This window comes from Anabas testudineus, chromosome 16, assembly GCF_900324465.2.
Source record: "Anabas testudineus chromosome 16, fAnaTes1.2, whole genome shotgun sequence".
In the NCBI taxonomy this organism is placed as follows: Eukaryota; Metazoa; Chordata; class Actinopteri; order Anabantiformes; family Anabantidae; genus Anabas; species Anabas testudineus.
This window is the reverse complement of record NC_046625.1, coordinates 22,452,035-22,592,496: the sequence shown is the minus strand read 5'-3', so window position 1 is coordinate 22,592,496 and position 140,462 is coordinate 22,452,035. Positions and strand designations below refer to the sequence as shown.

At 39.6% G+C, this 140,462-nt stretch overlaps 4 protein-coding genes across 4 annotated transcripts; 1 reads left to right on the top strand and 3 right to left on the bottom strand.

The window, feature by feature from the left end:
• The first annotated feature begins 22,628 nt into the window (after positions 1-22,628).
• LOC113171016 (cytochrome b5 reductase 4-like) lies at positions 22,629-31,051 on the top strand. The gene is made up of 15 exons (XM_026373371.1): positions 22,629-23,069; positions 23,345-23,498; positions 24,166-24,266; positions 24,350-24,434; positions 26,051-26,132; positions 26,212-26,269; positions 27,759-27,852; positions 28,011-28,043; positions 28,141-28,263; positions 28,419-28,559; positions 29,074-29,220; positions 29,545-29,695; positions 29,855-29,941; positions 30,273-30,434; positions 30,701-31,051. The coding sequence occupies exons 1-15, from the start codon at positions 22,986-22,988 to the stop codon at positions 30,753-30,755; spliced, it is 1,557 nt and encodes a 518-aa protein (XP_026229156.1). The 5' UTR covers positions 22,629-22,985; the 3' UTR covers positions 30,756-31,051.
• A 2,250-nt stretch (positions 31,052-33,301) lies between these two features.
• LOC113170560 (TOG array regulator of axonemal microtubules protein 2-like) lies at positions 33,302-36,189 on the bottom strand. Its single transcript, XM_026372690.1, has 7 exons — positions 36,040-36,189; positions 35,082-35,484; positions 34,467-34,833; positions 34,248-34,353; positions 33,896-34,137; positions 33,648-33,806; positions 33,302-33,521 (listed from the first exon to the last, which is right to left on the bottom strand). Exons 1-7 carry the CDS (start codon positions 36,112-36,114, stop codon positions 33,392-33,394), a joined length of 1,482 nt encoding a protein of 493 aa, XP_026228475.1. The 5' UTR covers positions 36,115-36,189; the 3' UTR covers positions 33,302-33,391.
• Positions 36,190-37,213: 1,024 nt separating this feature from the next.
• On the bottom strand, positions 37,214-50,814 carry cep162 (centrosomal protein 162). The gene is made up of 30 exons (XM_026373161.1): positions 50,689-50,814; positions 50,056-50,136; positions 49,498-49,633; positions 49,154-49,210; positions 47,577-47,717; positions 46,610-46,787; positions 46,455-46,534; positions 46,301-46,362; positions 45,984-46,014; positions 45,713-45,787; positions 44,967-45,143; positions 44,638-44,719; positions 44,010-44,256; positions 43,585-43,789; positions 43,319-43,485; positions 42,868-42,993; positions 41,950-42,081; positions 41,086-41,198; positions 40,871-40,970; positions 40,670-40,796; positions 40,413-40,576; positions 40,049-40,153; positions 39,711-39,950; positions 39,254-39,460; positions 38,820-39,105; positions 38,503-38,635; positions 38,288-38,429; positions 38,095-38,193; positions 37,746-37,880; positions 37,214-37,604 (listed from the first exon to the last, which is right to left on the bottom strand). Exons 2-30 carry the CDS (start codon positions 50,113-50,115, stop codon positions 37,374-37,376), a joined length of 4,038 nt encoding a protein of 1,345 aa, XP_026228946.1. The 5' UTR covers positions 50,116-50,136; positions 50,689-50,814; the 3' UTR covers positions 37,214-37,373.
• Positions 50,815-61,483: 10,669 nt separating this feature from the next.
• Positions 61,484-62,291, bottom strand: si:ch211-198c19.1. Its single transcript, XM_033326371.1, has 2 exons — positions 62,177-62,291; positions 61,484-62,086 (listed from the first exon to the last, which is right to left on the bottom strand). Exon 2 carries the CDS (start codon positions 62,055-62,057, stop codon positions 61,524-61,526), a length of 534 nt encoding a protein of 177 aa, XP_033182262.1. The 5' UTR covers positions 62,058-62,086; positions 62,177-62,291; the 3' UTR covers positions 61,484-61,523.
• Between the last annotated feature and the right edge of the window lie 78,171 nt (positions 62,292-140,462).

The window sequence follows — 140,462 nt, the reverse complement described above, 5'->3', positions numbered from 1 at the left end:
CTGGGCTGGTTTGTTTCTTGATATACTGAGCTGATGCCCCGTGGAAAGTTCAATGAGACCATAATAGATAGAGATTGTGTTAGAGGCCAAGGATCAATTCTGTGTTTTAGTTTCAGAGATTTGTTTCTTAAATTCTTTCTTAAACGATGACACGATATCTCAGAAACCGAGGTAATGGCTGAATTCACACACAATCCACTGAAGCCTGAAAACACAAGTCCTTTTCTCCCAGTTGACTCTCTGAACTTCCCTTTAGCATCACCACCAGTTCAAAATGTCAATATCGCCTAACAGACAAACACATTGTTATGTTAAATTTAGTCAACACATTCCTGGGGGGTTTTAACGGCTTAGACCACAGAACAGTTCGAATGTTCTCCACCACTTTTAAGGCTACAGTTATAACACATTGTCAGTATGTCATTTAGTCACCTTTGCTGCTGCGTGATGTGACGAACGTTGCAGTATTTTAGGCTTCCTTTGGTTTGTCATCGCATTCTATGGCTGTCTCGCCCTGAAATTACCTCTTGTGACATGATAGCTAGAACATGGATAATCTGAGGTTGATCCAGCTCTTGGACATGGGTGCTGTGTAAACAGCCTTAATGTGGATGTTTCCTCTGTCTGCAGGCCACTGTGGTGTAGATGTTGCCACTGATATGACAGCTCCGTACAGTCTGCAGCCATCCTGGGTGGGCGAGGCCAGCCATGGCTTAACAGGATAATCTCCATAACAGGCTCAGTCCTTTGTTCCTCTTCAAAGGATCTGTGAAAGGGAAATATCCACCTCAGGTTTTTACAGCCTGAGTTACCCCCTCAGACAGAACAGACAAGTCCCTTTACAAGAGTCCAGTGTCCACAGTTCATTAAAGACACTCAACGCTCGGCGTTGTGTTTTTTTCTACTTGTCCCTTTGATGTCTTTGCATAAGTCAGACAGTTCTGTGGTTCTGTGCGTGCAAAAAACATTCTCACACATGCGCACACAGACGTGCATGTGTGAGGGATAGTTTCACCCCGTGCCCTTGTGTGACACAGCACACTAGAGGTCAGATGTACCAAGGCCATGACAATACAGCTAGACAAACATGGACCTATCCTTTTAACCTCTGACCTGGCCCACAACCCCCACGCTGACCACGACACCAGCAGAAAAACAAGAGATGGAAAGACGGTAGGAAGAATTAGGAAATGATCATTGAGACGACCAGAGGAAGGTGAAAGACTGTGTGAGATTTAAAGTTTTAAAAGAATTAAAAAAAATGTACTCCTTGATCATAACAAGGTTAAATTGAGTTAATTGATGTGATGTGAGTGTAATAAATATGAACACTAACATATCTTCCCAATAAAATATCCAACACAGGCAAAATAAGAACATAATTCTTTAAAGCATAGAACAAGAACAAGACCATGACTTACTTAATATAGATATCACACTTGCTTATGACACACACACACATATGCCACAAAATGCATGTTGATGATCACACTTTTTTCTGTAAACATAATTGAAATAATGCGTACTGTACAGTAGCACCATAAATATTAGTTTGGACTAATGCATAGAACTATTTTGTAATAGAAGTAAGGATTTAAGTGTTCATTCAACTCAACTCAATCCAATTCAATTTTATTTATATAGCGCCTCCTCTTCTTAGGGCATTTTACAGTGATTAAGGTTTAAGACTATGTAAATATAAACTGTATACAGAATTATATAGAAAACCCAACAACCCCACCTGAGCAGCACTAGGTAACAGTGAAGAGGAAAAACTCCCTTTAAAGGAAGAAACCTCCAGCAGAACCAGGCCCAGGGTGGGCAGCCACCTGCCACGACTGGTTGGGTGAGTGGAAAGAGGAGAGAGGAAAGAACAGCAGGTAACAATTACTAGTACTACTATTAGTAGCAGTATTAGTAGTAGTAGTAGTGGTATTTCTGTGAAATCCAGAGAAGTTATTTTGTTTTCAAGTTTAAAATGTGGAGAAATGTAATGATGAATTAGTCCATGCACAATTTATGTAACAGAATTAGCTATAAATCAACAAATGGGATTACATGGGATACATAAATAAAATAAATTGAATTCAATTGTACCATATTTCCTCTCTTTAAGATTAGTGTTTAAATGCTGCATGACACATCGTGTTATGCTCAGTACAAGTTATTCTTCTAGTGCGCAAATGCATTTTTTCAGTCTGTTTTCATTACCCCATGTAAAGGAGTATAATAATCTAATAATCGGTAACTACATAATTGTAATGTTTTATTAGGCACTTTCTTGTATGCTAATCCAATAATATGTATGTGTTTAATACTTTAGTTTTAAAGTGTTAAGTTTATTCTACTTTTTATTGTGAATTCACTGTAGTCCAAAAATATCCGACATGGCTAAGGCCTGTAAACACAAAATAAATTAAATCGGACACACTAAACCTTTGGCCCCTGCATCCTCACCCATCAGCTAATATTACCACCTCTCCCTTGTTCAGTTGTTCATTCCTGCTGGCGGGTGCATGCTGTACATGTGTTATATACGTTGACGTACATATCGTGTGAACACAACCCCCCAATGGCCGGTCTAACAGAAGCAGGCCTACATGTCATCATGACACACAGGCTGATGCAGGAACAAGCAGGACATGGATTAAGGAAAAATCCTACACGGGATTCCGTTATATGTTGCTGCGGTCATGATGGAGACCAGGCAGGTGTGCTGTAACAATGAGCTCTTTCAAATGGAGAAGTGGGAGCATGTGTGTGGTGTGTGTGTGTGTGGTGTGTGTGTGTGTGTGTGCTGAGTAAACATGCAGAGCTTTCCAAACATGTTTAGAAATTGAAATAATGATATAACTTTTGGTAATTTTATTGTGCATGTTAGCATGATAAGAAAAAAGATCTAAAAGATTGGCTCCATAGCAGCAATAGGTCAAATTGACCACGTCCTCTTCCTCTGTTCCCATCTCCTATAATATATTGATATTAGGACCTACTGCATATGACAACATAACAACAGGGACAATTTAAACTGCAGCAAAGTAAAAGTAAAATTACAGTTATAAATACTCAAAAAAATAAAAGTACACAAAAAATCTTGTAGCTACAGCAATAAGAGAAAATACAATTAGTTATTTACATCTCTGGTAATAATGGAAATCCTATGGCATCCTACAGTAAGTAGTAGTAGTAGTAATAAGAGTAAAACTGAGCACTTAATGTTCAGCCCTGCAGGCTACACCACAGCCATGCTCTCCTGGCCTTCTGTTGCTAATGAGTAACTTCTTACTTCTTGGTGTTTCTTTCCTCTGATCACTTGCACTACAGTCATGTCTGCCTGTTAAAGAACTGGAGAGTATTGTTTCTTTATGTCCTCTTGCTTTGAATATTACAGCTCTCTTTATATAGGTCAGCCACTCAGCTTCATCTTTTCTGCAGCTGATTCAAAATCCAGCAGCAAACCCCTCACTGGAACGAGGAAGAGGGTCCACTGGTTACCAATGAAGTACAACATTTATTTTATTGTTTTATAGCAATACATGGTCTGGCAACTCTGACTTTATGGCTCTGTTTGACTTGTCATTGTTGAACATTTCATTCCGCTCATCATTCTGCTGCTGCTGCTGCTAAAAGTTGTCACAGCTGTAAATCCAAGACAATGAGCTAAAAGGCATTAAAATCTGGCTGTTGAGCTGAAACAAACTGCTGTTAACACTGATAATAAAATGAAAATATAGTGATAACAATCTATTGGTTCATCACTTTAAGACTTAAGCAATTAGATTGGCTGATAATATGAAAATATTCATCACTGCAGAGTTTAAATAAAGTAGTATAGTGATTCTTTAATGTTCTTTTCTCTCTCCTCTTTCCACTCACCCAAACCAGTCGAGGCAGATGGCCGCCCACCCAAAAACAGCCATTTGTAGCTTCAATAGTGATTAATGTCTATATGTTAGTTATGATGAATTTAATGTTTTAAAACATGCTTTTCTTTGAAAAACAAGGGAATTTCCATGTGACTCCAAAGTTTTGAAAGATTAACTTGTTTTTAAAATATAAAAACACATTTTTGTGTTGTAAATTTTCATATAAATAAAACATATATATGTATATATATATACCTCCAAAAAGAAATTCACATTCACTGGGCTTCCAAACATACTGTTATCTGCAGTAAGAAACCCATTGCATTGTAAATTATGGCCCGACAAGGTGGACCACACAAATGAAGAGGTGATGAGAGCAGCTACCTGTGGAGGGAAAGTCACTGAGGAAGGATAAAGATTTTAGAAGGGTGGATGTTAGGTTGTTGTTGCTTTATGGGGGGGTTGGATTCTGCATGCTTTGACCTCCTGCTCCGCTACATCTTTATTTCATGGCTGACAAAGTGAATGCCAACGTGGTGTAAGGAATTCTGCCTGCACATCTGATTTATGGTTCTCAGCTGCTGTCAGCCACCAGCTGGCCTTCAGATGGGCCTCACAGGGAGGCAGACAGACAGACATAGAGAGAGGAGATTCACAAATCTGGTAATAGAAGTGAAATATAAAAAAAAGGAAAGAAGGCATAAAGAGTAAAAAAGCACAAGATATAGTTCATGTATAGTTGGAGAAATCTAACTGAAACAGTAGTATATTGCAAGCCTGTCTCCTAACAGTGAAATCTAACTTCCAACCACAAATACTATATTTTTGTAACGTAAACCCTTGATGAATAATGTTCTGGTACAACTTGAATGAACAGAGCACTACATTTATTCATAAAAATGATGTGCATGTTGTTTGAAGCATCACTGTCACAGCACAGACCCAAGCCTGAATCCACAGTCCAGTGCTATTCCTGACGGTGGTTGGGTTTAGGTAACAAAAGCAGTTACACTGTAATGTAATGTGATGCAATGTTACACTTTACAATAAACACATTACAGAAACATTAATTAACAATAGTTAATGCAGTACTAAACATAAACTAACAGCTAAGTGACACTTTTGAACACACCACTCATTTACTAATGGTAAATGAGAGAGACATTACTTAATCATTTATAATGGGGGAATTAACATTGCATAATGTAGTAATGAGTATGTGGACAATCATTGTATATTTCTAAACAGGTGTTTTCTCTAAATGGACAACCTTAGCAAGCAATAATGTTACCAAGTACCTAGATTAGCAATGACAGCCATGATAAATGTTAACAAGCCAGTTATTAAATTATTTAACTGTGTATTAAGTAATGTTAATAGTGTCTTTATAAAAAATATATGTATATAAAAATGTATACAGTAATACGTTAGTTTGCATTAACACCAAGGAACCACCAGGACAAACTGTGCTGTACTGTAGTGCAAGATCAGATATCATGGTAAATAAAAGAAATACATCACCTGGGAATTTTTTAGTTATGTATTTGTGTGTTTATATGTGTGATATAAGTATCAACTTATTTGCCGTTCAAAATAATTTCCTGGAAACTTTCTTCAGACATTTCTAATAATTAGCTGGTATTTTGTTTTAATTTCCGGTACTTTCAAACACATGGAGCAGCAATACTACAAACATATAGCTAAATAGCTTCCACAAATAAGTTCTGTGAAATCAAATGACTCACTGTGGAAACTTCTATCAGGAATTCATTCTTTTTCATCTTGCAAATAGAAAATAAGTCTATTGTAGTGTTAATGAAATCTGCAGTATGTTTGTGATAACTGAAATTTAACTTAACAAATTAGAGAGGTTAAAGAGGGCAAACCAATGGTTACCAACATTTCTTTGTCAACGCTTTGGACAACATACTTTTAAGTCATAAGAAGCTTTTTACATTGATTTGATTAGAGAGCTTTGGCATCTGACAAACAGGCCAACAGTAAGCCATGTCCACAAACCATTACTGTATCTGTGTTTTATAGCTTTGACCAGTGCAATGACACTTTGGGACACCCCTGATGTGCACTGCCGTTCTTTCCTACTCTCCTCACTGTGAAACAGAAATGGGGAAAAAAAATCTTTGAAAAATGAATAAGAAAAGACACGAGGGAGCGATGATGGGGATGTAGAGGGGGAGAACAGCTCAGCTGAGTTTGTTAAGAAAGTAATCTGAATTCAGGCCTCATTCCCTCCATTGATCTCACCGTTGAGAGGGAAACCAAAATGTTTGGCTTATTTTAGCCAATTAAGCTGTGAGAGAGCCAATTGTGCGTGTGGTATTGAGCGTCTCTTTTCTCAAAGTGCTTATTGTTGGGCTGCTTGCAGAAGGATCAATTGCAGCCTCTGAGATCGGATTAGCCACGAAATCAATGCTGGTCACTAATATATTAACAAGGTAATTATAACGCTGGAAAGAGACAGCCCCACTGCTACAAATGCAACTCACCATCATACTTCAATATATATTTGGGCTCGAGTGAGAATGGCAAAAGATACACCCCTCCTCCAAACCCACCGCGTAATTGTCTCTTTTATGTCTTACACACAAAACACACACACACACTCGCACAATAGCGCTGCCCCCTGCTGCCCCTGTGGAGAAGGTGTTAATCACATTACTAATGATAACACTTCACACTCCCGCCATAAAGACGTTCAGCAGCAGGGCCCGGACTCTTAAATCTCTGCAAAGCTCGCAGCAATTATTCTTACACATAACTAGCAATGTCTCTTGTCCAACTGAGCCTGTGTGTGTCTCTACTGTACACGTCAGATTCGACATGACTTGTGTGCAGTACTATTCCACCTGCTTTTAGATGTAACATCTAAATGTAACATAAAATCTACTGACTTGACATGATTTCAAATGGTACAGTCAATGTTTTTTTTATGATTTTCTGTCTGATTTTATAATTAATCTAACTCACAGTTAAATATAATGGGAGTCAATGTATCTCTGTAATGTGCCCTGTAATAAACCATGTATTTACTGTATACCAGACTTAAGGGGCCATGTTATGGTAGCTTTTTTAACTGGTGGACGAACAGGGGGTCACTCTCTCTGTGTTTTGTTCACAGCCTAACAGAGTTGCTAAGTAAATTTGTAAATAAATATGAAATCAAATAAACCAAACAAGACGGTTGGTCATAGCTTGACCTACATGACGTAAGGCACAGAAGCTGAGAAGAACAGTTTTAGAGAGATGCAGTGAATGGAATCAGAAATTGTTCAAAATGGTTTCAATAGAGCCCCAGTATAAAATAAACCCAAAATTATGTGTATTGCATGATACCGTATGTACTGTAAGTCATAGGTTACAAACATATTGTACACCAAGTGCCATAAAATTGTACCTCAAGTCAACAACTGATTAAATATTGCATGTTGTGTCAACTGTTGTCTCTGTTTGGTCGATTTAGATTCAGCTGTTTTCTGAACAAGTTGTTGTCATTGAACTTACAAATCTATGTCATCTTCTTTAAAAAATTTTTTATATTGTTTGGTTTATTAGATTTTATATATTTCATGTTTATTTATATATTTTCTTAGTATTTCTGTTAATATATGTTTCTTCTTGGGTACATGATTAGGCACTGAATTTAACACAAATGTACCTCATTCAAATATTTCATATAGGTACATTTACATTACACTCACATTTAGTCATTTGGCTAAAGTTTTTATCCAAAGCAACATAATAGGTGCAAGGCAGGTAAAAAAATCTAAGACAAAGAGATTACCTCGCTATGTGTATTTGATACCACCATGACTGCTTTCTTTAAACTACTAAAAAAAAAATAAAAAAAAACACAAAAAAAAAAAAAAACCTTTGCATTCTGGGAAGTCTTTTTTGCCTTTTTTTCAATTAAATTAAATCAGTAAATAACTGTATGAAGAACTGTGTTAAGTTCAAATAAATAATTATACTAAAAAGTAGAAATGGTGTGAAAATATAAAACTTAATGTATAATAAAATGTTTGTCATCTTATGTTTTGTCAAAGTATTAGCTGATACTTCATAATTCCTGAATTAGCATGTACAATATAATACTGATCTGTAAACAATTTGTTCAGCTTGAAAATAAACAGTTAAGTTCTTCTGCTGCTTTGAAAACATTAGTTAGCTTCAGAAGTTTGAAAATAGGTGCGCTGAATTTTAGAAATTAAGAAAAGTCACATTATCAGTGGACTCTGTTGTTTACTCTTGTGAGCAATTGTTACAGAAAAATGCAATTGCAATAAGTTTAAAGAGTTAAAGAAAGAGTTCCAGCTGCTGAAATAATGTTGTACCAAAATCAGAACAAAGACAACATTAAAGGTTGTTTCCAAACATTTTAAGTGTCTCAATTCAACACTATCATTTATCAAGGTTTTCATTATTTTATTATTATAAGGTTTCCAACATAAACAGATTCACCACACACACAAAAAAAGAGTCTCAGTAGAGATTTAACACACAAAGGAAGTCTTCTGTTGTTTTTCCTTTAAACACATACTTTAATGGGCTGAATAAAGTCTCAGCAGTTAATTTGTTGAAAGACCTCAAACCATAACAGCAAAAAAAAAATAATAATAATGCCAGACATTTTAAGTTGAATTAACTTGAAATGAATAAAATGTATATATTTACATCTAATGTGCATATTTACCATATGTAGAAATACTTTGGAAGTGAGTGGGTCCAACGCATCATGTCTGATAATGGGTGACAGACAGGCTGCACATGTCTAATAGGCTTATTCAGTTGATCAGTGTACAATGAAGAACAATTTGAAACTTGAATTTGCACTGTTTACAGCCATTGTGTTATAAATACATTTTCAGGATTAATCATTTAACCCCCACATTTTTGGAAACTGTATAAATTATAATAAATTCAATGTTATTATGCTCATATTGTATAAATACATGAGATGTACATGAAGCATTAAAAACTGTCGGCGTAAGTCGATAGAGAGGAAAACAAATTCCTAGGATAAAAACCTAGGATATAGTCATGAGTTCTTCTTGTCAGTTTTCTCTTTTGATGGCAGTGAGCAGGAGTGTGGGAGATCTTCAAGGCTTTAGTGGTGCAAAGTATTCTCAAACACTGTCACGTTTAAAAACGCTCGCTGCTGTTAACTGTTTAAAGGCAAGCACAGCTTTGAAGAGCTGTCGCTTTGTCTAGTGGATGGGGACGGGGGGGCTTAGTCGAGCTGCTTAGTATTCCCCCCGAGGTTTTGTGCCTTTGGCCGCCATATGGGAGAGAGAAAACAGCCATATAAGTACTTAAGCAAAGTTTATATTTACCCAGGAATTTTCTCAGCTTTGCTTTACTTTAGTGAAAAAACAATAACCAGGCTGAATCAACGCTACCATTATAAGCACTTATGCAAAGTTTATATTAGCAATGGAAATTTCAACCTTGGCAGGAATGTTCATGAGCCGGGACATAATGATCTGCTGCTGCACAAATCTGCCTTTCTCTCAACTCTCTGCAAGCAGCGTTTTCAGACGTTGTGAAAGACCATGTGAGAACACCTCAACCACAATTATCCAGTTTTACTTTATCTAAAATGTTTTTGCTCGCCCAGTAAACAGCTCCTTCCTCGAGTAAGGTAATCGTATTAAACGAACTGTCTAGTTCATCCTGTTGACAGCTAAACACACTGAAACTGACAAGTCCAATAAGACGTGTTTAAATGCTCAGTTTATGACAGTTTCACACAACACATACAGCTGTCACACATTTGTTGAACACTAAGAGTAAACAAAATGCTTCCTTAAGTAACACAAACTGAATTTACACTGAGGTTTTATTTCACGTACTGTAGTTATACTGTGTATTTGTTATTATTTTCTAAGTGATCCATTCAACATTCTATTGTCCGGATTTTACAAGACAATGACATCATTTTGACTTTACCTAAGGAAAAGCTGTATAAATACAGATGTCTGAGTATTATTCAGAGTAACCAGGATATCGCTATTATTATTACATATATTATTTACATATAAATATGTAAATATGTTAGATGTTGCTGATGATTTTTAAATGTCCTTTTTGTTAATGTGAGCACCACAAATGAAACACTAGTCACCTCCAACACAATGGATGTGCCTAAAAAGTACAACTTTAAAATTAAAACAGTGTTTAGAGTAGTTTAAAGGCTTGCAGATCAATTATAATAGGGAAATATTAATTACTGTAAAGATATGATGCAGGATGTTAGTATTTGACATTGTCAGATAGCCCACACATCACACCTAATAAATGGAAAATGAAATTTAATAAAGTAACACACACCAAATAAGACAGTAGCTCATTTATGAAATATGTATAAAGATATAATGCAAAACACGTTGTCATCGTCATGATCAGTATTGTTGTCTGGTAGTAATATTATAAACTAAAACAAGATATTTTTCATTGAACTTGAGCAAGAGGAAGTTGTTGGCTCCACTTGTTGCCTCTTGAGTTATCCATGTATTTCTCTGGATTGCAACATAGCAGAACATATGAGAGCTGTTTACTAAATAACTCCCAGCAAAGCTGTCCATCTGGATAACTGAGCAGCGGCCCAGTGCATGCTGGGAGATTAGACTGAGAGTGCTTGGCTAAATTCAATATTTACCAAAGAGGCTGCTGTCAGAGCTTCTCTTTTACTGTTAGATTCCATGTGTGTTGCATGCGGGCATATGTGTGTGTGTGTGTTTATGCGCCGCATGGAATAAAAAGAATGTCTTTCAAATAGTTTTGGCTTGAAATTGTGTTTAAATAAGATGTTTGTGGATACGCTCACAAAGGCTAGTTCAGTGTTGTGTTGAAATATTGTTTCTTTTCTTACATTCACAACATGCAACTTGAGTATTTCTACTCAGAGGAGTGTGTGTATGTGAGTGTGTGTTAGGGTGGGGGTAGTGAGGTGGGGCTGTAATGGATTACATATGATAAGCAGTTACTGGTCTTTAATAGATGACTGTGCTTCTGTGTCCCATAAGAGCACAACATATGTGCGTAAATGGGTTTAGTCTTAGTAAGTTTGGAAATAGTTCACCCACACATCTGAAAGTCATCTATCTTCTCTGTGGATTACACACAAGAGGAGGAGGGTTCTTCAACAGTGCCTTGGTTAGTGAAATAGCATGTTAATATAGGATAAAACAACACTGGGAAATCACAGTGAAGGAGAAACTGCGGTTCTCTTAACGTTTTTAATAATCTTAATTTAAAAATCAAAAATAAAAATTGAGTTATTCCCAACCGATCATTGCAAAGTAAGAATAGCATGTCTCTTCAGTATGGAGTGGTGTCCATGCTGATTGCACACAGTGCACTTTGTTTTACCTCCATGCTTCAGCACCTCTGTGTATGAGGCCAGTTCACCTGAGGTTCACATGCACGGTGTCTTTGCTCAATGGTTTCTCTCTCATTTTATCAAGACACAGCCAGTTCAGTGAGGCATCTGTTTCTCAAGGACGTTTGTATTTGTCTTCTTGGGCAGATGAGCACTTGGGCCTTCCACTACATCTGCTGTCCTGATTGGATGCAGGATGCATCATGTCTCTAGAAGCTGTTGTGTATACCTTTAAAACATGTTGTATGTTTATATCTCATAGAGTATAACCTTCCTTTCTCAAGACAAGTATAGACTGATGAGTTTGTAAGGAAAGCAGTTTTTCTTCATGACAGGTCACTCTCCCTATGGAAGAAGATCTATATTTCAACTCAAATCATTGGGTTTTTTTTGGACATGAACTTATTTTAGGATGACATCTGGGAGGGCATGTATAAAAAACTAAGACCATCTGCACTTAGTTGTTTAATCTTTGAGGTTTTACTTGGTTTAACTGCTCATTAAATTGTTCCACATGAATGAGGAATATGTTTTCTGTTTCGGTTTTTATTTTTCACACATCAGTGTAAAAATCCTGGTGCTTCCACACTGTTCCATGCCAGTGTCTGTAATGTCTTATTTTCCAAATCTCTTGATTCCTCCAGTTTATTGATTAGCATGGTCAGTGACGCTCTCTGAACTTCAGACAAATGTTTGTTATCTGGACCATCTGTCTGGCACCGGAGCAGAGAAACCAATGAGAGAGGAGGAGACCAGACAGAGGAACACAAAACTAGTAGAAAATAGGTGGAGAACCCAAGAAAAGAGAAAGAGAGGAGAAAATGAAGGAGGAGGAGGTGTGTGTGTGTGTGTGTGTGTGTGTGTGTGTGTGTGTGTGTGTGTCGGGGGGTTAGATGTTCATGGCCAGCTCACTCTCTATTCATGGAGCTTAACCAGCCATGAGATTAGCACGGAATACCAAACACAGATACCCCTCCCTCCACCCACATCCTCCTCCTCCTGGGCTCTCCCCACCTCTCCATCCCCTCGCCGCCCTTCTCGTCTCCACCGAACAGGTTTCCAAGGCAACACACCATGAGGTCAGAGGTTAGGTGTGGTGTAGGGTGGGGCGGGTGGGTGTCTGAACATGGGTCCATCTGGATGAGTGACCTGACATAATCAGATATCAATCCTACACTAAAAGTGGGGTGAGAGACAGAGCGAAAGAATGCTAAGCTGATTAGCGAAGCAAGGGTTGTTCATTGATGTGTATTTGGGCATGATGGTGGTGTGTGTGTGTGTGTGTTTGTCTGACAATCATCTGTCAGCCCTTCCTGATATTGACATTTACAGCACTGAACATAATGGAGGAAGGGAAGATGGTGGAGCTGAGGAGGTTGTTGGCGGATGAAGAATTCTTCATATGAAATATGACAGATGGTTTGTTTGGCACCCTGCCACATCAGAGAAGAGCAGATACAGGTGCTGATCAACTAGGGAACACATAGTACAGCAATGAAAGATTCAATATAATAACATCAACAAAATATAATGGTCACTGAGACCAAAGTTCTTATTTTATTAATAGCATCAAAACCTCAGACAGGGATTACTGAAGCTAATATATGTTAATACCTCCTGCCTTTCTATGAATATGGCTCCGGGACACCACAGTGATGATGTTTTAATGTTTTGAACACACACTTTCTTAAGAGATAATAGTCTGAACTCACCCAGCATATGCATTTCCACAAGGACAGGCGGGTCTCATTTTCCTGGCTCCGAAAAGCTGATTTAAGAGACGTCATCCAATTTGCCGACCTCCGAGGCCATGTTTGTGTTGCGATTATGAGACTCCCAACATCCTCTTTTTTTTTTGTTCTGTTGTTGTTGAGACTCTTCTCACTGGAAGAATATTGCATCCATATTTGTCCCTAAAATTGGAACTAGACATGTCAGTGTTGAGGATCGCTGTCCTTGCTGATTGGGGCATGTTTGAAGAGGAGAAATAAGAAAAATCCAAATTTAAACCCCCCTTGAATGTTTTTCATGCGTCATCGCTGCTCTCTTCACAGCCAGCCTGTCCAGTGCATCAACATTGTTCTGCATAGGAGAGTGAAAGTTGATAACTAGGGATGTATGTGTTGTGTGTAATCCTTTACATGTTGAAAACCCTCTTCTACATATTCCAGACAAACAAGATACTAAAATTAACTTTAACGAGTTGTAAAAAAATGCTCTCATGAAATGGCTCCAGGTTCCAACAGTCATTAACAGAATATGAATACGGCTACAGATCTATGGCATCTTAGAAATACTGTGTAAACACATGAAAAGCATCCACATCTCGTCCACTGTGTGGATAAAGGAGGACGTTACAGCCACACAGATGGGAATGTATAGCACGTGGGTGATTTCAAGTAAAATAAGCTGTAATTATCCTGTAAACATAGCCAGAGGCAGCGGAGAACAATACAGGACCAAGGGGAGGGAGACAGCACGACTTAAACACTATCAGCTGTGCTCACACTGTCAGCATATTGAACCACTATTTACACCCCAAATCTGGCCCCTCTCTCTCTCTCTCTCTCTCTCTCTCTCTCTCTCTCTCTCTCTCTCTCTCTCTTTCTCTGGAGTCATTATCAGTCTCTCTTTCCCCCTCTTTATCTCTCCTGGAGATAGTGAAGTGTGGGAGAGTACATATTTACCTTCGAAAGGTGGGAAATTTCACCGTCACTTGTTGGTAAACACGAGCCTCGCTGTTATCAGAGGCAAGCAGCATTTATTGCTCTCAAAGTTTGCAGCACGAGAGTCAAAAAGGAAAGAACCAACAGAGTCTGCTGCATCAACAGAGGCAACACAGGGTCAAGGTGAATAACAGCACATGGCGCCCTTTGACCCTCAGCTATGCACTCTCTCTTTGGCTCTTCTTACTTCATACCATTTAGAGCTTACTGTAGGCTTAAGGCCTGACGACTTCTCAAACCCCCCTCCCCTGAAACCCACATCCATCACTACTGCATTCAAATTTCTTGGCATCACATGGTTTACATTTACATTACATTTAGTTATTTGGCAGATGCTTTTCTCCAAAGCGACTTACAAGCGAGACACAAAGCAAACTACATATCTAAGCCAAGGAGAAGAACTAAAGTAATGTGCTCTAGTAAGAGCTGTTTAGCTTTATGGGAGATAAGTGAAGAATACAGACATAATGTAGCCTATGTAGTGTCTTCATGGTTCCAGTAATAAGAAGAGAGAACATTGCACGTTGGAATTAAGCTCAAGTCTCACCAGGTGCCACAGCAGTGGAGAATAACTTCAGACTAGGATAAATCCAGAGCACAGTACATAAAGACTGAACAGAGCAAAGTTAGCAAAGATACAGTAATAATAAAGTGTATGACACCATGAGAAGCTGTTATCTGAGTCATTCGAGTTTGTTTGGAGGGACAGAGACAGGACCTACGGCAGCATGACTCCACACACTTAAGGTGATACAGCCACGATCGTCTGTCACCAGGTTGACACAATACAGAAAAGCTGGATCTGAGTTAATTCAGTCTTTACTCTACTTCTGCACCCCCACCTCCTCAGCTTCTCCTGGATTTTAGGGCATGTGTTTTGCAGGGCTATTAACTAATAGCAGGCTGCTGGTACAAACGACCTATACATTATTTTACTAGAGGACAGTCTCTTGAACTGTGCTGTTACAAAATGTCAAAGAAATTCTATCAGCTTCAGTGTATAATCAGTAAAGCTAATATGGATTTAATTTAGTAGGTTTATATGTGAATAGATGTCCTCAGGACATAATGACCATATTAGAAATAAGAAGCAAACAATACGAGGTCCACATCCACAGAAAGTTGAAATGATGCTAAAATCCAGCAGATTTCGTGAACACAAAGTAGGGGTTCTTTAAGTATTCCTTTTAAGAACCCCCTGCTCTCCTGCTCATGGGTTTGAAATCTAGTCATTATTTGCTGCCTGCTGTTTTTACTGCCATTATTTACAAGTGGGTGAAACATCAGTGGGAATAACAGATTTGTGAGCTGTTAGAGGCCAGTGAGTTTGATAAAAACCTAATTCTAGGTGCAGAAAAAAGAACCTGGAGATTTTCAGCTTAGTTCTTCTTGTCAATGCTGGCTTAAAAATCACTTTTAAATAGGACTTTTAAATTAATACATGCAAGAAGTTCTAAACATTTGACAACTAATAATGTTTTAAATAATACAACTAAATGTCTTACCAGCTGAAGATGATCAGTTTAGGTTGTTTAGTGGGGGTTTAATTAGAGCTGGGAACATAATGAAGACAAAACCTTATAAAACTAATTTCTGTTTCCTGGAACTTCCCAAACTTCAACGACACAGCTGTGAAAATTAGCTGCCAAAAGTAGACCTTTACCTGTCCAGTGGTGATTACACTGTCTGACCTTACTTCCCAGGACTGCATGTGATATCATTAGCACTGTGTAAGCAGTAATTAATAAACCTCAATGTACTTTATTAGGACTGTCAACAACGAGGCACGAAGCAATTAGTGAGCAAGATACTTCTATTAATTAGCACAAGTGTAGAATGTTTAAGACGATATCAAAGGTCAGACTCATTATCGCGGACAGCGTTCAGTGTCAGCCTCGTTGTCTCCTGTGCGAGATGAACAAAACCAAGACAAACACTGATATTAGACTTATTTATTATTGTCATTGGTATTAATTTAAGGTATAGAACCTCACAGGACAGCTGTGGAAAATCCAACAAGGAGAGGAAATATCAAACACAGGATCAATTAAACAATACAAGGCTAATCAAAGTCAGCTCCATACACCACCAAATGTGGTGTACTGGTGAGTATTTGTGTTTAGGCAGTGTACAATACAAAGAGGGGAGCACAGAGAAATAACACATCCAGGCTTTGGATCCACAAAATACTACTAAAAATGATTATACTTAGTTATATACTCCTTAACCTTTAGGAGTCTGGGAATATTTTGGCCACTTTCGACAAATGTTTACTGTATCTCTCATGCATACGCTGTATACATGTGTGTTTTAATGTTACATTATCTTGAACTGGTCAGAGGACAGAGGGATATAATGAGCTTTATTATAATCTCACCACAGTTAGGCTCACACCTTTGCAGCACTTTGTTACATACAGTATAATGACAGAAATAGCTTTAAGAAATAGTAGTAGTAGTAGAGAGAGGAAGGTTGTGCATATAAACATCACCTCATATGTCCTGGGAGGTGACCAGAGTCAGAAAAAATGTAATGTAATTTTGCACTTATAAAATATTCTTTTTAAAGTGCTAATTATCAACACATTTGGCTTAATTGTGATTAATTAACTTGCTAAGTTTGGAATAATTTAGAATTTCTTGAACATTTTGTAAACGTATTCTTATTTTATATGTTTATTATTATATTTGATATTATTATTATTTATTATATTATTTTATTATCTCATTGCATTTTTTACAAGCAAATAGTATTTTACTTGTGTCCCACCTTCTCTGAGCGTGTTGCAGCATCAGTGTCTAAATGTGCTTCAATTGAGTTGTCACTAAAAAGAGTGAAAATGTTTTCTTTGTACTTTGTCAGATAAATAATAGTTTAAGTGTATTAACAAGTCACAGATTTTAGTTGTTTTAGAAAATCTTCCAGCTTTTCTGGAAGTGGGGTTCGTACTTGATGTATTCTTCTTCCATTGTCTCATCTTTGTAGAGCAAATAGAAAATGCTAACTCTAAAACAGTGCTGTCCAAATGAGCGCACCGTTATTGGGTTTGTCATTGTTAATGGGCCCTGTTGGACGTAGAAGACCTGCAGTCAAACACTTTAATCACTGGATAATTTCGACCATACACTGGCACTAAACTTTTCACCCTGGGGACATTTCTTAAGACAGAAGCGTGCTTACAGAAGAGGGCTCTGACCTCCCACCTGTCTGCTGGGTTCTCAGTTGGTTTTGTCCTGCTGTGCGTTTCTCTACGCTGTTGCTCTTATAGCCTTCACACTGACAGGCCCAGTCTTGCTCACCCTCCCCTTCCTGCTCAACCCACCATGGTGAATGGGGGCGTTGTACTGACATTCTGGGTCTCGGAAGATACACATTAAGATGATTTTTGACTGATGGAGCCAGAGACATGTTTATGACATTGTTGGTCACGGCAGCTTAGAACTCTTGCACCACACTTGTAAATTGAAATGTCATTCAAGCGATGGGAAAGTGAACGTTGTTATCTAACTTTCATTTCATATGGCTATTTAATATTTTCAGTGTCCATTTTAATGGTCACTTTTCTGATTTCATGTTTTTTTTAATCCACTTTCCTTTTTTCTTTTTGTGGAATAAACATTTAATTAACCATGAACTACTTTTTAATAATTTTAGATTAAAAAGAGAAAATCCAAATAAACAAGACACAAGGGCAGATCCACTTCAAAAGTTTAGGAAGAATCACTGAATCAATCAGTTTGTGATAAGTTAGTCCCCCAAGCTGAGGTCAGAGGTGAAAGGTCAGGAAGACAGCCAATAAGAAGCTGTAGTAGTGCTCTTACTTTCCATTGACGAAAAAATGTATAAAACAGCAGCTGCTAAAATTGGACAAAGGTGGATTTAGTAGTTTAGTAGTTACACACAGTTGAGTCTGAAATGACTTTTTGATTAGACATTCAAAGCTGCTTCTAATTATTTATTTATTATTTTTACTGTTTTCAGACTGTTACAGCAACTTAGACACACGGTGGTTTTCCTTCTAACTGCACGTCGGGTACAAATATACGGACATGCAGCATGTAGCTTGACAACTGTACACATTTCATATATTGTCTAAATTTAAATGCTCCAACAGCTGACATATATCATGAACTTGCTGTTTACACCCAGCAAATACAGTATTACTCTCTCTCACTAAGACAGATGAATTCTTCTTAGTTTATACAAAAACATTTTATTATACATCTAAAGCACCAAATTGATGTGTGTAATGTGACTTGGAAGGAGATACAATACAATACCATATATTATATATTTTATTTTTAGCAGACAATTCAGTTACATGTGCACCATGTAGTGAGACAATGAACTGGTGTCATCACTGGGGATGACAATAATCTAATTCCTTCGTTCGTCCAATCATAATACTGATGCTTTATAAGATCGTTTTCAGCTAAAATGATCTATACTAAACATTAAAATCCTAATCTACTTAAATGCATGGTACATCTATATGGGTATTTTAATTCCATCATCACTTACAAGTCAGTGATATGACAGATGAACATGTGCACACAACTGATGTCAAATATTAGTGACAGTGTTGGAGTGACGACAGCAAGTGTGCATCACATGGAAGAAAATGGTTGCCAAAGCTATTTGTCCACCACCTCTCCCCCACAATCCACCACCTCAACCTCATGTGTTGCTATGGAAATTCTCTGCAGTGAGGCATCGTGAGCTGTCTGGTCAACTGAGTGGTTAAGAAAACACATGCCATGTATACCATACATACAACCATATGGTGGATGGTGCACGTGCATTGACAACCAGTGTGCCGCTAGGAAATAACTGTCAACAACAACAGCAGCAAACAATTCACTGGGTGTGAATGTTTACAAGAGGACACTGGCAATAACACTTGGGCATGAAGACGAAGAAACAGATGGACATTAAGATCTAATGGGTACTTTTTTGGAAAGAACCAATAGTTTCTCATGTTGCCGTAATCACAGCTACAGTGTATAGTGCTGGCACAGATGGGGAGTCCTGCAGGACTCTCAAAATAAATTAAAAAATCCAACAATTTGAAAAAGAAAATCAGGGGAAACTATCGCCTAGCGTTTTACATATAACTGAGCAGGTTTAATTCACAGGTCTATACCTGCGTATAAATAACCCAGCAGCAGCACTGGGTTTGGTAGCAGCTTGAGAATCAAAAAATACTAGAATCAAGTTTTATTACTATGACACTGTATCAAATGACTTCATGAAAGGTAATAATTGCCAGTTAAGTTGGTTTCTAAAATGACAAAGCTCTGAATATATTCAAGGTACAGCAATTGAAGAGATGATACAAAACTAAATTTAGATAATGACTCATTCATTTTGTCTTGCTGGAGTAAAATGTCCTATTGAAAATAGATCGGACTCAAAAGAACATAAAGTCTATGACAACATATGCTGCTGATACACTGAGAGCTAAATACATATAACACAGCCCCCCTTTATATTTTAATATAAATATCTGACAAGCTATAACCACTTTTCCAGACAAGAGAATTATCATCTTAGCATTAAAGATCCTCAGCAGAGCACTTGTTACTGTTACTTCTTAACTTCAGGGCAGAGAACGAAGAGTTCTCGACAAGAATAGTGATCAATTTCCGCTTGATCACTAAGTTTTGCAATTTCTCATTTATTGTAATTTCATAATGTGCAGAGTGTGGCGGAGTGCAGCAGATTGATGAAGGGCATACCAAGCGTGTCAGTGTTTCCTGAAACCCAAGTTAAGCTAAAAATGATAAAGAAAAATGCCAAAGCAGATTTGACACATTTATTATGTTAATTTCTTGCATGCATATATTTCTATCAGCCACAATAAATAAAAAAAAAAAAAAATTTGTTTATTGCTGTTGTGTGTCAAACACATATTTCTAACAAAGAACACAAGTTTGTTAATATTATACAACTTATTATTAAACAGTGGTTTAAAATGCAACTGAATGTGACTGACCTCCAGATTTGAAACTTTCTATACACATTCCTGTTAATCTTAATAAGCACTACAAATTTTCCAAGCTGCAAGTTACAATAGTTCAGACTGATGAAACCACTCTCACCAGCAGACAGCATTGTTGCCTTAGACCTGGATTCAAATTCAAAAGTGTACTTGCCAGTAGGCTCCATTTACAACTTACCCTAACCGAGAAACTCCACTGCTTCTGTCATGCTGACTGGGTCATAACAGCAAGTTTAAATGCTTTCATGAAGTTTTGTTAATTCAACTTAATACAAAGTTTATAATACACATTTCATTTCAGCAAATAACGAGTGGTTCAAATCTTGACACTTTTAATTAGGTGTCATCTAAATAAACACAAATAAAATGGCTACTAATTTATTTTATTTGCAAATCTACATTTTAAATGTTGGTAGCAGACCACCAGTGACGGGCTTCTTCTGCTTCAGACAAGTTAATGAGGGTTATACTTAGTCATAGTGGATACAGTCATTTCAGGCAAACACAAGTGTAAATAATAATTAAAAATCTTGTCCAGATTCACATTTAACACTCTAATTTCCACTCTGCTGGATCTCGTCATCCGTACTAGTCCCAGAGGAACAGCCCACAACCCTCCCCCCCAACTCCAGCAGTATTGTGGCCCCCCAGGGCAGGCCAGTGGTCCTTGGCTAGTGTTTGTGAAAGGGTCCCAAGCTGGCCTGCACCGTGGCAAATGAGGCGCGTGACTCATCAGACCAAACACGGGATTAGCTGGTAATGATCTGGCAAATGGTTTTGAAATTGTAATTACCTGCCCCTGTGCTGGATCTACAGGGAGAGAGGACCAGATTGGTGGAGTGACAAAAGAGAATGAGGAAAAGCAGATGAAAAAGGCAGCAGGAGGGTAGTGGTGGAAAACAGCACTGTACAAGGCACCAAACATCACAGTTTTAAAATGCACTGTTCACTGACTGAGTATTTAATTCCTAAGTATAACATTCACTGTCAAATATATCCCTGTGCATGTGTGTGTGTGTGTAAGCTTGTCTGTGCTCATGTTTCCATGTTAGAAAAGACAACAAACCAGCACCTAAATCTTGAAGAAAAAATGTTTAATATTTATAATTTTGATATTTGCTGCCATCTTCAGGATGCAGCACAGAACAACATGAGGCACTGCCTGCCCCTGTTTCATGTGAACCCTTTTTGATCTCCATGTGATCAGGGTAACTGTGGCAGCAATTTCAGCAAACCAAAAACTAAGATACTATGGTCAACAACAACAATCATAAATTATTAATTATTAATAATGAAACAGTAAGCATGAGTATTATATCAGTAGTTTCATTCATATATGTATTTGTGTGAAATAAAAGGTGATGACTGGATAAATGAATCAACACCCTGCATCATCTGATGATTAAAGTATGGAGGTATTTTTGCAACAACTATTGCTATTTGTAAATGTGTGTGCAGTAAAATGTGAAATTAAATATATTAACATAACACGACATAACTTTGAGCCTTGTGCTGGTCAGTGAGCAGCAGTAAAAAACATTGAGAGCTATGTATATAAATATAACTCTATTAAACTTTTGCAATTTCTCATTTATTGTAATTTCATAATGACTGTGCAGAGTGTGGCCGAGTGCAGCAGAAAGATGAAGGGCATACTGCAGCTGTGTGACTGCAGCTGCTACACTTTTATATTTTTACATTGTTGTCTCGAACACTATTCATCCATGAGTATTTTTGTTTGATTGATTTTTAGATAATATAAGCAGATATATAAATATAGTTGCTGCGTTTCTATTTTGCTGCACATAACTTGTAGAACAAATTGGACCAAGAGGAAGATATCTATTTCACAGTGACCTCTTTCTTTTTTGTTTCTACTTCGGTGTGATCAAGCAGGAAATGTGTCCAGCTGTCAGCCTTTTAAGACACAAAAGAGAATGTTAGCTATGTTAACTTGTAAGTAAAGGATGAAGAAAATGTAATCCAACATTGCTTACTGGAATGGTACCGCTATTGACAAATTAAAATATTTGACTTTAAAAAAATCTATGAAATGTTTGTTCCTGAAAGAATCTTGGTCTGAGATCATCACAAAGGATCTGCTCAGTCAGGACATGGACTTTTATTTTGAAGTCAGAGAACTCTTGTCCTTAAATCCTCTTAGGAGATTAGCCTAGAGACAAGTGAGACATACGTTGTGCTGTGCACTAACTAAATACTAAATCAAAGTAGAGTGACAACCTATCATGTTTTTACAATGTCAGATGAGAGCCAGAGAGATTCAGAAGAGGATGACAATGACAGTGAACCTGGATCCATCGAAGAAAATCGATCATCTTCTACCACTTTTTTCAACAACTTCATTTCAGGTGGGTCCTTTTTAATGTTAGTTTAAATTCAGTATGTGGGATCAGTCACAGATGATGTCACTGCAGCTTTGCAGATACCTGGGAACTGACAGAGCTGTATAGCAGCCATTATTACTGACCTGTCAAATATCTGTAATGATAAAATCATAACATATAAGAAAGTGATATTATTTTACTACTTTGTAAAACGAACTCAAACACTAGAGGGCAATGATTGTCGCCACTTGATGACGTGATTTGTTGACGTTGACGTCAGAGTTAGTGACAATTACTGTAGTCTCGATGGTGTCGGAGGCTCGCGATTAACCACTGACTACTACTGAATTTGCCTCTGAATTATTATGTTAGTAATGGAAAATTTAACTTTAAGGAAAATTTAATGTGACTATACATAATTTGATATTAATACGGTAGTACTCACTGTCTTGTTAGCCTAGCTTAGATTAGCATCCTAGCTAACTAAGCACTATTGCTCAACACAGCTTTGAAAGAGATGTGTCACAGGTGTCACAGCAAAAGAGGAACTTGTCCCATTAACACGTAGCAGCCAGTGAGAATACAAAGGTGTTCTGTGACTGACTAGGTTTGCTTCGAAACTTGGGCTGCATCCGAAGCGTCCACAACATGTTGAACATACCGACTCAGTCCTTTCCAGCGCCGAGCTCCCAGCAGCGGGTCTCTCCGTCCGGACAGTCCGGGAGGAACAAGGTAACACCCCGAACTCTTTCCCATAGCTGGACATGTTTCTCAGCAAGGCAGGCATGTAACAAGGACGATAATGAATAAACACCTTTTCAATGCGACATCTAGAACATTACAGTCAACATATAGAGGGAGTCAAAAGTAATCCAGACTTAACTGTCATGTTAGCCTCTGTAGATGGTCCTGATGCTGTTGTGTTTTAGACTAGTCTTCACTCATCTGCAGAAAATAATAAGTGACCTGTTTTTTCTTCTGTTCATGACACTGCTTTGCTGCATTAGGTGGCCTTAAAGCCTGGACACAGTTTAATGGACTGGATCCGATTTTCCAAGAGTGGAAAAGATCTGACTGGGCTCAGAGGACGGCTGATTGAAGTTACCCAGGAAGAGCTGCAAAAACACAACACAAGAGAAGACTGCTGGACCTGCATACGAGGTGAGCCTGCATGGTGTCACACATGGTGACAAGTTACTGATTAGTTATGCCATTATCAATAAACCTCAATCCACCAAAAGCATAAAAGCCAAAGTCATAGGGTACAAGCTTTTCTTTTTTCCTTCACGCTGTTACAGAGAGGTATTTCCTTGTTTAACCAGTCTTTTTTTGTAAACTGGAACTAGGGTTGCCCACAAACTCACCACAACTTTGCATGCAGGGTGAAAGCCCATGATGGCGTACTAGTTGCTATTGGGAGATCTGACAGTTGTAACCCATAACCTATTACTTCTACCAGCTTGGTGTTATGTTATGCTGCTTTACCAGCATTAATGCTGTTTTATCCACATGATGATAATAACAAAGACTGTCAAATGCTTTACTCTCAAAGTTTAATACTCAAATGACAGCTGATTGTGTTTTCAACAACTGTTATTTAGTATTTAATATTCACTGTTTAAAAAATTAAAGGAACACTTTCAAAACACTTCAGATTTCAATGGGGGAAAAATATCATGCTGGATATTTATACTGATATGGACTGGGTGATGTGTTAGGAGGTATTACCACGTGCTACCAGTAGCAAATGCAAAACAACAAATAACAAGAATAAGAAGTGTTACTTTCATTTTTTTGAGCAGTGTTTTTTTTCTCTGTATGATTTTAGGGATGGTTTACAACGTGACCCCCTACATGGACTACCACCCTGGTGGAGAAGAGGAGCTCATGAAGGCAGCTGGGATAGACGGTACTGATCTGTTTGACCAGGTACATCAAGTTGATGTAGTTGTGTAAAATGTTTAATATGAACATGGGCAACTTGGTGGTAACATGCGCGTGTTTTTGCACAGGTTCATCGTTGGGTAAACTATGAGTCCATGTTGAAAGAGTGCCTGGTAGGCAGGATGGCTACTAAGATCACCACAGCTGTTAAAGGTACAAACACACACACACAACCTGAGTCAGGTTGGGTTGAAATTTCCCTCATTCTAATTGGGTACCATTGCCTCTGCTTTCAGTACAGCGGGTTTGGAGTCTGCCAGTATGTATATTAAATCTATTTGATCTGATTGTAGAGACGTCAGCTAAGAGAGAATATGAACTGTGAACTTCACAGCTCAAGTCTGTGGAGTTTTGTTCTGATGAGGGAATTGAAAGAGATTAATTTAAGAAAATGTTTAAAACTAAATGTCTGCTATTAAATTCTTTAAATTCAGTGATATTAAATATGTAATGTCTTATCATTTACATTTACATTTAGTCATTTAGCAGACGCTTTTATCCAAAGTGACTTTCAAGTGAGGAACAAGGCAAGCAAACTAAATCTAAGTCAAGAAGAAACAACATCAAAGCAAAGTGCTATCAAAAAAGTGTTTCTATTTCAAGAGATGTGAGTACAAAAGAGCAGAAAAGTGTGTGGTGCTGGTACCACCAGACAACGTACACTGGTTGAGCGCAGTGGACGGCAGGGGATGTAGCCCTGAATGATTGAACTGAGATAAGATGGAGCTGTAGAGTAGAGTAGAGTAGAGCTGTAGAGGTCAGTCGGTCATCAATGATGACCCTCAGGTTTCTGGCCGTCTTAGCGGGGACTCTTATCACTAGACAATGTTTTAATGTCGGTGCATAAATTGGCTAATTTCTATAACTTTACTCTTTTCTACTGTGACTACATGTTCATTGATCAAATTAGCGCATCAGACAACAAGCATTTGTGTTCTCTGTGTGCAGATATATTTGGGTCTTGCTGTTCTTGGGTTGCCCACAGATCAAGCCTCTGTTTTTTGAAATTGTATTTATGTACATCAAGTACTTGTGTGCATTTCTTTTTTAAAAAAGAAGTCTTGATCAGTACTTATTATTCATGTTAAACAAATATTAATGTAAAACAAAACAGATACAGTTTGATACATTGTTATTGGATTATTTAATTTTTCACATATTGATATTGGCATTTGTTGGGCTATAGTTAATACATACTGTATCTTAAATATCGTTATCTACTAATATGCCTTTTGTATGTAATCAGTGTTATTCCTGTTTTTAAGAAGTGTCAGGCTGCAAGGACCCTGTTTATGGGTCCCGCAACAAAGTCAGTCAAAGAAATAAACTAATCTTCTCAAACCAGTAATTTTCAGTAAGATAGATTTAGATTAGATTTAAGTATTAAGTAGAGGATATGAACTGAACTGTGGATTTGGCGGATCTGTGAACTCCCGAGTCCCCTAATACAGAGACAAGATTTATGGTACAGTATGTCTCAGTAGTGGTAGTTTTTCTCCCCTAAATGTTGCTATTGTGCCCCCTTGATTAGCCACTAAACTAATGTTTACTTTGTGCCAGACACAAATATACAAATGATTTTGCACGTTAATTTCCGCCAAGGAGGTGGAGAGTTTAAACTTAGCATAAAAGAGCCACGAATGTGCAAAATCTCTCAATATTGGCCTTAAATTGCTTGATTCATTTGCGTGTTTAGCAAACGTTTCATCTGTTGTCTAGCCCTAATTTGAAGTCTGGACTGTATTTATGTTTTCTATTTTTCTTCTCAGCTATCATACCTCCTCCACCACCAACTGACCCTGCCCACTCTACCTCAGTGACTCTTCCTCCAGACAAAGACTCCCGGCCACGGTACAGAATATAGTAGATCTAAAACTTACTTTATACAAGCAATGACATTATAATTAACTGTTTCCTTTTGTTGGTGTAGGTATGATTGGTTCCAAACTGATGGGACTGTTCATCTGGTCGTTTATGCCAAAAGAAAGGTAATTTTGCATACACACACTGGGAGAGGCATGAAAGGTTCATTAAGCCTGCAGATGCTGGTTTATTCTTGTTGGTTTCTACTGGCTGTTTCCCTGTTCTCATCTACTATCATCTACTATTGGGACAGTTTACTTGAGCTTTCTGTTTTACTTTAACCATCAGCAGTAGCAGACAGAGGTGACAAAGAAATAAATAGCATGTAGTAGGATTATTGTATTTTCTACATTATTTTAAATCTAGCACTCAGTGAATGGTCATTGTTTCTCTCTCCACTTTCCACTCACCCCAACCTGTTGAGGCTGATGACCGCCCAGCCTGGGTCGGGTTCTGCTGGAGGTTCCTTCTGTTAAAGGGAGTTTTTCCTCTTCACTGTTGCTTGTGCTACTCAAGGGGGATTTGGTGGGTTTCCTGTATACGTTTTCCACATAATTCTGGAAGGTTACATTAAACATTACATTGTAAAATGCCTCGAGATGATTATTATTGTGATTAAGAATGAATTGAATTGAATAAACCAAAGAAAATAATATGTGGGGTCATGAAAATGACAAACAACGAAGACAGTACCTGCGATTTGTACTTCTAAAATGTGGGCACCATATGTTTTCTGTAAGCCATACAGGAAATCAGACAAGGTATTTGAGTATTAACTAATGATGTTGACTTGACTTGGCTAATCTTTTTGAAGACTAAAGGCGGTCCAACGAAAACAAAATTAGTGTGTGACCTTTTTTTTTTTTTTTATTTGGACAGGCAGTGTACTATCTGGGTGTTTCTGCTTCTCTTGCTTGCATGGCACAGTGTCAGCTAATACCTTGAGCTTGCAGCTCCTTGTTTTTAACTAAGCTAATTCACTGGTCTTAACACTCTGAAGCCTGTGTAAACAGTATTTGTGAATCTGTTGATATTCAACATGAATACTGATCATATAAACCAGGTTAATGACCTGGTTCTTAAAAATATAAAACCTGCAGAAAATCAGTTGGCAGTTTGTTGCTTGACTTTGTGTAAACGTGTGATTAAAAGAAATGAAGGAACATAAATTAACATGTGCTATGATGATGGTGCCTGGTCTCTTAAGCACAACGTTCATTAATAAAATAAATTATGTAATGTTTCATGTAACCCAAAGATAGAGAGACAGTGTGGCCAACTTGCAACATTACTAGAATGGTACGTGATGCATCCTGTGAAATATTTTCATTAACAAGGTCTGCTACCATCCCTTGGTTATAAGGTGATAAACCTATATGCTCATATTCTTCCTGTAGTATATTCCAGGGCCTTTCTATGCCCTTGCTGCTACCTAACAAGCATCCAAAATGAAGCTCAGCTTGTGTTTCAGCGGACTGTCTGCCTGATCCTGATAATGGTTTTAAAGTCAAACTGAGAGCTTGTATCTTCACTGTTTTAGTATTGGAATATCAGTGAATCTCCTGGATCAGTAGTTGAAGATTACACATTCATGCCTGTTGTGTTTTCTGTCAGATCCCTAGCTCAGGCTGCACTGTTGTTGACCTTGTGGCAGGTGTTCTACGACTGGAGGTTCTCCTAGGGAAAATGTCCTATATGCTGCATTTACGTGAGTAGAGAGATGTATGGCTCTCCACTTTTTATTTAGCTGCTGTAAAGTTCACTTGCCTGCTTGTTTTATTTGCAGCTAGACATAAAGTCAGTGTACTAACAGTATCATTTCCCAATGATTTTGGTTGTATCAGTTTTGTTTTAATGCTCTTGCAGGTTTGGCTGATGAAGTTGAGACACACATTTCTGGTAGGACGACAGCACAACTTTAATTAAAAACGAGTCCACTAAAGGTGTAAAGTTCACTTGACCTGTTCTTAGTCTTACACTATCCTTTGTTCAACAGTTCACACAGCTTCCTCAGTGGGGAAGATCCAGGTCAGCATACGCAAGCAGGCTAAAGGAAAATGGCCAAGTCTTGGTGAACCGCTGGAATTCCACAATACATTTCTACGCAAAAAGGACAGAGGTGAAAACCAAGATATCACTTTACTGGAGATTTCTGAACTCCTATCCACTTGACTGTAGGCCTGAGTGTTAATGATACAACTTGTGTCACACCAGTTAAAATTCAACTGCAGCATTCCACTTTTTGAAGTCTTGCACTAATTGCCTTTTTTTCAGCTGTCTACTATCGGGATTGTGTCTTGTTGTCTAAGACTGAGGTGAACCATAACACATATGTGTTCAGATTGCAAGTCCCACATGGGACTGTGATGCATGTGCCTGTTGGAAAACACGTCTACCTCAAAACCTTCATTCAAGGTAAGAAGAATGAATTTAATGTACGTTACATTTGACCGAAATCTCTTCTGCTTGAGTAAAATATTGAAGCCCACACTTACCATTAGTATTGTTTTACTAAAATGAGAGAGGCGGTGTCAGAACACTCGGTTCTTCACAGCTTACAACGTACGAGGTTACACAGCTGTAGACCAGTCAGGGTGTGCATCCTGACCCCTGTAAAAACCAACTGCTGCTATTAGATCTGCTGAGATATATGGTGATCATTGTACTGATGTTGTCAATCAAACTTTCAAAGTGTGGGTGTAGATTGAGAAAAATATATGAAGCCTTAGTACTGAATCATCTAATTATGATGAGGAGTATGAAACAAGACTGGAGGGATAATTCTGAAGGGACCTAATAATTTCTCTTGCCACTTTAAAACATCAACACTTTCACAAGGAAGTTCTCTTTGTTCATTGAAGCACTTGTGAAGGGACAGAGTAAACCTAACTAAAGACATTTTATTTTATAATTTATTGTTTCTGTCCAGGCACTGAGGTAGTGAGGCCGTACACTCCAGTAGATCAGAACCTGGCAGGGGCCTCCAACCACTGCTCACAGGTATCAGACCTCTACCTCATGATTAAGGTCTACCCTGATGGAATATTCACCCAACATCTCAACAACCTGCATGTCGGTGAGTCACAGCAAGTCTTTGTGTAAGGGTGCCATGTGAGGCGGCACACTTTCAGAATAAAAGATGTGGCTCAGGTTATCACTCACAACATAGGGGAAAACATTTCTCGGCATACAGTATTTCCATTTTACACAGCAGCGCATCTTTTATATACAACATTTAAAGATTGCATTCACTCTTTACTAAAGGCTCAACTAAATTTGGGAAAATTTTATCAACTAAAAGCTAGAAAGTGAATATCATCAACCCCCCCGCCCCCTTTCACAGTTCCATTTTTCTTCTGACAGCACTGATTCATTTCATTTGTCTGTCATTGTGCTCTAGGAGACCACATATCTGTTAGTGGTCCAGAGGGCACTTTCAGCATCCGCCCTCTTTGTGATGTCACACACCTCTACCTGTTAGCAGCAGGCACAGGGTTCACACCAATGGCTCGTGTCATCCGGCTGGCTGTACAGGAAATGGACACCATCAGGTTAGAAGACTCAAATCCAGAAGGCAAAGCACTTAATGTGCATAAATACTGTATATATTCTTCTTTCTACTGTGTGTGTTGATGAAAAGACTCCTTATATTGTCTGTACAGGCTGATTAAAAATCAAAGGCATAATCCACAACATGTTTGTGTCTTCAGAGAAACCAAGCTGCTCTTTTTCAACCGACGGGAGGAGGACATTCTGTGGCGGGGTGAACTGGATGAGCTGGCTGCTAATAATGGCAGGTAAAGCTCAACGTTTGTGTTTAAGGCCTACTAATCTTGTTCTGTCTTGTTTTTTGCTGTGTTTTCTATATTAGAGTTCTTATTATAGGACTGAGTCTGGTGAACGTCATATTGCCATTATTGTGGCCAGTGTTTATAAAATCATGAGATTGGTTATCAAGGAAATTAATAATAATATGACGATATATTATTAACTGTCATGAGCCAAACATTGGAATTAACATGTTACCATGTACAGTAACTATCTACATGACCACAATCCACTGCTCAAACAGAAACTGGTCATCTTTTGTTAGGGGTGTAGATAATGAGTGTGTGTGTTGTGTTTCAGGTTTCAGTTGGAGTACGTCCTCTCTGAGCCCTGTGAAAGCTGGACCGGCAGGAGGGGTCGGGTGGATGAGTCCATGCTCCAGGATTTCCTCAACAAACCAGATGCATCCAAATGCTTTGTGTGTGTTTGTGGCCCTCCTGCCTTCACAGAACTAACAATGGGGTGTGTATTATAATCTCTACTGCACCTTAATGCAGTTCTCTTAGTTCTCTGACTGAGTCGTCTTTATGATGCTCAGAAAAACAAATGTGTACATTGTTCCAGTTAATGAATGGTGAGCCCAACACTGGGCTCGTCTGATATTCTGTGCTCCCTGCTCTGCTCCAATGAATTCCCTTCATTTCTCAGTATGTTAATTGTGTTAAGCACATGAGAGGGTAAAGCCAGTGACAGTGACCTTGATCCTCTCCTGTTTCTACATGTTTCAGCCTGTTGAAGCAGCAGGGCTTCAGTGACAAGGAGCTCCACGCCTTCCAGAGCTGATGGACTCAACCTCCCTCCCAGCTCCACCACACAAAGACTGCGTGTGCCTGTGAGTGAGTGAATGAGTGAAGCAGAGAAAAAGGTCATTTAGAAATGCTTGTGCTTGTGAGAATTGAAAGCAGCACTGTATGTCTATGCACCAAGAACCTGATGGCAAGCAAACAACACACAGCAGGTTTTGAAGATCTATAAAGAAACTCACAAAATAAAGTGCAATAAGAAGAGAACTAAGTTGAAATGTTGTATGTTTGTAAAATAACAACAGTAAAATGTAATGAAACAAAGAGAAATGACTAGATTATGTATATGATATAAGTATATGCAATAGCTTATGGGCCCTCAACTGTGTTGCAGACACTTGTTACTATGTTACATGGAAGCAGTTTGATAAGAATATATAACCAAGTGAAATAAAATGCATTATGGTGAACCTTTAACTAGACCCCAATGATGTTTAGTCTTCTGTCCATTAAGATGTTTCATTAGTGCTTCTGATGCTGTTATAAAGGTCAGAGTTCCCTATCTCTGACTGATAGTAATCTCTGACATGTCATTCCTACAGTAGGGCTCCTCTTCTTCCTAACCGTCGGAGTAGGGCCTACAATGCCAAATGTCACTTATTGCTCACATGCCACACGATTTTAAAAGAACCCTGCATGTGTAAAAAAGCAGCCAACTGGGATTCAACGTACATTTTTATTTTAGATCTTCACTGTACAGCAAAAACAAATGGTCTTGTCATTCCCTTAGTTCCTCCACATTGTGTGTCCTCCCACCATGTAGCAAACGCTTACCCAATCCTCTGATTGCTAATTATAGCTCATTACTCAATGGTCTTATTTTATTTATTATCATATGTCTCAGTGTCAAGCCTAACGTAAAGCACTTGGTACTTAGTGGTATTAACGAATTGAGTGCAGTTGTAAAGAATAGCTGGTTAGAAGTCCTCTTCTAATGTAGAGAGAGCATTTTAACAAGGAATACTGGATCAAATTTGCCCATTTTGCTCTTGGTGTATACTACATAAATACTAAACACTATCCCTATGTGTGGCTGAGACCAGAAGAATACTGCTTGACTTCGACTGGCTGTACAGGAAATTGACACCATCAGGTGGAAACTGGTACGAGACTCAAATCCGGAGGCAAAGCACAAGATGTCTGTAAATACTGTATGTGTGCATGTAGTATTATTAATCTTTTATTGCATTTCACACTGTCCCAGCAGCATTAACACACTGGTGAAACTGAAGTGGAGAAAGTGTGTTATACAGTCCAGCAATTCCTAACAAACCAACCATCTTTGCTCTAACTGTGTTATATTAACACAGTTGCTAGGACTTGATGACTAGCCAATCTGTTTTCCCATTGTACTTTTGTACTTTGAAAGGTGTATTTGTGCTGCTTACTAAGAATAGAAAATGTTCCTACTCTGATATAAAAAGGCTATTGAACAAAACTCAGCTCCTGCCAGAGATGCTGAATCACACACAAAGTAAATGAGACCTCAGGTTCAGTCGTCTGCTCTCAGGTTGCAGCCAGTGTTAATAAAGCCAGTTATATTCCTGCCAACCATAACGGCAGCTCTCCAGGCAAGAAGACGGCATTGGTGAAAGGAGTTTGATGACTGGAAGGAAAACTGTCTCACTGTAAGACATCGGCAGACGTAGAAGAATCTGGTGTTACACTGGCTGCTCTGTTGACTATTCTTTAAGGTGGAACTTATCCGTGGTTTGATAAATGCAGTACTGCCTCTAATGACCAGTAGAACATGTATCTGAATGTGACTCCAACACATTTACTGACCTGCAGCACACAGAGGCGTACACATTTAGTAATATCTAAGTTTCTTTAATCTGCTACATGTCTCTGTTAACCTTCTGTTAACGGCGTCATTCTTTCATGTGTAGATTTTAGATTGTTTCACAATGTTGTGCTCACAGGGGCAGCTCTCATACACACTATATCAATGTGTAGGACCATTATTAGGATTTGAGTAAATAGTGATTGTGTTCCATAACAACAACATTCAGCCAGTTTATTTCATATAAATCCTGTTATCAAAGCCCCACTTCTAACTACCTACTTACTTTTTTAACGTTTTCTTAAGAGATGACAGAAGCTCTACTATGGTATGACAAGTCTAAATAAAGATGTGGTTCCTTCTGTGACTGTTGTTCATCTCCTATTTTTTTTACTTCTATAATAGGTCACTAATACAGAGCACTGTTTTTAACAAACCATCCGTGGGACTGATCAGGTTCAAATAATATAAATACTCTATATGAATACTATAATACACTCTTGAAATGATTACATAAAGATATGTAAAGATCTTGGTCATTTAACTAACCCTCAACGAATGATAGAAATGTAGCTCTGGTGTGACAGAATTACAGAAGCTCTTAATCATCTAGGATCCCAACTGTTCACAAGTGACCTTCCAGAAGGTGCTGTTTTAATAGAACTCAGCACTAAAATGCACATTAACCTCCCCTCAGATATTTCCGTGGTGTGGTCCTTCCCTTCATCCATATACTGAGTAGAATTCCCAACAAATTCTAGTTTTCTCATCATCAACTGTAACTGAACAGTAAAGTCTCATTTGAATCTTGTTTTTATTAATGCCCTCCTGGTCTACTTCTGCATCACGTTCTTCAGGATCTTCCCCAGTGGACGCCGATCTTTTTCCTCAATGGTCTTCTTCCACAGCTTCATGAAGTCTCCGTGCTGGACCAGGTCCTGGAGGATGGCATGTCCATGGGTCCTGCATAGATAATCATTTCATGTTCAGTACTTCAGTGCCAAAGCGTGAAGATTAAAGAAAGACAATATCACACTAACCAGGCACTCTCAGATCGAACCATGTGAACTAAATGCAGTGATAACTGACCTGACTTCAGCGGCGGCGTCTAGAGACATCTTACTGACAGCAGTGAGGAAACGCTTGGTGAAGCTCTTCCCTGCTGTCAGGATGGCATCTGCTCCCAGTTTGTCAGCCAGCAGGTGAAGCTGCTGAGCTGTGCTGGCTCTCACTGCTGTGCTCAAGTGGCTGCGAAAAGACAAACAAACCAACCAATCCACCCACACATATTAATAATTTCAAAGCGTTTCCTTAGATTCCTGCTGCTGTGGACTTACCACAGGCCTGTGTTCAGCAGAGCATTCAGAACTCGGCCCGGACTGCAACAAAGCACCATCGCTTCCAGGGCCGCGTTGGCCTGCTGCTGGATGAAGGCATTTGCAGACGACTGAGCGATCTTCAGCAGCAGGGCATGGCTTGACCTCTCTGCCTGAGGGTCCATGTTCTTCTGCAGGTACATGTAAAGACAAACGAGGGTGTGCATCGCCGTGCAGGCTACTGAGGAGCGCAGGCTTTTAACCTTGAGTGGAGAAGCAAGCATCACAAGTTGGTGGAGGTCATAGCTGTGACATCGATGTGTTCGCACGCACTGTCAAATGTTAGCATGAGGAGAAAGACAGGCTTCAGTACCTCCACTGTCACAGCCAGACACACGTCATGAAGTTTAGCCGTCAGCGTGTCTGGATGGTGCTGCGCCAGAGCTTGAACGCCTCGCAGTCCTTCTAACTTCTTCTCCCTGTGTGGTGGTGGTGGCTGGTTAGCTTAAACATTTCTAGTAGCACAAGAACTTTTACTTTTAACAATGCAGGCGTCTGCACATGAAGCATCTCTGTCTCTACTGTGTCCTACCATTCTTTTGCTCTGAGCAGTTTTAGGCAGTGAGTCAGACTGTCCACAGGGTCCCACAGCGGCTGCAGCCTCTCTGGGGTCTGATTGTCTGTTCTGTCAGCGGTACATGCATCTTCTGTCTTCCTGCTTCTGTTGACGATCTTTGCAGGGCGCAGGTTCGTACTGCGAGGCGTTTCTCTCCTCCTGAGCTGGGAAGGGTTTGGAGGAGGCGCTGGGGTGACTGGTACTACTGTGTGGGTCTTTCCAGTACCTGGGGGTGAAGGTAAATGGGCCAGAGAGTTTCCATAGAAGTGCTTCAGTCCTTCTCTGATTGCCTCCACCTGATGACTCGCTGTCTGGAGTCTGATTCCACCAGCAACTTCTTTGTCTGTTTACATTTAAAACCAAATATTCATCAGTTACAGTAACATACATTGAAACCCTCCAGACTGAGTCTGAACAGTGATTCCTTTTTGTTCGGTGCACCTGTACACCATGTTGTGATTAAGTATTTTAGATGTTTTCATATCTACTTTTAGTTTGGTTAAACTTTTGAATTTACTCCGGCTATTGTACCAACATTCATGTCTCCACAATCACACTGTAACTTAACCTTTGACCTACAGCAGTACTGACCTTGTCCACTGAGGTTCACCAACATCACCGGGATCCGGGACAGTCTTCTCCTGGGCTGTGAAGCTGAGGGTAGAGGGGGGACCTCGTGCCAGTTCATCTTGAGATTCTCCTTCACATAATGTGTCTTCTGTTTCTGCTGGTGCCTCGGAGTCCAGGACGTCCAGTTGTTGCAGAATGATTCAGAAGTGTGTCTGGGACCAGTTGGGAGCCGACGAGGATGAGGTCCCTGCTGGCCGCAGAGTCCTAGTCTTGCCAGAACAGCATTGTTGCGTGCTTTCTCTGAACCACACACCCTCTCTGTCTGACAGATCAGAGTCTTCCTCTTAGTCTCCTGGAGGTCTCGGATCCTGGACTGACTGCTGAGGACTTCAGGACTTTCTTGTCTCCAGTTTCTCTCAATAGTCTGTGATTAATAAAAAAAAAGAGTCATTGAATTATTGGAGTTGCCAGTATTTCCTGATTAGTTGGACACTTTGTTAAAGTGACTGAAACAAAGCAGCTGGTTAGTGTAGTGGTAACATCACCGCCTCCCAAGTAGGAGACTGGGGTTCAAATTCCAGCTGTGGTCTACCTCCAGTAGGGGTCCTTAGGCAAGACCACGCTGCCCTGCCTACCCTTGTAACTTGTACTGACTTGTAAGTCGCTTTGGAGAAAAGCGTCTGCTAAATGTAAATAAAACAACATATTCCACTTAAGTAAGTTGAACTTAATCAACTTGAATATTGATCTATTAAGTAGGATAGTGCAACATGTTTTTTCCGTGCACCATCCCGGTGACTTCATGTCGTGCTCCATGATTGGCTCCAGTGACTCGTGTTTCAGGTTCTTGGCTCCTCATGACTCTCAGGTCTCTCTCTCTGGGATCAGGCCTGTGTTTTACATATCTAATAGCTAATAGCAGGCTAGCTGTTGCTGTGTAAACAATGCTGTTTCCATGGTACAATGCAGTTGTACTTACATGATCATCTTCATCTTCTTCCTCTGACATCCTCGACCTCTTTCTCCAGAATCCACAGATCATCTTTGAATACATGCGTCTCACTGGACTTGACCTCAGACAAGTCTTAAATCACTAATTCAGATCAGTGTTTACCACTTTCTGTGGACGTCAGTGTGTTCTGATTGATTTTACAGTGAAATACATTAGAACTCAGTTAGTGTTCCAAATATGTATACAAACAGTTTTTGATTAAAAACAAATATTTCTGTGCAGAATGTTTAAAAAAACGTCTTCACTCTGCTCACAGTGTGTTTGCACCTTTATCAACGTTTTGTCATTTTTTACTCATCTTTTCTGGCTGCACTGTGAAAACAATCCCTTTTCTGTTGAATTAGCTCGACTATGCTGCTATTAAACATTTACATGCAATTTTTGCATAGATGAGAGCTGGTTCACCCTGACCATACAAGCTGTGGAGAGCACCATCCTGCCTGTGACAGCATTCAGTATGACGGGTTTGTTGGTGGGTCAGTGCTAGTCTGGGAAGAGGGTCATTAGGTATTAGGATGAAATCTTTGGACCCATTGTCAGACGCTCATTAATCATTATATGAAAATAACACTGCTATATGATACTGCTATATTTTCTCAGACCGTAATGTAATTTCTTCTAAGGTTATGAGTTTTGTATTAATTACTGGGGGATCATCACTGTCTTCAGTAACTGTACTTTTTTCACTCTTCCAGGTCTGCCTGTGTGTCTTTGCCATCTTTCTGGTTTTTGTGCACCATTGGAGCTTTACATCCTGACTAAGCCACTGCTGTTCAGCTCAGCTCCCCGTATCTTGTTTTATTAGCAATACATACAAGTAATGTCTTAATAAATAATAAAGATATAAAAGCTCAGACACAGGCAGCATCTGAGTAAAGTCCGATAAGTTACATACAGACCACTTCATGCTCTTTGGGTCTGCTGTACTATTATATTGTTATCAGCATCAATTTGAGCTTCATCTACATCATGATGTTGACAGTTTAGTTTACGAACTCTATGTACTCTGCTCAAATATACGAAGCTGTGTGACCTCAGCTGTTGGTGTGCATGGCAGAGAATCAGGAGTCGCAGAATGCAGCAGAAGTCATCCTGCAGAATTTATTTTTACTACTTTTAGATAACTTACAATTATTTTAATAAAAAACAGAAACAAGCTACAAAAAAACAAATTGTTATATTAAACATCAGACACAGGTAGTGTATGTATTAAGACGTTCTTTGGATTTCGTTTCAGTAACAGGAAGTTCTGTCCATCTTTGAAATTACCATCTTCAGATTTATTACACGATTATTATTTCTCATCTTCCACTGACGCCTATGAGGGTTTGAGCTCCCCTGGGGACTTGCTGGTGGTCAGGAGCGGGGAAAACCACTCCCTGTTTTTGGAGGTGTCTCAGGATGTCCAGAATGGAGTCCAGCTCCAGACGGAAAGCTTCCAGTTCTTTGCTCTTGTCCTGAGCGAGACGCCTCCAGCGCTCCACCTCTGACTGCTGATTGGCCTCTGGAGTTTGCCACGAGCCACTTATCACCTAGAACCAGAGGGAGGGACACTTTAGAGGTTAGGTTAGGTTTAGCCTTATCCTCAACAGGAGAAGGTCTATCATCAGTCTGTGGCTCAGAACAATTCAAACCATGTCCTCAGCTTCACGTAAGCAGGAGGTCGTTCCTACCTGCTGCAGCTCCTTCTCTCTGTGCTGGTGTCTGAACTCCATGTTGAGGAGCTTCCTCTCCAGGCTACACAGGAGTTTCACCTCAGAGCTCTGAGCTTCTTTAGCTTCCTTCAGCTCCATCAGCAGTTTGGTCAGCTACACAGAACACAAAATATGAAACAGGGCACCCTTTGTTTTTTTAGGTTGTCCTAAAATTTTTATTAAATTGATAGTAAGGCTATGCTATATTGTATCCTCCTGCCAATTTCAACGGTTGTCATATGGTAATATTGCAATATAATTTTAAGTTGATATTGCTCACCACTAACTGATAAAAAAAAAAAAAAAAAAAAAAAAAAAAAAGCAGTACCTGCTTCTGCAGAGCGTCCTCTCGAGTCCTGGATATTGCCAGTGCATCTTTAGCTCCCTGCAGCTCTGTTAGCTGCTCTTGCAAATGTTTCACCATTATCTGCAGGTTAATGTTTAGAACAGTTTCAAGCAACAGAAACATCTCTCAGGATGTCTGAAGATAGTATGAAGCTGGTTGGTCAGTGTTCCTGTACCTTCTGAGTGTTGAGCTCATTGGTCAGTTCAGCAACCTTTGAGGACGAGTGTTCTAGGGCGTAGGTGGCCCGGAGGTGGTCCAGCACCCTGAGCTGTTCTTCCTTCATAGAAGAGATCTGCTCTGCAGAGTGCTCCTTCAGCCTAAACACATGATATCCAGCTGTTTACTCACATTCACTCTCCCCAGATAACGTCTGTTACCATGCTCACTTACCTGTGCAGCTCCTCTTTCGCTCGTGCAGCCTCGGCCTTTAATGCCTCTCTCTCCTGCTCGTTCTGCACCTGCAGCAGCTCCAGACGCTGCCTCAGAGTCTCGTTCTCCTGCAGGACCTCTGAGATATGGCTCCCTGGTAACAAATGAACACCAACAACTATGGACTCAGCTATTTTCAGCTACAGCAGCAGCATAAAACATAAGTAAATATAGCATTGCATATAAAGCAATGCTCGACATTTAAAGCACGACCAGCTTCATGTTATTAATTCATTGCTTATTCTGCCTCTCTATCATGCAGAAGTCCACATTCCCACCTGCAAAGACAGTGGGCTGGTACGTCTTCTCGTACTGAGCAGCTGGGAATGTTTCTTCCCCTCCACATGTCTTGGTCGGGCAGGGCTGTCGTCTGGTCTCTGCTGACCGGGTTTCTGGCCGTGGACTGGGGACAGGCGGTACACTTGTCCTCTCCTTCTGCAGCCTTGCCACAGTGCGGCTCAGCTCCTGAATGGTTCGTGTCTTGGCGGTGAGCTCTTGGTTTAAGCGCTCTATCCGAACGCCAAAGGCTGCCTCGGCCTGACGCTGGTGTCGACCTGGACTTTGCTGGACCAGCAGGGGGATGGAGATTACATCAGTATGTACAAACAGGCATTTTCCATCTTTGGCTTTAGCTGAACTGAGCCTAAAGTTAAAACATTTTGTGCAATTGAATCAGCTTTAACATTGTAATAGCAGCTCCTCCTGTACAGACCTTGTGTTTGAGCTGCTGCTGGAGAGCCTCGATCTGGTCACACAGACCTTTCTCTTTCTGCTGGTAGGTTTCCTTCAACAGCTGTAGCTCTTCCTCCAGACTCTGAACCCGTGACACCCTTGGCTCAGTCTCAGCTGTTGTTACGTCAACCTGCTGCTTCTGTTGCAGCTCCAGCTCCAGCTCCGAGATCCGCTGCTCGTAGCGGAGCTAAACAAAGCACACAAACACAGGTTAGGCAGATGCAGAGCTCCTGGTTCAGAATACACACAGATTGTTTACTTAGCTTAAAGCATTTCTACCGAAATGGTATGTTTTGGTTGCATTGACACGTGCTGCTGGCTACAGCTGCTAAATAGTGCAGTTTAGTGTATAGACACTAGTAAGAACAGGGAAAGTGAACTAAAACAGTAAATGAATGATGATCAGAAAACTCACTTAAGTGGAGAAGTTATTATACCTTGATCCTGTGGAACTGCTGTTCCATGGCCCTCAGGCTGTGTTTGGCCTCCTCGTCGTGGCTCTCCAGCTCAGCCTCCAGACGCTGAATCCTGCGCTCCAGCAGAGCAGTAACCCGTCCAGGTGGAGACGCTGTGGGAGCGCCAGCGTTCTCCTGACTGCCGGCACTGGCTGCGGCGTAGATCAGAGCAGGAAGAGAGTTTGGGTTTCTGTGTCTTAGTATCTGCTCCAGCTCCCTCACCTGGTAAAGAGAGACAGAACCTTTAGCAATGAAGAGACACAAACCAGTAAAGGAAAGTAGTGTAACATGTAACAAGTTAGCTGGTTTGTGTGAGAAACCTGTCGCTCTAGGTCCCTCATCCTCTTTGTATCCACAGATTTATCTTTGCCCTTCCTCTGCTGCTCATTGCTTCTTTTGCCCACTTCCACTTTCAGCTGTTCAACCTGAAACACAGTTACACATTGTTACAGTATATCTAACACAGTAACAGGCTTTCAGCATTGTGCTGATACTACTGGACAAGGCCTGGTCTTTCAGCAGCTGCAGGCTCATGATGATGCCCACACACCACAGCTCACTAAGCGCTAGTGCTGAGCTCAACTAGTTAAGGTTTCCTCATGAGAAGAAAATTTAATTTATCATTATGTGACCAAGAGAGGTTCATTAAGCCAAAGTAAAGAGGCTGTGAGAGCAGAGCCTCACCTGCTCTTTGAGTCGATGTATCTCTGCTGTGGCAGCCTTCAGTCTGCCAGCATCTTTGTCCAGCAGCTCCTGGTTCTCAGCGAACCACTGCAATTTCTTCCTTAGTGCCGACACTTCTTCTTTGTGCTTGTCCTCCAGCAAGCGCATCTCAAATGTCTTATCGCCTGACACGTGCACAATGAAAACACATTCACTCCTGCATGTGCAGTAAAATAGTCTAGAAATCTTTGAGAGCACCGTTCTGGACCTAGTCGTACCTGAGGTGGAGGTGACCTGGGCCTTAGCCAGGTCTCTCTCTTTCTTCATCAGCTGCAGGTCTACCTCCAGAGCCTGCTTTTCTTGCTTCAGTGTGCGGATGTGGTCAGACAGCTTAGCCTCGTTCCTCTGCACACAAACATGTATTTTGAGCTGAAAGAGATCTTCATCCTGACAGTATTTCAGCAGCAGCATGTACTCACCTGAAATGTATTGATTTGTGCTAATAAGTCTGTTATGCGCTGAGTGTGATCCATTAGACACACGTTTCCCACAGGCCTTGAGGTTTTATTCAGCTGCTCCCTGGTAAAGATGGAAAAGAACCAGCTATAGTATATGCAGGCTTATACTATAGGTGGAAGATGGAAGATGTACATGAGCAGCAGTTCATCAAGAACAGCTCTGAAGCTGAGCCTACCTTGCGGAAGCCAGCTCAGTCAGCAGCCTCTGGTTTTCGTTGAACATGGCCTCCTCGTTGGCTTTTCCTTTGGCCTGCTGGCCCTTCAGCTGCAAGTACAGCTTCTCATTCTCCTATTAAAATAAACGTAGTTTTAATGATGTTGAACAGCACGAGAACACATAGAAAAAGTTGTTTGTTGTTCTACTGCTTTATAGTTCTACTTCTACTGTTCTACTACTTTCTCTGCATTGTTTTCCATACAGTATTGCTCTTCTCTCTTTAGCCAGCTTAGACACACAATCAAGATAAGTTTGATCTTTTGCAAATCATTGATTTTGTTTTCTCTGCCCTGTAGTTGTACGTCTTACTCTCCGTCTCCAAGACTCAACCTGTACACAGCTTCGGCATAGCATTGACATCACATGCTGATTTAAGGATTTAATGTTTAGAGCTGAATGTTTAATCCAGATTCCAGATTCTCTGAATCTTTTGATGATATTATGTACTGTAGATGCTATTTTATGTTGAGGAACATTATTCGAAAATTATTTGACAGTTTGTAGATGCAGCTTTTGACAGAGTGGTGTAACTAGTCTGTTCTAGTGTGAGTAAAATATAGCTTTATTAGCTTTACAAATCATTGCATTATGTTATTGTATGATTTTACTTTTTTAGGTTGTAAGTGAAAGACACACATTTGTTAATAAAATGTCCCATACTGCACAAATTCACGCTCTTACCCGCAGAAACTAAAACATGATCTCTCACCAACTGTCTCCTGCCAGCTGAGTTTAATGGTGGGAGCATCTACACCACAACCTGTTACAAATTGGAACACTACAAATAAATAAATAAATGGATGGAGGTCAGGGGTAAACTAACCTGCTGGTAACCTTTTATAAGCATCTCCTGCTCTTTAATTTCTTTATCAATCTGTTGGAACTTCTCCTCTGTTGTGGAGTCTGTAACCTGGGCCAATCTCTTCTTCTGACTTTCTTCTTCTGCACTTCGCAGCTGAAGAGTGAAAGGAAAAAAAGAGGAAGAAAATGCTGTTTATTCAGTATAAATCCATGTAGTAAATAAACTGGAGAACCCTACTAGTAATTAGAGATACTAGTTACTACTATACTTCTCAGTCCTTTTTTGCCTTCAGTACCAACCATCTCCCCTTTCCTACATAGTTGTTGATAAGATACAAAGGGACAATTCTGAACCCAGAGCATTCAAACTGTGTTTCTGAACTCATTTGTCTTTGTCTTCAGGCACACATCTATTTCCTGTTACTCATTGTGAATTAACTATTGTAACCATGTTTTTGTTCTTTTTCTTGCTTCTCCTGTGAGTAAGACATTTTTATGAACTTGTTGAACTGGTTTGTTGTATTTACATAATAGAATGGACCCACACTATTGTGAGCACACACTAGTTAAATCCATTTGCTGCTCTTCAGCTCGTACCACACATCACATACTCATCATTGGGCTTTAAACGGCTGAAAAATATTGTCTGCTAGCCGTACATGTGAGTATGAGTCTTGTTGATGATTATGAATGCAACCAAGGGCAAATAATGATAATCATAAATAATAATAATGATATACTTTATTTATCCCCTTCACAGGGAAACTGTGGTATGACAGCTGCCAGACAGTACGTATCGGCGCTACTACGAGGTTTCAGTGTCTTGTCCAAGGACACCTCGACAAGTAGCTAGGAATAACAAAGTGAATGTGTTATTGCAACAACTGGGATTCATGCTTTGCTTTGAAATGTCCTGTGCTGTGTAGGTGTGTGAGGGCACCTTGCTTTGCAGTAGGTAGTTCTGCTGTCTGATAGAGTGGAGCTCCTTTGCGTCTTCCTTCATCATCTGCAGCTGCTGCTCTTTCTGAGCCAGCTGGGCTCTCAGCTCCTCCACTGCAGAGCTGTCCTCGTCCTTCTAAAAATCAATACACAATGGCAAAAGACGTTTTCTCTTTCATCTTCAAAATGCTCAGGTGCTGCAAAGAGTCAAAGGATTCACTAGCACAGTGACAAATCATCAAATATCATCAAGCAAAGCATCAAAGCCCCTGTAGACTGGTCAGGTTTTTCTTAACATTTGTAATGATGACATGGACGTTCTTTATTGTTGTTACTCAGTTTTTAAAGGATCATGGGGAGATGCTGATGTCTGTAGCCACTAAACTCATTCTCAGGTTCTTTTTGCAGGGTTTTCATTTTCAATGTCAGCCATAGGTGAAGTATTTTCTTACACTGCTATTCAGGAGATGATGTGTCGGCTGGGTTTGTTGGGCACCTGCAGCTTCCTGTGTATCTGCGGGATCCTGGTGGCTGCTGCTGTGTATCTGCTGTTGGAGAACAGCCACTAAGGACTGAACAGATGCCAACAGCTCACTGCTTACCTTTACACCTGACTCAGCTGATCAAACAAATTATGTTCAGTACCATGACATTAGAAATAAAGGTGCTTAAGTTGTGCTTAGTTCGGTAATAATTGTGTGAGACTGCTGTGAATAACCTGTGTCATCATCTTTCCTCTGGCTCTTTGTCAAACTGGTTCTCAGTGGATACTGTGGGCCGCGGGAAACAAGGGACTGAGTTTTGGCTGTCAATCCAGAAGTCACTGTTGTTCTTCCCTGCACTTTCCTGCCTCTAACAGGAGCCACAGTGGGTTTCCTCAGTGGAGATGTAGAAGGATGAGAAATGGTGGAGCTTCGTGTGGCCTGGGAAAAATATCCACAATTCATCAAGTTTGACAGAAATGTGGTGGAACCTTTTCTGTCCCAAGTGCTCATTTCTCAAAATGTTAAGCTGTGAAATATATTCTGATGCTGAAATTACAAAGAAAGTTTTGTTCTGCACTCAAATACAATACACATTTTTGCTTTTAATGAATATGCTTTTAAATCTATTCTATAAACAACTAGGACAAGCTGGCCTCACCGGTTGTTTCTTAGCTTTGCCTGCCTCAGAGGACGTATGAGAAGATGCGTTCTGGTGATCCTGCATCAGCTTCTCTACTTCTTCTCTTATCCGCCACACCAGGTCATGCCTGGAAGGCTCTGGGGAGCTGGATGGGTGGCTAGTCAAACCCTTTACTCCATTTGTCTCTCCAACAGCCTTTCCTGGTCTCTTCAGCTGTGACTCCACTTGAGGCTCAACTGAGAAAGTCCTTTCAAGATCCACATGACTGTAGAATGTGGAGTGAATCCACAGTAAAACTTTCAGTTAACTTTTGGAGTTAGACGAATGTGTAGGTATTAAAAACTAAAACCTTAAACACAAGCTGTGTGTGATTTCATAGTCTTTATTAATGGTTAGAACCTGGATACAGCTGCCAGGCTACAGATGCCAACTGAGGAGAGGGTGAGCAGATATTTTCTCATCAACTGGATAATTTGAGCTAGTGTGAATGTGATTTAGATCTGGTGTTGATGTTCAAGTCTGTTCCTCCATCAATGATGTTTATATTAAAATAGCTTTATCACTGTGCACCACTGTGGGTCTGACTTTGAGGTCATGTTGCTCTGATAACAGTATAAGACTAATGATCTGATTTGGCTGTTCTAACCTGACAGGCTGGAGAGTGAAGCCTCTGATATGATCCTTCTCTGGTCGGATGGGCTTCATCAGCTCTTCTGCAGTGGGCAGCTCTAAATACAAACACAAACACACTAACTCCAGCGCAGTGGCCTGTAACACTGTGACCTTTAAACAATTACTGAAGCATACTAAAACCACAGCATAATCAGGGGTTACCAGACAAAGAGAACTTTGCCATAAGATTCAAGATCAAGTCTTGAATTGAGTGCTGACTTCAAAGACCTCTGCTTTTATTATGATGTGGTCTTTAGAGTGTATATTCATCATTCTGCCAGTTACACCAGTGCAGTGTCTGACCTGACTCGTTGGTAGAAGCAGGCTGAAGAGACCGCCTCGTATGCTGAGGAGGGGACGAAGGAGACACTGGCCTGTAATGGGGGCTATGGTCATCTGAATCCTCAACCACATGGATCTGTCTGTATGCCTCGTGAAGAGCCTCCATCTCTGAACCGCCACTCTGTATATGTGACAGCCCTGCACAGGAAAGAGAAATACAATCCAACATGAATTTTAAATGATCCGATGGTGAACAATAATCACAATAGCTGATACTGTACAGTAGTTGTCCATGAACTAAGCTGTCCACTGTTCCAATCCTATAGCAACAATATGCTAGGCTGCTAGGAATCAAACTAGTGGTAGCACCCTTTGGGTATTAGTAGTTACAAAATTACAAATTACAACAAATTAAAAGAAACAAAAAAAAGTTTAAATGTTATGGTTAAGCAAATACCAAATCTGTATACATTTACTTGTCTAGCTGTTTAGCTGTCTCCATCTGATGAAATTGGGGTCGTTATAAATATTCATTTTTTCTCTTTTCAGTCTCTTTTCTTGCCCGTTAGCTCCTACCTACACATTTGATGTTCTCTGATTTGTTAGAAGGACCAGTCTCATTCAAAAAGCTAAACCGTAAAGAAGTAGCAGGAATAGTTGGTGGATTGACATTAGGACTGCATCACAGTGTCTGTTGTTGGTTATTTTATACTAATATTCTATATTCTGAGACATTTCTCTTACTTGACCCAACATGCTTATATTACCTCTGTCCAGTGATTCTTCAGTGTCCTTCTTCCTGTCTCCTCCACCAGTGTCGTCCAAAGAATCATATAGAGAGACTGAGACAACAATTAAGTCAGACAAATTACAGGTACTTGCAGGGCATTAACATGTAGTGCAGTATACTGTACCGTACAATGGTATAAATGCTGTGTTCAGATTAATTGCCTTAAGATTGAGACACTGTATCTGTAATCAATTGGTGTATATTTCCCCACCCAAGACCTCAGTAACATATAATGTGTTTTTTCTTACCTTTGGCGAGAATTGGAGACAACTTAGACTTCTGAAAAACATATTAAAACATGAATTACCAGAACAGCAATGCAATGGTTGTCTATATAATTTCAAAAATAACATTGTTGAGTGTTGAGCATGTCATCACTATGCGATTACTCATGTAATGACTGCACATCTAAAAATAAGTATGTTAATATATTATGTTATCAAGACTAAAGTTCTGCATTTGCAGGTAAGTGGGCATAATGTGTCTATGTGTGACTATTATTTATCATACATAGTGTTCCCACACTGAGGAATACTGTCACTAAGATGATCATTATACTTCTAACCTCCTCCAGTGGCTCTTTCATGTTCCCCTCGTCCTCAAAATCCTCACTATAGTGTGGCGAGCCTGGAAAAGCAAAGAGAGAAATTACCTGATGTGCAGAGAGGTACTGACTGAGTAAAAAACAAATAGGCTTCCAGAGGACTCATCATTTTTACCTGGGGAGGTCTGGACGGCTTCTGTATCTTTGGTCTTCCTTTGATCATCATCACTCTGCTCCACTGCTTCCTCAGGTTTCCTGGAGGGAACATTCTTGTTTTAGGGTAAGTGGAAGAAAATGGTACTTAATATCAGACCAAGGCAAATACCATACCTGAGGTTAGTACCAATAGTAGAACTTGTAGAGTCCAGCTCTCTGTTGAGCTTAGAATAATCTATAATTGATGAGGAACCTGCTTCAAGTTGGGCAAAAAACCTGGCTTTCTCTTCTTCCTCCTCCAGAGTGTCCAAGCCCACACTCATCCTTTTCACAGCGGGTGCCATCACTAAGTCTGCAGACACATATCAAGAGAGCACACATGGACTTCAGAAGCTCAGATTCATATAGGTTTGTGGAACACTCCAAAATGCTGCTGTACAGTGACTTAAAATCAATGCAGCCCTCCCTCTACCTTCAGCCCTTCACATATTAGTCTCTGTACTTTTCTGCAGGTATCCCCGACCTGGAGCTGTACATCTCCAGAATCCAGTTGACCTGCCCAGTGTTTTTGCTGCTTGTTGTTGTTTTTGTTGTCTGCTGTTCTTTTCTCTCTCCTCTTTCCAATCACCACAGCAGAACAAGGCTCATGGCCGCCCACTATGAGCCTGGTTCTGCTGGGGGTTTCTTCCTCTAAAGAGAGTTTTTCCTCTCCACTGTTGCCTAAAGCTTGCTCAAATGGGATTGTTGGGTTTTCTATATAATTCTGTAAACAATTATACTTTGTAAGGTCTTAAACCTTAAACACTGTAAAGTGCCTTGGGGTGATTTCTGTTGTGATTTGGCGCTATACAAATAAAATTGAAAATTGAAATTGAATTGAATTGTGTCATTAAATAAGAAGCAGCAAAATCAACAAGCCAAGCTGAAAAGTTTCTGATAAGGTTCTAAAAAACACTCTGATTGGTTAAAGGGGTGCTCTAAAACTTTGAGGAGAGCTCAGCACTGGTGTAAGTTAAGACAAATTTTGGAGAATATTTCCACTACAAAGTGATGTACTGTGCCTCATGAGGAATTACATTTTGTTTCGATGGTCAAACATACAGTACATGTGGAAATTACAACAAACCTGGACTTGACTCACCTTCTGTCTCTGCATTGTCTCTGCTGAGATCAACTGTATTCAGTCCTTCTTTCTCCAAACCAGTACCTTCTAGATACTCGTCCCCCTCTTCAAGAGACTTCCTCAAAAGTGCTCTGAAAGACTTCTCAGACCCCAGCAGTCCTGGACAAAATGAAAGTATACATTTTCTAAGTAGAAGGGTAAATCAAGTATGTGTTAGTTAAGGTGGGACATGAAGACTTTGCTATCATAGCTAATCTAACTAATGAAGGAATATAACTAACATTTACATTTACATTTAGTCATTTAGCAGACGCTTTTATCCAAAGCGACTTGTGAGGAACAAGGCAAGCAAACAAAATCTAAGTCAAGAAGAAACAACATCAAAGCAAAGTGCTATCGAAAAAGTGTTACTGTTTCAAGAGATGTGAGAATGAACATGTACATCATGTACCACTACTGAAGACAGAAGACTTACATTTGCTTTTAGAGAAGTCCAACTATTTCTGCATGGCTGGTAAGATTTGTATGTTTTTATCTATTAGAATTTTATAACACTAATATCATAGGGCTGGGCCCAATTTAGCAGAACACTGGATTCATTTTGAATCTCATGCGGAGGGTAGCTTGATTCTATAAAGTTGCATATTGTAGCTTTAAGGTAAGTTTGGAAAATTAAATAGGAATTTTTAGCCTCATTTAGAAAGAACTTCCATTAGGCCCTTTATAAAAATATCACAACTAATTATCTCACAGTGATGATGATATATACTGGTTTAATATGTGTATCAGTCATCAAACAAACAAGACTGTCACTGTTTAGGAGAACAAAACACTTAATACAGACAAAGACAAACAAGAGAACTAGTGGTGCTAGTGATGTCTACTATTCTATTGTGGAGGACCTAATGCAGCACTACCAATGGGTGGGAGATCTGAATAAAGTTACCATCTTCACTGTCCCCCTTGGAGTGTCTATCAGTATCATTAGAATGTGTCTCATCAGAGCTGCTCTCTCCTGGTGCATAATGGACACTTTCATCAGCAGAACTGCTCAGAATGTTGGAGCCTGAGTCCTCAAATGGAGTTCTTGCTTTTGCCACAGTTTTGGAAACTTCAGAAACTGTGTCTTTGCAAGTCTTGTCTGACTGAACCGTTTTTTCCAGAGCTTTGCAGCGAGGTTTGGGGACCGGCTTATAAGAGGGCTCTACGCTGGCAACTTCAGACAGCATGAAGAAAAAGAGGATTAGTAACACTGGTGTACTACTGTCCAATTAAATCCAGTGCAATTAGAATGTGACGTCTGAAGTATGCAGTACGCAAGTCTTTGTTGTTAACAGGTTGTAGTAACAAGCTGAGATCACTATTTTCATTCTGTTGCATGGTGACAGTAAAAGACTAAATCAGAAGTTTAGCTAAAGTAAAATAAGGCATAGGTCACTTAATTATGCCACACAGGACTGAATGATGAACCATCTGAGACTGTGTTTACAGAAACCTCTTAGAAACACTACTGTGACACCTAATGTTGATTGTTGACACAGTCTGAAAGATCTCTGAGCACTCTGTAGAAGGACATTTGCTCAATTAGCTCTTACCCTTGCTCTCAGGCTGTGACTTTTTGGTCTTGATAAATCTGCTTTTGGCCGTCTCAGCTGGGGAAAGAGGAAAAACACAGAGGTACAGATCATTACCAAACAAAATATAAACCAGATTTTCTTTTCTGTCTGATTTTACAGATCAGAACAGTAACAGTTAACGGTGACAAATTTGTTGACTGGAAGTACATTTTTCTACAACAGACTGTTTTTATGATGACTTCCAACTGTTTACTGCAATGCAACATCCAATAAGAGTTTAAACTCTGCAAGTGCAAAAGGCTAACATGATGCATGTTAAATAACAGATTGTCCACACCTTTTTATTACTATTACTTTATTACCTCTCCCTGTTTCTCCACTACTGTGTTCGTCGTCTTGCCACCATGACACTGTTGGTTTCTGGGATGATTTCTGACTGCCTTTAATATGAGGCTGCTTCTTAGATCCACCCAAATCCACCGAGTCATCTGAAACAGACTTGCAGAAAATGATGTTCATCATGTTCAGCACCTTTTGTCTCAACCTCGGATGTTAAGCACTCATCTGTTATTGTGTTGTGTGCGTTTTTGTGTCTAGCCAACAGCCAAAAACAGTTCCATCTTCATAGCTTTGCCCTGCTACACTTTAGATTCAGCTTACAGATAAATGGTGATGTTAAGTAATGGTCAGCTACTTTGTAAATGCTTACTTTACTTTTAACTAAGAAAAATTTGCAACCAATAACAGATAGATGTGCTGGCTTTCAAGATCACTCATTCACAGGTTGCTTGCTTGTGACTCTTTTTAAGTATCTTAACTTATGTATAGATGAAAGATTTATTTCATACTGTGCAACTGAAGAAGCCCTTATTAGACTTCATGGATCTATGAACAGTAGTCCATACATAATGTCACGTTACCTCTTTTAAGAACAGCTCAAACTGTTCATCCAGCTCCTCCTTGGTCAGCCTGTGAGCCATAGTGTCACTTCCATCAGCCAACTGAGAAACAATTTATATGTATAGCATTGAATTAGATTTTTGTCGTGGAAAACACTAAAGAATCTTAAATCTGTCTACATTTTACATGTCAGCTCAGTCGGTAAAACCATTAGTAGATGTTAGTCAGATGGTGACATGTTAATAGTTAAGAAATTGGTATTTTATCATACAGTAAAAATAAAAACGGGACGTTGTCTGCAAGAAGTTCAGGAGATAGAGAAGAAACGGTACTACTTCCGGTCATAGCTGTCAAAATAAAGTGATACGTTAGCATAAGGAGCGTCAGGTTAAATTTTTTTTGTTAATTTTCTTTTCGTCACAGCTGTCATATTAAGATTAAAAAATGATTTATGGCAGGGTGTCACGTAATGTTGGGTAATACAAGGGACAGAGTAGTAACGTGCGGGACAGCTGTGTTTTTAAGACATACTTTTCTTACTTCCGGTGTTTTTTAGCACTATGATACAGCTATCGCGGACGGTAACCATGTTGTTAATCTCTTCAACTGGTAACGTTAACTGCCTAGAAGAGTAGCCTAACTCCCCCACTTACATGCGGAATAATGCACTACGCATTTCATGAGCGTACACCCATCTGCCTTGTGTCAACAGACTCACACCGAAGCCTCAACTTTAGCAGCTCTCCGTCGTGAACGCTTGATGAATGATCTCCTTCCTCGGTTTGTTGTTATCGGAGTTCCCGCGACAACACGCGGGTGACAAGATCGACCTGATTGGCCAGAAAAAAATACGTCATAACAAATGCTAAACCAATCAAAGCTGATCATTTGCAGGGGGGGGGGGGGGGGGGGGTCTGCAGCCAGACGCCTCAGTGCAAGTGAGTGGGAGTCAGTGTGTGATGTCTACAATCTGCAGTTATCTGATGGATTATTATGTTTATTTTAATGTTGATGTGACATTCTGTAGAGCTGAGCTTTCCTCTTTTTAGCCACAGCACCATCATTCATTCACTCATTCAGATCAATTCACTCAATCAATTAAACCTTTCGAAAATTGGGATCAATTAAGAAAATTAACTCTTTAAGGTCTCTTTCCTCATCACTCTTGATGGTGTTTCACTTGTACTATTTAGTGCAGCTGCCAGTTGAGGACCAATGAGGCGTTTATGTCCTAAACCACACAATCTCCCATAATTGTCTTCTTAAACAGTTGGTCGTCGGGGCCTCCAACTCATTTTTCTGTCCCTGTTAGAGCCAGTTTGTGCTGCTCTCTGAAGAGAGTAGTTAACAGCATGATAAGAAATTGTAAGTGTCCTTGCATTTTCTCAGCATTGAGTAGCCTTCCTTTCTAAAGACAACAATAGGCTGAAGGGTCTCTAATGAAAGTTTTTTCTTCCTGTCTGTTGGTACCTATTGGAACCTGTAAACAAACAGCTGCTGATGTTCAGATACGCAACCATGCCATGCTCCCTTGTTTGCTCCATTAGTTCATCTGTTCTCAGCTGAGCAACAGAATTGCAAAAGAGTTTTCTCATAATTAATTAGCCTTAGATAATAATTAACTTGAATTAGCAGCCATACCAGGAGACGGATGCAGAGGACTGACAATTGTTAATAACAAGCCTCTATTCAAAAATGTAAATCATTCTTTAAAAATTTTAATTGTTTGTGAAATAGATAAAATTGTTTGTGAATTTCATGAAAATTTGTTTTTCTTTGAAAAACAGACATCTACAAGTGATTCCAAACTTCTGAGCGGTAGTGTATTTCGTACTGTAAAAGGTAGATATCTTCAACTTTACCTGTGGATTATTTACCATTTGCGATCATCTGCCCATCATGTGTTGGACAGCAGTGCGCAAACCACACAGCCCTTTTTATCCTGTTAATCCTGTATCCATGTTAATCAATCATAGTCCCAACAGTACAGTTGGATTTCTTGCTCTTGAAGTGTCACACTGAATATAACATGAATTAAATGAATGATTTTTAAATAAAATATATCTGCAAATATTCTCGTTATTTTGCAGTAGCTCCTGCAGTTAAAACCAAAGCAGGGAGTGTTGATTTTGTTATGTTCTTTCCACTTGGTGGCAGTATTGAGCTGAAGATCAGTCTTTCTGTTCCTTGTGTCTTTGTGCCTGGAAGGGCAGTCCATCACCAGAGATCAGTAGTAATCTAATAAACTCTGGCCTGTTTGCTTTTCTCTCTCTTTCGGAGGTCAGGACAGATCCATATAAACTTTGTTTTCACCTGCCTATATATGGCTCTCCCTCATAATCGTGAACACACTCCACTATAACATTCACACTGTTTGTCAAGGATACAAGAAGGGAAAGACACGTCATGGCCTACAGGTTGAGGTTGTTCTGTTTTTGCTGATCTGTCCTGTGTACTGACTCATTCCACTTCATGTGCATTACAGACACTGCACCACAAACACCCACTCCAACAATGCCTGTTTACACTTTGAGCAGCTCATTAAGCAAAATAAGGAACTATAAATGCATTGCAACCGTGGGTGTTTGATGGTTTATGCATCTGAATGTAACATAAAGAGAATAGAAGGTGTGTATTTTGTGGAGAAGCTAGAAAACAGGCCATTTTCTCTGCACATATTTTGGCACGACAGTGGTGAGAAGCAGCTGTGAGTGTTTGACGGGCTAGTTTTTGCTGTGAGTCCTGCATCGTTGGCACTAGTCGCACCCACGTTGAGGTCGATTGACCATGATAAATTGGCGCTAGTCACTGTCTGTGAGGAAGATCACTCTGATTGGCTGTTCAGCTTAGCGAATCACATCAGGAGAAGAGAAACTTGTTTGCTTGCGTCTTCCGTTTTCCCCTTACCGAATGACGAATCCAGACTACCACCACCACCCGCTGGTGTTAACTGTTACTTCTTCTCACGCAGGCACCAAATGTACATGCTAGCAGGCCATTGGCTGTGGTCTTCGCAGAGCCACTTTTTGGCCCAGACCAACGGCTCCCACTACACAATTTAGTGAAATATTAAGACAAAAGGGATGTTCCTTGGTTTTAAATGCAGTTGTATATGAATCGTTGCTATGAAACTTGCTGACATAATTGCAAAATTAGTCTTATCTCAAAAACAAAACAATAGCCACACAATAAAAGCACAATCTCTGTAATATGATCAGAGTAGCTAGGACTTTTATTTTGATTAAGACTCCAGAGATTGGTGCAAATATACAGTGCATGGTTTTGTTAAAAATACTTAACCTAAGCTGTTTTAATGCAAACAAGTGAAGACAGAAGGAATAAAACCCAGAAACAACACTAATAATAACTAATATTGCATTTCACGTTGGATAGGACCATCAGTTTAGTGAGATGGGAATGCTAGTCAGCACACTCCATATCTTATGGGCATGTCTGATGCAAATTCACCACTTCCCTTCCCTCATGAAGGCTTCATCGTGTTCTGCCACATTGACATTGAAATCACCGTCTCCACTGTGAGCACTGGACAACTACCTTCTTCCTCCCACCACTCCCATATTCATTCATATTCATATGTGCATGCTTCTTATAGAAAAGAGACCTATGAGGATGCACTCCCATCACAGATAATTGGAGTGACCTTCAGGGGGATGTAAGTACACCTTCTGCATCCAACGTCCACTTTTTGACATTCAGGCGTTAAAATATACTGATTACATGCTTTATAACAGATGCTCTCACAACACGGGATTCACTTGATGGTTTTAGGTTGGATTCCCAAATTTTAGAGGAGGCAGGAAGACTTTTGTGCTCAGGGTGTTCCTTCAGCTTTGAACTTTTCAACAGTCATGGAGAAGTGAAAGATGACTCAGGCTACATCCTGGTGTATCAAAAGTAAAACCCTACATACAGTGAGAGTGAGAAGTTGAAAAAAAGGCAAATGTAGACGTGAAGTACACGGGGAGGTCAAATCCAATGAATTTGCACAGCAGAGTGAAGTGCTGCTTGAGATATGTTGACCTCTAAACAAATGCAACCATAAGGACTCTCCAGGAAACGCAATGTCACATTATCCAATTTTATCCACTACTCAGTGTGAATACAAAACGAGCAAAGAAGAGCTGCAGCACGGTGAGCCATGAGGAACATAAAAACTGAAACACATGGTCACGTTCCACATGTGATACTAGGCCAGTACTTCAGCAGCTTACAGTGCCACAGCAGGACTTAGACATTTGGGGGCCTTAAGCAGAATCTAATTCCTCAACCGTCCTATAGAGCACGTGTGCTGGACTAATGATATTGCAGACTCCAGCATCTTGAAGAACAAAGCATATGTAAGCTTCCTGCTGCTCGGACACAACTCCTTTTTTGTATAACACACACAACACAATATAGAGCTCACCAATAAACACATTTCATTATTTAAAGAAAAACCTTAACATTTAGTGCTCTGCCTGTATATATAGGTAGACAGTCTCAGTTTATGGTCTGCCGTCCAACTATGGGTCCCAGTTGTCTTTTTTTGTTTAAACTCAACCAAACCCTGATGTTTCCAGAACGTTAGCAGAGCATTTATGATTGTGATTATTGACAGGTCCACTCCAAGGGCGTCAAATTTTGATGCCTAAATGTACCTTTGGCATCGGTGTGAGACTCTGTTGGACAGGAATGTTTTAGTGAAAGTCATTGATGCTAGACCTGGCCTTGCTGAGGACAAATTAACCATCTTTGTTATCAAAGAAATATGAAAAATATTCCGGGGTGTAATTAGTTTCAGCTGATTTATGTACCTAACACAGTAGCTTTAACATAGATGTTTTACTGGACACTCCAACCACTAGTGTATTGAATTTAATAAGAGTGTGTGTTATTGCTTATGAATTCAAATGTACCCTCTTAAGAGGAAGACAGTATTAGGCATAGTGATGAATATATGATGAATAATGTTGCATTGCAATGCATAGTGCTGGAGGAACACGTTTATTTTCTGTCAGTCTATCAGTTTTCATGCTCTCACATTTTGTGTGAGTGCTAAACAGTGCATGCGTACATTATAGCTGGAGATGGTGCAACTAATGGGGAATGACACTCAAATCATTTTGATATTACAGAGTGAGAAGCAATAATGGACATCTCACACATACAGTTTATAACTGCACAGGGCAATGTGCAGAGGCATGTTCCAGTATTTTAGGTATTTTCAGGTATGATCTCAGCAGTTTTATTCGTGCAGCCGATCCTCATCTTTGAAATGAAGGATAAAATTAAGATGAATGAAACAATCAAGAAATAAATGGGTGAAAAAAAATACTGTCACACTGGAGAACTAACAATGTCTAGACCTCATCAACTTGAAACCCATTCCAGTGATTGATTAGTTCTGTCTGCACTATTCGCTTTGATGGGAAATTCTCAAGTCTGGTGAATCCTCTCTATCACTTTCTTCCTGGGCAAACTGCATAGTGGCTGCTGAGAGGGTAAAAAAAGATGATTGTAGCGAAGCTTTCCTCCCCGGAGACAGTTCTCCTCTGTGCGGTGCCTGTTCCTCCTCTGGGCTGGATGTTTGAAATGACAGCTTACCCGATGGCCACTGACGAGGATGACATACCCTCAGATATCCTTGTGTGGTACCTTAGCTCGTGTTGTTGTGTTGAGGAAGTCTCCTGATGCTGTCACTCATTGTTTCTTTTTGTATTAAGCCTACACTAAAAAGTTATGCTTAATAGATCAAATGTTTATTTAGTGTAATCAAAACCAGGAAATTGATCAAACTCATTTAGAGTCCTCCAAGACAAACACATAATCTAATCTCTTGCCAAGTAGTTACTATTTCCTGGTAGACATGGTGGCTTGAAAGAAGCAAACAAATGATCATATTAAAAATACTGATATGATGTTTGCAGTACGTTGCCTGGGAAAAAACAAGGCAGAACACAATCAGATTTGTGGTCTGGCCAACACCAATGGATATGGTCAGCGGGTAATCATCCATGAGATCCAGGATGGCTGGTTCGATTCCATCCACATGCCTGGTGTCCTTGGAAAAGACACTAAAATCCCATAGCAATGCCTTCATCTATATGTGCAGCTGTACAACAGCTATTTCCCCACAGGGATTAATAAAGTAGTTTAGAAGTTCTAAAATGGGCCTAAAGACAAACAGAAAATTTTTGTTGGTGGTTAATTAATTCTTGTTATTTGTCTATTATTCCTATTTTAGTGCTTAAAATTGTAAAAGCTTTCAACGTTTCAGAGCTCCACTCAAAGTGGCTGGCCTGACCTCACTCTGCCCTACAGCACATTCCATCCCAAAGAGTTTAATTCCAAACTCCAGTGCTAAACTCAGAGCTGCAGACACAGTGACTGTTCCGTCTGTATGTCCTGGTGTGCACGTGTGTGTTCTAGCTCGGAGGATATACATATGTATGCAGTCCATGTCATATTTACTCCCTAAGTCATACACAAGGTGTCTGAATTGGTGTTTGAGAATAGTGTACCCCACTTAGCTCTGTATTTATATTAAATATTAAATCCAATTTAAATACAAAATTACCACATGAAATATTAAGCGAGAGTGTAAATATTTAATGCAAGCCCTTTACCATCGGCCCGGTATTCATTACCATGCAGTGCTGGATTTTAATGGGCAATTCCCCTGGAGACTGTGCGGGTTTCCTTTTTTTCCCTTGGCAGCTGCACCAGGGGACGCTGTTGCTCTGCAGTCCTATGCTGTCACCCAAAAAGAAACACATTTTAAAGAAAGGATGAGGCAAATTGTATACGGACATGTTCTGAGAAAACACGTTTTTGCGCAGTGATTTTACTGTGCTTTATTTTCCTTCAAGTCATAGGTCAGAAGTTGGGAAGTAATTCTATAACTGAGTGATTAGAGAACAGCAATTATGAAAAACTGCATAATACAGCATCACATCTGTAACATATCACCTTCTATAACCAGTGTAAATTTCAGCTGACGAGGGCGAGGACAATATACAAATGACTGAAAATCAGACAATCATTTCACATTGAGCAAATTAAAATCAACGGCAAAATTATTCCAACTTTTGCCAACAGGGGATATGCTTATACTGAGGATTGACAGGGTTTCAAAGTGTCAATTTACAGTAGGGAGAGGGATGAGTGCCTGACAGTTCAAATTAGTTTCTCTCCATGACTGATCCCTTCAACTTACAGCCTAGTTATCTACAGTTTCCCCCCTTTATAGTACAACAGGAACTCCATTTAAACCCTCAGAAGACAGTAGGTAAAAACAACACAATGTTTTTTGATGCTCCAGTGCATTGACTGGAAAAAAGTAAGTCAACAAAAGCACTATACCACTTCTTTTTACTATGCAAGAAACAAGTTTGTAGAGGGAGAGATATAAGAGAGACAGAATGAACTTGAACTGAGAAACGAAAGTGAGGGATGCGAGTTAAAGAAATTAGCTTTATAGAGTGCTGGGGAGAAGGTATAGGGTTAGAGATGCATGGGCACGCAGCTCCTCTGAGGCAAGTCAGGGAAGAACATTAATCATTGGGAGACATCTGTTCATTCTGCTGCTTTACAATTCTGTCAAAGAGCTACGACACCCCTCCCCTCCTCCAACCATCCACTCAGAGGAAACCTGTCCTCCGTTAAGCATGGACAGGCAGAGTGAAACATCAGAGATACTCTCCGCTGTAAGAGCCGCCTTCAATTTGATTTTCATTCAAGCCCATTTAAGATGAACAAAACACAGGGACAGGGAGAGGGGAGTAGTGTGTACATCGAAAAGTGCTATTATCTACATATGGTTGGTTTTCTGTCGCGTGTCATGTAGCAAACAGCAGTGCATGTGCACACGTGTCATTAACTGACACACCTTCACAAACTGTATGTGCCCATGTCCTTTTTGGAATCTTTTTTTTTTGCATGTCTTCGATCGAACCTTGCCAGAATTAATTCACAAAACAGTTCTTCAGTTACTTCTGCTGCACTGCAGTTAATTGTAAAAATGGCCTGAAACTAAAAAGCTTGTTTGACAGACAACATACAATGTGCTGGATGAGTAGTGTCAAACTTATATTCCTTGGCAAATAAACGTATTATGAATCATACATTAAATCAGTGCCACAACTTAACATTTGTACTGTGAACAGTTTCAACATTAACATGTACATATGATTTCTATTTTAGACATTAGGTTATATTTGATTTAAAAATGCACTACTGAAACATCATTTCCAACCAAGTATAACTAGTATAAGAACCATAACTGATAATGGTCACAGTGTAATAATGATGGTTTGGAAATATGCTATCAGCATAGTTCTAATGCGAATTCTAGCCCATTAACCTACGTTGAACATACTGTATATTCATCCTTTCACATATTCCTTTTTGCACATTCCTGTTGTTCAGCAAGTTGCTGTTTGTTGCTGCATTACTGGCAGAGTATCTGCTGATGGCAGAGGTGGAGTTTTCCCCCCTAATGGTTAGCACACGTCGTTTTAAATCAAACTCAGGAACATACGTGTATTATTAAAATGCATTTGCTGTTTCCACCAACAGCAACCTCAGTTATAGCTAAAGTAACCAGCACTGACATCTCAAATATTAGGACTAATTGTGTATGTTTGCAGCAGTTCAGAGCGGAACAGCCTGAACTAGCAGAGATGCCATGCTGGGATTTTGAGTCGTCCTTGGGTAATAAAATTAAGCAGTATCTCTATAATGTTCTCTTGTTTCTATGCGCAGCAAGGATCCTCCTATAAATCTCTCTTATATGCTAAGATTGGTCCTGCTTGTTCACAGGCCCTTTCGAGAGCGCGCTAATATCTTCAGTGGGAGTATCAAATCAAATCCAAATTCAACCTGTGAGCGTACAGCGCTCCAAATGGTGTCCTCCCATTGGCAACCGAGGGGAGCAGAAGATGAATGAGGCCTTTCTGTGGCTTTTGAGGACTGCAGGCATGAGGGTGCTTTGTCATCATAATATTGAAAGTGAGTTTTGCAAAAGTTTGTGCCTTTTGGCCATGGAGGTGTGTGCTGCCTTGTTTCACAACTCATTAGAGGCAACATTTTGATTGACTGCCTGCTATTCAAGCTGATATTGGAGTTCTCCCAGCTTTCTGAGGCTCTGTGGGGCTTGTGTGGAGAGTGCTGGTTGGGCTTTGGAAGTTTTTACGTGAGTGGCACTTTTGACCTTGACTTTAAGAAGAAATTAGTAGTGAACAACATACTTGTACCGGACTCCTCTCCTCATTTATCTCAACAAAGCAGCATGTTGTTCCCTTTGCCCGGCTACACTTTAGCTCTATAGATCGGCTGGGGGCATGAATACATTAAGCAATTATTAACGAAGACTTGTTCTGATATAGATAAAAATACAGGTTAGACTGCAGATGACAATTGCGATTTACACGATACAGTTAACGTACATCTGTCAGCCAATCAAAAGCAAGTATTTTTAGTGGCTGTAGCAGTTTTTGTTTAATGATCACAATGAATAATTAATTCAATAACTGCACATTTTCTCCTTCCCAGTCTAAGCTATTTCAAAAAGTCACTCTGCCATTAATTTGTCGGACCCTGCAGTGCTTATTATTACAACAGTTCTTTACCTTTTTCCTCACTGTTAATTCTAATTAAGGAATGCAAACCATGCCTTAAATAAACATCAAGTGGAAAAGGAATTGTATTTTCTACTGACTAATGCTGATTCAGTTTAAATAGCTATAATTTGCTAATTTACTTTAGATGGACTATTGACTAAGTGTCAGAATTACTATTTCAAACAACTATAAACAATTCTAAATAAGTGAAATTTGATTGTTTTAAGTTAGTGTCACTTCACAAAACAACATTAAATAACACTCACTTCATAAAAATGAGTGAGAAACATACATATTGTTAATAACTGAATGAGTTAACTGATTGTCCTGTCTACTACACATCTGTCAATGAAGTCTTTTATGTCTTTAAAGTAATTATAAAACCATGGTCAATGTTTATGTCTAAAGACATCAAAACATAAATCAGCTCCAGTTGATACTGTAGTTTTATTTCATTGTTCCTGGTGACCAGCGATAGTGAAAGTTCACATTTTATTCACTGTCTCTGGCAGTTATCCAGGATCCATAAAGGTGTAGTTTTAGGCCTGTGGCCAGTGTCCCAGTGGTTAAATATAAATAGCCACATAACCTCAACATGCCTAGTCTGCCAACCCCAACTGAGATCTTCTTGCTTATCATGTCTACTAAAAAAACAAATATATATAGTTGTATGTTTTTTTGTTACTGTTAAAAAATATACAATAATACAAAATATAATGTGTCGTATAATTAGTAATTAGGTGCCCACACTAAAACAGAGAACACTCCAGTGGATTTTACCCACCACTATTTATTTTAAAGACGCATGAGGAAAGGATCTCTTTAACATGTGAGCAGGTGGCAAGACCAAATCAAGAAAGGCCAGTCTGTGATTATGAAAAATTGAGAACTGATCCTTTATCCTTCTGTTTGCCAAGCCTTTTTAAAACTTTCAATGAGGAATTGAAACCCACAGGTGCACTTTGTTATATGTCATGAATGCTCGGTGAATACAGTGTAGAAGTGTGAAATGAATGACAATAAGTTGTAGTTGAAGGCATTTTATTTATTGTCCTTAGAAAATAAGTTCTACAGACAGGCTGTGCAGGGTTACACAAGCGTTCCTGACCAGAGGTGGTAGAAGTACACAAAACCTAAAAAGTGCTTGATCACAACTTTTTTGAATAAATTGCATTTGCTCATACTTTAGTACAGTGCTAAGTACATGCTCTGAACTGAAAGTACAAAGGTGTGAGTACTCCACCACTTTGGTTATGTTTAGTTTAGGTTCAAGTTGGTGCATGTAGGTTTAGGTTGAGTTTAAAAAAGACTTTGTGTGTCAAATGACTGTCTGGTTTAAGCTAGACCACAATCTTTCAAGGATGTTTTTTTATAATTTAGTTCAGGCACCTAACCATAGAATAATTAAAAACATTGTGGTCACTACTGTGGATGTTGTACAACAAAATTGGATGGTAATTCGTGGTAAATGGCAATACGTTTGCAACATTTGCAATTTATGTTACTTGAACGGCCATTATGTCAATAGATAAACAGATTCCAGTTGTAATCCACTTACAATTAAAGTTGTATATGTAATTGCAGTTTAGGTATACAGAAACGTAATTGACCTGAACTTTTTAAAGAATTTGAGGAACAAGTATCAAAAGTGTACCTAAGTGGAGTACTTGAGTAAATGTACACAAACATGTTCGTGACCGATAGAAGCTAATTTAAGAAGTCTGGTACGTGGTCGTTTCTGACTACAAAGAAAAGTAACAGCTGAATACATCAGTCAGGATGGTTTGAGGAATATTTCAAGTCCCATCAGGGCTTTTTGAAGGGTCACTAAGAGAGGGCTAATAAAGTTTCCACAGAGAAGTTTACAATCAGAAGTAGATCACATTTCTCTCAACAGCTGCTGGATGTCGAAGAAATGCAAGAAGATCGGGGCCAATTATGTAGGTCTCTTTCGCCTTATAATGTGCAGACGCATAGATCTGTTCAATGCGTTTATTGTTGTTGTTGTATCTTACCAACACTCTGTCCATGTTACTGTCAGGGTTGCTGCGGTCGTAGTACTTCCTGACTTCATAGGGCAGGTCCTCAGCATGAGGAGCGTGGAGGTTTCCGATGGTAAAGTACTTGTATTGCTTTTTGTCCTTTATGACTGGGAGCAGATGTCTGGGCCCACGGTTCACAAATTCATGAAATCCGTACTCCCCTCTCGTGGGATCGCACAGAGCCACCATGTTGTTGTCCACACAGTTCTGAACGTACCATAACAGCAGCTTGAGGCCGTGGCGAGGAGGTGGTTGACCGAAACCACTGTCCTGCAGCTCCTGCTCTGAGTTAAGGCTTTTCAGATGTTCAGACGAGGCCAGAATGAACAACAACACCAGCGTTAGATGAAACACCTCCATCTCTTTGCTCTATGCTGTGTTGAGGTTACCTATAAAAAAACACCCATTGCAATAAGTTGGTTTTGTTAAAATGTGGTAATGTTGTTAAAGCATAAGTACAATATCCTTTCATAGCGTACCTCTTAGTTGCTAATAAGGAGATAACTTGAAACACCCGTCTAAAAATGTCCTTGTTGTATTCTGACTTTGTGCTGCAGATGAAAGTGTGACTGGCTGGGTCCTGTGCTTGACTTCTCTCTGTCTTGCATGTTAGAGTGGTTAGACTTTTTTTTAAATTTTCTATTTGCAATGAAAGAGGAAGTGATGTGGGGTTTTGCACAGCTGGGGCAGAAAGTGTGGCTTAAATTTAGACAAGTTAAGGCTCAGCTTGAAATAACCATTCACAGCCCAACTGCAAGAGAAGAAGTATCAAACTGCTGCAGGTATCTCAACTTCACTGTATCACTGTGCTTGCGCTGTGATGGGACGATGAGTGCAAAATGAAGGCTTTGGATCGAAGGATTTTGTTGGCCTGAGCATAAAGAGTTACATTTTAACTTCAGCTTCCACTCCTGCGTGTGAATAACACCTGCTTTCATATGAAGTACAGCGTAGTCAAACTGTTACTGAACAACTAGGGGTGACATCATGGTCTTTCTCGACCATATACAACCACTATATGGGCGTCCTGTACCAACACTTAAGTCTCCACTTGCGATAACCATTTGACCTCATGACAACAAAATTAAATAAATACCACATTTTGGTTCAATTTAATGTTAGATATAAAAAAATCCAGGGACATGTCAGACCTGGCATCATGGATAAGCCCCAAAGAGCCAGTGTCTGGTTATATAGGAAACACAGATTTGCATGTGATCACACCATCATCAGATAAAATTGAGATAATAGGTGTGGGTTAGTAGGATTTTACTCCACCTCCTGGCTTTAACAGTGGACTGTGACCATGCAGCACAAGGGTAAAAACTTAGTTCTCTAAACTAACACCATGGCACCTTAGTCCTAAGAGGGAAATGCATAGTATTTTAAGTCTAGAGACCTCTGGTGGGTGGATGGACAATGGCAGAATTGTGAAAATTTAGTTTAGTTAATTTAGTTAATCAGGACAACTGAGTCCCTGAAAAAGGGCAGTCTTAAAAATTATCTTTATCCAAATAAATAAGTCCAGTATTTTGGTTATTAAAGCTGGAAATGATAAATTACTGAAGTGAATTCCATTGCAGCCAACAGTTGGCAGTTCGTGTAGAATATCATTGTTGATGCTCTAAGTACATTTGAAAGGAAAGTCTCATCTGCTATGCTTTCACTACTCAAATATATTTGTTTCTCTGAACTGAAGATCACTGTGGAATTGTCCCTTGATTTGGTGAATTTCTACTAGGAAAGTGATCATTGCCAGAGTGTCGGAAGTTAAGGAACGTTTCTAAAACAGGTCATAACACAGCTAACTGTGTTGTGAGTGACATCACTGATCCATTTCTCAATGAACAGCATCACACAGTGTGTTTCATGACAACTGATGCAGTGCTCTGTGCACTAGCCCAGATCCCACAGCCGGTGAGGCAGTAACGAACTAAGTAGCAACAAGACAGGCCGTGGTGGTCTCACTTTTATCTGGTACGGAGAATGAAAAGATTTGAGATACAAAATGATTTTTTAAATTCAACAATGTTGGCCAATTGTTTTCTGTACTATTTATGGCTGGCAAAGAGTCTTTCAGTGTATTTATATCTATATTTATAATCTAAATCTCCCTCTATGTAGTAGTTTTTCTTGTACTCAGCGCTGTCTGCATTCCCAATGCCATATTAAAAATTAACTATACATGTTGAGACTGCAGACTAGCCTGAAAAAAACCCATTAAAACAGATAAGGTCCTATGTTAACCGGTCAACTACAAGCACCTACTGCTATCCTGCAATTCCAAAACACAGATGACTTACAACTCAGTATTGTGCCTGAATGTATTGTGTTTAGACACATATGGCAGGTGCTACTGTTGCTGTTCTACTAATGTAATGCATATTATTACTGTCAAGCAATGCTTACATGGGTTTTTGTATTCTCTATTTTTAGTCAAACTCTGGGTATTTGGAACCAGTCCCATCTGATGCAACGTACAGTACATGCATCAACTTGAAGTTCTTTGTGTTCTCTCTCTAGTTTTTCTTCTTTTGCTGCTGTCCCACTAATGTGCTGCACAAATCTTGTTTTAAAAACATGATGGCTGACCTTGAACTCCCCAATAGTGGGTGTATTTATTGTATTATTCTTAAGTTATGAACCTAAAAAACACAATATGGTAACTTGTTTATATAAAAATAAAGTTCAAGTTGAGAGACATGACAGGAGCAGGTCTTACAGCATCAACCTTTAAATTAAGTGAACTTTTTAGTTTTTCAGGTTTCTGCATTAATTGGTCACGAAATGAGACGTGATCTTTACCAAAGTCAAGAATTCCAACAAACACAATAACAAACACGAACTTGACCTTTTATGTCTGTATCATCTTTGGCATTAATATCTTCAAGCATTCTCATACTGTAGCTGTAGATTAGACCTACACAACACTACACAGAACTGCTTTGCTATAGAGGGCAAATATAATATGAGTGCTGCAGACAAACACCTTCCCATGCAACAACTTTGCTTTGCTTTCCTGCAACACATTGAAGGTGAAAGCTGCTCATGGTAGTGTTGTCAAACAACTACACTCAGCTAGCGGGTTATCACTTGAAATATGGCTGTAACACAATGCTTAGCTAATCAAAACATTCCTCTACATGATCCCAATGAAGGAATGTCAAGGGACAGTCGGGGAAGCTATCTTGTGTGTGTGAAACTCCTACTTTAAAATCAGTTGGATTCATTTCTGCTGTCATACTCAGAGCCATCACACAGCACCTATTTGTTTGCATTAATATTCACCCCCTTCAGGTCAGTATTTAGAAGATGCACCTTTGGCTGCAACCACAGCATGGAGTCTGTGTCTATAGGTCTCAATTAGCCTTGAACATCTGGACAATGGAATTTTATACCATTCTTCTTTGAAGAACTGCTCAAGCTCTGTCTGGCTGCATGGGCATCGGGTGTGAACAGCTCTTTTCAAGTCCATCCACAAATTCTCTATTGGATTGAGGTCTGGGCTTTGACTCGGTCACTCCAGAACATTCACCTTGTTGTCAGTAAACCATTTCTGCGTGGCTTTCTCTGTATGCTTCGGGTCATTGTCTTGCTGAAAAACAAATCCTCTCCCAAGCTGTAGTTGTCCTCCAGGACTGTCCTATATTTTGTTAATTTCATCTTACCCTCTACCTTAACAAGCCTTCCAGGGCCGGCTGCCATGAAGCATCCCCACAGCATGATGCTGCCACCACCGTGTTTCACAGTGTGGATGGTGTGTTTGTGGTGATGTGCAGTGTTTGGTGTGACCAAAACATAGAGTCTTGTCTGATGGATAAAAAGTATCATTTTGTTCTCATCACACCAAAAAACCCTCTTTCACTGGACCATGGAGTCTTTCACATGCCTATTGGTGAACTCAATTCATGATTTAACATGAGTTTTCTTCAACAGTGGCTTTCTCCTTGCCACTCTCCCATTAAGCTTTGACTGGTAAAGAACTCGGGCAACAAGTTGTTGTATGTACAGTCTCTCCTATCTCAGTTGTGAAGCTTATAACTCCCTCAGAGTAGTCATCTGTGTGTTAGTGGCCTCTCTCACTAGTCTCCTTCTTGCACGGTCACTCAGTTTGTGTGGACGGTCTGATTTAGACATGTGCCATATTCCTATCATTTCTTGATGATGGATTTCACTGAACTCTGGAGGATGTTCAGTGCCTTGGAGATATTTTTGTATCTATTCTACGATATATACTTTTCAATTACCTGTTCTCTGAGTTACTGAAAGTATTCTTTTGTCTTCATGGTGTAATGGTGTTTTTTTTATACTGCAATTACTTGAAACACATTCACTGCAACCAAATATCTGGTCCTTTGTTGGATTAGGTCAGTCATTTTAAAGGGGTGAATAATAATGCAAACACTGATTTCACCTTACATATTTTTATTTAATTGACATTACTTTATAGAAACCTGTTTTCACTTTGACATTAATGAGGCATTTTTCTGATTTTTTTTGTCAAAGTCTCCAACTTTTATTGACCATGACTGATTTATAATGTCAATAAAAGGATTAAACATCCAAGGGGGTGAATACTATTTATAGGCACTGTACAAGATATGTGAAGCTGCTGAAACAGCCAAGTCCCAGATGTAGGCCACAGATGATGAAAAAATCCAGCAAAAGACTTCAGTAAAAGCCAATAAACAAGTAAAAAAAGAAAGGAAAAGCAAAATAAAAACAAAACAAAAGCAGTCAACCGACAGAACAAAAGCACACTCCCCACAGGCATCAGTGTGTAGGAAGTGTGGAAAAGGCCATCATTCAGCTCAGGTTTGCCTTTTTGATGTTCACTACATGTATGTAGAACAAGTGCTAAGAGGTGCCTCCCTCAAAAAGAGAATTTCATTGTAGTGGCTGCTTGGCAGACGTTCTGTAAGTACATCTGTGCTTTTTGTGCTTCCTCAACGAAGCGTTGACATTGACTGAGTCCGACTGGCAGTAAAACCTCCCCTGTAAGCCAGTCTGACACTTCTATTGAGGAGCTGCCAGGCACCCCAGGGCTGTCTGTACCTCATCCCTTTACTGCTGTGTCAGCCGGCACCCACAGCCACTTCTGAAATTACCCTGCACACTGGATTTGCACCACATTTCTCCCCCACCGAATGGACTCCCATTAAATCTGCAGCAACAATAAAGCCCATGTGTTTACTGCACATGATGACACAGCAGTGTTAATACTGAGGGTGTGTGTCACTTCATAGTGCTGTATGTTTGTGCAGGTCTCAGAAATCTTACAGCCACCTGGAAACAAATAAAAACATGCTGAAACTAGCTAAAAGGTAACCAAGCATGATTGATTCCATTTTATCTGTGTACAGCATAAATCACTTAGCAAATATTTTGACATCATATTCATTATACACAGTGCACTAGGGATGATGCTTTCTTGTAGGCCATCCCTGGAGTTGGCCTCACTGTGGTTTCCTCCACCAAAAGCCGATGGAATTTCTGAATTTGCATCATTGCAGAAGACACATTTACACATTAGCACAATTTGTTTAGTAAGGATGATGTTCACAAGTGGATTTTTACTTTTTTGAAGCCTTATGATGAATGCCAGGAGGAAAAAAAAAAAATTAAAACTATAGTTATACAGTTATATATATAAGAATATATATTTACAACAGTCACATGGCTTCAGTGTCAACATCAATGATTTTCCAACCTGTAATTTGATTAAACATACTTACCTCTTCTTCCAAAGCCTTTTCTCTTAGCACAACCTGATCCTGAAGTGTGTATGGCTGCAACAGCTGCTAGTTTCCCATCAGATAATAACCAACCACCATGTAGTCTCATTTAGCGACAAATGTTATTTCTGACATCTTACATAAAACTCATTCAAAAAACCCAGTGACTTTAACAATAGGCACTGGCCAGTATCAGTGTAGTCCCACTGACAGTGTCTATTATTTGACTTACATCATCACTACAACAAACTGGAGCCTTTTTTACACAGAAACGCCACCGTATTGGTGAGAGGGAATGCACCTTAAAACACCTCCATAAAGACAGTGTGCCCGGCACCCCAGCTTTAGCAGTGTGGCTGTTTACTGTGACGTATAACACACATGTTGGATATCATGTTCAAAACATTTCCAGTGAATGAACTGTCATGTGCTTTTGTCAGTTTTACATATTTTAAAAATAATTTGCTCTCAAAACATGGTCAGAACGTGCAACGAGTACAACATGATCTTAAACTATCATGGTCACAAATTCAGTTTCTTTGCTGCAGCATGTAGGGGATAAAGAACTGGAGGAAGGAAGGAAGGAATCATTAGATAATGTTTGATTTGGAGTAAGACTGGGTCTGTCTTACCAAATAACTGACCACCTTCTTCTGCTGCTTTCATCCAGCTACTTGCACATTGTATCAGTGCTTAAACAGAAGAGTCCACAAGGCCTCCTTACGCTGGCTTGGTACGTTTTATACAGCATACATTAGTGCTGTGAAGACTTTTTGAAAATAAGAAGAAAGACAGACGTGATGACGGCCTTCAAGACCTGTGGATACCACAAACGATTCATATATCCACCAGGTTGGTCACACCTAGGAGGGGTTGTCAGAGGTGTGAATATTAGATCTACTCACATCCTTCCCTTCCATTGTTTCAGCTATTAAGCCTATTCATGCCAGGTAAAGGTTCTACATATTTCTCAATGGGACTGAACTTCTTTAAATGGACACAATACGCACACAACTCTGTTGTAACAGAGCAGAGAACATTATCAAAGACTAACTCCACCCAGCTCACAGCTCTACTCAGACACAAACACTGCACCTACAAACTTATACACAGCAGAGCAGACAGTATCATCACACACAGTACCAGCAAATACAGGCACATATCGCATTGGGTAGCCTTCCTCTCTACAGACAGTAGACAGACAATAGTCTGACAGGTCTCTAATGAAAGTTCTTTCTTTCTGGTCATAGATACTAACTACTAATGTTCAGATACTAAACTAACCTAAAGAATGCCATGCTCCATTAGTTCAACTTTTCTCAGCTGTGCAACACAATTGCAAAATAGTTTTACCCATAATTAATTAGCCTTATTAAATGATTAAGTTGAATCAGGAGATTGATGCAGAGGACTGGCAAGTGCTAATAATAGACCTCTATGGAAAAATGTAGATCACTCTTTAAAAATCATCTAATTCACTTTAATTGTTTGTGAAATCGATACAATAGTTTCTGAATTGCATGAAAATAGGTTTTTCTTTGGAAAACAAACAAATGCGCAAGTGATCCCAAACATTTGAGCTGTAGTGTCATATTCTCGATGAGAAGTAGCTGTAAATCATCTGTGATGAGCAAGGTGGTGAAAACAGTAAGAAAACCCTGCTGCTTCATGTATTCAATTCAATTCAATTCAATTTTATTTGTAGAGCGCTTTTTACAATTGACATTGTCACAAAGCAGCTTTACACAACCAAAGAACAGTACATGAACAGTGTATGTGTATGAGTCATAATAATGTGATTGTCCCTGTATTGTTTGTGTATCTGCAGTCCTAGCACTCCGGCCTTTCTTTTTCTGAATGACAAATACAGACTACCACCACCTTCTTCTTTTTCTTTCATTGGAGGTTGGCAACCAGCTTGACCAGCTTATGGAGATTAGCGCCACCTACAGGGCTGGAACAGAACATCGGCAGGAAAGAAAAAAGCTAATAATAATGAAATATTTAAATAACAGTATTGTACAGGTTAATTTGTTTTTCAACAATGCAGCTATTTTATTTTAAACCTTTATTAGTCCCACGGTGGGGAAATTGCTTTGTGGACAGGCTGTCTCTAGGGTTGCCAAGGGTTTGGGGATCAGTGTCTTGTCCAGGAACACTTTGACATGTGGCCAGGAATTGGAGAGAACCGGGAATCAAACTAACAACCCTGGGATTCATAGACAACTGCCCCAAACCAACTGAACCTACTGAACCACAGCCGTTTCTTTCATCCTTGTGTGTTCTGCAGTCTAGCAGTTAGTAGATTGCAATGTACACAATGTCCGGTCAGATGTCTACCTACCTCTACACTGTAAAGTGAGTGATTCAGGACGGTTTGTACTATCCTAAGTCAGGTAATGACTGCTTCCTCTTTTTGGTTCCTACCCATTTTCCTTCTCAAACCAGCTTGTTTCTGAATGTTATGTTCCAGTGTCAATTATGTCCTAATACTCTTGCCATACTTTGCATATTTGCTTTTTTTTTATAATTGCTTTACTTTCAGATTTATTGTCAGTGATTTCCATCTACTCCTACATGGACAGGAACCGAACGAACAAACAGCCAACCCTCTCTTGTACAACTTATATAATATATTGTATATTTCCAATCGAAGATCCAGTCTGCATGGCTTCCCTGACTTAATGCCTGTAAGGCGCTGCCCAGCTATCACATGCAATTATTACATTGTACTAGTTCAACTGTGTAAATGGATAAGCAATCTGTGTATTCTGTTTTTGGATCATTTGATCCATCAGTAAATTTAATGATCTTGTCCTCACCATGCTGCACTATTTTTCATCCTGGTATATACTCAGGCTGGTTTTTTAGTTGTTGCTGCATGCTCAAAGCTACGACTGGTGTTAAGAATAACCGGGGGGAATAGATGAATATGCGACTGCTGACATGTATCACATGTTGCATAGACTCATCATTTTCTTCTTTTACATTCCCTACACATCCAAAAATGTTGAATTGTGTTTCATTATGATCCCACCATTTTTGGAAAAATGTTTTTTTGCTGAGTGGGAGTCTTTTATGCCCTCTGTAAGTTGACCCAGTATGTGAACATAAGCTGCACTCTTCTCATGCTTAATGGCCTTAATGGCATCTCCTCCATTTCTACTTGGTCTACTTGAATAGGAACCACTGGAGATGTTTTAAAAGCTCAGCTACATAGTCTTAGTACCTGAGTCTGCTCCACGTCACATTTCCTTAGGTTGCTCTCCGTGGCTGACATATAGACTATGCATCTACATTCTACATTCCATCTATTGATAGCTTGAAAACCCCACTGGTTTTCCCACTGCTCTACAATCGCAATTGCAGTCTGCATTTTCTTTCACATATATCCAAGGTTCCTTTCTCTTATCCACAAGGCCCCGTCATCAGCATATAGTGATTTCCTTAAGAGAGGCTGTTGACATGGGTTGTAATAATTATTTCCACTTCATCACTTCCTGACCAGATCTTAACTTTTATTGATTCATGTTCTTTTCCTCATGCCATTATATATAAATGTAGCCACTCCACCACCCTTTCCACTTTCCCTATCACTTCTTACTGCTGTGTGTCCATGTATTATGAAATCCCACTATGGCTCAAGCCATAGTTTCTTCTATGGATATCATTAATGATCAATTCTGCAAGAATGCACTTGCGCATTTAATTCCTCCTACCAACTTCTTTGTCGTGGTTAGTTGAATTTTGTTCCACTTACCAAAAGATTCTTCTTGGGTCAATATTAAAATTACTTTATGTTCCACATTTCTCCCTTTTGTTGCCCCGGAATCTTGCTCATTATCTGTTTGGTCTAAATCAGTTTTTTCTTTGTGTTAGCCCTCTTCACCGTATTCTAATCTTCATCTTTCCTGCTACCTACTTCTATTCTTCCTATCACACTTCCTGATCTGTCTCTTCCCTCTGCCATCTCCTGTCCATTCAAAGCCGGTCGTCTTACAACCACCCTAGTGACCCTAACCACCAACCACCACCACCTGCTGGTATATAGAGTTACTCTATTTCCTAGTACCACTTTGTGGCCCAGACAAGAGGGCCCTAGTTTTTTGATGTCAGCTTGTTGTGTCATGGCCATCAATAAGATAGAAAATCTCATGTTTTAGAGAGCTACTCCATAACCAGTGTCAAGGTATTCAGTAGGTTACCAGGACACCCAATGTTAGGCTCAGTGGAGCCAGATAACAGCAAGTGAGTCAGACTAAGTTGAACTTGTTTCATTTGAGAGATTAATGATAATATCACAGCAGAGAAAATGGCAATTTAATACGTTATTTTTGTGTTGCTGACTTTGTTTGATACAGCTCCACATGTACATCTACAGGACTGCATCTCACATAGATGCAGCATTTCTGATGATGCACAACTAACACTCCAAATCAACACAGGATTCAGATGCCTGAACTACAATGCATCACAATTTGTTCTAATAACCTGGTGGCAAAAACAATGTAGTGACTTGTATTTTGGAGGACAGTCTCCACATTTCCATCCCAGTCTGCCAGGAGGATGCAATTCCCTCACAAAATTCAGAACGGAGCAGAGGCCAGTGTAATATATTAGGTCAAGTAAAACAGATGCCACATTTCTGTGAATGGTGGCTATTGATTAAATTTCCACCAAAATGTGTTTTGTGTTCACCTGCCTTCATGGTCTCATCTGATAAAATCTTTGTTTACACCTTGTTACTTGAAAATGCATCAGTCTGTGGGTTGTACTCAGCCACTGTAGAAAAATAGGCTGGTGCTGTCAAGGCAGCAGTGTGATTGTGGTACATAGTTATAACATATAGTTATTGCTCAGCACTCAAAATTTTGTATTTATGAGAAAGAATGTAGTTTTTGTGCATTATAAAGTCATTAAATAATCACCAAATATGGTACTGAGCAAAAGTCTTAAGGCACCGTTTCTCGTGATGAGCTTCAAGAGGTAGTCACCTGAAATGGTTTTCACTTCACAGGTGTGCCCTGTCAGGTTTAATAAGTGGGATTTCTTGCCTTATAAATGGGGTTGGGACCATCAGTTGTGTTGTGCAGAAGTCAGGTGGATAAACAGCTGATAGTCCTACTGAATAGACTGTTAGAATTTGTACTATGGCAAGAAAAAAGCAGCTAAGTAAAGAAAAACGAGTGGCCATCATTACTTTAAGAAATGAAGGTCAGTCAGTTCCGAAAAACTGGGAAAACTTTGAAAGTGCAGTCACAAAAACCATCAAGCTAACCAAACTGCTAAGGACGGGCAACAAGCAGAAGAGACTTGTTTGGGCGAAAGAACACAAGGAATGGACATTAGACCAGTGGAAATCTGTGCTTTGGTCTGATGAGTCCAAATTTGAGATCTTTGGTTCCAACCACCGTGTCTTTGTGCGATGCAGAAAAGGTGAACGGATGGACTCTACATGTCTGGTTCCCACCGTGAAGCATGGAGGAGGAGGTGTGATGGTGTGGGGGTGCTTTGCTGGTGACACTGTTGGGGATTTATTCAAAATTGAAGGCATACTGAACCAGCATGGCTACCACAGCATCTTGCAGCGGCATGCTATTCCATCTGGTTTGCATTTAGTTGGACCATCATTTAATTTTAACAGGACAATGACCTCAAACACACCTCCAGGCTGTGTAAGGGCTATTTGACCAAGAAGGAGAGAGATGGGGTGCTGCGCGAGATGACCTGGCCTCCACAGTCACCGGACCTGAACCCAAACGAGATGGTTTGGGGTGAGCTGGACCGCAGAGTGAAGGCAAAAGGGCCAACAAGTGCTAAGCATCTCTGGGAACTCCTTCAAGAATGTTGGAAAGCCATTTCAGGTGACTACCTCTTGAAGCTCATCAAGAGAATGCCAAGAGTGTGCAAAGCAGTAATCAGAGCAAAAGGTGGCTACTTTGAAGAACCTAGAATATGACATATTTTTTTAGTTGTTTCACCATTTTTTGTTATGTATACAATTCCACATGTGTTAATTCATAGTTTTGATGCCTTCAGTGTGAATCTACAATTTTCATAGTCATGAAAATAAAGGAAACTCTTTGAATGAGAAGGTGTGTCCAAACTTTTGGTCTGTACTGTATATATATATATATATATACAGTCGCAAGAAAAAGTATATGAATCTTTTAAATTTTTCACAGTTTTGTGCATTAATTTACTAATAAAGTCTTTTTATTTTTGGCACATTATATTTGTTAATACTCTTGACTTAGATAAAGATCAGATCACATTTTCTGATAAATTAATGCAGAAAACCATGAAATTCTAAGGAAAATTAGGGAAAAAATGCTTCTCTGGGTTAACGTGACAAATACTGGATGTGTCCTGTGTGGAGGCGATGACATGACATGCTTCTTAGTCCAGCAAGGACCTGGCTCAGCATTTGGCTACGATTGGATTCTAAGTTGATCCTTTCGTAGTCTGAAGAAGCTTGATCGGGAATGGTCTTTGTGGAAGGAGAGCAGTTAAGAAACCACTTTTTATGGAGAACTAAATATGACCATCATTGCATTGCATTGCTAAAGACAAAATCTAATGGTGGCCTGATACCTTTGCACAATCCTGCATGTTGTGAACTTAATTACCACTGGAAATTCTATATATCTGAAGCACAATCATAGTTTTCCTTTCGGCATACATGTACCTTGTAGAGAAGTAGTTTACATAGTTGATAGCTGATGCCAGTCCTATTTCATGCAATTTAACTGCACATGCACATCACCAGCGGGTGCTGCCCTCCATCTGTCTGGATGATTAGCTGTGCATTAACTAGGCAATTTATGTATGAGGGCACTTATTATGACCTGAGCCTCTTACCACAGATTGCCGTGCCACATCTCATTTATTGTGAGCGGCTGGCAGAGTCCCCTCAGAGCAGCCATTCCATAGGCAGAGAAAACAGTTCTCAAACACAACGATTCAATCTCTCAAACAAATAAAGCTATAATGAAGAGTGTTAGAGGGAAAAAAGGAAGGCAGTAGAAACAATAAGTGACATTTGCTCCTGTAACCTCTTTCCATCTGCCGAGTATATGAAGGCATAATGAAAAATACAATTTCAATTTAAGATCCATTTCTCATTTCATCATGGGTGTTGTGTCAGATGTGGGAAATTAAGTTACAGCAACAAAAACATTCTGTTGGACAGAGGTTTTAAGTCAGACAAATATGCCTAATAAAAACAAGAATTAAAAAAATGTCACAGATTTTTTAGGTTCTCAAATGTTCAAGACATTCAGATTATGTTAAGCACAAGCTAAACATGTTGCAAATGTTTATATAAAAGAAAACTTTAAAACATGAAATACGGTACAACATGACACGGCTCTTTATTTGTGACGTAGGCATGAATTGTTACCCATGTGATTTAAGCAGTGCCTCAGATCTTAGAATTAGAGAATTAGCATTGTTTATGAATGTAATTCATAAGAAATAACACACTCACTTGTGAGTTCAAGACACTTTTGGGCACTTGTGGGATTTGCTGCTGTATCTGTGACCTTGTCTGTCCCTCTAGACTTTATTGTACTGTATCTCATTTCATACCACTTAACAGGGCTTTGGACAGACATAATTCAAAAACTGTACCCCTTGAGTTTAAGTCTGCCTTTAGTATGGCCCCAAACATTTATGACTGTTTAAGTTTATTCCTGAACAGTTTTGTTTCTGGTCTATTTAAGAACCTTTAACCTGTCAAATGTATAGTATCGGAGATGTTTGTGTGTATTGGAAGTGTGCAAGTGTGTGGGTCTGTTATTCTGGCTCAGTAAGTGATGGAGAAGTATCTGGCTGGAGGGCTGCCAGCTCTGTCAATGCTGTAGCTAAAACCAATGTGAAGAAAATGAGAGCAGATGCTGATTGGACTGAGCGGACCCTGGCCATAAAAGGAGAAATGAAGACTAATGGGCAAATGATTGGCCGCGGAGATGGGAAACAAATGAGACGCTGCAGTGGAGGGTGGCGGCTAGAACAGTGACTAATAACAACTCCATCCCACAATCAGGACTTGTACCTACTGAGAGGATGATTATGGTTTTGGTCTGGGCCACAAAGGAGACTAAACAAATGCACACCAGAGTCATTGTGTCAATAACATATAGAAATAAAAGAACTAAGAAACCCCTAAAAGAAGAGCATTGTGTAGAAAACAAACAATTTACCTACACTCAAACAATAGACTCGTGAGCTGGTGGAAAGGGACAACAGGGACAAGCGGTACTGACAGATGACACAGTAGCAAATGGTTTAACCAAAGTCCCTAAATACAGACTGGTGAAGTGGAGGCACGATGCTAATGATGATGGGAAACAGCTGCGATAACCTGGTCAGCACTTCGAAAAGAGATGACACACACGGGGAAAGACAAAAAGAGAGAATGAAGTGTCAAAACATGGGGACAACTGTTAAAAGGGACCAAAAAACAAAACAAAAACTAAACTCAACTTGTAACACTAACTCAGCATTTCCACTTAAACTGTAAATCTGAGTCAACACGTGGGACATAACATTTGTTCCTGTAAGACAAAACAAATTTAAATTTAAATGAAAAGCTTTAGAGCTTTCTATCAAGAAACTGTTCATATATGCCTCTTACTAATGATTAAATCTATCCTTCAGATTTAAACATGGTGTCATGGTTTCCAGCTCAGCTTCCAGTGACCATAACTTGCTCTCTGTCTGTGCCTCCCCCGCTCTGATCAGTCTCACCTGTGCTCTACCCTTCTTATGCAGGGACTGCAGTGCTCCCCTCTCTGCCAGATTGTGGTGTTTCGTCCCTAACGTCACGCTCCAGCCTTTTGACCTCAGGCCCTTATGTCAGATCTGTTAACCTGACGTCAGACCTGCCCTGTCTGGATTGGGGATGTGTTGGGTAGTGGATTTTAGATCCTAGATTTAACTTCAAACCTGGATTGTGGATATTGGACTGCGTTATTGTGAATCTGACTGTGTATGGAGTCAGATCTAACCTAGCCTGTCAGAGTCTGAGTGTGTGGTGGCCATGCCTGATAAGCTTCTTGTATTTCAGATTCAAAGCTTTATTGTCCTTCATTTAAGGGACAAACTAAATTGGCAGTGACTTGCTACAGTATGTACAGAAGAGACAGAATAGAAGAAAAAAATAAAATAACATTGTGCTTGTGCTTTGGTAACTATGACAAATGAACCAATACTGTGCAAGATAAAAGTAACATAAAAGTATTTACAAAAATATGTAGTAGGAGATGAGGTCCCACATTGCACCTTTCGTATTGTTATTGCACATCGTCTTTCAATGTAACAGGAATATTGCACATAATAATCTATAATGAGTTCAGGATTCTGATGGCCTGTAGAATGAAACTGTGTCTGGACCTGGCTGTTCTGCTCTTCAGACTGCAGTACCTCCTACTGAAGGCCAGCACAGAGAGCAGTCCTGGATGTGGGTGTGAGCAGTCTCTGATGATGCTGTTGGCACGAGACAGGCAGTGTTTGTGTCTGATCTCCTGGATCTATTCCACTCAGCAGCTTTGTAGCTCCTGCACTAGACAACGATGCAGTTTGTCAAAATGCTCTTTATGGTGCTTCTGTAAGTGTTAAGGATGGGAACTTTTCTAGTATGACCATCATGCATCTGTCGTGCTAGACTTGACTATGACACTGCATGAAACTACTGATGTCATCTTCAACACATCACACACAGCAACAATGCTGTTCTTGACAAATTTAGTTTCAGAGGATGCTTAAGGCAGCAAAACAAGAGCCGTTGCTTGTAAGTACCTGTTCTATCTATCTCCAGTTCAAATGGCACAAAAAAGCCATTGCATAGATACACACTCCCCTAGTACAAAGTATTGGAACAGTGAGACCAATTCCTTTTGCTGTAGACTGCAAACATTTGGGTTTGACATCAAAAGAATGAATGATGTCTTACAGCTGGAAATAAACTCTGAAATGTTGATCTCTTGTCTCATATTAACCTTTGGATGTTTTCAGTCTACAGCAGAAGTAAAGGAATTGGCCTGGTTGTTCCAATATTTTGGAGGGGAGTGACTAGTTAAGTTAGATTTGTGTTTGATTTATCGTTGGCATGTTTGATTAAAAGTGCAGTAAAAACAACCCAGTGATCGCTGCTTAGACCAGCACGGGCACAGACCCATGATTACCATTTCAAGAACAAACATCATAACACATATTTTGTTGTCATGTTGCAGTACACAGCAATCTGTCACTGCAGACATTTAACTTTTCCTTTCACACCTTTCCAGACACTTCCTGCTTACTAAAAGCACAGAGATAGGGCAGAGAACAGACAGTCCTGGCAGAACTCTGTTTCATTTCTAGCTATTTCATTCAATGTACCCCGGCCCTGCCTCTCAAAGAGAGCTGTCTGAATGTGCAAGCCTTGTAATGCTCTCTGATTAATTAGCTGGGCTTTTCCAGCACTTTGGCCTGATAGCAGCAGTGGGAGCTCAGTAATGGCAATGTCATTTCCATGCTGCTTTAAGTGGGACTTTATTATAGGAATTAAAATGACTGGTACAGCTATAAAAGGGGCTGAGTGAGGGGAGTGGCATTCTGCTCTTATTTCTCTGCTTTACATAGATTAGGGCTGGAGGACATTAGTTCTCCTGCTGTCAATGGAAACGTCTTCTGAACCAAGAGTAGACACACACAGTTGATCTGTAGTAAATAATAACGTGAGAGTGCTCTGAAAGTGCCAATTGACTGCACTGAGTAACTTTTTATTAGAGGGAATGAGAGGATAACTGACTCGTACAATGGCTATACAGTCTTTTCTGCAGTAGCATATCATTTTAAATAATAATGGTGAGTTGAACATTTCAGGCAGAGCTGTGGAAAGGTTTGTTGTCTCCACAAATAAGATCGATGTAATATTTTCTTATCGAGGTCATACAGTCATGTGGGTATTAATATACTTAATGTTGTACCATAGAGAACCAACAAAGAGGTCATTAGTTGCTGGGTGGAGCTAAATGAAGACAGCAGCATCAGAACATAACAGCGTTAAAGACTATTTGGGTACGTACGACTGTAATCTATAATCGATAAGGCTATAAGACTATTATTAATATGTAATGAGTATCTTTACACAGCACACTTTTAAGAAGCAGTTGCTGCCAGTATTAAAGTAGTAAAGATGTGTTTAAACTCATTTGATATTTAGAGATGGTGTAATAGAGAGAGGCCTACAGTAACTACAGCTTTACCATGGACGGCGTGTTGTCTACTCAGTGGTCAGCTGCATGCTGCTTCTTTGAAATCTCTGATCGATGGTGGAAACAGTTTTTTAGTATAAACAGTCCAACCTTTGAAACTCTTATCTAGTTTTTAGGTGTGTGCAGGCTTCAAAGGCAGTTTTTTGTGCCATAACAACAAGCGTCCACACCAGGTGGTTTAAAATGGTTTTAACATTTACCTCTCTTCACATTCAAATAAAGAGAAATGAGAAAACAGGGTAATAGAGCGTTATAGGGTTGATGCCAACCCAGAAAGAACTCTTGACAAAAAGCCTATGTGATTTTTCTATTGGCTTCAAGGTAATTGGAGAATTTAAGCATTTTAGGACATAAACACACACACAAACATTCTCAGTGTAGTAGTTTAAAATAAACTTTTTAAATATTTGGTATTGCCTGTCGTCTTCATTTATAAACTGCAACTGCAAATAAGATAAACTTTAATAATCCCCAAAGGGAAATTCAGGTATGGTATGAGATAAGATATGAGAATGTGTAAATTTTCATTGTGAACATTAGTGAAATGAAGCGTGCTTGAGGCTACCTAACCCTTGTGTAGTTAAGTAACCTCAACTTAACCACACAAGGCACATTTACATTGCATCAGAACATAATAATAATAATAATCCTTCCAGTCTCTCCAAAACATAATTATAGAACTTAATCTTTAGCACACAGTATTGGTTCTGGAGGAACTTACATTACAATTCAACTTTTTCAGATTCGAAATATTGTGAATTACAGTTTAAGCAGCCTCTTCTGTTTCGTGTGACTGACTTTAATTATTGTCATACCAACATTTGACCATTTGACAGATTAACCAGCCTATGGAGCTCTGATAATGACAAGATGGAAGCATTAAAATCACAACCTACAGGCCTGGACTTGAATTTCCAGAGAGAAATTCTTTTTGCCTCACCATCCATGCAGTCAAATAGGAGTTCTCATTTCATGGATGCAGATGAAATAACAGCCAATGCAGTCACCTCCACATGGGTTTGATGACAGACCACTTCTATCTCTTTTATTAGGCTCACACCCTCTAGGGTCATGAGGGAATGCATCGTGCCATGTTTTTATTGTGCTGCAGTGTTCAGTGTGGGTTGTGCTTGCATGCAGTTCCACTGATACACACCAGAAATGAATGCGTTATTATTCAAAGTTCCTGATGAACAACACATAACTCTGTACACAATACAGACGGAAAGAAGCTGACCCAGATATTGATGTTATGATATGTACAGTACATTACTGATCTTTTGAAATATGTTCAAAAAAGTGATCTGCTAAGAACTTATCCAGTGTGTGAGGGTTGAGGACCCAATTAAAATGCTACACACGTTATAAATAAGATAGTAGAATGATACAGGGAATCGACCAGGAAGCTAGGAACTCTGGAAGTTGAGTCTTTGGAGAACCAAGATGGTGGTTGTCAAGGCAGTGTGCTGAGTAGAAAAACACCAGGCAGCAAGCCGTAAGTAACAAAGCAACACATTTAAACTCAAAGGTCCATGAATTAGAAATAAGGGGGAGTAACAAAAAGCACTGTGTAAACCAGGAAACAAAGAACAACAACAACAACAAAAATCACTGCGGCAAGGTTTCAACAAAAACTCACAGCAATAGTATCGAATGAGGGGTCCAGGGTCCACAGGAAGGTCAGGGACGAGAGTTCAAAAACATGATGCAAAAACTCACACTAAGACAAGGGCTAAGACAACAGGGTCAAAAAATGATCAGGAAACAAACACAAGGCAAGAAATTAGGCTGGGTTACCAAGCAGGGCAGCTGACTGGAGAATAGTATTGAAACTAATAATGAAACGACAATCTGGCAGAGTCATGCTAACTGAGGTGAGCTTAAAAAAGGAGTAGGGGTGACCTGGTGAAACGGATCAGGTGATTAGTGGCAGGGGAGTTGGGCTGGGACTGTTAGGAAATGTCAAAGTAAAAGCCAGGGGCAGGAAGTGCAGGGCAGGATCATGATACAGTGCAGACCAGAGATGTGTGAGTGTGTTCAATGCATATTCCATAAGATCCATAAGTATTTGGCCAGTGACACAACTTCCATTATACACTCACATATGCCAAATTCTTGTTTGATTTTGTGTGAAAAACTTGACTCCTTATCTGAAAACGGTTGTTGAATGAATACATTAAATGTAGCTTAAGGTTTTTGGCCTTTGCAACTTTGAATTATACTTTTACGATTAATTGGATCAAGCATTTCCTGAAGTGCCAAACACTTCACTCCAATAACAATAGATATATTCTGTATTACGTTTAATAATAATATTTGTTTTCGGTTAGTCAGCTTTATAACAACAGTACGTTGAATTTATTCTGCACTATGTTCCCTTTGTCTCTCCAAAGGAATTCTCAATTGTTTTTGATACTATCCCATCAGGGATGAGCTCCCTCTCTAAAGGTTTTAAGGAGAATAACAAAAACCATTTATTATTGGACATAATGAAGACAGTTACTGGGAAAGCTTCTGTTGCAAAACAAAAATAAAATAATTGTATGTACCTCTCCTGTCTCATATTGGTCTGGATTTGTGGAAGACAAAGTTTGGCAATTACCACATATGTTTTTATTGACTAACGAAGTCAAAGAGATCTAATTTAAAATAGTTCACAGGTTTTATCCAACAAACTATTATTTGCAGAGACTTAAGAATGGCATTGACCTGAGCTGTACTTTTCTTAAGGAATCTAGAAAAACCATGGTGCACTTGGTTTGGACGTGCAGATATGAAGCTACTATGGAGGAAACTGTCACGATTTATTAACATTGCAGTGGAAAAATTTGGTTTGGTTTACTACTTTTGAACTAAATGCTTACTCTCATATTATTTGATTATTCTGACTTTGATTCAATTAAAGTGTTATACCCATGAATCAAAGGTTGTAAACAAACTGCCAAGTTTTATTGAACTGAATGTAAATATTAAACAGTATATTGAATGCACAAGAGTTTTTCGCTTGTTGTATGCTTAATCCGTTAAACTGCTGTTAAATTGTTTGTAAAAAAAATAAAAAATGAACTGATTGTAGCTTGCTGACCTGAGGTTAAGGTTACTGAGACCCTGAACGTCTGCTCACACACACAGGTGGAGCCAAGCAAAGCATAAAACAATCCAGTTTCCGGAAGCTGAACTTCGCCTTTAATACTGAGTCATGCTGAAGATCTTTACTTCCAACTGCAGTTCCTGCTCTACTGTTTCAGAGTCCTGTGACAGGGGGCATGACACCAGCAGAAGTTACTTCTCAATTCATTCAAAATCAGAGAATTCTCCTTACAGAATTCTGCTGTGATCAATATTTCTTTGCACGTTGAGGGGAAATGAGCAAACGTGTTGTTTGAAATTTGCTTTGAGAATGATGTCAGTTTGGTAAAATCACAAAGCCAGTCTGTGTCGCTCAGTTCAGGAAAAGCGTTGGCTTTTCCAATTAACTCCCAAAATGAGCTTAGCTCCCATACTTTCCCCACCCTCCCCAGACTTAACCAACCGACATGATTGTGGTGAAGTAGAGTGGTGATCGGCATCAGTTTCCTCAAAGTGAGCTTTTTTGTTTAACTCGCTGGCCAAGTCGTTGTCAATTATTTCTATGTGCCCTCAGTGATAAACTCATTTGTTCGCATTTATTTTTTCTCTCTGGACACTCTCTGGAGGAAAACTGTCTCTACTATGCATTCTTTAAAAAAACTCAATTTCAGAGAAAGGCTTGCTGGCTGTTGCTAATTTGAATGCCAGCAAATAACTTGCTTTGGTGCTTGACTTGATTGAACAGTAGATTGTTGAATATTTTGTTCAACCTGTAAATTGCCAAAGTATTTAGCTGTCCACTCCTAATTAAAAATCAGCAATCACTGTCAACTTTTCTTTTCTTTGGTCCTCTTATTGGTAAAACAGGGATTGGTACAATGGCCAGGTTGAAATATATATATGAATATGTGAGTAGAAACGATAGACTTGACCTTAGCTAAGGGCAGTAGTGCAATTGCAGGGTATTGCAAGGAAAAGGCTCAATGAATGCAGTCTTTAGGTTAGATGTCCTTTCTTAAAAGACATGTTGTAAATACTCAAAGGGCCAGATTACAAAGCCTAACAGAGTGCAGTGTGTCCACCCCTGTGTCAAGGTCACTGTGACCTTGTGATTGTTATCTACACTATATCTAGGGAATTTTCATTTTTGGATGTTATTGTGTACTGTAGATGATATAAGTTCAAAGTCTTACGTGACTCAACATCATTCTGATGGTGGATGGAAGCTTGTGTCAGGTGTACATGTTTTAGTCAGTATAAGTTACTGAACCTAATTTGTTGCAAAATATAGGTTTACAAATCATTGTATTCCGGTTATATGTACCTCGAATTGGGTTTTTAGAAGCGTGTACAGTTTTCTGGTCTTTAAATAAGTATCTATTGGTTGGTTGCTGTTGTGAATGTTGTGAATATTGTGGATTTTAGAAAAGGATCAAAAAAGCATGTAGTGTTTAGGTTTATTACAGTGAATACAGACAGGTGGATCTCAAAATGTTCTCCCACTTCACACACTGCATGCACTGTATGTGTGAGTGTCGAGTACACCCACATGTACTCATCTGACTGCATTTTCAATTTTTCTGGGAAATTTTTATTTTAAATCCATGAACTTGTTTTTTTTTAGCCTCAGCAGGAAGAGTCCAAGAGTGGAGATGAAAGCCGACAGCTTCACTCAATCAAATCTACTGAGCTTAATGATCTAAGAATTCCATAAAGATTTAGCAACATGCCGTCCTCCAGCAGATCCTTCTGCATATTCTGTGCACTTTTTAAACATTAGCCTCACAGTGACGGGACTCAGATGTTTCTGTCCAAAACAAGAATTCTGATGATTTGTGGCTGATGATCAGAGTGTGTCCTCGAACGTTATCATAAAAAGTAAGCAAAGCAGGGAGCTGGGGGTGACAGCGAGAACAAATGGTGAAAATGAATGTTCCTGTAGGTATTGGCTACGGGATATTAGATTTTTGTCTGTCAAAGAAGTGAAAACACAGCCGCTGCTCTCTATCAGCAGTCTTCAAGGTTAAATTGAGATAAAAGCCTATGAATGGTGGGGGCCCGGTGCAGGACCACCATAAAGGCCCATCTGTAATGTTGAAAATGGTCCGTGCTAAACCTCCTATCACCATATCTTGTTTTTGCTGCTCTGCCATTTACTGATGGAGCTTTCTATATCACATGGCTCACACACGGGGGGTGACCTTGACTCCAGCTGAGAGGAAATCAAACCGGGCTGGAAACAGAAGAGGAGAAAAACACAACAAAGAACAACGGCAAAATGAGCTCAGGATGAGTGAGCTTTGCAGATGTTAATAAAGCTTCTCGGGAGAACGGCGGGGAGATAAGGTTTGTCTGTGTGCATGGAGATGGACGACTGTTCATCAACTCACCAATACGCAAGTCTGATAGCGACTCACTGAGATCGGCTCGGAACGTTGGCTTGGTTTCTTAAAGCTGACCGTCCTGCACCACTTAGAGCTGTGTTAAATAATATTTGTATGTGGTTTAGTACATGAGCTTTTATATTAACATTAAGTGAAACAGCCCTTTGTAACATGACAGGGTTGTTGAACTCTCTCTGAATAACACTAACTTATCAGCTCCGTGGCCCACTTTAACTTTAACTTTGGTTGGCTTAATTCTGAAACTTATGTCTGTCCCCAATTAAGGTGCAAAGCTTGTCACATCATATCCCAAAAGAATGAAGGCTGCCAAAGGTGCTTCAACAAAGTACTGAGTGAAGACTTCAGTACATGTGATATTTCAGATGTTGCTTTGAGTAAATTTACTGACATTCCTGAAATTCTGTTTTATATTGATGGCAAAAAGGCTGCAACATAATAACATTGAACAAATGTGGAGTCCAAATACTTTTCACTGTAAGCATGATATATTTATTTCTATTGTATAAAAAGCCATAATTCAGTTGCAGAGTGTGTATTTTAGTCCTAGTTGATGCATTTTTTTTATTAAAGTTTATTGTATGATGGTGTTTAAAGCTGAGGTGAAGTCCAAAAAAAGTAGCCTGACATAGGAGAATAAGAAAATAAATTCAATTTCTCCACAACCAAGCAACAATAAACTGTTAAAGAATAGATAACAAACAGGGCCCAGTACATAGACAGAAGACATAAATGGCATTACACCCCAAGGGTTGTAGTACAATACAACAACTGTGTCCTAGTGTAGTTGTTGGGCAGCATAGCAAGTGGCACTAGAAGTAACAGCAGCTCTACTACAAATCTCGTACTGTATATAATCATGTCTAGATGTAGTTTACTTGTATAGAAATTGTTTATTGGACCAACTATGGACCAAAGTTTATTTATTTTATATTAATACTGATATTTACCAAATAGGCTGCTTTGCTTCTGGGATCTGACCCTTAGAGATGCTTCACTATATAAAGTAGATAAGCATCACCAATAAGGTGATTACAGCTCTAGAAAGGGACTGACTCACCAAGCAAATAGGCATCAAATGCTTTTGGAAAAGTTTTGTTAAATGACATTTTCCCTGTACTGGTGCCAACCCTGTGTGGAAATGTCCCTATTTGACTCCATTGTTGACTCTCAAGATTTCCACCCTCTGCTTCTTCTACACTAGTGTGTGCATTCGAGTATTTGGACACGTCTCCACTCGGTTGAATAATACAAAATGTTTATCACAGATAAAGGAGAGAAATATAAATTCCATGAATATCTTGTGGAAGAAATGGAAAAGTGCCTCTCTCTCTCTACCTTTCTAACTTTTTGTAGTGCTCTGTGCGCTTGGAGCCCCCAGATCGGTCTGGGCACCGTTCCAGGCCCTGTGCAAAAGCAAAAGAAAAGCAAAGGGGTGCTTTGAGCTGTCTGTGATGAATGACTTCTGTGAGCTAAAATTCATGGAGCAGTTGTTTATAGCGAGAACATAATGTACCATAAATTCAACCTCCACTTTTCCAGCTTCTAGATAACATTTTATCCAATTCACCAGCATTTTCTCTGCTGATTAAAAGGCACTCCCAAGCAGCTGCTGTTACATTGCTCTCCCTTCTCCCCTTTTACAGTATCTCATCCTCATTTCTGTGAATGTACTTCTTTCCATCCCCTGGTTGGTCAATCATATCTCACCCATCTGTCCTTTCCTACCGCCCCCACTTCTATAGGCAATGAGAAAGCCACAGTGCTGAACTAACAGTGTGCAAATGTGCTGCTTTTGTCTGCAGTGCTTCCACAAAGGCAACTGTGTTGTTTGAAAGAGGAACAGGAACATCATGTCCAAACATTTTACCATTATGCGGGGGGAAAAAAGGACATTGCTGATATTTATGCATGAGAGAACCCCGCTTTGATCTTGACAGTAAAACACATTTATTGTTGCGAGTGGCCTCTAAACTACAGTGCAGCTGTTCCTCCCGCTACCTGCTCACTGTCCAATTACTGTCTAGAAAAGCAGAGCTGGTCACAGCCGAGGCGCAATCAGTGTTTAAGGTAGGAAAAGATAACGTGGGGAATGCGAGATGCAAGCGAAAGCACAGAGATGGAAAGTTAGGCGGGCTGGTTTTAAAGGAATGAATAAATGAAGAAGCCTCCGAAGGAGTGTCACAGCCCATAAAGGCAATGAGCGGAAAGCTGAAAACACAGCATTGTACTCGGGCCCACTTTAGTCTAACCAAATGAACCCCTTTTAGACTTACAAAGAAGTGATTGCTAAATCCAAACTTTTATTTCTTTTGTTATGAATAAAAACAAAACTATATTTGAATATTAAATTTAATCCAAACCCGTCCCATTGGACAGTTCGTAACCCAGTTTAAGTGGTTTCATCAATCTCCTTAGATGTTTTCTTTGCTTGAAACAGATGAACATCTTTTCTGCGACCACGGGATGTGTCTTCCAACATGAGAAGCTACTCATTGGACGGGCAGTGTATTTTCCAAAGTGCACAGAGGACGGAAAAATCTGGAGAAGAAATAAGAAGTCGATAAACTCGTTGAGATTCATTGTGGTGCGTGGTCACAGCAAAGCACTAGCATTACTAGATGCTGTAAAAACCGGTTAAAACATTAACACTATTGCCTGATTGAAGAACTTGATTTTTCCTGTATCTTTTAGAGCGGCTCTTACTGTAGTTGTTCAGCGAGTGAACAATTCCAATAAATACAGAATTCAATGTGCCGGCTCACTGGAGATCTTATAATGGTTTTTATAAGAAAAATTAAAAGAGAAAAGCAAAGACTGTGAAAGACTCACTGACAAAGAGTGAAAAGAGAAGTGAGGAGGGCCTCTGGTTGCCTTAGGCCGCACAACACAACACACACACACACACACACACACACACACACACACACACACACACACACACATACAAACCTCCCAGACTGACTGAGACTAAGCTAAATCAGTGCTTCCTTTGGTCTCCCCGGCCCTTCTATCTCTGTTGGAGTGATTAGACGACTAACCCGAGGGCGCAGGTTTCTTCCTTGTCTCTCCTCTGTTGTAGGCAACAGTTCCAGAATAATAATGAATGCATAAAGACAGAGGGATGTTGGGGAGATGAAGCAAGATCTGCTGCACAGCTTCCCACAGCTTAACAGTCTCTAATCAGTCCTGGGATCGTCTTGAAAGATGGCGGAGACTGAACAAGAGAGGCAAGGGATATTAAAAGAATAAAATGTGGAGAGGCTGTAGGGGATGTATCAGAGTGAGAGAGCCTCAGCCTCCACTTATCTCTCTCTCTGAAAACACATACATGGGAGGGAAAGAGATAAGTCTCAAATATTGATTTCATGCATCACACAATTAATTCATATGAAGATAAATATTTCCTATTGACGCATGTTAAACAGTTCTAAATTGCCTCGAAGGTTGAGCCAAAGTTAACTGTCAGGACAGTTTCTGAAATTGCCTTTTCACCCAAACCACTTTGTGGAATCGATGGCCTGAATAAGAAGCAATTAATTGACCTTGCAGTTCTCTGTGAAGATGCGGTATCGCTTGCCCACGCGTGCAGCGGGGCTGTTGAAACGCAGCATCCACATTGTCACTGTATCCTCCAGCTTTACTAGAAGGAAGGTGCACTGACAAGAATTCTCCTTTTCTGAGAGATAATGCTAACTGAGATTCATTTCTGTTGTGCTTCTGCATAATGAAGAAATAGCTTCATGTCTGGCTCTGAGTGCTGCAGCTACTTACTCCTCTAACATCACCTGTGACAGCTGTGGGAAACACAACACTGGTGAAAGGAGACTTGATTTTAAAATGTGTCATGAGCGAATGTACCACAAGCGGACAGAAGTGGACCATTCATACCTGTACATATACCTACTTCTACAAAACTTCAATTTTCTCCAATTGCCACAACTTTTCTGCAAATTCAACCTACACTACACTGTTCCTGAATGCCTCACAAGACTTCCTGATGAGAACTTACACCATGTGCTGTTGAACCAGTGCACAAAGACAAAGGATGGATGCACTCATGACTAGAAGAAAAGTAATGAGCAGTGAGGATGTTTACCAGTTCAGACATCAAATACATTTTACATATGCTCACTGCTCTGTTCACGTTCATTTCTCTAATGTCACACCTCAGAACACAACATTTTGTGGGGGTCTTGTGGTGGGAAGGTTAAGCAGCTTCTGTGTTTTGTACTTCTCCAAGATGCAACTGATCTGCACTCTGTATGGTACCTAAACACCCCAAACACACTGAGTGAATGATGGAAAGGAAGTAGGAATGCACATTAATTAACACAGCTGTGTCCCATTCAAGTATCGCCACAGAACATCTACAGTAAATGAGCTGAAAAGGTGCGTTCGGTGACGCCAGCGACAAAATGTTGGCACTGTTTGAGAAATGTGGGCTAAAGAACACTCCAATATGCAGTGTTTTAATGTGTAGCAGTAATAAAATGATTTGTTTGAGATCAAAGGGTGTAAATATATAATAGGTCATACATTCAGGAACACAACAATCACAGAAAAGTAGTCCTCGGTAGGCTTCCTGCAGTCACTTCATTTGTTCCATGCTGTGGTGCCAACGTCGTGACTTTGTTGCTGTATTTAGGACCATTTTGTGAGTATTTTTCAAAAAAGCAACACATCAAGTGACTTTTCTGGGCTGAGTGATAACCAATCAGTATCAAGAAAGAAGCTTGATTAAGCTGTGAATGGGCTGAAACTAACAATTCCTGTACTGATACTTTGTTTTTAAGGTTAAAACCAAATTGACTATTCAGGTTTCACTCATTTTCTAAGCACACAAGTTCCAAGTAGCCAACCTGAGTTAATTCCAGTGTTTGGATTTACTCTGTGCATGATGTTTCAGCCTGTACGACTTTCTAATTAAAAAGCTTTTAAAATGTGAAGTAGATTTAGGTGTTTATCGACGTGATTATAGCAGCTTAAAACTAAAAGTGCCAGAGTTTAAGTTCACTTAAGTGTAATTTAACCATATTTTAAATTTGTAAACAGCAGTTATATACTTTCCACTGAAGATAGTGACTGTGTTGTCCACTTGGCTAAATGTTCAGTTCTCCTGGGCTAATACAGTGCATCCAAGTATTCACAGAGCTTTACCTTTTCCACATGTTGTTATGTTACAGCCTCATTACAAACTGGATTAAGTTCATTATTTTCTTCAAAAGTCTACAAACAGTACTCCAGAGGAACAACCATCTCTGCAGCACTCCACTCTACTCCTTTTGGAATAAGGCTGTAACATAAGAAAACGTGGAAGAGGTAAAGCAGTGTGAATACTTTCTGGATGCACTGTACTGCACTGTACACCATATGGGGCATTTTTAGTTCATGTATCTCAACAAACAACAGCAAAGACAAATTATATCAAGAGTTATCATTTATTATTCAGCATGGTCTCCATAAACAGCACTGCATTCTTTGCAGTGGGCCACTCTCTTCATCTAATCTTGCCACCGTCTTGGTGTTTGACCTCACGCGTTCTCATATCAGTACTGAAAGTCAAAGAGGTCAAGATTTGTCTTCTTTCCCTGCTGTTTGATCATTGCTATTCGCTAAGTGTGTGTATACAGATGCCGTTTATAGCAGCACTCGCAGTCATGACCGCACCTTCATGCACCTTCGCAGCAAAAGGCACAGTGCCTACTGATGTTATTGCTGGGTGCATGCACGAATGCTGTACTGTACGGCTACAAGGCTGCCAGGGTGCAAGACAACATTTTAGGAAATATAACGGTTTCAGCACGCCCTGTGCCGGCACATGAAATAAATTAAGTCAACACAGGCAAGAAGCTGCAGTAATGCAGTTTGGCCACTAGATAAAATATTTCATCAGCATCAGTCCATACACTATATTATTGGGTGTTCTTAAAGTGAGCAGCCATGTGTTTTGCTTCATTTCAGTCTAACTTTATATGATGATTCATCCTAATGAATAGGGAAAAAATACAAAATACAAAAATGCTCAGCAGTCACCTATGTGTGATTTATATTAGCACCATTTGCATTTGTTGAAATAATCTTCTATGTTGTGTTCTTAGTGTATTACTGTACTTTCACAAAGGGAACATGTTTCTGTCTTGGCTTTTCTCCTGATTGACCTTACAGCTGAACAGTGTGTGAGTAAACACATACGTGTGTGTGCTTTGCATGCTTACATGCACACCCATGTGTCTCTGTGTGTGCATGCCACAGCTCGGTGGTTGCTCCTGCAGGCGGCATGGCATTGGTTTGATATTCAGTGCCTTGCCAACATAATGAGACCTGTGAGAGGGCAGCAGGCCCATCCAGACAGATGGCCGCGTGCACTGGACTTAGGGTGTTACTGTAATGGCCCCATGGTAGGAGCACTAAAATGTTTGGAAAAGACTGCACATTGACTCCTTTGTGTGGCCAGCAGCAGTGTTTCTTCAGGAGACTGGGAGGCTGCAGAACAGCGGGAGGGATCCTGGCTGTCTGCTGCTCTGTGCAGGAAGATGGATAGTGTGCTTCTCTTATCACTCAGTTACATGACAGGAGAAGGAAGAACTTTTTAAAGTTATGCCAAAAACAGTCTGCTATTATAATTACTGAAAGAAACAGAAGAGTAAAATGACCTGGACCACTGTTCTTCCACTCCTCCTTTTAGCAGCTGCAGCATCACGTGATGGACACGTCCGCACCTTTACTTCTACTGATGATACCAGTTAACTAGTTATCATAAAGCACTGCTAGTTATCATTTGTCAGTGTTTGAATTATCAGCTAAATAAACAGGAAGACAGGAATTTTGTGTTACAACCATCTGAATACCCCAAAAATGAAAATGGAGTGCTTTTAATGTGATGGAGCAACAGGAGTTGCATCAACTTCTGTGACCAGTGGGATGTTGCACATCATGAAACTGCAACCTAATCCCATTATAACTTTAGGCGAGTTTTATCTAAGTGCACAAGGACTTATATTTATAACTGACAGACTTGAAAAATACCAGACCAGACACTCAAACTGTAAAGCAGGGTGCTGGTTCTCAATTTGGGATACATGGAGAAGAACCTGGGTGTGAGAGGCAGGACGAGGACGCGTCTGTCAAACGAACAATACCCCGCCTTGGATTTCATGGATGTTTTCACTTAGAGCGAAATGAGTAAAAATCACCTGGTTTAACATTTTCCCCTAAATTTGGAACTTTTCCATTAGAAAGTCAACAAGCAGGCAAAGTTACCATCCTGATTTCATCCTTATTGTGAGCAAACACAGCATATTAAAGTGTCATCTATTTGGCAAAACACAATATAAACTGTTGTTGTTGGTGAGAAATATATATATATATTGTTTTCTTATATACGTGCAGACATTTTATTGTGACAAGCGCTTGATTTTTAACCTTCAACAAATTTGTCTGATGTCAGGCTGAGAAAAATGCACTCAGCCTGGAGATGTATTGTGCTGAAGGCCAATTTGTGTATGAAATGTGCCATCTGAAAACCAGCATTTGATCTGTTTTCACATAAAGAAAACATGTAGCAGCAGCCCCAGCACTGTCCAAATATCCAAGCACACAATAATAACCCTAAACCTAAATGTTGTAAGAACACGAGTGACATGTTTTGAGGTGTGACATGCATGAATCTCATCTGTATGCATGCTGAACATGCACCAAAAGAAATACATTAATAAAGTGAGCTGAGTGAACGCACAAGGAGGACTGCTGAGCTCCACAGTGTTAGGGGGATTAAGAGGCGCCATAAGCTGAGGGAGTGCTGAGGGAGGTGTATGTGTATGTATATGTATATATATATATATATATATATATATATGTGTGTGTGGGTGCATGTGTGTGTATATCGTGCATACGTCAAATTATAATTAAACTTGTGAAAGGCAGTGGGAGGCTCTGCACAAAACAAACCATGTGCATATGTGTTTATCTTATTCCGAACTCTCACATGTTGACAGCCGAGCTGAGCTTCAGTCCCGCTGAAAACTCGCCCAGAGAGGCAGGATCTCAGGGCAGCTCATGTGTTTCTGACAATTATACCACCTTTGGAAAAACAGATTCTGCCACACATCAGAATGCAGACTAATCCACAATTCACTTCAGAGACACGCAAGGAGCTCTGTCACTCCAGGCGATTACATCAAGGTTAAAGAACTTCCCCTGGTGTCTCCCACTGCCGCTCCTAAGTAAATATTTTGCGGGTCTGTCTGGAGGAGCCCGCATTACTGCTCGTCTGTAGTCTGGATGCTGTGTGGGTTCCCTGCGCTCGCCCGCAGCTACTAAGTCAGCCATCTCTGAAGTGTGAAAGCCAGTTTTTGAAAGCACGGGGATGAATTTTTTTTTCTTTGGAGTTTTCCAAAGACTGCCACAGACTACAGGATTAGGATTGCTACAGGGTTGTTTTGCTACACTTTGACATAATGAAACAAGCTAAGCAGCCGCAGGCGAGGCAGGAGGCGGCGGCAAAGCTGGCCAACTCCCCCCACATGAAAACAGCATTTTGGGTTAATACTACTTCAAAATCGACGCCGTACCAGATTTTATTTCTAATAAGTAAAAAGTGCTGCTCTGACAAACTGAGCACTCTCTCATCGGTTTTGATTTACCTTAGTTGCACATACTGTATAAAACTGGCAGCGCCTGGTAATATGATCACACTGCAAGATATGCTGAACATATGGATGAAGCATCTGTGACATCAGTCACTGACAACTGGAACAAAAAAGCTGTCAGTACCCCGAGCCTGCAGGCATGTGTCTGCTGCTGCTGCATGGGAAATCTGTTTTATACCAGCTACATGCTGATTCTTTTTGAAATGCTAACATGTATTTCTTTAATTAATTTCACAGTTCACAGTTAAAGCTTTAATGTTAGAATAAAGTGAGCAAGAAAAAGTATGTGAACTTCATGGTTTTCTGCATTAATTTGTCATAAAATGTGATCTGATCTTCATCTAAGTCAAGAGGTTTTATGGTTGTTCATAAGGTTCACATACTTTTTCTTGTATATTATTCAGCACACACTCTACACTTCTAGCCTTCTGTATGTACAGTAGGCCAGTGGAGGCAAATATTTTGCAAGTCGGCTAAACCAATGAAGTGATTTGTTAGCCTTAAGATTAATTAGAACAACTTAAGTCAAAGCCATTATGTTTGTGGGGAACCTTGTTTCCACCTGTGAAGCCAAATGAAACATCATGTTGAGATATAGCTGCAGCTTTTGCAGCCAGCGACTGAAGCAGCAGTTGTCAGCACTCAGTGGAAAGAAGCTCTGTCGAAGCTGGAGTCTTCTTCGGTCTCTGTCTAAAGCTTTGTTTTGGTTTGGAGTCCTGATTCAGTAACAGCAAGTTGTTGACATGATAAAAATATGTTTTATTCAGAAACCGGGGTTCAGAGCGGGAGGTGACAGGCTGCAGTGCTGCTCTTGTGTGCAAAAAAACAAGTGATGGACACTGAGGGCGCTTGAGCCAAATTTTTAACTGTCCATCATCTCATGCGGCTCTGACAAACAGATGCTTTTCTCTACATCATGTGGACATCTAACTGGTTACTGCTGTAAGTGATAATGTTGTCAGGACTTAACATACGTGTTGGTGATGATTGACATTCGTTGTTGAAACTGAAGCACTGGAGAAGGCATAACTTACACATTTGTACCAAATAAATGCAAAAAGCTGTTTTTCTTTTTCATGTTTTGTCTTTTTCTTAATGAACTTTCAGACCCTCTCTTTCCTATTTAGAAACTTCACATCATCATCATCATCATCATCATCATCAAAGCAACCACCATGTCTCTCACTGATGTATTTTCCTGTAACATCCTTATTGGGAGGCATCAGGACTCTTTGGCAATTAGAAACTTTAGGTCAAACGTGTCCCAGACCACCTCAGCAAGTGGTTTAAATGAGCAGATAACAATTTGTCTTGGTGGTAGAGCTGTCTACTTGTGATTCAACTGTAAACGGGGTTTTACTTTAGAGACAGAAGGAAGTAAAATGAAAGAACTAGATGATCTTTGATGAATATTATGTCATTCAAATATTTCCACAGCATCTGTTGTTAAGCCGTACACACCTGACAAACCCTTGAATTGAAGCTAACAACACTAGAGGACTATTCAGCCGCTGTTGGCAGCACTAACTTGGGTTTGCTTACGGTGCAAAGGGCTGTTTTCTCACAATTAACTCACAATCACTGAAGTCCAATGAAATTAGTCTGAGAGAGAAAATGGATTTGTTGTTGTTTTTCAGTGAAGGTCTGATTGCTTTTTGCCTCACGTCTCTTACAGTTCCTACCAAGATGTACTGGTATTTTAGGCCTGCTCTGGTGTTGTGTTCATACTAGAACATACAAGCAGTGCAGTTGGGAGACATGTTGGTGCCTTAGATGAAACATAGTCTGGTGCCCCTGAGAGTTTTTCATATATATATTTTTAATGTCAATTCCAATCATTCTATAACAGACAGCTTCAAACGTAACTTTATTGAACTTCTTCTCTGTAAAGCACATCATCTGTCAGTCACATACACAACAGCTGAATACAGGTTTGCACAGAACTCTTTGCCCTCCTGTCATACTAACAGCCTTTCCTACAGCCTCCTCGGAAGAAAACTAACAAAGATTTGGGTGTAATAAGGTAGTTTAGACAGAAACATTTTTAAAATCCTTTTTCATACTGTTTTCAAGTGTCAAGCACTTTTTAGGTAGACGTCTTCTAATAAAGTAGCGTGCTTCACTTTATTTTTATTGTTCACTATGTCATCATACAGTATGACAGTGTGTGCTTGTATGACTGTGACCTTTGTCCCTTAGTCAGACCATCTGTTAAACAAGTAAAGAAAACGAGGTCTTACACGTACACTGAGCCCCACTTGAAGACGGCAGAACAAGCTGGAGTCGATAGCCTAATACACTGAATGCCACAGCTCACCCAGGAAGGCCGACTCAGGAGAGATTATCTCAGCTTGATAATGACAGCATCACACTGAAATCAATTGATCTGATGATACTAAGGCAGCTTAACTAATTAAATGTATTTTGCACCAGCTAAAACTCTGTTTAAATCAATGCACACTTGTGCTTTCTGTCTCGCTTTTCCACTAATGTTTAGCAACATCTGTCTTGATTCAGCTTCACTTCCTGCCTCATGCTTTTATTTTTCTCTGTCCTTGCCTTTTCCAGCTTCCTGTAATCACACTGATAGAATTCACCTGTTCCTTTATAACCACCACCTATTTCCTTGCCTTCCTGTCAGATTGTTAGGTTCATTCTACTCTCCAGCCTTTTTGTCTTGCTTAGTAAATGACCTACCTTTTGTCCTGGACTGGGTGTCTGTCTCTAAGACCATGAGTTGATCATCCTTGTGTTTTTTGGACCTCTGCTCTCTCCCCTGTATATATTCTCTTGGATAATCCTGCTATCTTGGAACTTGGACCTGGACGTGACTGTCCGGACCTGGCTTATAACTGTAGTGATTTTTTTTATAACTTGCTCTTTATCATGCTGGGGAAAATGCTGAATGGACGTCTGCCATTTTGTCTCCGGAAACTCCAACTCCCAAAATCCTTAGCGCTGCAGACCACTTCCACCAGAACTAGTCGCTCATCCAGAACACACACTCCCAATGTAAGAAACAGGATGGAGAGAGGAAAAACAGGACTCAGAAGATGAGTTTCTCACTCCTCAATTCAGCTCGGTCACGTCGATTAAGATGTGGACTTCACATTCAGCTGCGGGGCCTTATCTGAAATTAAAAAAGTCCCCTTCTCCTCGGCTTTGAAGTTTTTCTAAGCCACTCAAATGGTTCCATTCACAGAATGTGAAAGCTAAAGGAGGCTTTGATTTTTGGAGTCGGCTTTGCCTGTCACTCTGTGTTACATGCTGGCTGATCTAAAGGCTAAGACGAAACGACACTGCAACGCTGTCAGCCTTCCCCACCCCTCTATTTCAGCTTCTGATGCACTCATTAACTGCTGCACAGCCCAAATGATTGGCGAAAGTGTAAGGCTTGGGTTAAAGAATAATATTGTACTCAGAAATTAGACGTGGTGGTTCCTAAATATTTCAATATATGGATTTATGTTTTTCATTTTAATCACAACCAGGGTTCAGAATAGAGATGTTCTCATTGTATGTTTAACCACATTTGTAAAGCTGAGAATAAGAGCTCTATTGTGTGGTGATTTGTTCTAGAAACAACACAAAGTATACATGGAATCGGGAGAAGAGCTTTCCATGGCCAGCATGAGGAGGAAGAGTTAAAAACCTGCTTCCTATCTGTGCAATCACCAGCGTTTAGTGTGTGCTATATTGTTTCCCTACAGTAGACTTACTCTTGTTTACTGTTACCTGCTTTCTTTTTGTGTTTGGACTCGAAGAAAGTGCATGAGGTTATATAATTAACATTGTGTTAACAGTGTTTTCTCTCTTGCTAAGCAACACCTATAAAAAGATCTGTACTGTATATCAAAGTGTGCATCATGATAAAAAGGAAAAGGTGTCACAGCACAGGTCACACTATTTCATCAATAACTGAAACAGGAGTCAAGGCGAAAAGCTGTCCAGTCCAAAGATGTATTTATAGAGCAAGCTAAAAAAACACAGGAAGAGAGATGGGAAGTGGGCAAGAAGCAGTGATCTGAGGGGTCACCGAGGTCCGGGTTGTGCATTTGTCTTGTCCTTGCAGTGGGGCTGACTCACCATCAAAAGTAAAGACCTGAGCGCTGAGGCTAGGTGTGGATCAGCTCTCAAGCAGCCCTTATCACACCACTGCACAGAGAATAACAACAGAGGGAACAACTAACAGCAGACACACAGTGGTTCTGACACTGCAAACACAACATGCTGCCTCCAGGAGGCCACCAATGTAGCTCAGAAACCTGATACTGATATTTCTGCACTGAAAAAAAGGATCTTATTTTTGTATTTGCATTTTATATCTTCAAAAAAGGACAAATAATCAGAGTTTGCAGCTGAACTTAACATTGTGTACATCGTTATGAGACACTACTGCATTCCACTGGAGCAGAAGATGATTATCCTTTAATCATAAAACTACTCATAACAACTACTAATCCTGTCACTATGGTAAAGATTATTTCTACTACTAACTGACAAAGCAAACACTTAAACTAAACACTAAAAAAGTTTTATTGGCACAGAAGAAGTTTTATTACTAAAGAAATGCTGCACAACAACATAAAATAGACACAATAAATACATCTGAGCTTTGAATATAACATATAGTGTGCTAATCCCTGGTTAATAGGAACGGTCAGAAACTCCTGCAGCTGGTAACAAATGTGAGATCTATGTTTTATCAAACAGTAAGGTATTAGGATTAGGTTTGAATGTTCCAGCTGACCTCAGGGTTGTAATTGTGTGATCCTGACCAGCAGCCAGATAGAACAGAGACAGGCTCTCTCCTTAGTATGCAAATCATGCTCTACACCCTTCCCTTCAACCCCTGCCATCAGCGACAGAGAACTGAAACTTAAAACTACTGAAATATGCAGAAGACACATCCGATTTTTATTTTTATTTTTATTCCACCTGCTTTTTTCCAGTAATATGCTTCGGTTCCAACACAGCTTTTGCTTCCAGTGCCAGTGTTGCGTTTAGGTTTAGTTTAGGTTCTGCTTTTAAAGAGAATTTTTATTTTCACTGCTAAAATCTGAGGTTGCTGTCCTAGTTTCCACCACATTCAAATTAAATAGAAGATCAACAAAAATGTAATTTGAAATCTAACAGTTTTAGTGCTAGAGCTAACCCTAACTAGGAGTGTCCTAACATTCTCACGTTCAGTCATAAAAATTTATTTTCTCAACATGGAAAACTAGGCAGGTGCAAAACATGCAAAAACAGGATTCATGACAAACCCACAATAAGAAAAGCCTCTACTGTTGCAGTGCTGTTGTCGTAGTAGTAGCAGACTAGTTGAGGTGATTTGGAAGGGGCCATTCAGGAATAAACCTGTAGTTTGGCTCAAAGTCCTGCATAAGTCCACTTTCACAAACCTGCACCCTACACTTGCAAAGCTTGATACCAGATCCAGACCTATGACCTGACTCGGCCCACAACCTAGTTAAATGTACTCACTGATCAGCAACAACATTAACATTACCTGATGGTTTTAATGTTGTGGTGCCAGCATGGATGTTCAGAAGCTTCGCAGCAAGGCACAATGCTACTAACACAATGTTTTTTAACACCTTTTAACATCCTTTTTTTTCCAGCTGACCAGCACAACATTTAAACCACCAAGTTACTATTGTCACTTTACAAGTCATCTTATGTAGGACTTGCAGAATGACTTGTGCAAAACAGCTTCAGTTGATCGTTTAATGTAACATCACAGAAAGATTACTACTCCATTTGCTGTCAATGGTTTGCATTGTTAGTTGCAGTGATAATTAGATATGCTGAAATTGTTGGTATTCGTACATTGGGATTGTGGTTGTGTGGCACACACCGGAATGACTCAAACATTGTTTAATTGCTCATATAGTCCCATGAATGAATGATCAAATTCCACAGTTATTACCCTTGATATGTATTTTTCTTGGAAGATGAATCCTGAAAAGCTTACATTTAAGAGGATAAATCACTAAAAGAAAAACCAAAGGCACCCTGTATCTTAAGAATATGCCACACGCATTTCACAGTGCATGTAAGCATGTGAGAAATGAAACCTTGTACTTGAATTTTGAATGTAAAGCATGTCAGTGTGAGAAAGCTGGCTGCATATGTATAAACCTGAGAAATGTCTGAGAAAATTCCAGCAGGTAAACTGCATATAAAGAGTTAATTTCCAGTGTTGATTGGAACATTGTTCGTCAACTTGTGCAGTAAACATACTGCTAATATTAAAAATGTTGATTTCGCTCTTCTGATTGTCAACTTCCAGCAGGGACACAAGACGTCATAATGATGAAATTATCCTGTTTTGAAGCTCGGCTGTAATTACTTCACAATCATGCACTATTATATTGTGAATCTGTGAACATGCCTCAGTGTTCAGAGGCTGCATGAAGGTGCAGAGTGTCAAGTAAAAATCAGTTATTTGGCGGCGTAATCATTGTGCGTTTAGAGACTGTTTGCCATCATGTTGACATCCAAAAGTGTGATACTCTCTTAATGATGAACTCAGCTGGAGAGTTTCCACTTTCATCCATAAAGGAAACCATCCAAAAACACAAGGACAAAGGACTCCCTAATTAATGCTATCTGCTGTTTTTTGGCTGCAAGATGACTCTCTGTGGCACTGTGCCACTCCCCGGCAACAGGAGGCGCCATTCTGTGACTGACTCTCAGTCTGCATTAGGGGGAAGATTTTAGACGTGTTTGACAGGGAATTGGCTGGGTGAGACGGGCTGCATTCTGCCTCAAATTCTTCCTTACTGTGAGTTCCAAGGGAAATGTTTCTGGCAGCGCTCTTTTCTTCCAGTGCACAGTCTGGCCAGGCAAAGTCGCGAGCAGCCGGACTAAACCCAGACACCCCCAGTAAACAGCATTTGTAATGGGATATTAGCCCAAGCTTTTCCCTCATTTGGAGCGTCTGTCTCATTTCACGGCTGACATCTGAGAGCGGCAGAGGTGTATTTCAGGCACCAGGCGTCCACCTTAATCTGCTGGATCTAATCACTCCTGGCATCTGTCAGTCACACTCTGATGATCTGAGGCAAACGTAACAGCGAGAAACTACACAGGTAGTGTCCGCGATAGATGAACGTTGTGTAACCTTTACCCCAGAGGAAAGCCACTCACAGGTAGCACAGAAGACTTTAGAATGATATTTACAGCCACTCAAACAGACATAGTGATGTGCTCTTTGTATTCTCTATTAGGAACTGGCACATGGATGGTAGAGCATTTTGTCATCCCTTGCGACAGTTAAAGTCAGACGTTGGATATTTATATATGAATATTAATGAACAAGCAACCAATCAATAAAAAAAGAAGAGACAAGTACCAAGTCTTGATAGGACTAATTTTCACTTGGGTTCTGCATTGAATTATGTCTCTTAACAATGTAAAGGAATGTGTTTAAGCTAACATGGGATACAAGACTTTAAGGGCATCAGAACTGAAAAAGAATTTTTAAATTGCCCATATTCTACATAATATTGGGTGATGATGAATTTTAAGCAAAAAAGCTCTTGTTGGGTGGCGGATGGTTTAGTCACACAATCCAGGAGACATGAGACTAATATCCAAATCCAGTTGTTAAACAACATCAGCCATGTGTTTTGTTAATAAAACCACAATTGTCCTGTGGTATTAAAGTACTTATTTTATTTTAATGTCTGATCTTTTCACCACATCTAACTACATCTTTTTTTGTTCCAAATTGTATCCAGCTGCCTAAACCCTACAGTCTGTGACTGTTCCACAGTCGGTTTCCAAGGAAATGTCTGGTATGCCAGATGCCATTAGATTGCTATTTCAAGCAACACCAGGTGCTATGGGGGCGCTATTTCAAGAGATGCTCCTAAAGCATTAGAGTGAAGTGACAAATGACCGTAACGGACATTTAGGTTGGAGAACTGGATTAATCTCTAGTACTATTCTACTAAGAGATTAAGATTTGTTGCATTACATTTTATCTGCTTTTGACATTTAAAGAATTAAATGGTCTTGCGCCACAGTATCTACTGTAAGTGAACTGCTAGTGTCTTATGATCCACCACGCCTACTTCGATCAAAGGATGCTGGCTGCCTGTCAGTACCTCGTATCATGAAAACTACAGCTGGGGGCAGAGCCTTTTCTTACAAAGCCCCAAAGTTATGGAATAGCCTTCCAAATAGCGTTCGGGACTCTGTTTAAGTCTAGGCTGAAAAACTATTTATTTAGTCAAGCATTTTGTAAATAGATTTGGGAAGGAGTCGTGGACGTAGAGCATTATGGTGAACTGGTATGTTTAGATGCTGTCTTCCCAACTCTCACTGATCACTCAGGTTTGTTGATGGTGAAGTGTTCGGTTGCTCTACATCCCAGGGAGCCCTCATGTCTGTGTTTCCTTCTGGCCCACACTTTTAGTTAGGCTGTAACTAAAGCTGTCGTGTAATCACGAACACTCCGCTGAGAACAAACTGGCAATAGCAAGGTACAGTAGCAACAAATGACAGGCAGTAAAGCACATAGAGAGACTGAGGACAGCAGAGTCTTATTGATGTTTAGTGCTGACAGAGCTCAATGCAGAATAATGCAAATAACGGTGTTCTGTGTTAAAGTGTTCAGTGGCTTGAATCAGGGTTTGATATTATTTGCATATGCACAGTATGACGCTTATCCCATGAAAACATGTAGAGAATGTTCATTATGTCCAGTATGGTAGAAAAAAACAACAACTTTATGGCAGCGTGCTGAGCAGGGATGTAGCACATTTCATACATGCAACAGATTCAAGAATGAATCTGAACCCTTATGTCCAGCAACACCATTGAAATGTCACCATGTACTGTCCTAATTGTATCCAGAAAGTTAGTACTGCAACTCAAATGTATATTAATACATGAGAGGCACAAGTTATATAAATCTGCACCTGCTGTGGTCAAGGTTTGCTCACGGTTAGTAAAGGAGAAGTACACAGTGATCTCGCATGTCACCGTGGGACATTTTGTTGATCCACCCCCTCACTCTGCTGACTTTGTAACACTACACACATTTCTTCCTTCTTTGTTCCATGCAAACAAAGGACAGAATTCACACACCTGCAAATAGTCTTTAAGTTTTTAAGTTAAGCTCTCATTGGAAGGGCTGAAAAAGAATTCTTCAGCAAGAAACACAAGCAAATAGGCAGTGAAATACGACAGCCCCGTGCTAAGGAAAGTTATTAGAAAGAGAGAACCAAAGCAGAAACAGAGCTAAAATGATCACCCAAACTGTCGTACTTCTGTTTTTTTACCACGTCAGATGTTCGGTCATTACCTCGACAAGTGAAGCGTTGTCATAAATAATGGTCCAAACTCCCAAAATAAACAGTAATAATAGTGATTGACGAATGAGGTGAGTGATTATGAGCAAGAGAAACAGTTTGTTTGGAATAAAAAGGGGTTTATCTGCCACATTTCGAAAGCAGGTCCACGTGTTTCCCTTCTTTTTGTCTTTCTGCTCTCTTCCATCCTTGTCTCCTGAATTTCACAACTGCTCCTGCTGGGACAATCAATCCTTAATCACCCCCTCCCTGCTGCAGCCAGTGAGACAACTCAATCGGCGCTAAGTTATGCTAATCTTATTCCTCAGATGATTGCGCCATGGAGTCAACATTGATCTTCCATGACCTCAGAAAAACACAGGGCCTCCAGTCAAAAAGACTGATGGTGATGGGTGTGTGTGTGTGTATGTGTGTGTTTGTGTGGTGCAGGGTAGTGCCTCTGCTGTGGGTCAGTGTGTGTGTGTTTGTGCGTGCGTTTTGGGAGGTGAACTGCTGTGATCTATTTCAGAGCGATGAGACACTGGACAGGCACAAAGGGATGATAAAGGCTATGTGCTGCAGACCGGTGGTGAATTTCTCCTGAAGGCTCTGATATATTGCACCAATATACAAAATGATGAAATGGGAGAATTTTAACGGCAAACAGATACAGTCAGGGTGGAGACGCATTGAGATCGTCACAGGACATTAAAACCCGACAGTGGAATCAAGACTTAGGGAATTCATCCCCTGAGCACAGAACTCCAGCGAATGTTTTGTTACAATAAACTGGTAAATATGTTAAATTTGTATTATCATACAACAATATGACCCCATAGAATGACACTGATTATCGTTTGTGCTGAGTGTAATGTAACAACGATTAAGATCCTGGAACAGATTCTAATCCCTTTGTCTCCTGGTTTATGGTTGCTCTATCAAATCTTTTTGCAAAGTGCCGTTACCGAGTGATTCCAACTTCTCGGTGTGTGTTAAGGCACTCAGACACACTTCCACATTCAAAAGAGCGTGCACGTGTGGTAGAAGATAGATCAACATAGAGAACGTGCACGTTTCTTTTGGTTCGCCAGTGTGCAGACAAACAAATATACATTATTAAACCTGCTGTGGCATTTGTACACACACACACACACACACACACACACACACACACACACACACACACACACACACACGCACAGTTTATTTTGACTCAAGCACCAAATGTGGATTAATCCACTGCTGAAAATAGTCCCTAACACATGCACTGTTTCCACTGCTCTTTCCTCACTGACACACTGAATGAACCAGTAACATAGAACATTTTAGAGGTTGATCAACACAATTTATTCTATTATTCTATCTATTTAGATCTATTTCTAGATATTCTCTGCTTATCTTGCTTTCCCAACTTTGGCAGCAAAGTCTAACTGGTAAAGCTAAAATGTTGGTCTGAGTACAGTTTAGAGCAAAACTCAGAGCAAGTCCAAATGAAAATTCAACTGTACATTAGAATTCATTATTTTACTATAAATATCCTGAACATGCTTATGATTATAAATAACTCCAGAACCTTCTGTGCAAAGATAACTGCATAAATAATCTTTCTAAATATCAATCTACCAATAATAGAACAAAAAGAAATGAAGATTTTATTTTTACTTTGAGTTTCCAAAGTAAAATGTCAGAAATCAGGTTTTCGACCAGGTTCTCTCCATGAATTATAGTGAATTAAACTGAACAAGAACTCAACATGTTTGATTTCTCAAACACTCAAACATTCACGTTAAGAAAAGCATCAAATTCAGTGCTGTTTAAAATACAACATAGTAAAGCTGGTGTCCTCAGAAATCTGTTTCTTAATGTACTGCTACTGAGGTGGTACTAGTACTAAGTGGTACGTTTTCCTTTACATTTGTACTGAGGTTTTGTGCACTACAGTACTTTTATCACCTCTAGGTATTTCTGGGGATCACATCAGTTCACTCAGCTCACATCACCATTGCAGACCTTGTCTTTATCAGAGCAAATACATAAGGAAAGACTTCAGTGAAATGTCATCACAGCCTGAGCTCAGACACTTGAGTGACTGTTACTTAATATTAATTAAAAGGACTGTATCAGTAGACACTATCAGCCTGACTGCATGTTGTCTGTCAACATAATGAAATCTATTTTAACTGTACACCACTTTATTGTAGTTTTATGTTAACATACCATATATTACTTTGCATAAGACAATAAACACCAGCACATGCTGATAGTATCCCACACATGATGTGACCTACTTCAACCCACCACAGGCAGGAGATTCAGACTCCCTCACACTCTTGCAAGTTAGTTGCTTTAGCAGTTAAATTGAACCAGGGATGAATTAGTTCTACAATCTATTAGGCTTGACCTGCAGGGGTTGAGCTGTCTGTGTGAGGGTGCTTGGTATTCCGTGTGCACATGGCAGAGGTTGTGAACCAATCTTGGCTGCCGCACTTAGACTTATCCAATGCACTGTATGTTCCCATGTTTTGACAAAATCTAAACAACGGTGACCTGCAGCCGATCTAGCTGCTTCCTGCCTTGAACAAACACAGAAGCTAATAATAGGCCACAAAGAGCCAATAAACAGAGCCGTGTGCTCCTCAGAACCACGGACAGCACCTTCTGCTGCGTGAGCTGACACTAGATGGCAGTATGACTCAAGCCATCATCATCATCATCATCCCCTCCACCTCCTCCCTCGTCTTCTCTGGCAGCCCAACCCAGTCCCTTCTCTGTCTCCCTTCCTCTGCATGGAAGCTGCAAGCAGCCTCTTTAATGGAATGTCAAGAAAAGGCAGCATTGTGTCTGCCTGTTTGAAATACACAGCAAGTTTAAACAATCCCCCCCCCCCACCCACCCACGGCACCCCACGCCACACCGCTTCCCGCTCTAAAAGCTGCGGCGTCCCTGCGATTTGGAGGGTGTTCTCAGTTTACTTTCAGTAACTCCGATAAACTCCCCGCGGTTGCTTTTCTGTGCTGCAACATTGTTCACTCCTCACTGAAGGGATGACAAGGCGGTTTATTCCCTGGAAAGATTTAGTATTGTTAGACTTAAAGAAGCTGCATATGGTGAGCGCTGCTCGGCAAACACAGAGCGCAGGGTGCCTACTGTGTTCAGTGACAACTCACAATGTATTCTTGCTCACATTCAATTGCTGTATGCTCGGAGAATGGATCTCGGTGTCACTTGCTATTTCTCATCTCGTCCGTCACATTCTGAGTCTGTGCCCTTGCCTCAGAGGATTTTGGTATGACCTAACGTATTAGTTCTGTCATTGGGCTGATACTGTATATGCACACTTGCTGTTGTATGACAAAGACCTTAAAACAATTAGACGCATTCTTACATGATACAGGACACACATATTGCAGTCAGGTCGCCTCAGTGTATCTTTTTTGTATTATTATAAATTGCTTTATTCATTGGGGAAATGTTTGATGCAGCAGTCCTCTGAGATTGGTTTCTGAACTAGCAGAGGAGCATTAAATTGAAATGAAAATATGTAAAAATACTAGTATGTCAATATTGAACATAAACTCCCAGGTTTATATTTATCAACCCTGCCTGCTTGAAAATATGCTCATACTATATGCTGCTAATTTACCACAGCAAATATGTCTAGAGAGAACCTTTTTTAATGAATGTATCTGCAGAATCTTCACCGCCAACATAATTCATTTCATTTCCTGTCAATATCTGCAATAATAGGCTATATCTGCTTATGGCAACTAAGGCTCGGTTGATGTTTTTCTGTTTATGAATTAGGAATTCACGCAATATGAATGTGAATAAAACCAGGAGACGGTGTGTTTACAGCACATGTACTGCAGCTTCTAGCATGTGTTTGACACTATACAACCAAGGATACAGAGTACTACACATAGATTTGTTTGTTGTAGCTGGACAATATGGGGTGATGAGCATTCTTCATCTGATTTAATGTAAACATTTTTTCTTCAATCTTAAAGATCCAGCATGATGAAAACAAGATCAAAACATTTAACGGGATCTACCGTCATTACCGTCCTCTGCACTGACTTGGACACAGGGAGGGACCACAGGAGACGCTCCAGCTGCCGACACTGTCACTGTGACAAGTCCAGGTGGGAGTAAAGCTTAGTAGTGAGCTTCCTTCTGGATCGATGCGTGGCTTTGTGTCTCTCCCCGGTGTTATCGAGTTTTCCATGTGCCTGGCTGCAGGGTCTATTGTGTCTTTAACTGCCTGCACTCTGCTATGGGTTAATGGAACAAGCTCTGCAGGTGAGCGGCACTGGCTGGATGCTTGACCTCCCTCTACACTACAAGCCTGTGGCTGCTGGGAGGTGTTGTTTGAATCTATTCACTGTCTGTGCATCATTCTGAGAGGGTGCACACTGAAGGAGACATTCCTACTGCAAATGTGCAGTTTGGGATTTCTGCTGAAAGATGGGAAAAGGGCAGGGGTACGGTATCTCTGCTCTGCAGCTTGAAGCATTCATCATTTCTCATCAGATTATTATTATCATGTCTGCTTGACTGTTAACGTGAGTAGATTTGATGACACGCTGCCGTTAAGACGGGACATTTTATGGCTTGGATTTTGGTAGTCAAGTACTTGTCATCATAACAGTGACAGCGCACACACCTGTTAATCAAGGAAACACAGCCGAAAACATGGCTCTATTAGAGCCTCAGTGGGTCCTTGTGGAGCTTTAGTGGCCATTGGTGGATGGAGAGGCATGGGGTGGCAGGGTGACACGCTAAGGTGGATTATTGGTGCTGATTATAGTAAGATTGTCACTACTGATTTCTGACAGAGAGACAGTGAAAGACAATTCTAACTTCATGTCCCATGGCAGCGTCTTACAGATGATTTTACCCCCCTGTGTGTGTAAGAGAGACAGAGAGTTAGAGACGGAGAGAGAGAGAAGATTGAGCTCAACACAGGCACAACGTTTGCCAGTGAAACAGATGAAGCACGGCCTGTGGAGCCAGGTTCAGCCACACGACTCAAGCAATACTGACGAGTGTGAGTTTGAGCAGTGCCTTTACCAACTCTTCAGTCTCTTTATACTGTCAACACGCATTTCTCGTTTGCCTACACATTTATTTGGTGTTTCCACCTGGGTTAACACTTTACAACTCCTCATATTTCCATTGATTTGTTAAAGAAATCTACTTGAAAAGAAACAATGGCACAGACCCTCACATCAAAACAAAATCTGCATTCATATTTATCCTGAATAAAAAACATCACCTTGTTCAATATGTTGTCTGAAGTATAGTGGGAGACTGAAATCTTCCTACTGACTAATAAAAAGAAGAAAAGAAACTGCAAACAGGTTTGATTACTGACATCCTGTGATAATTACTGTGTTTTACTCTAATTTTAGTCTGTGGATACCAGTCACCCATTTCACCCTGAAGCTGCTTGGTGAGTGTGTGTGTGTGTCTGTGTGTGTTTACATATCTTTCTATACTTATGTGAAAAAAGTTTAGTTTAAAACCAATGTTGTAAAAGACTGATACTGGTCATACCTTTAAACAACTAAGGGTTGGTTGGTGTTACGGTTAATTAGCTTATCTACAGGATAACGTAGAGTAATCAACTCATTAGCAACTCATTAGTATTTTATAGGTGCACGGGTTACTGTAACTGTAATTGATCTGGTTTAGTGACGTTTACTCTCTACATATTGTATTTTGGAAGTTCTGGGCATTCCTCACATTTAAACGGTGGCTCCATAATACCTTCATATTACATACAACATCCTAGAAACTGGATATTTCTCTTTACACTTGACCTAAAAGTTGTTAAACAAGCATTACATTTACATTTATTTAGATATTACTGACTTTATCCATCTTGTTTGAGTGATCTGAACAGCTTATGGACACATATTTGTCATTTTATTTGTCCAATTACAGGAGGTCTCAGAAAAATATTCAGCAATGTGCAGGACCCACAAAACCGTCTCCCTGGATCAATATTGTTTTTCTGGTCAGCATCCAGTGTCAGTGCCCTTGTGTATTTGTCTGTAAACTGTTGCTGAAGTCGAAGTTGTGAACTTACCTGGGTAATTAAAAGTTAGCTTCCCACACACACATACACACACACACACACACACACACACACACACACATATAACAAAATCATATTTCCTTCAGTTTCATAAATCACTATCTGTCCTCCTACACGCACATTTTCTATGATGCTGTCTCAAACACACACACTCACTTAGTTGGCACAAAGTCTGTCGACAGGCAGTGATCTATCAGAATAGGCTTTGTCGTGGTGAGCAAGTCCATGTGGCTGGGTATAGCTGTGTGTGGGAGAGGTAAGTAAAACCAACATCTGTTATGTTGCTGTATAATCAGCGCGGCTACGTGGGCGGCAGAGATGAGAGAACTTAGCACGGAGAACGATATCGGTATTCAGCATATTCCATCTCATCCACAGGGCCACCGCTGAGTTTTATGAGCGATGTCACACAAATTAGTGTCCGTATGGAAGTGGGACTCATTTTATGCTCGTGTGCCAGTTTTTAGAAAACCAGCTGTTAACTTGGTCCACAATTTGCTATTGTCTTCACGAGAGCGTTGGTAGCTCTGTTTCCCACTTTGACTGGAAAGCGTCATTGTACGGCCTGACTTTCCTGCTTTTTTGTCTCTCCAAAGAGACAAAGAGGAAGAAGGGGGTATAGAAAATAGCCAGAGTGTCTGATGAGGATGACCTAAATTAGACTTTAAGTGATGCAAATGGGTATTTAATATGTGTCAGTGTGCTTGTCTGAAGGCATTCGATTATATGTTTGTCTGTGCATGTATCTGTGTGATGCGTTCATGTGTATCTGCCAGAGTGTAATGGCGCCAAGCCCTCTAGCTACAGGCCACAATCCAAATGAGATCTGAGGAACTGTATGTCAAGCCAGCTATTCATCAAACATAACAGCATTGAGAAGCAAGATTGAATGGTTGAGATAGCATTTTCAATCATCGAGTGTAGGAGGCCACTTTGTGGGTTTCATCTCTACAATATATGGCACACAGCACTGTCAAGTGAATATGATAATGTTTGAATAGATATTCTACAGGGGGAAGCTGGTGTAATAGTTGCAAGGGAACTGACAGCTTGAAATGACATCCTCAGTGGTGCAGTGGATATTGTGGAGTCTTTAGTATCAACAAAATAAGCTCCACATTGTAGAAACAGAGAGAAGCCAAGCTAGAAGCATTCATATAAATATATAAATATAAAAACATAAACATAAAGAAATGTCCATAATGTTTCATTTCAATGAAAATATTCAACTAATTATATGTGGAGTGAAAATTGAAAGGTTGGAATCAATAGATTTTTGGCTCGGTGTACAGTGCTCATCGCAATTAGTTCATTTTGTACTGGTTTTCAGATACAAATCTAGCGTTTGTTTAACAATTAATTCAAATGGGTTTACTTAAATTAAGCCTGTAGCATATGACTGAGATTAGTAGTCAATTTCTACTGAACAGAACCAACAAGTCTGGATACTTGCATCATAAACACTGATAAAATGCTTTAAATATGTTCAAATTCCATTGGGCTATTTCAGATAGTTGACTCTTGCTGGGGTGGGTGTATAGGTGGGTTGCTAACATTATACCCTGTCTCCAGGGTTGAGTTGAGTTTGCATACAAAAATGTATTTCCTTTACCACTGTCTAAAATAAGGCTATAAGAAGATTTTCCATCATCTCAGTGCTGCTCAGCATCAACCGGACAAGCTCTCATCCAACAGCCTCCATCAGTTCTAACTGACCGGTTGGGAATCCCTAGCACTTAAATTCTGTGGAGTCATTAAGTCATCAAAACCTTCAGGGGACCAACTGTGGACTGCTATTCCACTCAGCGATCACGTGTGTTGCTAGGGTCACATGAGTCAAAGCATGAACAGCTGCGAAACTGCCTGGAGAGGAGATGTCAGGATAGTATTGGAAGTGGCAGATAAATGATCTTTGAATGATGGTTCGGAGGAGGGGTAAAGGAAACCATCAAGGTTAAAAATGAAACAAACAACACTTACTACGGATGAAAGGTGAAACCCCATATTTAAGGTAAGAAATACTCTAATCCAGATCCCTATTGTCAGGAGAATAGCTCTGTGGAGACACGGCTCTGCTGTGAATAAACCCCTAAAGCTGTAAAATCATGCAACAGTTGCTATACAACACAAACGTCTCCGTTAATCACAGCCTAACATGTACACATGTAGAGTTTCCTCTCCACATTTATTTCACACTACTCTTAGCAGCCCCGATGTATCTCTGCTATTCTACTGTGGAATCTGTTGATATTGCGCACAGGAGTAAATGCAAGGCTTTATTAAAAACACCCTCGCCCAGGAGAGCTGCTGCATCTGTGGATTCTGTATTTCATAATAACAACCAGAAGGGTAAAGTCTGTTTAATATTAAGGCTGAGTCACTCCACTGCTCCCTGTTCCCTCCACAGCAGCCAGAGGTTAATGAGAACTTTTTTTCCTATGGATGATACTCTGTGGTCACATTATTGTGTTATTGTGCTGTTCAAGATGCATGACAAGTTTAAGCAGCAGTGTGTGTCTGCACCACACTGCCAATAACGTCAAACCTGTCAGTGTGTGTTGTCTTTCTCCTCTGAGGTTCTGTGGGTGGCTCTCTCTCAGTGACTATCAAGATTCACATTAATGTTCCACATGTATTTTTTCCATCATCAAACTCATTGCATCCTGGGTACCAGAGATGTAGCTTTGTGTTCCATTACCAGAGCTACTAATGAGTGTGTGTTTGCTGGTTTAATTCTTTATGTACTGCGTCAGTCACAGAGCAGAGCAAGACATGTATTTACCAGAGAGAAAGTTTCACTGTCACTCTGGATTGAAATCTGACCACAGGTACAGTTAAAATCAAACAACATTTTCAAAGAGAATACTTAGAGTGTGAGAAGGCTTCAATAGTTGTGCGACTTCTTAATCTGTAGAAACATTCTGTCACATCAGCATGTGTGGGACCTTGTTGGGGTCATCTAGCTCGTTAACCTTCATTAGTATTCTGCCTTATTAATGAGTGCCATGCAGCATAAAGGACGACTGAACATGCTGGAAATGTTTCACTGATAAAGAAGGTGTACATGTGTATCACAAACTTTGCTGTTTTGGTTTATTGAGACCCTTTTCCACGTTTATGTCGTTCATTATCAATAGTACTCATTTTCTAGCTTCCAGGTAACTGCTCTAGAAAATCATTGAATTCATCCCTCTAGACTTGTCTTGACTTTATTATTTCTCGTCGGCCTATCCCCTGCAGATAGGAATTACAACATCGGGGACAGAATTATTGGCAATCAAGTTGGCCCTAAAGGAATGGTACCACTGGCTGGAGGGAGGTGTTCATCCCTGCATGGTAAAGTTAAGGTAACTGACCACAAGAACCTGGAATACCTGTGGTCCGCTAAACAACTGAACTGTTGTTAGGCTCGATGGGTCTTATTTTTCTACCCTTTCGACTTCTTGTTGTCTTATTGGCCTTGAACCACCAGCAAGGTAGATGCACCGCCAGATCATCTGCGTTCTTCCCAAAGCGACTTTCCAGCCCTAACCTGGACTGATCTTTGGACCACCGATTCTCTGTCTGACCTATCCCATAAGTCTGACCTGATTTGACCAGTTCTCTTGTGGATAACCCTGTTTCGGATTGTGGATCCTAGATTTGTTGCCTATCTCTCTCTCTGACTGCCTTGTGGATAACCCTGTTTGGACTGTGGATTATTGTTTCTCTTCCTGGACCCTGTGACCGGTTTTCCTCCGACTCTCCTATTCTTCTTCATTTCTGGACCTCACTTTCTGTCTGCCTTTGGCTAAACATCACAGATCCATTCTTTCCTTCTTGGTGCTTGAAGTTTAAGATCTTGTTGGCATCTGTTTGAAGTTTTTGCCATTTGTGACTTGATTCAGTTTGTTTTGATACTGAACACTTTTGTGATAGGGGGTATTAGATATTACAGATGTAATATGTGGTATTAAACTGGCATATAATATTTGGTTCCATTGTGCAACCTCAGTGACTAGGGTTTTGGACAACTAGGTTGTGCGTCCAGACACTCTTTGATATATGGACATGGGATTGTTCATTTTAAAAAAAGGCAACATCAAAGTTTTAATAATATATCTTCGTAAGATATGTTGATATCAAACTAAATTTTGGTTTTAGCTAACACATCAGCAGTGTCTCTTAGGCTTGAGATAGCGTACTGTATATTTGACTGTATTTCTTTCTTAGCCCAGTCACTAAGGCTGTACACACCAGTGCTCCCATATGAAAATCAATATAGAATCTGCTGACTTTCAATTGGATTAACCTTTTTTTTTTTTGCATTATCATGTAGGCTTAATTTTAACTGTTAAAATAAGTGAACATGGAGTTAGTCAAGCTCAGAGGCAGATACATTTACACATATTAAATACCCATTTGCATCACTTAAAGTCTAATTTAGGTCATCCTCATCAGACACTGCCTTTTTCTCTAGACAAAAAAGCGGGGGAGCCAGACCTTACTGTGAAGCTCTCTAGTCAAAGTGGGAGACAGAGCTGACAAACTTTAACAAATATTACATGTCTAGATATATCTGCACAGGTAGTAGTCCCTGTACTGAGATCATCTGTGCGCCTCAGGTCTGATTTGACCCAGAGAAGTGTGAAAATGGGCCAGAGGGAAAGCCTTGAAAGATTTATGAGACTTTCCCAATAGAAAGAATTGGTCTAACTTCTGGAGCATCCAAGAGTGTCTGGGCTTTTACGTTTGTACATACAGCCACTCATATAATCAGAAATGGTGTTTGTGCACGCTCTCATATCCTGACCACTGAGTAAAGGGCTGGATCACATAAAACAAGGCAAGGGTTTGAGGCCTGTTGCATCAGTTCTCTGTACTTAAGTAAAGGCAACACTGTCAGATAGTTGATAATTCAACCATATGCATGCAAACAGCCCCTTACCATCCTCGGATGGTTTAACATGCCATACAATGCCCCTGTTGCCTGAGCCATAGGCAACTGAATAGAGTGAAATTTTGTTTACAGACATCACTATGGTTATCCTTGCAGTATGGCACTGTGATAATTAGAAATCCACTACTCAATTTATAATTTTGGCATGCAATATGATTTGTTTCCATTGTTTTACTGTGGATTGCTGCTGGCTTAATAAACCAATGTATCATAGTGCACAGTGGTAATTATACTTAAGGCGCCTTACTTACTCTGGAAATGTGTGACTTGAGCTGTCATGACTTGTTAATTAGCACAGCAGATGAGAGAATTAAATCAATATAAGTGGCAGAAACAATTTTTGTCAATGATTGAATATCATAAGGGACAGAAAAATGTTGTGGGATCTCCTGCTTAATTGTGCAGACATAATTAATTTTCTTTCATTTTCCTTGTGCCCACAATTGCACAATTAATGATAGGAAAACATTCTAGTGGTGGAAAAGGAAATTCAAAATGCACTAAATGTGCATAAAAGTAAACTTGGCTATACACATTATGTGTAATTCTTTTAAATGCCAATGAGCCTAAAAACATAGTCAGAGACCCAAAGCTTGAGGTGAACATGTGTTTATACGCTGGTAGGTGGTGAAACATCACCTACAGGTTTCATTCTGGCCAATTTGCCTGTTCTCAGTTTTTTTTTTTAATGCTAAATTGGTTGACACCAAACGTTGTGGGGATCCATAACTGGCCATGCATTTTGGGCTCTTATACCCAGTAAGTGCATTGGCCCGCTCACCCTTCAATGAGTTGCCACAGACTGTGAGCAATATTTTTATCTGTTCACTTCACACACAGCTGTTTTCACAACCTGCCCCTATATGCAGCAGGGGTTTTCACCCAGGTTGTTGCTAAAGTCTGGTGCTGTTTTAACTGGGCATAGTTTGACCCACCGTGTAACCTGTGAAGGCTTTTTATGCCAATCACAACAGAGTGCGGTGAAAGAAGGGGGAACGGAAAGTCACAAGCGATCTAGTTGCCTGTGATTCACAGCTATGTCTGAAGCCAAAAGCTAATGAGATTATGATAAAGCAGGTAAAGAAGTTGAATTGGCAGTTGGAGTGTTTTAGATTCTTGCAACTGATGGCTTCAGCTTCTAGAAAGCTGCTCCCGAACTGCTCGCTGCTCCTTGTGGAAAACTTGAAGCCTGAAGCTCTCTGTAGGCAGATATCAGCTTCGCTTAATGAAGACATTGTTCCTGAAGATGGCTATCACACACTACCAAACATTTCCCTACATAGTTTGAGGGCACTGACTTTTTTGTTCATTTTTGTTTTTTTGTTGTATGTGTGTTTATTTCTTTATTTTTTTGTACCTTTTTCTCCTTCAGCCTCCGCCACACTGATTGCAGCCTCCCGTAGACTCACAGAAGAGCTTGGGCTGTTTGATTGAATTTAGAGAACAATTTGTTCAGCAAGTAGAGACACGGCATAATCCAGTCCCTACAGACTGCCTGAGTAACTGTTTGTTTTCTATTAATTAGCATGTGTGTTTGTGCGTGCGCGCGTACATTACTTCTGGTTACTTTGGTTTCCTCATTTGCATGTGTATTTTCTTTGGGGTATGTGTGTGCGTGTGTGTTTGTGTTGATGTTGATGAATGCACATACACTTGTCTATGTTGATATTCTACTCTGCTTCGCTACTTGTCAATCAGGTTAGATGATTTTGTGTTTTAATTTGGAACTCTCGAAGAAGTCACCAGACCAGATGTCTGAGCGTGCTCGGTTGCAGATGGGCTGGCTGCCCTCTCAGTCAGCACGTTATTATTGCCCTTGAGGCACATCCCCCAATGTATATAAAGGATGGAATTGGAACATTGGATTCAAAGTAAATACCTGGAATAAAAGAAAACATTTAAAAGATGTGATGTAAGAAAAGAAAATTGATGGTGGATGATTGAAAAATCAGTTAATCTTTTGTGTCTTTTATTTTACAGGCCCACGTTGTGACTGGAATGTGGAACAGGTGTTTTGAAAATCAGTGACCTTTATTTATTAAGTGAAAGTCAACTGCAACAGAGCCTGACTCCTTTTTCTCAGGAGGACATTTTTTTTTTAAATCCAGTAACAGCAGAAATATTGACATTCAGGTGGTGCAGTTGCAGGTGGAGCCAGTTGTCTGATGATACTCTGACCTTTTTTGTGGTGCTACAAATCAAAAGCTCCACCTGTTTACAATATCTAGAAGACTGTCATGAAAAGTTCATAAACAATTGTACCCGTTTCGCCACTTCCCCGCTGGCCTATGCTCACAATGTTCCAGGTCTGTGCATGGCTGTCATGGTTTTACACACTCTGATACAGTAGGTGGTGGTATGCAGCTTTGTTATTGGTTTGTGATCACCCATTAAATGAAAAAAAAAGAAAAGTACTTATACTACAGTGAGGTTTATTCACCTTATGGTTTATGTGTGTAGAGAGAGATGCAGTGCATCAGTCAGAGCATTTACATGCACTCAAGTAACCAGGTTACAGTTGTTTTTCTAGAGAAAAATGATTTGAAGTGTCATGTAAACTGTAAACCTGGTTACTGTAATCGGGGTAGGGGACTAGAGAATCCTGATTGCCTGTGGTAGATTTATCCCAGAGCACTTAGATTTCTATAATCAGTTTTTTCCAAGAGGGTATGTACAGGACAAAGGCTGCAGACACTCCACACCACTCTGCTACTATCAGCTGAGAAGGAGTGGTCATTACATGGAGTGATGTGGCCTTATTTTTAAATCGAGTCCACGCAAAACCCATAAACTGAAACTAACACAAAGTTTCCTGTAGACATCTAAATGTGTCCGTTTTCGTGCTGTAAAGTGGAGCACTGTGTCTGTCCGTTGCTTCTCAGACACCTGTATCCAAAAAAAGAAAGAAAGAAAAAATTGGTCTTGGGAAGTGTCTTTTCTGTGTGCATACAGTTAAAATCTGGAAGGAGAGAGGAGAAATCAGATTACTGTTTTGCAACATGTAAACTTAGATTTCCAGTACCAAGGTTTCTTCAGCGCATGTAGACTTGTTCCCCGATTCCCTGAGAAACCAGGTTTTTCCTCAATAACCTCCTACTTCTCACTCATTAAACTTTTTTACTTGTCTACTCACCAATTCATATGCCTACGTGTCTAAGTGTATATGCCGTCCTTGAAGACTCAAGGCTGAAGTTAGCATTATTGGTTGTTGGGGGACCCAATTACAATGCAAGATAAAAGGAAGGAGTTTAGTGTTACTAGATAATTTATAGGATGAGAAGGACATAGACAGGGAAAGCTAGTAACTCTGGGAGTTGAAATATTGGTAAACAAAATGTGTAAGAAGTGATCAGATAAAAATATTGCTCACAGTCTGTCTCGGGGCAGTGGCTACTCATTGACAGGGTGAGCGGGCCAATGCACTTACTGGGTATAAGAGCCCAAAATGCATGGCCAGTTATGGATCCCCACAATGTTTGGTGTCAACCAATGTAGCATTAAAAAAAACTGCAGTTTTTTCTGAACTGGAAATGCTTATAAAGGGGTAACTAGACACCAGTGAAAACAACTAGGGTAATGAGAAAACATGGTGGGAAACAGAAACGAAAACCAAAATAAAAGCACGGCACCGGATGGAGCCAGGATCATGACATAAACTGAAATGGTGTTCAACATACCTGCTAAAGTATGAGGATAAGCCAAAGTTTAGCATGTAAGTACCCTTCCTTGCCAGCTGGATAAGCTTTGCAAACCCTATTATAGGCTTTGCTGTGATCCAAAAACTTATCCTGGGATAGAAAGAATTGAATTTGTTAATATTATTTTAACTATTTGACAGATTTGCAGTGTAGATTGGAAATACCAATCACTGCACAGGAGATGTGAAATTAATGACTGTTATATGCAGACCATTCTATCTAACAAGAGAGATTACAGTGGGTGTTGTTACTGCTGCTTTTATTCCACCGGTTCCTAATGTTAGCATAGCAGTCTTCAAGCCCTACGATGCCATCAGCAGCAGACTCATCCCGAAGGTGCTTTTGTTGTCGCTAAAGATTTTAATCAAGCTTGTCTAAGGACACCAGAGGAGAGAACACTTAAGATCATGTGTATTCAAACTTAAAACAGGCATGCAGAACAACTGGATAGGGCTGATCATCTCTTTCTGCTGATGATTCCAGCATATATCCCTCTCAGAAGAAGGATCAGGCCAGTCATAAAAGCCGTTGGGCAGCACTTTACCAGTTGCAGGACTGGTTCAAAACCACTGAGTGGAACATAGTTGAATATCTGGAGCTGCAAGAATACACTGACACTGTACTCTTGTACATCAAGACCTGCACAAACAAGGTCACCATGGATAAGCACCTCAGCGTTTACAGCAATCGTAAACCCTGGATATCAGCAGTGGTACAGTCACTCCTGAGAGCCTGAAACTCTGTCTTCAATACAGGCAACAGGGACCAATAAAGTGAGGCAAGGGCAAACCAGGGGAGAGGCAATAAGGTGGCCAAAAACTATGACAATAGAAAAGTGGAAAACCATCTGGCCAACAGTAAGACAAGGCAGAACTGACAGGGGCTACAGCACCTGACCAACTATAAGGGCATTGTGATGAAGTCAGGCAGTGCTGATGGCTTGCTGGTGGAGGAGCTGAACTTCTCCTTTGCCTGCAATGAGGTTGCAGGACCTGAACTGTTGGCTCTGACTCAACGGCCTACCAACCTCTAACCATTCACCCTGCAGAAACAGCTGTTTTGAAGGCTGTGGATCCCAACAAAGTTGCAGGACCAGACAGAGTACAGGGGGAAAGTAGTGAAAGCCTGTGCTGACCAGCTATCAGGGGTCCTAATAAGGAGATTTAACACCTCCTTGCAGTTGGCTATTGTTCCATCGTGCCTGAAAGCAGCTACAATAGTCCCAGTCCCTGAAGTGCTTTGAGAGACTGGTCCTTAAACACCTCAGGTCTTGAACTTCATAAAACTTTGATCAACACCGTTTTTTTCCTACAGAACAAATAGATCAACAGGGGATGCCATTGCCACTCCCCTACACAGTACTCTGAGCCACCTTGAGAAACCTAGAAATTATGCTTTTCATGGACTTCAGTTCAGCCTTTAATACCATCCTGCTGGAAATTCTCAATAAAAAGCTGAGCTAAGTTTGCAGATGACACAACAATGCTCGGCCGGTCAAAAGTTTATGAATCAGCATACCGAGACCAAGAAGTCCGGGATTTCTCGACATGGTGCTCTGCAAACAATCTACATTTAAACACCAGCAAGATAAAAGTGATGGTCCTAGACGTCTGGAGGCATAGAGGAGAACCTGCCCCAGTTTATATCAAGTGGGACTGTGTGGAGGGGGTTCCCTCCTTCAAATTCCTTTTACACATTAGCCAAGATCCCACCTGGGAAAGCAAAAGGCTCAACAGAGACTCCATTTCCTCAGGGTCCTGCGGAAAAATCTGGTGGAACAAGGGCTGATGACTTCTTTATACCACTCCATGAAACCTATCCTCCTGGATAGGAAAGCTCTACAGAGGGTAATAAGAACCAAAACCCTCAGCTGCACCCTAACCTCACTTAACCTGACTTAAGTTTTTCATAAAGCGCCAAATCACAACAGATGTAATTACAAGGCTCTTGACAGGTGTTTAAAAGTTAAGACCTTACAAACTATAACTGTATACAGAAGTGGAACTGGAAATATACAGCTGCAAGGCTGAAGATACCTGCAGAAAAGTACAGAGAGAGGGAGACAGAGAGGAGCAGTCTAGTTGGGATGAGGTCTAAGAGACATACTAATGGTTTAGATATTAATTATTGAAATTAACTCAGCATGATCTACAGGGAAGAAGAAGTCTAAATACGAATGAGGTCTGACAAATGAATCTAGAGTTGTTATTGTACATATGAGTCCATCCATGCCAGATACAGGCAGGATCTGATCAATTTTTTTTCTGATAGTTATAATTTTATTTGTGAAGAAATTCATGAAGTCATTTCTCCTGAGAGTTATATTGACATCATTTACACTTTTTTAAATAGTTTGAGTTAGTTATACATTTCTCCAAATCAATATATTCATAATCTGGATTAAAAAGAATACCAATAATAAATGCAAATACAAATAATAAATAAACATGTTTACCATTAAAAATCATGAGCTCATGACATGTTGCATTAAAGTCTGAATTATCAAGAAACACTGAAGATGGTGAAATACAGAAGCAAGTTTTCATAAACGAGCAGATGTTTCTATTCAGAAGCACACAGCAGCTCCAAAGTCCCACTGACAGCTGATCCACAGCTGATCCACTGTAATCAGAACCAGAGGCTGCAGTATAGGGGATGATTGAAAAGCACATTTCTAGGTTCCTCTGTCCTCGCATCTCTACCCTGAAGACCAGGGCGGCCATTTTGGGCTTATGTTTTCTTATATTCTCCACTAACCTGCTGGTCTCCACTTCCACTCATCTTCAGCTCTCTAACTTCTTCCAGATCGCTGTTCATCCTGCTGCCTCTATTTTCCCAACCTGGTATTAGGATCACACTACTCATCTGTTTAGCTACTTGCTGATTTTTGTTTTTTATTCACACACCCAAGGCTTTAAAAATAGCCTAATCATCATAATGATCCTGTGATCATAAACTTTTATCTCAGCACTTCCACATTGTGAGGTTCTGAGATGGTAAAAGCTGTTCCCGGGTTTTTAACCAATGTCGACTACTGTTTTTGTAAAATTGCTGGGGGGCGGGGAGTTGTTATTGACATTCTTGACAAGAGCCGAACATAATTCATTTGCGATTGACTCATACAGAACATGGTGGTACAATCTCGCTGATGATGTGCTGACTGCGATAATATCTGACAGCATAGATCTGTACCTGTTTGTGTCAGTTACCAGCACAGTCACACTCAAGCTTATGTAACAACCAGTGTGAGGCCAACAGCGATTATTTTTTTCTATTGTCAGCAGTGACTCATTCATTCTGTCATTATGTACAGTGTACTGAAGGACACCACACGCAGGGTAGCATCAAGAGAGTACAGTAACTATTTAAGCACTAGAAATTGACTGGAGAGCTGTAGCCTGTCAGAGCACAGTGATGAAAAAGTCAGGGAGCCCAACTGCTGGACAGGATAGTATCACTACAGGCTACAATCACATTACACCAACGCCTCACATCTTCTGTATGTGTAATTAAAACCTCCACCTGAGCTACTAAACTCAGGTGAGGCAACACACACAAACAGCTGTGAAAATATGCTAAGAATTACAGTTAGATACAAACCGACTTTGTCATTTAATGCTCACAAAGGTTTCACAATAGTTTCAGCTAAGCTCAGCTAATAAAACTAGAAGTAATGCCAAATATTGGCTTGAAATCAGCAACTGACATTTTAGACCATTATTTCAGCATTTGCATTGTCCTCTACCTTTTTACTTTTCTGTGGCAGGCCCAACAAGACTCAGAAGGTGACCTTGCTGCTGCACCACCTCCTCCCCCCTCACCTCACGAAACCCCCCAACCCTGGCAGCACTGGGCAGCTCTGCTCATTAGAGGGTTTTTTTTTTTTTTTTAGCTCGGCACCTGCCGCCATTCACAAACGAACAAAAAAAAACCTCAGCTTCAACCTCTGCACCTCTGTCAACACGCTTCCTACTCGCCTGACATAAACGCCCCCCCCCCCCCCCCCCCCCCCCCCCCCCACACACACACACACACACACATGAACAGGGACACACACCGGTAATGCTAATGTTTTTACTGGCTCGTGTGCACTTGCATGTTTGTGTGAAGAGGGTGAGAATGACAGCTCCATTTGGCTGCATATTACAAATGCATTACTCAGTTTACAGACAGATGGCCAGTGGGTGAAGAGCAGTGGGGTTGTAGAGGACGACAATATAAGATGGAGGTTTTGTGTTGTCGGTAATTAAACAAGAAAGCTGCACCTTGGTCACCCAGTCCTGTCATATCAATTCGTGATTACAAGAATAATGACATTTGGCTCCATGTCACCTCATGAACACCTTGAAATCATCATGTGAAGCCATACTTCTATATAATTGCTTTTTCTACAACTCAAATACAAAGCAAAGCTGTGTGCATGACATGGGGTAATAGTGGGAGCTAGGCGGCACAAAGCCTGGCTGTAATTACAGTTACATATTAGCATAAATCTTACAATATGTGAGTTGTTAGTCATGTTCAAAGACTCATTGGGTGCTTCTGTGCTCAATCAGTCTCCTCAGTTTTATTCTAAGGAGCTCATCAATAATTGAGAACTAGAAGTTGGGCACCATCTTTAGTCTGTTTGGCCAACACAAGGACAAGCAGGTTAGAACCTAATAAAGACATTAACAGAGCTTTGGAAGCCCACTGATGGGAAAACCCGTTGGAAGGACAGCCATCTCAGGAACAGTTCATCAGTTCATCTTTATAGTAGTAGAGTGATTTAACCGAACATACAGTATGACCCAGCAGATGTGTCTGATAATGTGATAATTTATTATTTGGTTTGCATGTTGTGTTTTTTTGCACTTTAAACTCCCTGTTCGTAATTTAAAGAGGTCAACAGGTGAGTTGTTTTTATTGGTTGATGCGTTTGAGTGAGTTTTATTTTATCAGGCTCTGATTAGTTGCAGTTTCTGGTCTGGTTTTACTTCCGTTGGGCTCTTCTCTTTACTACTGCCACTTCTACAGCCAGTAGACTGGCTAATGTATCATTTCTATATCCTACTAAATTCCAACAATATGGTTTTGTGTTGTAAGAGTTAAAAAGGTACTAAGTTTTCAGTTTTTCCATTTCTTTAAATTTGGCACAAACTTCCACTTGGACTCAATTGCAAATGTGTGAACTGTAACACTCTTCAATAACAAAATATACAAAGCAGGAGATACATTTTCACAAAGCAGGAGCTATTAAAAACATTAACACCCTGCTCTTAAACGAGGACCTGGTGTTCATTGGCACTAAAAATGCTTCTAAAACAATAAAAAAACAAGCAACAGAGAATGAGTAGGGGGAAGAATCAAATACTGTAGAGAGTTGGGTGTTTGGGAGAGAAAAGTGATACCTTTGTTAAGGAGGCAGCAGAATTTCAGATTCTCCACAAAGAATTTGTAAGGAGAGCACTGTGTTCAACATATGCCCTTCGCAATTGCTAGGATGATTGACATGAAGTTAAAGTAACAAAATAAAAGGTGAAAAAACAAGGTTAATATTAAATTATAATACTTAAGGCCACTCTCAATTGTGATACCATGGGTACTCAAATTATCGCTTTTTGGATGTGAAGGATATTTCTCGAGGTTGGAATTCCACAAGCCCATCTGTTCCCAACTCATCAAGGCAAAAGCCTTGTGTCCATCAGCTGCTTAGCCCCAGCAGCATTGGTGTCATCAATAATACTGAAGTTGGGCTGTGTGTCAGGATCAAGTTCTGTAAAATACAAACACAAAACAGTATCTCTAGTTGCTTCACAGCATTTTGTTTTCTCTGTGTGTAGGAGACAGTTTGGGAACAGACAGAGTCATTTATCTGCAGATAAAATGGACATAGCAGCAGCAACAGATAATGGACTGTGGACTTTTTGCCATAGCAAATGAAGCTTTGTACTCTGATCCTACTGATATCCAGTACCAACAGAAGCTCCACACAGCCTGACACAAAGACACAAAAATTTAAATGTACAGTTAGTGAGACATCAATGCACATACAACTTTTATAAAGCAAAAGCTAAAAAGACAGACCTGTGTGCTAAGCTGGTATAACTATAGTTACTGTATAGCAGTGTGACCAAGACTACTGTCTCTAGTATTATCGAGTTTGTACTTTTATGTGTAGGATCTGTTCAAACTAGTTTACTGATCCAACATGTTTTATGTTAGCACGACAAATCAACTCCATCCATAGAATTAGTTTAGACTTAAATAAATAAATAAATGTGTTTCTCACAATTTTAGATAATGTATTTATGATTATGATGTTATGCGTTTCTTGTACAATTATTATTAGTAATAATAATAATAATAATAATAATAATAATAATAATAATAATAATAATAATAATAATAATAATAATGATGATGATACTGATAATAACACTGCCAACTCAGACAACAAAGAAAGTGTTTTAATGTTATCTGAAAAATCTCTAGCATTGTAAATGATTGGTACACAGCAGTTGTAGTTATACAGTAAATTTTCCAGTGTAAACACATTAAATTGCTTAAAATGTACTCTCCATGTTGATAAGGAAAATATTATTAGTCAAAAATGTCAGTCATGGCTAGTGTGAGATTTGGAAAAACGATATCATCTATCATATTGAAATCACCAGAGCAAATGACAGAGACAAAGACAAATCACCAGAGCGATCCAGAGTGTCCAGTGTAAACATGACCACACCTGGGGCCCAGGTCACTATTTAGGTGTAGTTAATATCGTGAGATCAGATACTGAAATTTGTTTTACTAGAGGAGAAACAGCATTTATGACATGATTAAAACTCAAGCAGAGTTGTCATACCTGTACATTGTGTTCAATATGTTTTTGGTTATTGTTACATTCAGCTTTGTTTTAACATGTTTAACCTCCTGAGCCTGCAGGGCTTAAAAAAAGTATAGAATTAAATGAGTATATTTCTGCAAGCACAAGGTCTATTTGAATACTTTTTGATGTCATAGAAAAGGGAAAACTTGTGAGATTTGTTAGGATGTCTAAATGTCAAGCTATGAGTTACTGGTGAAGAGTAAATAACGATGAAACACAGAATAAATGAAAAGTTTAGGAACTCACCTAGTGATTAATGCATTGTTTCACACTGTTTTTGTTAAATGCTTCTCAAAGTCCCTCAATTAGGGGACCTTTTGAATATTAAAGGGTCAGACATAACGCGGCATTTAAAATTGCAGTGCAAATAGACAAAGGTGTCTTAAAGAGAGGGACACCTTCTCACCCATACAGATGTGTTTATGGAGGCTTTTGTCACATCTTGTCTTACAACTTAGTACGAGCTATGTATCTTTTGTGGAGAAATTTATTATTCCATCAAACCTGGTGGTTTACAGCTAATCTGACAGTGATCAGCAGGCTATTAGAGAATCTGACAATTGCATACATGCAAAATGCAAAACTATCTAATGTGACATGTTGATGTAGAACATGTAGTATTCAGTTCTACACAGCTGCTTCTCCCAGGTTTTTGACTGTGTCCATTGAAAAATACTTGGTGAACTATGTAATCTAAAACTACAGCTCAAGGTGAGTGTGTTCTTGATTGTCCATATGTAAGAAGCATAATTAGGTATCCCACATGCTGCCTAACAGCACACATCAGCTTGAAACATTGCTATCAGAATATAAATGACCATCTGCATTAATACCTAGCACCTGTTTTCAGCGGACTACAGGAGTTGGCTGCAATTTTTCTAAATTGCTCCTGTGTCTTTTTAATAGTTACAAACCACACCACCCGGATGAATTGAAACCAAAGTAAAAAGAAAAACTGAACATAGATAGATGCTGAATATTCTGTTCATCTCTGTGATTAATTGAAGAAACAATGAAGATCATGTAGTAAAAGGAGGAGAAACGAGAGACAGTGGTGCAAGCAATGCATCGCGGTCACTTTAAATCCTGTTCAATTCATTTTTTTTCTGACCACACATTGTGTGTGTGCCCTGAGATGCAGTTTCAGTACCTATGAGCCAGGTCCAGGGTCTAACCCCTACATACTGCAAGTAGGCCACTCATTACAGCACTCTGATTTACAGGGCACAACCTCTGGCGGACTGTCACAGCACTCTGCCCAGTACTGCCATAAATCAGCCCCAACTATTCCCACATTATCAGCTCATAGCAATGAGAACAGACAAGACAATGATCTAACTATGGTATAAATGTATTTCAGATTAGTTATGGGAGTCCAAATAAAGGGGGCGGTGGTTGACTGGATCACAGGCATTGTTGCTCTCAGCTCTGAGATAATTGACTTAATATGCATCATTCTCTCCTTTTCCCTTCAGCTCCCTCGGCCTTGTCAGCCTGGCCTAATTTGACAGTAGCAGCAACATTGTTAACCTCTCCATCCCCGTCCAGTTGAAGCACTGGGTTACAGAAATAGGTCAAGCTGTTCATTCAGTGTCAAACTAAAGTGCAATATGAGCCTGACACAGTACAGCCTCCTTCAAAGGGGTATTTATGGCAGAGCCCTTTTTACAGAGAGAATGATTTTTAGACTATTGTGTCTTTGTCAAGGCATGGCTATATATTTTTTTACGTGTTACCTTTGCTACTTCAATCTAGTCACAGTTTGGGATTTCTGTTAAAATGGAACTGCTCAGTATTTGATTAATGGCATGTCATCTCTTATCTTTATGGTTCAGTCACACCCAGGCAAGGCAAAATCAGAAAACATCTCCTCAAATTAGCTCAACTAACATTAAAAGTCCTCATCAGGGGGCCACAATCTATTGAGTCCGTGTCAGCCTGCCTCATTGGTCGTCACAGTGCTGCATCACTGGGCCTCAGCCAAACAGGTGTCAGGCTGGCCTATGGGAGAACTCTGTTCACAGCCCAGCAGAGCCAATCCATCTGCTGCAAATTGACAGGCCGTGAGTGCTCTATTGGGTCTATATATATGTCCCTATTAGGCTTGGAAGCTACCTGTCCGACTTATTGACTCTTTATTATGCACTACCCCCTAAACAATATCAATCTAATTTGGGATCATGAGGACTAATGTCATCTGCAGATATCTAAATGTGCCAGTGCCATCTGCATCCAGAAGGCCCAGGTTTCTGATACAGATCGTTCCCATGTGTTAATTTTAGTTGGAGTTTCTCTGTTGTACAGGAAGCTACCAGAACAGAATCTGTCTCTATTTCAGCCAACATCCATCTTTTTATTACACTCATTACAATAAGTAGTACTCACTTAATTTCTAAAGCACTGAAATAACACTTAACTCATGGGAAATTACACATTAACAAACTGTTAGGGCCAATTAGATTCTCATTTAATTGAACAAGCCTTATTTTTAGAGTTTGGAAGGGTCACAGTGTTGAATTTTCAGTTTGGAGTGAATTTTCATATGCAATTTGTTCTATTGACCTGGCTTTACCCCAGAAGTCAAAATGACTCTAATTTATACTATCGATAAGTTGTGAACATATGAAATGTGATAGGACAGTATTTAAACAGTAAATTAATGGAATCTTTTAAAGCAACCGGAACATTTTAAACTGAAACGGGACAGTATAAGCCAATTAAGAAAAGTAAAGATTGTTAATGATTTGTTGCAGGGAAGACACTGTAGTTTGTTAGTGGGCCTGTAAAATGTCAGATACTGACATTCAAAGGTCAGCTGGGCATGTCAGCACATTTGATTTGAGATTAAGATACTGCTGGTCTCTAGTTAATGTGGAGCTGTAAGAGAACCGCATGAAATCCATAATCAAACATCTAACTTCTTTACAGTACCTGTTCTGTTTTACCAAAAAGACGCTTTGTCTAATGTACTAATGTATGCTGTGAATATGGGAGGGAGGAGTCCCTCATGGACCAGATCCCTTGAGGACCAGGGTTGCCCACCCCTGGTGTAAAGTACATTTTTTTATGTCTACAGTATATTTGACTGAAATAACCTAACAGAAAGAAGGTGAAGTGGAGTGCCGTGTGGGAAATGTACAGTCCCTGTGGTGCTGAGTTTGAGCAGCTTTTTCTGAAAGATTTGCCTTGACTTCTAAAACACTATTCTCTGAATCACACCTCACCTAGGAGTGTTGGCTTTCCTTGGTGTTTACTGTGGTGCTTACTCCCACGTGTAAGCACCACTTCCAAGTGGAGTAGAAGTGCTTGACATTGTTATGAAAAAAGAAGCATTTATCCTGTTTTATTTCATCTGAATGTACACACATAAAGGAAAAACAGACTAGAGGACATACAAGGTGATAGGTATGAATATCCTAAGCTTGTGCCTCTCATGTATTACATAGATTTGAGTCACTATGATAACTCTCTGGAGATCCCAAAAAGCAGATGGTGACGATAAGTTGTAGAAAGAGCCCATATTCTCCAGACTCCACTTTTTGGTCAGGTTTTGTACTCATATGACTCTCTAGTGCATGTAGACACACAAAAAGTATGTTAGAAGTGCACTCCCTCCTTTCCATTTGAACTATCTCGTGTAAACCAGTCCTTTAATGTTCCATTCAAAATTCATACTAGAAATCACATCTTTTCGAGTCTCTGTCTCAGGCCAGACACAGTCTATATTAACCTTGGCCTCAAACTCGCAGTCAGATTCACTCTGAACATAGCATGACAGTAGCAGCAGAGCACAAATCACAGACGGAGCATGCTTGTTGGATGTATGGATGAGCACAAAGGAACACAGAGAGGCTACACTGGCATCCAAACAAAACTGGTCCAAGACTTGTGTGCTGCTCGCCATGATCAGTATAAACAGTGATTATGATTGATAAGAAATTTTGATGATGAACACTGAATGTCAGTTGTTACCATTACTATTTGTTAGCTTTAGCCTTTAAAGCCTTTAGCTTTACCAACAATTACACTGCAGTTTAACTAATTATCTTAAACTAATTCTCTCACACAAGCGATACTTGTTGGTATCACTATTTTTTCTGACTGAGTCCAAGTTTTTCATCAAATTAAAATTTCTCTGAACCAGCCCCTAAACTGACTTGGTGGAAAAGGGCTTCTAGACTCTTGTAGGGCTTCACAGTCAAAAATAATCTGGTTTGGTCCTGAGTAAAGTATAATTCTTGTACACTTATGAATTCTGACGTTATCTTTTTCAGAAAAACAAAGATGGCGACAGGAAATTATGTTATACTGTAAAGTAATTTACATTTGCCTCATTATCATTTACATTTGTCTTAGTGTTATTTTCTACAATTTCATATAGTCATTATCATTTTTCCTTAAAAATGCTGTTAGCCTGCTCTTGGTAAAGCAACAAAACATTGCCAACCCTCCATATTCCTGGAGATCCCGGTTCAAAAACAAATATATCAGCATAATTATTGATATGATCTGGGAGAAAGAATAATGTGGTGAAAAGAATTTACCCCTGGAGAGTCTTGATAATGCAAATCTAATTGGATTTAGAGAAACATTACTTTGGACCAAAGTGTCCAACATATATATCTTTTTGAATCCACTGAAGTGAAAGAGAAACTGCACAAAATTAAAAGGTTCTGGGAGGGCTGAACACTTTTATAGGCTTGTGTAAAACACAGTGGGGAGATCTATAAACACGTAAGATCAAAGTGTAGACTGTGGTAGCTGAGTGGTGAGAGGTGGATAGATTTACATATAAAATACAGCAGATACTTTCAGACTGAAAAGTAACTTAGTAAATCAGGTCTACAGTAGGTATTATTACATAGCACTTTATTACATGCTAATGGAAGATGCTAACACATTCACACCATCAGAATGACATTGTTTCTAGTTTTACAGGAACAATGAATTTGGAGGTCACAGTAGAATATGCTGTTGGTGATTCACTCACCTGCAGTACGTTAGAGTTAAACAGCAGAAAAAGAGCTGGATTGATGCTTCTCTATCTCTTAGCATTCCCATGACTCATAAAGCACTGAGATTAGAGATTATATTAAGATTGTATTAATTTATAAAATCTTCACTGCTATGATCACTGCAACACTATAGGTGGATGATCAACAGGCATCAGGATGTTTAGATTAGTGTAGCCCAGGAATAATTCAACAGCAGTCTGTGTACTGCAAGTAGTGTGTGTGCATATGGAGTGAGTGGTCGATGTGTATAAAAAGCCAAAGAGATCATAATTCGTCTACTTTTCCCTTTTCAATTCTATGTTTTATACCAGCTCTTTATACCTGGAGTTTTGTCATCATACAGGACAGCATTCATCCACGTACACAGTGTTATGGCACATCTGTGGTGGTGCATGGAACTGGTAAAATAAAACTAGGTTGAAACAGGTATAAAACACTGAATGGCAAGAATAATGAAAAAAAACAAGACCTGATTCGATATATAATTGAGTGGACCAGGTTAGCACTTGTGATCAGAGCAAGGAAGTTAGCAGTAATGCAGTGAATGTACCGTTTAGGCTATGCTGGGTTAGTTAAATGTTAAATGTTACTGCTCCTCAAGACCAAACTAACTGTGTTGGTAAAAGAAATTTAGCTCAGTTACATCAGATGGGATGAGGGGGCACAGCAGTTAGCAGGAGCTGCTTACTTTCTGCTGCAACACACTCAATGTACAGAGAAATCACTATGTTGCATCATCTTTCCTTTTAATCACTGTGAATGCTGTTGAGCATTCACAGTATTGTTATTGTAATCTTTATTATTATTATTATATATTATTATTCTTCCGTACGTTTTTCGGCGCGTAACTACTCCTTCATACTTTGAGCTACAGAAACCGTTCAGGTATCAAAATGTTCAGCTTTTTAAGGAGAAGTGTGCTTCCATTCAGAATTTTTATAACTTTTATACTTTTTAAAATATTTAACTTTTAATAACTATTTTTTATAATGGATTCCTATGGGAGAGTCTCTTCAGCAACTCTTCAACTTCTTCTTCTTTCAGCTTTAACTACTTCAGCATACTTTCAGCTACAGAAATCATTCAGGTATCAAAATGTTCAGCTATTTCTGCTCTTTTAATCTTCCATTCAGTTTTTTAATATCTTTTATAGTTTTTCTATAATTACAGTTTTTGTGACTTGATGTTTTTGGCTGATTTTGGACTTTATAATGGGAGTGAATGATGGAACGTTGGTGCAGCTAGAGTGGATGACGTCACAGCTTAGAGTGGAGAGGCCGGTTTTTGTAAACCGAAATCTTTGTCAATAAACTGTCAGCACGGCCGCAATTTTCACTCTATCGGAATAATTTCTTCACAGAAACGTAGGTAAACTTGTCCTGATTCTGATAAGCTATTTATCTCAGCTCTGAGACAAATCGTTTTTTCTCTGTGAGCCTCAGAGTGACGGGAGTCCCCCTCAGCTCTCCCATTAGCTCCAATGTTAAATTCGGTCTGAGATTCTGTCCGTCAAGCTGAAGGGTGCACTTGGATCTCTCGCTCCTGTGACCACAATTTTCAGTCCTCAAACATAAAATTCACACTAGTTGTTCATTAAAGTCTTGGCTCTCACGTGGTTCACTTTTTATGACGATACCTATCGTAGTTTTGCTGAAAAAAGCCTGTTTGTAAGGGCTCCAAATCAGTTTTCACCAGTGAAAATCTTGGCAGTTGAAGTTTCCCGCCTCTCCCCTACAGTCTCCGTGGCAACGGCTGTGTCGGGTCACGTGATCAAGGCTTGCGTGTAGTTAGCCTGTTTATGCTAGCGTCTCTTTGCTAACCTGCTTCAGTTTCTTCTACTTACTTTCAGCTCTTTTTAACTAAACGTTTAACTTTAACTTTCATATTTTACTGTTTAGATAAATTCAGCTGCGTTTTATAACTTCAGCAAATCTATTTAAGCTTTTTTAAGTTAACATTCAGCTGTTTTATCTTCTTCTTCATATGTTTATCTCTGTTAAAACACTTCCTGTTTCTCTTCAGCTAATTTCAGCAGCGTTTTAAAACGTTTCAGTCTTTATCTAAATTACTGTTTAAATAAATTCAGCTATGTTTTATAAACTTCAGCAAATCAATTTCAGCTTTTTTAACTAAACATTTAACTTTACATTTAACTGTTTACATAAATTCAGCTGTTTTATAAACTTCAGCAAATCAATTTCAGCTTTTTTAACTAAACATTTAACTTTAAATTTAACTGTTTACATAAATTCAGCTGTTTTATAAACTTCAGCAAATCAATTTCAGCTTTTTTAACTAAACATTTAACTTTAAATTTAACTGTTTACATAAATTCAGCTGTTTTATAAACTTCAGCAAATCGATTTCAGCTTTTTTAACTAAACATTTAACTTTAAACTTAACTGTTTAGATAAATTCAGCTATGTTTTATCAACTTCAGCAAATCTATTTCAGCTTTTTAAATAAACATTTAACTTTACCTTTAACTGTTTAAATAAATTCAGCTATATTTCATCAACTTTAGCAAATTCATTTAAGCTCTTTTTAACTAAACATTTAACTTTACCTTTAACTGTTTAGATAAATTCAGCTATGTTTTATCAACTTCATCAAATCTATTTCAGCTTTTTAAAGTTAACATTCAGCTGTTTTAGCTTCTTCTTCATATGTTTCTCTCTGTTAAAACACTTCCTGTTTCTCTTCATCAACTTTCAGCAGTTCTTCATGAATCGATTCAGCGTTTCAGCATTCACAGTGCATTTTCTTCAGGAAATGCTTTATCTAGTTACACTTTGTAATTAGAAGCTACTAATTGTTGTATTTTTGCAAGTGTAATAATGAGTCTTTCTGAAATCCATTATTAATTATTAGTAATTATAATTGTAGCATGACTGTGAAAGAGGTGTCCAGAAAAATACATAACAGACATGAAACAGATTTTTTTTTTTTGTACATTCTTGAGTGTACAAAAAATAAAATAAATAAATAATTAAAGTAATAGCCAGTCCTTCAGTGGTGAGGGAAACTACCTAAACCAATATCAAAATGACTTTCAGAACACATAAGACTCAGTTGTTGATCTTCTGAAATAAACAAAGTGTCTTGTCCAGGAGGAACAACCAATCCTGGGATGCATGGATGACTGCCCTAACAACTGTGGCCTATAAAAAAAAACAACAACTTAGGGTTATGTATGACTTTAACTGGTGCAATGATTTAATACCTCACACAGATGCAAGTCACCTATGCCAAGGGCACTGATGCAACCTTACATCATCACAGATGCTGGCTTTTGCACCTTTCTCTGACAGCAGTTTTTGGCTTTGGCAGGTAGAACCTAATACTGAAGCATGGACTCTGACCATAAGACGTGTTTCAACTATCTTTCGGACAGGAGAGTTTCAAGGTGCATTTCTGGATGAAGTAGCAGACTGTGTTCAGTAACAATGGTTTTCTAAAGTATTCCTGAGACCATGTGGCTATATTATATATTATATTGTATTATTATATTATTAAATAATTATTATATCAGTATTGTATTTTATATATATATATATATATATATATATATATATATATATATATATATATATATATATATATATATATATATATATATATATATATATATATATATATATATATTAATTAATTAATTATTAAATTTATTATTATATATTATTATTGCAAAAAAAGTGTCCAGTAAAATACATTCTTTCTTACATTCTTGTACAAAAATAAAAAAAAAAAGTAAATAAATAAATAAAGTGATAGCCGGTCCACTTCAGTGGTGAGAGAAGGATCTGATCCACCTAAACCAATATCAAAATGACTTTCAGAACACATAAGACTCAGGTGTTGATCTTCCAATATAAACTAAAAGTGTGTAATGGCTCCAAACAGGCTGCGAGGTCCACTGACCACTGAGAGGTCAGATAACTGCAGCCTCTAAAAGGGAGAAATTACTGCTTTTGGAGCCTGTCATTATGCTCCAGACAAAGACAACCTTTATCTCAGCCGCACACACCTCAGTGAAAAGGATCCATAGTCATAGTCTGTCTCTGCATCCTACAGCATCCATTATCATTGCAAACACATATTAATCATTCAAACTGAAATCAATGCTATCAATTTAACCTGGTATGACTGTTTTGACTGTAGGTTTGTCTTTCATATATTCACTGTCATGCTTATACCACAAGGGAAGCATCTACAGGTTATGAATGGTTTTCTTGATTGCCCATAAAATACAGTAATTCTTTCAGAGTAGCTGATAAAATTGTTCTCTCCCCTCACTACCTATTGTGACTTCCTGAATCCCCGTTTTACCACGAGGGTCATCCCGAACCTATACATTTGATTCAAGTATTGATCAGTTTCTTTTTGTTGCATGACATTGTAATGGTGTTGCAAGTAGTGTAGCCAGAATGATGGAGCGGCAGTCTTATCAACTAGAACAAAAGTCATGCTGGTGGAAAATCCATGGGCGAATCTTCATGTGTTGAAGTGTTTCATATCTAGATTGATTAATCATTAATGATCATTATCTTTTAAAGCAGTGTTGTGTTGGAAACAGCTGATGAAGTGACCCAGCTGTTTTCAGTAGCTGGGTCATAAAGCTGGGTGTGTAAGGTTAGTGTAGATTAGATTAATAGGTACTCTCATATTGAGCACTGGGTGTAACTGTGTTAATTGAATTAACTTTGTATATAGGTAACCTGTGCGCTGTGGATTTGTGGTGCTTTATGGGACGAATAAACCACTTTGTCATGCAATTAGAATGGTCTCATATTTAGAAAGATCAACGTAACTGAGGAAGTCAGAAATCTTCCACTGGCTGTGTAGTTGGCACTGTGTTCACCAGCTGTCCATAGTTCAAGGTTACCTTGGCCAAACACTGAACTCCAGGATGCTTCTGGAAGGTCAAGCCAGTGCCTTGCATGTCAGCTCTGCAGTCATTGCTGTGTGAATGGGGGAATGAGAAGAAACGTTATTATAAAAGGTAAGGTAGAAAAGTAAAGACCATTAATTAGCTGGATACATTAGCAGGAGATCACAACACGTGTAATTGCAGACATCATTAACTTTATATAGGTCTTCGTGCTAAACCACATATGAACAATGAAAAGCTACATTATATTAAGCAATACAACTAACCAGCAGTGTAGTGGTGTGCTGGTTGATGGGTTAGCTTGAATGGGCCTAACCCCAAACAATTAAAACTGCATCATGATGATGGATGACTGCTGATATAAATCCTGGAATTAACTTTTTCATGTTAAGAGCTGCATATCGACAGTGTTACAATAAATAAACAACAATGTCAATAATAAAAATCATAACTGATACTTTGTTAATCTTCTTGGAGAAACTCTCGTGGACAGGCAATTGCATTTAAGACTCCAGGAGGCCTTGCAACCAGGAGGAACAACCAATCATGGGATGCATGGATGACTGCCCTATCAACTGTGGCATATAAAAAGACCAGTCAGGGTTATGAATGACTTGAACAGATACAATGATATAACCTTAGTTACACCCTTACTGTATACTGCAGCAAATCACGTTTTTATGTGTTTGTTATATCATATACTGAACCAAGTTTATTCATAATAGTCATATAATTTTAAATTCACCTTTTTGTCTTTTTCTGTATGTACATATTGAACTTCTTTAACTTTACTCCTAACATTAGATAAAACATATGTAAGCAGTTAATTACTGACAGTCATGGAATTTACTAGATTACATTGACATTTAAAATGACTAATTGCATACTGTGTTACATGACACTGAGCTTGCTGTTGGTGGCATCTGCACCTATTTTATTTATTTAATTTAATAAAAAGCTTTTTCAAACAGATTTTCCAGGGTGCTGGTGATGTAAAGGAAAATTGAGAAACTTTAGTTACCTCCAGCTGAAAAACCAAGTAATACAGTAGAAATCACATTTGTTTCTACAGTAGTTTTCTTTACAATGGTATTTACTTTTAATGGTCGACAGGCAATGATGAAAGAGGTTGCAGATCTTAACACTTCTGTTTTTTTTTTTTTACCCCACAAGGGAAAGCTGAAATGAAATATAAATCCAGGACGAGAAAAAAATAAAAGACACTTCTTGGCTGCTCTGCCAAAAAGTTTAGAGAAGACTGCTTGGTCAAGCATCAGTGCATTAAACCTCTGTTCTTCACCCCTGACTACTGACTTCATGGCTTCTCTTCATCTAGACTGTGTTTAATGCAGTCAAATTCATAATATACAGTAGTTACTCTCAATAAATATTTTAGATATCTATTTAATAGATATCTATTAAATAGAAACATGTTTCTGGCATCATATTGTGGCTCAGACGCTAAACTGTCAATCCCAAGCTGCTTACACCACAGTGTTAAACATCCATTATTGTCTTTGTGGTCAGCTAAATGTGTACTACATATTAATGCAGCTACATAGTTTATCTCATTCATATGTTTTTCACAAACCATGTTTTCTGCACTCCACAATGTCTACATGTATTGTATACATTTATTTAAGGCTGCTTGATTCCTACCAAGCCTGTTGTCTATTTTAATTGTAGCTACGTAATACAAGTTTTCTGCAAATATGACCAATCAATGCAAATTCCAGCAAGTTTCAAAAATTTGTGCAATACATAAAGCCAAATGTCACCAAACTCAGGTATGGGGGCAATTGATTACCCCCTGCTACTTTAACAGCCATTTCAAGTTGTGTCATGTCGCAAATCTTGCAATCCTCCTTTGTAAGGTTGGAAAGGGCCAGGAGAAGTAGCTGGTGATTTTTTGGGCTTGGTACCAGATGGCCTAGTTTTCACAGTTCCCTGCAGGATATGACTGGCCGTTTGTTGGTGCAATTTCAGAGTTGAAACAACAAACCTTTTCCCTACCATATATGTACAATTGGAAATACCATTCCTATCTACTTTGTGACACTTTTGTACATCATGTTTAGAAAAATTGCAGTGTAATTATCATAATTATAAACTTTTTGCAGTATAATGACTGAGTGTAATTTTTTTGTTCTTCTCTTTACTGCAAAAATGCACAGACACAGTACATTGTTAACACACTTCTGTCTTGCATCTAGTCAACTCCAATTCTCTGATGTGACACTTTCACTGTTGTATGCAAGGTCATTGAAACTCAAACGTGCACGTACAGGGTTCCAACACTAACTGCCAGAGGTTAGTGTAGCTGCTAGGCTAACACAGCTAACAACAATTTAACTCATAAACCAAATGTGCCAAAGAAACATTAAATTAAAAAACACCTTAATTGTAAGTGTGATAATTGTATCATAATTACACAAAGTAAAAAGGTGTAGGGGGTGCCTCTTCTAATTCACTATCCCCACAGCAGAAAAGTGGTAAGCTCACTCTTCCTGCATCCATTAAACTAAGCTCTTTGGTATTATTTTCTGCACGGTTGCATTGGTTTGAATTTACAGGCAAACTTCCTGTCCCTGTGGGGTGTAATGTTGCACACATGGCACCTCCTCTGCCATCCCTACAATTTGTCAATACAAGCAAGTAATTTACTGTTTAAAATGTTGCACTTCCTCTGCTCATGTAACATTTTGTATGGAGGGAATAAATGGAACATTCAGAATCCTGGACACCTGAAAGCTGTGTCTTTGGCTTGTGCATCAGTCCTCAATGATCAAGTTTTTTGACCCTAATTTTAGTTCTCTGCAAATATTAACTGAAATCTAATACTTAAAGTGCCTATATCATGCAAAATCCACTTTCTGGTCATTTTGGTACCTTTATATAACTCTAGGGTGAATGTAGACACACACCACACAAGTATGTTAGAAGCTCTGCACTCTGTGCTTTTTTCTTTTTTTTACATTTTCTGGTTTTGTAGAAACCAGTCCTTGAATGGTCCATTTAAAGTTCATGCTCAAAATAGCGTATAAATATAAATAAAGTCTCAGGGACTCAACCCCTGCTCAAACTCGGTCCAAACATCATCTACGTCACCCTCTGCAGAACACGTGCAGTCCAACAGCTTTTCCTTGCTACGGCAGACTCACTTTGAAAGCACAAAGCACAGACAGAGCTCACATTTTGGATTTATGAACAAAGTTTCTCTTCTTCCTCAATCCTCAGGATCTGAATAAATTGTGGTTTTGTTTTTGACAGAGAGGTCCAGTATATGTGCATGCATGTTAAGTTCCAACCAGTTAGTGGATGTTGAATTAATTTCAGGACTAAAGTCCAAATTTGGACTGATTCTGTCTGTGACCAGTGTTTGAAGTCATAAGTCTTTACAGTCATAGTCTTGGTTGTTTACTGGGTTGGCTTGTTGACTGTAGCCATATTAGCTGCACAATTATGCTAAACTGGTTTTTGAGAGGGAATTTCTTTTATACCTGCTTACAAATAAATACATGTAAAGCAACTTTCCTCACCACTTTCAAATAGCAGCTGGAGATAAAGCCCAACCTAAGGCAGGGGTGTGTGGGCACTGGAAGCCTGAAGGGTCACACCGTGTCACCGCTTCATATCAGTTATAAGGTTAGCCGTCCTGCCTGTGTATCTTTCAGAAGCATGACACATTTTGCATCTTACTTCCCATCTCTCTTGTAAAACCTGTAGAGTTGATTTCATTTTTAGCCTGTGGGCATGTTAAAGTAGTTTTAATTTAGGAGGTATAACAATATGAAAATATCAAATAATTAGGTCAGCCACATTTTAAAATGCATGCATAAAACATCTAATAATCAAATACATCTGATTGGATCGATACAGACATGTAATAATGGATGCATCTCAATTACTTTCCAAAATCTCCTCTTTTCACAGCTGCTCTACCGATGTAATGGCATTGTGCCAACAAAAAAAAACTTTTATTCTTCTTGACCTTTCCACCAATAACTGAACTCCAAACTCACATTATTGTCAGAGTGCCTATGCACAGATCATTATTTCTATCTTATTGGTGACTCAATCAACTATCTAGGTATAGATTTTCACATTCCCCCTAAACAAAAAGTGTAAATCTTGCAGGTGCTGAGCAGAAAGAGATAAGGTCTTTCTGCTGTGGGACTGAAAATATTATCTGCCAGGTTCAGGATAAAGACTGAGGCAAGAGTGAAGGAGAAATTGTGCCGAGACAGACGAGGATGGGTACGGTGGAGGAGGGGTGCTTCAGTTATCAAGGTTTTCGATGTGGAGTCGGGGGTGGGGGTGAGGGGTGTGACACCATTTATGACACACACCATTAAGCTGCCAATGAGGCAGGAGATCGCAGGCTTTTGGGATTCTCTCCCTAGACTCATTTCTTTTTTTTTGTTCCACACATTCCTCTGTCTACTCGCTTCAGTCTGTTTCTTTGGTTTCCTTCAACGATGTTTCCATTAGAGCAGGTTCTCACTGTGTAGCACCTGGCAACACATTCCTCTGTGTCTGTCTATCCTCCTTCCATGTGGTCTAATTAATCAAGCACAGGAAACTCTCAGTATTGGGCATTAGCGATATCAGCCAAGAGCTGCTGATCAGCTGTGGGGAAGCTAGCACTGTTCAAAAAACCAACAAGAGTTAATATGTTTCTTATTGTATCTGTTTTTATGTCGTTTTCTTCTTTTTCTTTTTCAGTCAGCGGGAATTAAGATGATTTGGGGGCATTTTTTTGATTCCACCTGGTCTCACTGATGGTATTGAGCTGATGTGCAATCTGTTGCTTGGTTGTTAGGTCATCCACAAACTCCATGACTGGTAGTTTGATTCCTTTCCCCCCCCCCCGGATTGTTTCAGAGGACTAGACACTGAAACCATGCATTTTCAATGTTTTAGTGTTTTAGTCAAGATTTAGTCATTGAGTCAACTGAGTTTTTGTTTTAGTCATATTTCAGTCAGTGTTTAATCATTAGATTGCTTTCAATGATGATGTTTCAAACTTTCTTCGTCTTCAATAATTTACAGCAGGTAAAGAAATTATTCTCATGAAATATACCAGTATGGCCAGATTCAGATTGTGTTTTCTCCAATTCTGCCCACTGTTGAAACTGTGTCCTGTAGCTGCAGATCTGCAGCGTGCCACACTGACACTGGCTTATCACAACATGAATTTGTTGAGCTACCTGTGTTTTTTGTTTCTTTTGTGAAGCACTTTGTAACATTTGTTTAGAAAAGTGTTCTATAAATAAATGTATTATTATTTTTTTACCTTAGTTCAATGCCTTTTCACAAAAATCCAAAGAAACCAAAATGCATCACTACAAGTCATATGAGAATAGACTTGTCCAGTCATTGGGCTGGATTGAATTCTCACCACAAATCTGCTCAAATTCATTTGGGACTGGTCTGAGCCCACATCCAGATAAAAACAATGAAATGCACACAGAAAGACCCCAGAATGGTCAGTACGTGAGTAAGTGAAAATACAGAAATAATATCTATGATTTGCTCTGGGTGGACTGTTTCAGAGAGAGACACCGTGCAAGTGTCAAGATCTTTGACACAAAGGGCTTCAGAACTTCAAACCACAGCCTTTTAATAATTATCACTGAAGCTGAATAATAATTACAAAAAAACTGCAAAGATGTTTTGTATGAACAGTTTGACCTTTGCTCTACTGTACCTCTATCAGGCCAATCAGTGTGTGTGTGCGTGTGTGTGTGTGTGTGTGTGTTGTTTTCTTTTATGCCATATCCCATATGCCAAAAAATGTCATCTCCAGTGTCATCTGTGACAACATGTTTGGCATTCAGATTTTGCCCTTTAAATATTTGGTAGCTCACTTCTCAGTGTAACTGTCTGAGCTCAGTGCTGCACTCTCTCACCCACTATGACCAGTGGCATATGATGCATTACTTGTAGTAACACTTTGACTATGGAGGGACAAATGTAGCATGTGTTTTGATGAAATCCTACCTACATCTACTAAAACCCCTGAACAGAGGTAACGATTCAGCAAAGACATGATGATCACAGTTAAGGAACAGAATAAATTCTACAATGTAGATCTGAAGATGTGGGACATCAGCAGGAAAAACTCATGTGGTCCAAACACACAGAAATACAGCAGCTGAACTCATCTGCATTTATGTGTGTGTTTAAACCAGTCAAATACACTGTACAGTACATTCTTCAGTCAGCCACTCCAGTGTTGTGTTTTTCCTCCACTGTTCTTTTGTCCCTGTCTCCATCTCTGTCCTTTGCTGAGCTGGTCATTTTGGAAGCGTAAAATCCCTGATAAAGACAGCTGTAAAAAGCCCCACTTGCTTCTGGTGAGAGCAGTAGAAAATGTGCTTGCTCTGCTGGGTTTAGCTCCTCTGAGTTCCCTCTGCTGGTCTTTATATTGTGAATTTGAAAATGTAGCTCAGTTTAAACTGGATATGTGCTTTGCAGATGAGCTGTTTTTGACAATATATTATCTGAATACTTATAGAAACTAAACATTTTATGTTATTTCATGTTTTATGTTTGATTTAATTGCATCTGCTGTGTGTTCAGACCTAATTGTTGGTATTTTTTTAATCTCCTTTGTCCCTCCCAGTTGATCAGACCTTCCTGCCTCTTGAACTCTGTTGCTCTCATGCCATTGTGCCATGCTCTGTGCAAGCCTCCCCTCTTTATTCAAATGCTTGTTTCCAGTGGACCCACCTCTCTTTTAAGACTGGCCTCAGTCACATTCATCCTATTCACATTTATGTGGTTCTCTTTCTCCTCAGATTCCCCAACCCGACTTTCCCATCAAATCAC

Coding starts and splice junctions, on each gene's coding strand:
- LOC113170560 (XM_026372690.1), bottom strand. CDS start 36,114: ATGTATTCAAAGATGATCTGTGGATTCTGGAGAAAGAGGTCGAGGATG. Junction 34,354..34,466: donor CTGCTCAGAGCAAAAGAATG/GTAGGACACAGT, acceptor ACCACCACACAG/GGAGAAGAAGTTAGAAGGAC. Junction 33,807..33,895: donor CTGCTGAACACAGGCCTGTG/GTAAGTCCACAG, acceptor GTCTTTTCGCAG/CCACTTGAGCACAGCAGTGA.
- cep162 (XM_026373161.1), bottom strand. CDS start 50,115: ATGGCTCACAGGCTGACCAAGGAGGAGCTGGATGAACAGTTTGAGCTG. Junction 44,257..44,637: donor TTCACTCTCCAGCCTGTCAG/GTTAGAACAGCC, acceptor CACATTCTACAG/TCATGTGGATCTTGAAAGGA. Junction 39,106..39,253: donor AGCAGCAGCTCAAACACAAG/GTCTGTACAGGA, acceptor CTGCTGGTCCAG/CAAAGTCCAGGTCGACACCA.
- LOC113171016 (XM_026373371.1), top strand. CDS start 22,986: ATGTTGAACATACCGACTCAGTCCTTTCCAGCGCCGAGCTCCCAGCAG. Junction 24,267..24,349: donor GTACTGATCTGTTTGACCAG/GTACATCAAGTT, acceptor GTTTTTGCACAG/GTTCATCGTTGGGTAAACTA. Junction 26,133..26,211: donor GACAAAGACTCCCGGCCACG/GTACAGAATATA, acceptor TTGTTGGTGTAG/GTATGATTGGTTCCAAACTG.
- si:ch211-198c19.1 (XM_033326371.1), bottom strand. CDS start 62,057: ATGGAGGTGTTTCATCTAACGCTGGTGTTGTTGTTCATTCTGGCCTCG.